Consider the following 129,332-nt stretch of genomic DNA (forward strand, 5'->3'; position numbering starts at 1 on the left):
GTGTGTGTGTGTGTGGGGGGGGGGGGAGTGTTGTACACCTACAGCTGCAACAACTCTAAGCCCAGCAGAGCATTCACAGTGTGCCTGAATCCACTTTCTCCCAGTCATCCCATTTTTCGTGGACAGTCAGTGCATCTGAGAAAACGTTTACGTCAAAGTACCACCTACCAACCTCCACTAGTTCTGCTCCTCTGCCTTAATATACCAGAGAATCAACAGAGGCTTGGTGCTTGATAATGGAGCTAAAGGCACTAAAATAGCCCTCTTGACATGACTTATCTGAAGTGGATGCTGGGTTACTTTTGGAACTGAAATCTATTATCTTTAGAGCCCTTGTGCTCAGGACAAAAAAAGACAAAAAAAGACAAAAAAAAGTCACAAATTATTCAAACGTCTTTATGTGTTGTGTGTGTGTGTGTGTGTGTCTGTGCGTGTGTGTGTGTGTGTGTGTGTGTGTGTGTGTATGTGTGTGTGTCTGTGCGTGTGTGTGTGTGTGTCTGTGAGTGTGTGTGTGTGTGTGTATGTGTGTGTGTCTGTGCATGTGTGTGTGTGTGTGTGTGTGTGTACATGTGTTGTGTTGATAGATGCACAGGGGTTACTGTGACAACCAATCAGCACATCTAACACGCTGCCTGCCCATTAAACAGTCGGGGCAGTCTAAACATCGGTTCTATAGAGTGGCATTGTTGTCTGTTACTTTTCTAACGGGGAGTGGGTACTAGAGTGGGGGAGGCAGGGTGATGGGCCAGGGGTAGGGGGGAGTGGTCTAAATCAGGCTAGGCTTCAATAAAAGCCACTTTCTGGACCTCTGATGAGCCCTAAGTTTCCAGTAGCACTTGAGCCCGACTGCTGCTGCTGCTCCAGACAGAAGGAACTCGGGGACGGAGAGAAGAAAAGAAGAGAAGAAGAACAAAAAAAAAAAGTTTGAATCAATCATTTTTTGAGAAATAGCACCAGCCAACCAATTTTGAATAAATTCTGAATATTTTACGTTCAAGTTATTTTGTGCTATATTTTATAATTAAGGGGCCCCATTGAGTTAAAAAAAAAAAAAAAAAAAAGAGAAAATGCTGAGTCTGCTTTCCACCACCTTACTCACCTTGACCCTGGCATGCGGTGTGTACAGCGATGACCACAACATAACGCAAGGTAAGACAAATATCTGTTGTGTTTCTGTTATGTTGCATGTGCATACGCATGCATGTCGATTCTGCATACACAAGCATGTGTAACAGGATTTCCTTTTAATAGACCCAGACGTTTATTCCTGCTATTTTTAGTTCAGCTATGTGTAACTGTAGATTGTTCATGCACTGGTACCAAAGAGGAACAGAGAAAGGACTGTGTGTGTAGTGTGTGGGTGTGTGTTTGTGTGGGGGGGAGACTAAATACAGCCTTGTGTAACAAGGGGGTTATTGTACTGGTAAAGGAACCCTCTCTAGGGTAACATACACAATGTGACTCACCACTGACTCATTGACTTTCTGCATACAGAGTACCATGAGAGTCCAGCTAACGAATAAATCACCCTGTCACTCACGAAGGCTCACAGCACATAATACTGAATGTGATCCATACTAATGGATGCACTCCCAATATAGGTCTAGCTGAAACTGGGCAACCAAGCTGATTTATTTAGATCCCCTCCCCTTGAATTTTCAATGGTGGGTTCTAAATGAATGCAGAGGGCATGAGTAATTCACACGGTCATTTTCACAACTTTAATCCTTATCAAGATAGAATCTTCCAAATTTGTGGTTTGATTATTATTCCCGCTTCAATCAAAACTTTTCATTACAAATAAACTATGGGTGTGCATTGGCAGATTGCCATCTTACATCCAGAACTTTTAAGTCACATTTAAATGCAGTCTGTGCTACGGGAAACTATTATAATTAGCCCACTGCTCCAGATAGAAAGAGTAGTTTGCTGAACCAAAATTAATTCCTTATTTATATGTACTGAGTGGTAATTCATGCCTTTTCAACGCTGCTCCAATCTGAATGAGCAGATAGGTTTGGATGCCAACTCACATTGTGTTCTCCTTAGAAGGCGAAAAATGTCTCAATAGGGGGACGGCTGTATGGCAATGATGCTTGCCTAAACAATAAGGTCCCTCCCATTGGCAAGAGACGACCAGGAGTCTTTGTGTGTGCCTGTGTGTGTGTGTGCGTTAATGTATGCATCCGTTTCTGACATGCAAATGTGTTGCAAAGTCTGAAATGAATGGAGGAAGGTGTGTGTGTGTGTGTGTGTGTGCGTGTGTGTGTGTGTGTGTGTGCGTGTGCGTGTGCGTGTGCTGGTATATCAGTTTGGTATGTATGTGTTTCAAAAGGTTTAGGGACTGGTTGTGCATGTGTATGTGTGTGTGCATGTGTCTGTGTTTGCCGCTTTATGTCCGTTTTGCTCCGCGCTAGGTGAGGGCTGTGGTATGCAGTATAGATTTATATTGGCCAGATGAAATCTGGGTTCTTAACCCATTTAGTACCTAGCATTCCCAGGGCGGAGCCACTCCCCGCAGATTGAGTCACTCGTCGAAACCCGACACAGCATAGGCAGCTGACAGGAGCTGCGTCAAGATTTATTGCTCACTGTATGCATAGAGGCACCGTTCTGAAAACTGTCCAAATAACGCCGTCTTTCCCCTGTGAGGTAATGGGCTGCTAATGCTATGGCCTGTTAACCGCCTGTTTTGTTTCTTAGTTACCCTGGCTCTGCTTTGTTGCTAAGACCCGTAGACCAAGGGGATTTTTTTCAAAGGGGGTGGGGCAGGCGGCTACAGTGGAGGAGTAGAACCAAGATGAACATGGATTTCTGCTATAACTGATCCTCGCATTCAGCGGTTAATTAAGGAATTACTCATGCACACCACCGCCCACCTCCCACCCATCTGCCCGCCCACCCACACACCCACACACACACATTTCCCGTCTATGTTATGCGTGTGACATGCGCAACGTTTATTGGAATGAGTGTGTAGGAGGCTCCCTGCTGTGTGTACCCCAGCTGTGCTTGTTAATTCCCCCATATTTACACAGGCAGTCCAGGGCATGAGCTAGGGCTGTAAGTTCATATAAAACAAGCTGTTTCATGCTGTTTCAAGATGCTCTGCCTTTACACGCCATGGAAAACACATGAGGCAGGAGCTCCAGATCATGATGGTCACGGGGTTTACTTGTTCATTAGAGAAATTGTACCGCTTTATGACTAAAATACAATAATTACAACAATGCACAGTATTCTTTCAAAGGTTTCAGTGGCATTGAGATTCCGAATATATAGTTCACACAGTTGGCTTGGACAACTTTATTGTAACTATTAATTAATCACCACAGGCTGCAAAGAAGCAGATGGTTTCAATCAGTGGCAAAAACCTTACAAAGAGTTGGAGGTCATAAAATAGCCAGTACCAGTGGTCATAAAGTGACCAAAGGTACTGGCTTCCACATTTTTATTGCCATACACATGTTAAGTTACTTATTTTCTTTTCTAGCTTCTCTGTACATAGTATACACCGAATGACATGGATGAGAATGAATTGATCGATGTGTGTATACAATTGCGCCAAAAGCCTGAACTTTGACCTCAGAGTTAACACAAAAAATAAACAATCAAAATGCAACACTTGGTAGATAAACTAACAATCAAGCATATGTTTGGAATGAAGTTGCTTTGTTAGTATTTTTCCAATTTCCCCTTGAGACCTTGTTTGACAAAATACAAATCTCTTCCAGTGGATAATTTTTCTTTTTCTTTTCAACCAGGATTATTTTTTTCATACCTCGCAGGACAAAGGGTCTTATTGTTGCCTTGTAGCTCTTTGAATAAGCCATGGAAACTCCCAGACATACTTTCTGGTCCTGGACCTGGTTTCATCTGGTAACCTGTCAGTGGTGACATCAGCTGTCGGCGCCCAGGGTTTTGATGAGCAGTTGAGTCATTCTGGATCCAGTCCAACTTTATATGACTGCTACCCAAACACTGAATTTACGAGGCAGCATAAAGTGACGGAGTACTTACTGACCGACTTACTGAGACAAGAGCTGAGAAAGTAGGAGTAAAAAGATGATGATGATTTTTAATGCGTTTGGGAAGAAGTTAGGATTTGCAACACTTAAGAAGTAATGGAAAAAGTAGCAGTGCGATAAAACCTGGAAAAGGTAAAGGTACATAGGTTAGCTTTGTCTGTTTCTTTGGCAGCACTCTAACTATTAACATCTTAATGCAGAAAAGCAGTACAAAATCCAGACCCATGTCTGTCGCGCACTTGGAGCGGAAGTGGGAGGGTAGAGGGGGCATGGGGGATGATTAGGGGCCGCCTGGGTGGGTAATGGGAAGAACAAGGCTGGCAAAGCCTGGGTGAGTTGACAAGGTGGGGGTTGTGTCCATGTGGGAAAGGTTTGTGCTTGTTAAAAAAAAAAAAGGTTCTTTCCAGTTGTGGGTCTGGCGAAGCTTCCTGGAGGAAGTCAGTGTGAGGAGCTTCAAGGAGATGGAAAAAAAAGAAAGAAACATGTTCACGTTTTGGGAAGGATCAACTGCACGAGTGTTCATCCAAAAGAAAATCAGAACATCGGTGTCTGTAGCACAAAGCAAACATATAAAAATGAATAATCTAAGCCCTCAGTTACAAAAATCCCAGATGCTTACTCTAACTTTACACTTTAGTGTCCTGTGCTGCTCACTAAAGGGTTTTAACGAGCATGATAAGTGGTGTGTTTGAGGAGGGGGGCAATAGGGTCAGTTGTCATGTATATCCTTCATTCCTGCAGACCGGGCCCCCACCCCCACTGTCGGTAGGACCCTCTAAGCTAAATAAACCAGGAGGCCAGGAGGTCTGCACAAACACTGTGGGATCCCTTTTTTTCTGTGAGGCTAACCTCTTTTTTTTTTCTTTTTTTTTATCACATACCCAAAGAAAAAAGGGTATATCTGCACAACTATAAAATGTAACCTTGGTAAAAAAAAAAAAACCTTGGTAAATAAGTATAGCACCTGTAAGATTGTTTTGTGAAATAATAAGAAGTTAAATAATCAGTTGGAATACTTTCATCAGTATTCCTGTTCTGGTTGTAAAACAGATTAGATAAGCACTTGTCACATGTTATGGGTGTGCAATATTGTCTTATTGTTAAATATTACAAAACATCAAACAGCTGATACATGCAAAGATTATAGCAGGAAGTTTGGCTGGAGACAGATGCAAGGGTTTGGCTTCAGGCTCTGAAGACATATGGCGTCCAACTGCAGCTTCTAATTACCAAGGCAGAATCTAGGCTGCTTTCAAATGTTGTTCTGCAGCAGAGAAACTGTTTTGTGTTTGAATGTATGCATGCCTTTGCTGTACGTAAAACGTTATAGAAACTCGAATTGAATAAGAAGGTTGAGCCCACCAAGTATCCTCCATTTGTTCTCCAAGTCACCAAATTCCCCTACTGCTGGGATCCCATGACATGAAAATAATGAATTCATCCTTCTTAATGTAACCAATTTCAGAGGATAACTTTCTTTTGTTTTTCGCCAGTGTTTGCCAGCGCCGGGGCCAACGTCACTCTGCCATGCCGGCTCAACGGCGACTCGGAGTTTGCGGAGACGCCGTTCACCAACATCGGTATCCGGGTCAAGTGGAGCCGGGTCCCCGAGGACGAGACTCTGGACGAAGAGGAGGTCCTGGTGTCGCTGGGCATCCACACAAAGAGCTTTGGGGACTTCAATGGCCGCGCCTTCCTGCGCGGCGCCGACGAGGAAGACGCCTCCTTAACCATCATGGACGTCACCGCGAGCGACAGCGGCCGATTCCGATGCGAGGTGTTCAGGGGGATGGAAGAAGTCATCCACGATGTTAACTTGGAGGTGATAGCTGAGCCCACGAACGGTACATGTTTTTTTTTTACCTTCACAGCTCAGAGAAAGACTAAATTTCATAGCGTCTTGTTTCCTCGCTCACATGTTACACAATAGTCTAGTTCAACATTCAATAATATATTTTGATAATTGTATTATGATTTTGCCTTGATGTCTATTTTATCATAGGGAAAATATCCTTACACAGATCCTCCATTAAATCTTGAGCTGACAATATGAGGGCAAATGGTCAATATTTAGTCTACGTATGTGAATGGAGTAAATAACTTTCTATAAACTCTTCATTATGGAAATATAGTTCCAACACAATTTCATTCTATTAAACCCATGCAATAGAATAGCTGTGAGTACCTGGTTCAATGAATACACAGCAGTTGTTAGCAAACAAACTTGAGCGATATGATCTATGTCCTGCAAGGACACATTTAATTAGGCAGTTAGAGTAGCCTGGCCTCTCTGGAGACAATGACTCCTTTCACAGTCAAGATGGCAAAGTTAAAACCCATGAGATCGTATGGCAGCAACACCAGTATCCCTTGAGACACTGCAGTATTAGTCCCAGAAACCACACAGCCTGCATTTCATCATTTGGCAGTAGATGAAAATTGTGAGTCGAACAGAAAACATATGAATTTAAATGACCACAGTCCATTGCTGATGGCCAAATGTGGATGTATCACACGACAGAATTGTGTTATTTAGATGTAGTCCAACATGTGTTATGTCTCTCTGTCCACAATAGGTGTAGTATTCCCATACTCCCCCCGCCTGGGCCGCTACAACCTGAACTTCCACGACGCGGAGCAGGCCTGCTTGGGGCAGGACGCCACGGTGGCCACCTTTGACCAGCTCTTCGAGGCATGGAGGGCCGGCTTTGACTGGTGCAACGCCGGGTGGCTGAGTGACGGCACCGTCCAGTACCCGGTCACCAAGCCCCGCGAGCCGTGTGGCGGGGCCGGCAGCGACGCCGGCCTCCGGTCGTACGGCCAGCGCGACAAGTCCATAAGCCGCTACGACGTGTTCTGCTTCAAACCCGTTCTTGAAGGTAAAAGGTTTTACAGTTGTTGCGTTGATTTTATTTTCAAGTCATTGATTTGGTAACGTGGTCATTTTTTTTTTGTAGAGCTGTAACCCAGTTCTGAATTTTCTGAGTTGACTCGATTCATCAGTTGAATCGATTATTTGCTAATGAAGAGATGCCAAATGTCCATTTGTTCACTCACATTGGCACATGGACGCATTTGATGTTGCATGAACTAAACTAAACAAACCGTAACATTAGTCAAGAACAACAGAAGATATTGGAATTTAGACTAATGTCATGGTCCATAACAAAAAGTTGAAAAGCGAGCGTGAAGGACACACTCCAAATTGTCCAAATCAAGGAAGGAATAGTGTTAAGTGCTGGAGCCTGACTCCTACCTTTCTACCCTGCTTTAACACCATTGTTTCGGCTTTTCACTTTTCAGTTCAAACCTCTAGACACAAAGCAGATCCCACTGAAGATTTCGCTGATATTGGCTTTATTACGGAGCATGAATATCCAATATCTTTCTAACTTTACCTCAGGTTGATGAGATTGACAGATTAATCAACGAGTCTTGACCTATGGTTGTGTTGATTAAAATCCTTGTGCTGCATACAATCTCACAATCATCAGAATATCAGCATACAAAACAAAAATGTGAGTAAGTTAACAAGCACAGCGTGTCAAGATTCATACATATACCCATAATTCATAAGTAATGAAATTCCTCTATCTTAAGCCCTAGGGTACAGCCCTAACTTTGGGTGTGGCAGTTCTTTTTTCAATTTATTTCCAAACGATTTACTGTGTAGCTGTAACCGTTTACCCTCGTGTTCACCCCAAACCCCCCAAGGTACCTTCTATTGGCTGGAGCAGCCCGAGAGGCTGACCTACGACGAGGCCGTGCAGGCGTGCTTGGACGACGACGCGGAGATCGCCAAGGTGGGCCACATGTTTGCCGCGTGGAAACTCCACGGCTACGACCGCTGCGACGCCGGCTGGCTGGCCGACAGCAGCGTCCGCTACCCCATCTCCAGACCCCGCAAGAACTGCAGCGCAACGGAGGCCGCCGTGCGCTTCTTGGGCTTCCCCGACAAGAAGCAGAAGCTCTACGGCGTGTACTGCTTCAAGCCACAGCACTGAAGCCGCCGGGGGGGGCCGTAGAAGCGAAGGAAGTGTTAACCACCAAAGAGGAACTACCACAAACGAATACAAAAATATCAGCGGTAAAGCTGAATGTTAATTGTGGGATTTTAACAAGCATGAACTAGCATGATCTCATTTCCTTTTTCTGAAACTGTGATTTTTTTTATTATCCGAATCTTTCAAAACTAATCAATGCCGTCATTTTTATCCAGCAGTTATCAAATTTACATTTTGTAGTTTTGCAGGTGTATTCATTCCTCAGACCTTTCAGCAATACAGAAGTTTGACAACATACGGTTCAGAAACTCTTCAGAAAGATTTGCCCCTTGTAGAAAGATTGACTATGAACAAAGATATTTAGAGCAGATAAGATACAATGATGATGATGATGTAGATGTTTATTGTAAACATCTACATTGTATCTTATTTGCTCAAATATCTAAATGTGTTGTTCATTGCTAAATTATGTAACAATGTTCAACATGACTTCACAGTTTCAGAGTTATATATAACTTGTCTTACTGTTCCCTGCTCTTTAGCAGTAAGCATTACTTTAACTGTACTCACTCTCTCCCACTAATGTTGTTTCCTCTACTTTTGAAATTGCAAAAGCCCTTTTTTTTTACCTTTGAGAAGTGATGTGATGAGAAGATGAATGTAAATGAGTGGACTGCTCATTTTTGACTGCAGTCTCCGGTAATAACTGTTGATGTGTAAAAGCTATGGAAAGCCTGTTTCGGTGGTTCAAATATACAGAATTGTGTTGTTCATTTGTGTACTGCATGTGGTAGGCTTGTTTTGTGTTCATCACAAATTGGTTTGAATGTGTTTCAGCTGTTAGCTTGTTCAGTTGGGTGTAGACCAAAAATATACAACAAAATGTCCTAATACTTGGGCAAATGTGCTGCTAACACATGCTAAGTGCTCATATTTAGACTACAATTTCTCTAACGCAATTGTTAGTGACATAGCACCAATTTAAGGATGTTCTCTTGTCTTACTTTCCAAAGCTAAGACCCAAAGATTAAATAATTAATGATAATGATAGGCTAAATGATAGGCTAAATGATAACAACATTAACTTCTAGCCTGGCGATGAGATATTTCCTGCTGGTTCATGTTCAACTTAAGGAAACGGTTTTGCTATGTTGTATTCACAATGTAAATGACCTTTCGATTTGCAACGGCTCTTGAAATTAAAAAAATAAAGTTTTCAAATAAGATATTTGTGTTCTTCTTGTTCTTGTCTATGAACTAATACGTGTAGCCTAACCTTTTGGAAAAAAACAAATCAAACATGGTTCTTCCAAATGGTAAGGGTACTCAACTAACACAATTGAAAATATACAGGGAATTTGGGTTATGGTTAGTAATTGGGTTTATGAGGGTTGACCTGAGGAACACACTGTACACACCGGTCTAATAGTGAAGTTATTTTAAATGTTAAGAGGTAGTTTGTTTAAAATGGCTTTGTATATATATATATATATATATATATATATATATATATATATATATATATTTAAATACTGTTCATGTCTCATTGACGGCGAGACTACAACAGAGCACAATGATGTGCACTTAATACATCTGAGAGCAGAATGGTATACAGCATTTTAAAACTAGAGGGCAGTAGTGACTATGCCTGTATGACATCATAGTCCACTAATGAAAGAAAAGCAGTTGAACAACTTTGTTCCTACTCAACATGGGAAAAGATTTCCTGTGTCAATGCAAAAAGTATCATCCACAGCTTTTTCTTTTGCAATTAACTTTTTTAACGACCTTTAAAAGGAAATGACGACCAACTAAAGTGCACCACTATTTAAAGTGAGGGACTCTCAATAACTCTACCAGATAAAACAGGGATCTGAACATTACTATAAATCAATTTTCTTGGCTTGTGAGAACAGCATATATTTATTTTTATTAGATAATTACAAGTTTGAGATATGTACCCTTGGAAATAGATATTAAACTAGTTTGAACTGCATAGTCAACCCAACAGTACAAAATAGTGTCATCTGCGTACAGATAGGCACTGTATTACAAGACAATTTCGTTAATGTAGTCAAAAGGATGAGCCCCATAAGAATTTACTACAGAACCACAGCACTACAAACTACAGCAATTCATCCTGACTAATAGTCCTTATCTATCAATATAATATTAATGTCTACATGATATCTATCAATCTAATTGGTTCATTGATCAATTTGCTGAGGTCAGAAGTAAATCGATGGTCTGTACCAATCCGTTTAGTTGTCTCGCTTCAGAATACCAATGCTACAGCAGCACGGACGTTTGACAAATAGGTTCATGTGATGTTCTCACAAAGTATTAACATTTCATTTAATCACTCAACTAATCACTATATGACCAAACCAGGTTCACTATCACAAGGGTCTGGCATGTCTGCTGTGAAGAGCGCTCTTGGACCGACGTGTCCTGGATGATTTCTTAAAGATACGGTGATATGGCAACAAAGTATGGCAAACAAAATTGCAAAATTATGTGATAACTTGATGTTTTTTATTACTTAGTACTTGGCTGTTTTTACTATGCAAAAAATGACATGTGTATGCTTCTCCGATGGTAGCTTGATCATAGGTTGGGCTCTACAGCAAACCACCAGGATACCGCAATGCAACATGGGATGCCAGCCACTTAGCAACTCGATATCCTGCAGAACTGCGCACGGCGCAAAGAGACGGCATGAGGTTATCCCGTGGATGGAAATACCCAAGGATATTACAGAACCGTATTATATAGCCCAGCCCATGCTACCTCAACCAAAACAGATAGTTCAATTAAGTCAAATCAACTCCCATTTTCCATATAGGCTAGCAATTATGTGACTCGTCACATATTTCAACTTTCATTGCGGGTATCCAGATTATTGCCCAAGGTGAATGAACGCAGATAAAATAAACTCAAGAAAGAGCACAGTGACAGAAAGCCACATAATATACACAATATATGTCTAATTCAGTAGGCTAGATACATATCGCATGTGCACTGCTAATCAACTAAAGTCCTTTTCCTCTCAGTTGCATGATGGAACATTAGTATTTCCACGCGTCGAAAATGATGAGAAGTGCTGTTTTCGCATCCAACTCCTGCCTTAAATCACAAGATAAATGACAACGGCTGGTCAAAGCCACACAACCAAAAAACCTGAAGCAAAACAAATGTTAATCTTCAATCAACAATGCTTTGCAGTTGCAACAGCAGCATAAATAGGCTTGAACTTGAATGTTCTGAATTATTTTCTGCTGAATTCTCTGCAAGGGCCTAAAATGTCAAAAAATAAATGGTCAAATATATACTGTTGTGTTAACATTTCATTGACTGAAAATGCGCTAGAACACGTCCATCTAGAAGACGAGTTCGTTCAGAATCAGCTGCTTATCTATGGCGAGTGAACAGTGCCAAACCTAAGGATAACCAGGAAGAGGCGAAGGAGCAGTCTAACCCTACGCCGCCGTCACAACGTGTGAAATTTTGTATGGGATTGATTGGGACTGCAGACGAGAGACCAGCAGCGACGCCACGGCGACTGCATGGAAGTTCCGTCCACCGGCGGCGGTGTCACGGCGACGTACATACGGAAATTCAGACAAAATGTACGTCTACTCACGTATGGCGAGTGGATAGTGCCAGGATTACCAGGAGAAGGATAACATCGTGTGAAATGCACGTGTGGAGATACGTACGCCGCCGCCGTGGGGAGAGGATACGCACGCCGTCGCCATAATATATATATATATATATATATATATATATATATATATGACAGTCAATTACCTTAACCACAACATTGACTGGATCATGACCAAAAATAAATAAATAAATATATTTATTTATTACCTTAACCACAACATTGTCTGGACCATGACCAAAAATAAATAAATAAATAAATAAATAAATATATATATATTTACTTATTTATTTTTGGTCATGGTCCAGACAATGTTGTGGTTAAGGTAATTGACTGTCACGCGAGAGACTGGGGTTCGATTCCCAGTCTATATTTTTTGTTTTCTTTTTTATTATTATTAATATTTTCTGGTATTAATATGTCCAAATACTTGTTGATGAATAAGTTGATGACTTTTTTTAAAAAACCGTTAGTTTTTGTGTGTCAAAAAGACCAAAACTCTTAAGTTTTAGTTCAGGCGTTCTCACGGCGACGTAGGTTAGCAGGCGTCTTAGTGGCGACGAACTTCTTCAGATGTCCGTGAGCAGACGTACATTTTGTCTGAATTTCCGTATGTACGTCGCCGTGACACCGCCGCCGGTGGACGGAACTTCCATGCAGTCGCCGTGGCGTCGCTGCTGGTCTCTCGTCTGCAGTCCCAATCAGTCCCATACAAAATTTCACACGTTCTGACGGCGGCGTAGGGTTAGACTGCTCCTTCGCCTCTTCCTGGTTATTATGGCGAGTGAACAGTGCCAGGATTACCAGGAGAAGGATAACATCGTGTGAAATGCACGTGTGGAGATACGTACGCCGCCGCCGTGGGGAGAGGATACGCACGCCGTCGCCATAATATATATATATATATATATATATATATATATATATATATATATATGACAGTCAATTACCTTAACCACAACATTGACTGGATCATGACCAAAAATAAATAAATAAATATATTTATTTATTACCTTAACCACAACATTGTCTGGACCATGACCAAAAATAAATAAATAAATAAATAAATATATATATATTTACTTATTTATTTTTGGTCATGGTCCAGACAATGTTGTGGTTAAGGTAATTGACTGTCACGCGAGAGACTGGGGTTCGATTCCCAGTCTATAGTTTTTTGTTTTCTTTTTTATTATTATTAATATTTTCTGGTATTAATATGTCCAAATACTTGTTGATGAATAAGTTGATGACTTTTTTTAAAAAACCGTTAGTTTTTGTGTGTCAAAAAGACCAAAACTCTTAAGTTTTAGTTCAGGCGTTCTCACGGCGACGTAGGTTAGCAGGCGTCTTAGTGGCGACGAACTTCTTCAGATGTCCGTGAGCAGACGTACATTTTGTCTGAATTTCCGTATGTACGTCGCCGTGACACCGCCGCCGGTGGACGGAACTTCCATGCAGTCGCCGTGGCGTCGCTGCTGGTCTCTCGTCTGCAGTCCCAATCAGTCCCATACAAAATTTCACACGTTCTGACGGCGGCGTAGGGTTAGACTGCTCCTTCGCCTCTTCCTGGTTATCCTTAGGTTTGGCACTGTTCACTCGCCATAGGTTATCCTTTATGGCGAGTGAACAGTGCCAGGATTACCAGGAGAAGGATAACATCGTGTGAAATGCACGTGTGGAGATACGTACACCGCCGCCGTGGGGAGAGGATACGCACGCCGTCGCCATAATATATATATATGACAGTCAATTACCTTAACCACAACATTGACTGGACCATGACCAAAAATAAATAAATATATATATTTATTTATTACCTTAACCACAACATTGTCTGGACCATGACCAAAAATAAATAAATAAATATATATATACATATATATATATATATATATATATATATACTTATTTATTTTTGGTCATGGTCCAGACAATGTTGTGGTTAAGGTAATTGACTGTCACGCGAGAGACTGGGGTTCGATTCCCAGTCTATATATATATATTTTCTTTTTTATTATTATTTATTTTTTCTGGTATTAATATGTCCAAATACTTGTTGATGAATAAGTTGATGACATTTTATAAAAAAACGTTAGTTTTTGTGTGTCAAAAAGACCAAAACTCTTAAGTTTTAGTTCAGGCGTTCTCACGGCGACGTAGGTTAGCAGGCGTCTTAGTGGCGACGAACTTCTTCAGATGTCCGTGAGTAGACGTACGTTTTGTCTGAATTTCCGTATGTACGTCGCCGTGACACCGCCGCCGGTGGACGGAACTTCCATGCAGTCGCCGTGGCGTCGTTGCTGGTCTCTCGTCTGCAGTCCCAATCAGTCCCATACAAAATTTCACACGTTCTCACGGCGGCGTAGGGTTAGACTGCTCCTTCGCCTCTTCCTGGTTATCCTTAGGTTTGGCACTGTTCACTCGCCATAATCCTTAGGTTTGGCACTGTTCACTCGCCATAACTCACGGACATCTGAAGAAGTTCGTCGCCACTAAGACGCCTGCTAACCTACGTCGCCGTGAGAACGCCTGAACTAAAACTTAAGAGTTTTGGTCTTTTTGACACACAAAAACTAACGGTTTTTATAAAATGTCATCAACTTATTCATCAACAAGTATTTGGACATATTAATACCAGAAAAAATTAATAATAATAAAAAAGAAAAAAATATATAGACTGGGAATCGAACCCGTCTCTCGCGTGACAGTCAATTACCTTAACCACAACATTGTCTGGACCATGACCAAAAATAAATAAGTAAATATATATATATATATATATGTATATATATATTTATTTATTTATTTATTTTTGGTCATGGTCCAGACAATGTTGTGGTTAAGGTAATTGACTGTCATATATATATATTATGGCGACGGCGTGCGTATCCTCTCCCCACGGCGGTGGCGTACGTATCTCCACACGTGCATTTCACACGATGTTATCCTTCTCCTGGTAATCCTGGCACTGTTCACTCGCCATACTTATCGCAGGTCGACTGACTCGATGTCCTTCTCATTCATTCCTGTAGCGCCACAGTGCATTCGCTTGTTGAGGCTCAGCGTCCATCCACTTCAATTGGGCTGCATAGAACAGCTTTTTTTAGTGCGTCGAAAGTCGACGGTCATTGGATAATGCTGCGATTATGTCCCTCCCACGGACGCTTAGCGTCTCTGGGGGTGAATGGAGGAGTGGGCTAGCCTGGACGCTGGGCTTCTGCGTGATGATTGGAGGGTCTGCGAAAGACTGAGTTGCCGTTTGATTGACAGCGATTTTGAACTATAAAAAGTCGCTGGAGCTCTCTTTAGTCCTCAGTCCCATCGCGGATTTTGCAAGCTAGTCGAAAGATAAACTGCAACCTATTTCTTGATATTTGCTTGGCGAAATTGCTAGACAATTTTCATCGTACATTTAATACACTAATACACACAATTCCTTGCTTCAGTTTGACATAATCCCCACATTTCCTTGTTCAAGTTTAATATCGTTTTGGTAGTTGGCCATCACTTTGATTCAGGGAGCCTGAGGTCTGAACTTCAAGTCCTGTATTCAGATTAGGACTTGCAGGGTGACAGGGGAAAGCTGTGTGATTTCTTGGTGTTCTTTAAAGACATGGAGTTGGACAGTGCAATGCCTCAGCTTTACAAACTGTTTTCATTAGTGGCAACAATTGGAGCTACATCTGCAGGTGTATGGGAGCTTCTCCTGTTTAAAGCGGCTCAAGTCCTACACCCGTAACACAATGGGCCAAGGCCGTTTAAGCAGCCTAGCTCTGCTGGCCATTGAGAGGACACTGGTCAAGTCACTGGAAAAGACAGCTAGTTGGTATGATTTCCTTGAAAAGGAACAGAGAGGATAATTTACATATACATAAATTGACAATTTATATGATGTAGGCCGAAAATGAGCTTCCCCGCTTTGAAAGCTGAGCAGCCGCCACTGGTAGAGAGGGTTGACCTGCAACCAGAAGGTTGCTAGTTTGATCTCCGGCTCCTACTAGCTGAGTGTCCCTGAGCAAGACACTTAATTACTGCTCCCGACGGGGCTGTCGCCTTGCATGGTTGACTTCGCCGTCGGTGTGTGCATGAACCATTGTAAGTTGCTTTGCATGAAAGTATCTGCTAAATGCCAATAATGTTAAGTGGTGGTTCAGTGCAAATTGTTTGTTTACCGTCGTCTTTCCAACACCTTGAAAAGTATGTAGTGGGTTGTCAGATAGAGAATCCTGTTGTTTGAAAACATGGCAGTGGAATTCATATACTGCAGCAGAACAAAAAGCTAAATAAACACTTGAGGAAGCGATTGCGGCGTCAATAGTTGACGTGCAATATTCAATCTGCTTCAGAGACATTCTTCCATTATAGCCTATATATTTTTACGGTGGTAGATAACAGAAATAAATGTCTCTATGCAGCGGAATCGCATGCACCATTGGTCTGATAGCACTAGCTGCTAGTAAGGGAAATGCACCAAATACAACTTGTATGGTCTCTCTTTGTAGTGCACATAAATGATTGAATCCACAAAGCTGTTAAAAAAAAGTAAAACTTTACCCTTATCAGCAATAAATGGCATTATAGCACATCGCAATGAAAGGTATATTAATTTCCTTTTTTATTTCTTTAATAGTGGAAAACAGAAACAAAAGCTTACAATAAAACGAAAAACTATTCAGAAACATCCCAGACATTCACATTTTAAAATATTTTTTTATGGTATAAATATATAATGCTATTATGTGCACTTGAATGCTGAAACAAACACACGCACGCACACACATACACACGCACACACACACACACACACATACTCAAAGACAGACAAAAATCTTAAATCTTTTTGTAACAAAACAACATCACCATTGCGTGATGATTGCGTGAGAATACAAGTACAATGGATGGTGCCTTCCCTTTCATCCATTGTTTTTTTATGAAATTATATATTGTTTTAATGTATTTATAAGTAAAGTATCATCTTCACAGGCATGTCATCTTCCATAAACACAAGCTCTTTTGCTTGCTGGTCAACATTTTTTGTATGCACAAGGAGTATTGCTGGCCCAGGTTACTGAATATTACATTATCTGTAAAGGCAAACAGTCTTGAGCAGCGTGGAAATAAATTATATGCATCTCTGGTTTAACAGGCATCGGGTTCAAGTCTTATTGATTCACAAAATACATTCTCACAACTGTTGAAAGACATTGGCACAAGGCAAGGAAAAGGTAACAGGGATTATGCATAGCTATGCCACTAAAAGTAGAGTCTTTGGTTCATAATTATGTTGTTTTACAGATATTGAAAGTTGTAGAAAAACACAGATATTTTCCATATAAAAATGCATGGTGTTTAACCACAAGCTTGGATAAGATGTAATTAGTACAAATTGTTAAACAGTGAAAGACTGCTGCAATAACTTAGACAGTTTGATGAACAAACTGCATTTGTACCAAGGATTTTCCTGTGTGTTGGTTTTCAGCTTGATTGCTCTGCTGATCTGCTCTTGTAGACCACACACTTGGTTTAAACAAAGAACACAGTGGGATAAGTGTACTTTGATGACCATGCGTACACACACTCATTAAGCGGATTCAGGTCTCTGCTTGTATTACTCCCCACAATAAAATCTTCACATTACATAAGCGCTACAATATCGAGAAAAAAAAAAAGCGGAATTCTGTTTTCTGTGTAAGGAATACTTTGGTGATTTCAGAAAGACACTAAAAAAATAAAATACAAAGTAAGTACATTATTATTATTTGGTCATGAATGCATCAGCTTAAAGTACTTAAAGTGGAAGCATTGAAGAATTAAAAATGAATGTTCTTTTCCAGTAGCCAGCTGAAAGGATCCATCTTGGCATTGTGTCCCTTTTATAAACGAATGACTTCCACCAACAAGTCTTCTTAAGGCACCTAAAGGCTCCACTCGCCATCCACAATGCAAGAAGAGGACGACATCCACTGATCATCTCAGAGGAGATTTCTCTTGTCCTTTTCCTTTAGGAATTATTTCTTATTTACACACAAGTCAACAGCCATGTGTGTCACTGTCTCCTCAACCGCAACCTCTGACCAGTCCTGTCTCTCCTCCCTCTGTGTCTCGGCAGGTGTTGGTAGCTGAGGGCCTCCTCGGGCCTTTTGAAGTTGTGGATGCTGTACAGGCTAGTGTGTTGATGTCTTCTGGTGAAGGCCCTCTGATAATTTGAGGCTAGAGTAAGAAACATATGAGGAAAAGAGAAACATGAGCAAAATAATTTCTCAACCGCCATATAATGCTGATTCTTTTTTTTTTTTTATAAATTCTGTTCACCTTAGATAGCCTCAAGCCACTCACTACATTTATATTGAGAATTAATGTTTGGGGTGTACTCACGGTTCATGCAGGATATTTGGGGCGTATCCCAGCGTCCGTCCCCACGGCAACGGATGATTGGCACGTGTCTCTGAACGAAGCCGGTCCGGCACTGGTACCTCACAAGGGTGTTGATCTCATAGCGTGGCCGCATCTTGCCGAAGGTATGCGCATTCTCCACTAGAGGGGGCTGACTACAGGCCACTGGGTAACCGAACGTAACATAAGAGAGCGAAAGAAGAGAATGAATATTAAATATCACAGTGCACAGAGCAAGAGCCTGAAAGAAAAACATTTTATAACATTTTAGATAATATAATTCACGATTGGCGTTTCCCTTTGTACCTGTGCCCTTCTTGCAGGTGTAGGTGAGGTGGTAGTTACAAGGGACGTCGTTCCACTGGCCGTCCTCATGCCAGATCATCACCACACAGTCCTCCCCGGTGGAGAAGAAGCTGTCAGGTTGATTGGGCCTCCAGTTCTCATATTGCTGAAAGGAGAAGAGTGCAACGTGTGAGTCTTCCTTGCAGGATGATTTGTTGAATTCATAAACATGTTTCAACAGATTTGTTTCTGGCTAGTTGGCCGGTCATTGCAAAAAGCTATTTAAAACCACGTAGTTATTCAATCTTATTTGATCACATAATATGTTATATTCATAATATAATATATTCATATTCCCCCTCAGTCGAAAGTGGTCTAGGGGCATCACTATGACTATATTTTAAATCTTTGTTTCAATCAATATATTTGATTTCATTAATGTTGTTAATAATAGCGTTATAATAATAGCGTTATAATAATAGGGTTAATCTGATCAATGTGTTGAGTGTGTAGCTGGGGGTTATTTTGAAACATAAAAGGACCTTCCTTATCTTCCATGTAAAACTGGAAGAGTGGATAAGCTTGTGATATCGAACTAGCGCCACTGTCAGGACAGAGGTTAACAAGTCAAAGGCTATAAAGTTAGACCTTATCGCTCTCCCTGGAAGTGGTCCTGGAAAACGAGATATTGCACTGCTGCTCATGGAAATAGGGTTTCCAATCTGTCTGTAGTTACTGTGAAAGGCCACAAGATGGAGCCACAGCATTTGCACACTGGAATCTATCGATGACTCCAATAAATCACCATACCTCTCTTTAACGAAGCACCCATACAAGGGTGTCTTATAAAGAACAACATGAATATAAAAAAGGAGTAAATCTAGTCTGCAAATGCAATCAGGTAGAAATACGCAGAGAGGCTGTTTACTTTTTAAGTCTATATGTTATAGTATGTTATAATTGACATCAGTCATGTCAAGCGCTGTGTCATGACGTCACACATCCTACCATCCCGACACACCCACATTCTATAAGCACAATATCCCAAAAATGTTGATTCGCACAATCCTGCAATAACGTCCACACAGCTGCGGCCCAGTGAGGCTAGCTCCCTCAACATGGACAGTACCTGTGGCCTGTCAACGCCCTCTGGGTTCAAACAGTCCCTTCAAAGCTGCGACCCCCACCCCACACCTCCATCCATGCCTTGAGGTGCTGCTACCCTGTTATTATGCTGAGCAAACCTACTGGCTTCCTGCCCCACTCACTCACATTCATCACACCGGTTACCCATCCCTACCCTCCCCCCACCCCAAGCACACGGTAGACCCTTAATGAACAATCACCCAAAGCAATAATCAGTCCTATGGCCATACTTTGCTAAATCGTGATTCCCACACATTAATGTGTAAGTAGTATGCATATGCAAATACGGTATAACAATGCAGAGAGGTATGACACACACACACACACACACACACACACACACACACAAATACCCACACACATATACACACTGCACGTGCAACAGACGGCTGTGTTGATACATTCATCCTCCACAGCTAGTACTGACTCGCTCTATTCCAGATACCAACTTTGTTCCAATTGTGGTGGTCTACTACAGGATTCGTTTTCTATTTAGAAACACAAGGTGGGGCGACCGACCACCCACCTAGCCCCTACCCCCGGCCCTCCGCAGGGATGTTTCTGTAGAGCTTCCTCTCTCTCCCTGTCTCTCCACAGCCGGGCACAGGTGCTGTCCATCTGTGTGTGTGTGTGTGTGTGTGTGTGTGTGTGTGTGTGTGTGTGTGTGTGTGTGTGTGTGTGTGTGTGTGGTGGCTGGGTGGCTGGGCTTGGCTGGCTGCCTGCTGGGTTTCCGGATGGGTGTTTGGGCTTGGACGAGCGATACCTGTCCACGCCTGTCATGCGCTCCCCCCGAGACAGTGTCCCTCACACCCTCCCCCACCACCCACCCACCCTCCTCCTCCACTCAAGCCGGAGGGGGGGGGAGGGGGGCTAATGCAATACCAGCGACCCCCCACCTCTCTCTCTATATCTCTCTCTCTCTTCCCTACCCTTCCTTGGGCCATCTAGATGCCTCCTGCCTTATCTCTGTTGTTGTTGGGGGGGGGTGGGGGGGTGGGGGGGCATCTTTGAAGTGAGGACATCACTCTGTAAGACATTGATGTACGTAGCAATTAACCACTTTCCTGTCCAGTGTGTGTGTGAGGAGGGGGAATGGGGTTCCTCAGCCAGAAGCCAAAACAAACAAACACACTCCCACTTAGGCACACCGCAGAACGGCCCATCTCCTGCCCCCGACTATGGGGCGGGGGGGGTGCCTGGTCACTTCATTCCCTCCTTTATCGCACCCCCGGGGGGGGGGGGGGGACCATAAGGGAAATAACATGACCTGTCGTACTGCAGCCGGGGCTCTACAGAGTCGCAGTGGACCACTCGAAATGTTCCTTTGTTCTGTGTCCCACACCCACACACAGACACAGCCACACAGGGCAGGGGGAGAATACGCCGTGCGGAGGCCACCGCCGTTCCCATCCCGACCACATTCGGTCACTTCCATGCGGAGGAGCAACTCCTACCCCGGATGGTGACGCCATCTTGTCATCAACATCACGTCCAAATATTTACAATGACTCGGTGCCATGTTTGTTGAGATAAAATAGTGTGAGAAAAAGAGCCCGGGTACTTACCAGAGGGTTGCCGTCGGTCCAGCGGAAGTCGCTGTCATACATCTTATCGTTCAGGCCGATCCACTGGTAGTCCTGGCCCAGACCTGCGACACAGGGGCAGAGCGAGAGAGAGCTGGGTTAGCACCAGGTTGACGGCTCCCTCTGAGAATTTGCCCTTATTTGGACTTTTTTGGTGAAAGGGAAACATTTGTTTAAAAAAAGAAAGTGTGTGTGGCATTACGAAAATAGAGACTCAATGTGAGACGAAAATGTGACGCCACAAATGTATTATTCGCTTGTTCTTCCGTTGGTACTAATCTCAGCTCATTTTGATAAGACGTTTTATAATTAAGTTCGAATACATTACGAAATACTTGATGTCGAGAAGCCCGGCTTAGCACTGCAGTCTCTTGCATGTATCTAATCTAGTTTATGACACATACACACACACACACACACACACACAGCTTATCTATTTGTTTTCGTCTGTCCGTCAAAGTGATAGACTTACGGTTGACAAACTGCTGCTCCTCGTGGGAAACTATACTGACGAGGTGAGCGCCCTGCATTCTGCACTCGCGCTCCGCTGTGTCCCAGTTCCTCCTCTGGGGAGAGTACTTGTAGCAGTGGCCCTGGAATTTATGCCAGCCATAGCCACATGTTTCAGTGTCTGATGGAGAGAGAGAGAGAGAGAGAGAGAGAGAGAGAGAGAGAGAGAGAGAGAGAGAGAGAGAGAGAGAGAGAGATAGCATCGATTTAGTAATTTAGCAGAAGTCTTTTTTGTAACTTTGGGTAATAAAACAGATCATCAGTTCCTTTGAACAGGGCTATGCTAATACAATGCATAGATAAACACTTCGGTTTTAGGGTTTATTGATCCAACCTTCATCCATGCAAAACTGTTTTTACTCCTAATCTAATCTTTCCAACACCTGAGTATTTTCAACCTTTAGGGCCTCTGCTATCTCTGAGTGAGACTATGTGCCCTGACAAAATATAGAAGGGGAAGAATGTTTGATGGAAGACTTTCTATGGCTCCTAACTGCAGCCATTCAAGGCCTCGAGGGCAGGAACAGAGGAAAGGCAAAAAATAATAATTATGATCACTCATGTTAAGATTGAATCGGATTGGGACATTGAGTCTGATGGAGCCTCTTAATCATTTGTAAGGTCTCTGTGCATGCTTGTGGGTATAGGTATGGCTACATAAAGATGAGGTGACATTTCTATTTAATGTCTGTTTCACTTGATTTGTTTCAAAAACATATTTTTTATCAAGACTCTCCTCAACCCAGCTGCTGACACATGGACCAAACAGACAACGTGGTTCTGATCAGTTCTCCCCTCACGTTCATAACGCTGTATTTCTCTACTAGCAGGATGTTTTGGGGCAACAGCTGGGACTCAGCATACAATGGGGCTGTGGTGTGAATCACTGCTGAGTGATCCCAATAACATCTTGGGCGGGGACACCGGCCTGTCAGGCCAATACGGATGATGACTTGGGCTGAGCAATTAAAAGGTCAAACTATGCTGCATTTGGGACTACATAAATCAAATGACGAGTCGGGGAATCACTCAGACGTTCCTATGGCGCTACTCACAACAGTTCATATATTAAAATGTAGTTGTATAGCAGTTGTAACAGTTGTATTAGTTGTTTTCATTCTATTAAACATTAACATCCTTGCTTGATGAAATAGCCAATGGGATATCTAACACATCCACAGTCAAATGTTTAACGTGTCTAAACATAACCAACTGAATATTTGTGAAGTGTGTAATGTATTGTGTGCTAGGTCTGTCAGCCTGACTCCATCAGTCAATGCTGCCCCAGGCTACCTGTTCAGTAACCCACATATTAATCAGACCTGGCAGCCTGCGGACAAGACCAGGAGACTACTGTTAAAAGCAGCTGCCATGATGAGATGGAGGCGCAGTTTGTGACTCATTTGTGTCTCATTGGCGAGGGTTTACATTAGAAGACAATGTTCTGCTGTTGTGGGAGTCTGAGAAGCTTCACAACCAGACTAAATCATAACTTGTATATGTAAGAGTTATGTCTAACATTGACTATGTTTATTCCCCAAGGGATTTAGGGGATTTCGTTTTTTTGAGATTGAGATTGAGATTGATGAAGGGGTTGAATAAAATCCATACCTCTCACAAAGTTGTCTATATTAAAATGTAATTTCATACATGTGGTCATTGTATACAATTTGAATGCATTAACAACACAATGCTAACTGAGGAAAATATATAAATATTGTGTCATACAGTACTCAAACTAAACTCACCCTCTTCGCAGTTACGGCCAGAATAGCTGGGAAGGCACACACATGTATGCAAGCCAACCCCATCAACACATGTACCTCCGTTACGGCAAGGGTTGGACTGGCATTCATCAATATCTGGAAATAACAGAAAACACTGAAATTAGTAGGCGTATTTGGTGGTATCTCATGATCTGAAAAAAGAAATGCCTTTAAGCGCCTGTTGTGATGAGAAAGGGGACACAGAGAGAATATTTGATGTACCTATTTCACAGTGGACTCCACTGTAACCAGGAGGACAGCTGCATGAAATGGTACCACCAGTCTTGAAGCAGGAACCGCCATTCAAACAAATGTTTTCCACACATGAGTGAATACCTGCGTGGATATAAAACAAACCATCTAAATAAAAAATACATAAAGACATAAACTCAGATCCCTTGGAATAACAAAATCAGTAAATTATTTTTACATACCTGGAATTTCAACAGTCTCACCGATGATGCTGTGGTCTATGTTCAGTCCAGTTTCAGCAGAGTTGCTGGGTTCTTCTCCACTGATCCTAAGTAATCCATCATTGAAGCGAGGTGTCCCATCCCGGTCCCCTGTGTCATTTTCTTTGGAGAATGGCAAAGGTGTGGTATGCAATGATGTAACTATTTCTTCCTGGCTTTGTGTCTTAGCCAGAGGCACGATTGTGGTCGTAGTGGCAGACACTGTGTCTCTGTCAACATTGGTGGTCTCCTCTCTCATAGCTGGCTCTCCAATCATCGGTAAACTCGTAGTAACATCTGCCTTGAATACAGTCTGGATGTCACCGGGGGCGGCTGAGGACTTTTCTCCAGTAGATTCTTTACTGGCCTCCACAGCAGGCACTTTGGTTATTATCATAGAGGGCGGGCTAGTGATGGCAGCCGATAGCTCAGTTTTGACTTCAACCTTGTCACTCTCCAGATCCACCGCAGTGCTTGTTGTCAGGCCCTCTGCTGTGCTGCTACTGCTTTCTGACACATGTTCAGAGGTCAGTGTGGATGCCAGCGCAGGCACAACAGGGGTACTCCCTGCTATTATGGACGATTGAGAAGTGCTTCCCTCATAGCCACTTTCACTGCCTGCTGAGATAAAAGACTGGCTCTGAGTAGTTTGTGGCAGAGCTGAGGGAGTGCTGATGGACACGCGTGATCCGCTTGGAGGTGCTCCTGGGTAAATCGGAACCGATTCAACCTTGGAGCGGTCTGGTGCTTCATAATCTACTGGGGTGCCATAATCCGGATCTGTGGTATTTGAACTGGCTTCTTCTAGAGGTTCAATTGTCCAAATGTCCTTTGAAGTTGACACATCTACAGGGGTAGCAGTTGAATCTGAGCTCTGGGTTGTCTTCTGAATTGGCAATAAGGGGCTGGTTGTGCTTAGTAATGCATCCTCAGAGGAATGATCGGTGTAAGGCACATGGGTTAAGCTGTCCTCAGATCTGGCCTGTTCAAATGATTCTGCAGGGGTTGTCAGATGTTGTAAAGGAGAAATTGTTGTGACAAACTGAATTTTGACATCAGGCTGTGATGTAGCAACTGTCAAATGTATGCTGGCCAATGGTTCAATATCTTCTTTGGTCCGATTGGGAGCCACGGCCAAGGTTGGGATTGGGGTGACTACTGTTTTCGTCTGAGATGTAAAACTTTCCTCTTCTGAGCTTGTAGAAGTTTCCTCAATGTGTGGCACATGAGGAGTTTGCCCTGTGCTTGTCACCATTTCATGTTCTTCCATCAACATCGGAGGTGATAGTGTGGACATCTCTCTGATGAAGATAACAGGTGTCCCATCACCTGAGGCTTCTGATTCAGAAACTACTGAAATGGGGGCTGCTGTTGGGTTCTCTGTGTGGCCAAGTGTTGATAAGTTATCCTGTGATGTAACCGGAATCAATGTAACTTCCTTGAAACTCAGAGTGGACTCCTCAGAATGTGTCTTGCCGCTTTCAGTTATGGCTTCAAGCACAGCGGGCCATGTGCTGTTGTAATCAACAACTTCATCGACACTAAAGAAAGGGGTTATCGGGTCTTTGGTTGATGCTGCAGTTTCACCAGATGTATTTTCAACACCATCCTGTTTTTCAGGGATGCTTCCTGCGGAAGTTGAAACTTCTAGGTTAGCAGTTGACTGGCTGGATGAATCATCTAACAAAGAGTTATCAGTTGTTGATGCAGTGGCAGCCTTTTCAGTAGCAGGGGAGGTGGTCCTCTCACTGGAGACCATGGCGATTGTTGTAGACGCTACTGTTTCCACTGAGCTGACAGCCACTGAGGAATGATGTATAAACGTAATCTCCGACCTGGCCTGCTGGTAAGTTTGTGCCGAGGACGTTACTTCTGGTACCGGCACAAAAGTGGTGACAAAGTGAACTTTGTCCACAGGTGTTGATGACGTTGCGATGGCAGAGGAAGGTACTGAGACCCATTGTTGAGACGAATCTTTATGAAGTTCCATTGAAGAAACTGATTCTTCAGTTGATTCCTTAGTAGCTTCATCTCTCTCTGCTTCAGTCAGTGTTTTCTCTGTGGTGTTCAGTGAGGACATAGAGGTGGATGAAGTATTTCCATCTATTCTAGTTTTCGGTGGTAATGTGGAGATGTTGTTTATGGCAGTGGTTGTATCCATTGTCTTGTCACTGGAGCCCTCAACATCAATGATATTTGCCGCTGATGGCTGTTTAGTAACTTGGGGTGAAGTTGTAATGTTTGTGGAAGACAGTTCATCAACATTTACTGAATATGTGTACACTGTGGAAGTCTCTGAAAATGATTTTGTGGCTAAGGTATTTGAGGACTCATCAACTGAGCTACTCCTCTCAGTAAGTCTTGGACTTGATGTGATAACTGCTTTTTGGGTGCTATAATGAGACACATGCCCCACACTTTGCTTTTCTGTGTCCTCTTGAGCTGAAATAGTGGGGATTGGCTCTTTTTCCACCATTGCTGTTGCATTGGCCATTGTACTAGGAGGGGTTTGTTCAGCTGAGTCTTCTTTGCTGGTCACATCTGTGCCAGAGGAAATGATGGGTTCCTCAGTGGCATGAAGGGAGGCAGTAGGGACTGTCTCTTCTGTGTTGCTATCTTTTAAGGGTTTGATTGTGCTGTACAAAGAAGGGTCCTCTGTAAACATAGCTGTGCTTGGCTGACCAGAGCTTTCCTCTGTTGTGATATCTGATATTGAGGAAAGGGTTCCTTGTTCTGCTTTCACTGTGGCAGAAGGCTCACCAGTAATATCTGATACAGAAACAGTTGGGGTCTCAGTACTGAACAGTGAAGAAGCGGTAGCCTTTACATTTGCTGTTACTTCTCCTTTAAGCATTGCTGTTGTCACAATTTCAGCTGATTCGTTTACGGCTTGAGAAGAAGGCAAAGTGGATGTGATTTCTGTGGTAGACCCACTGTCCTTATCGTTAATGCTGTCAGTTGTAGAATATGCATCCATCCGTTGAGTGGTTGGGTCGGCACTTGCAGCGGGGAAAGTGCTATATGGCACAGTAAATAATTTGGATTCCCCCGTGCTCTGTGGCACAAATGTCACCGTCTCAGCGCTGGATGACTCACTAGAACTACTAGAGCTGCCTTCTTCTTCATCTGTTGGGACAATTTTGATGTCTGCAGAGCTGCTTGTTGACTCTGAACGATGAGAGGAATTTTCAGACGATTCTGATGTTGAATCAAGGGTGGCTGGAGTGGATTCGGAAATTACCTCACCACTTCCAGAACCTTTTATCTCTTCTGTCCCATCCAGCATGGGTGTCATCGTAACTTCTGGGACACGTCCTTCTTCCTCAGTCTGAATGGTGGGAACCACAGAAAAAGTGTCTGCATCGATGATAGTACCATCTTTGTTAATAAGCCCAGGGTCTGGGCTTCCATGTTTCATGCCATCTGTCACTGTTGAGATAATTGTATCCTCATCTGTGGCTTCCTCTGTGAATATGCGAGTGGTGCTGGCTGATGGTTTGGTCCCATGCAGAACCATTGTAGGGGTCTGTTCACTTAGTTCAGCTTTGGTTTGGCTGCTTGTGGGACTAATAATCATAATCTGTTGGTCTGTCACAGAATGGTAAACGATAGAGGGGAAAGTGGTTGAAATGGATGGGGATTCACTACTGGAGCTTGACTTGGTGGTGTCACTTGAAGTGTGATCACTGACTAACTTCAAAGTTGCATTGGGCATCATAGTTGGATGGGAATAGTCTCTTGTTTGCTCAGCTAAAGTATTACTTTCGTCCATGCGGCTATGACTTGGCGTCTGTGTTGTTTCAGAACTCATGGTGCTTTGTGTGGCTAGGATAATCTCCCTTTCTTTTGAGGTAGCTATCTCATCAGAGACTGGTGTAACTGAAACAAAATACTCTGTTTCCCCTGTGGCTTCTGATGGAATCGAAGTGAATACCCCAGGCGTATGGAAACTGGAACTTTCTTCTTCCATCAAAGTAATGGTTAGGGTGGATTTCGATGTATCGGTCAACAAAGGCCCTAATGAGACAGGATGGGATAATGTCATATTTGAAGGGGCTGTGGTTGGTTCTTTAGTGCTGGAGAGGGAAGAAGCTGCTGTTACATCCGATTTTAAAATGGACCCTGTTGTTGTTTCATGTGACGACATTATTTCTTTTGGTATACCTGTGCTGAACATTGATGAGACATCTGTTAATCGGTCCCCTGAACCATCTGATTCTGTGTCGGTTTTTGCCGTTGTTATAGAAACTGTCTCATCAGTACTTGTAATTGTTTCTGGGAAGGTTGCATCGATATGCTCATTTGTAACCAAGACTCCTGTGGTAGACTCGGTTGTGTAGACAGTTGAATCTGTTACATTGGAGGGCTGAATGAAAAAATCCTGTGTGTGGTCAGCTGTGCTTCCATCCGGTGACAAAGAGATAGTGACAGTTAAAGTCTCTGTGCTTGTAATGTGTTGAGATTGGGTTGATGATTCTGAATCCATGGTTGGCTGTTTGCTCAAATAGGTTGAAGTTGCAAAACTTGGTACTGCTGAAGTGCTCTGCTCATCCATCTCACTCTTATCTGGGGCAGAAGTGAATTCCGGTAGTTCATAACCTGATCCATCAGTGCTCCCCAGATCTTCATCCACATATGAGTCACCAGAACTCTCCATGTCAATGAATGTTGAAGTTCCTCTTGTGGGATAACCACGGGATTGCAGAGTTGTTGATGGAGACAATGTAGAAACTGTGTTTTCCATTGAGGTTTCTTCCTTTGTAGCTTCTGAAGGTGTTTCTATTGGACTTTCTTCTGTTGACTGTATTGTAGATGCAGAGACACTGGTTGCAGTGGACATATATGTTGGCAACAAAGTTGCTATAGTGCTAGATGTGTCATCGACCGATGATATATCTGTACTTCTCTGATCTGTTTGCTCACTTGAGATGGCGGTAGCTTTTTCAGTGGAAAAGGAGGGAGATGCAGAAGTGCTAGATATTGTAACAGTAGCTGCTTGTTTTCCTGGCTCCTTTGTACTCGACACAGAAGTTGATGTGATAGTAACAGTCTCTTGTGTGGACACATTCGATGTTTCAACCCGTGAGCTCTCTTCAAGCGTTGAGGATGAAACTGAACTATCTTCTGGTGCAACAGAGCCCGTCTTTGATTGACTTGTTGGTGTCTCAGTGCTGTACAGAGAGGAGGCTGGATGTGGTGTTGTTCTTGAACTATCACTTGTTTCATGGGATTCTTTTGTGACTGATGGATTCTTTGTGCTGAACATAGATGTTGATTTTGCAGAATCTGTTACAATGTCTTTGGTAGACCCATCAGATACAAGTTCACCAGAGCCTTCCTCTATTGTTGCGAGAATTGATCTAGCCTCTGCCGCTATAGATGTTTGATCTTTAGAAACACTTTCTTTGGTTTCTGTTGTAAATGCTGGTTTCTCTGTACTATAGAGCGAGGAAGGTGCAGACAAGGTTGATCTTAAATCATCAATAGCTTTATCTGATGCTGTTGTCACTGCAGGTTTCTCTGTGCTAAACAAAGAAGAAGCGGTGGTTGATATAATTAACGATTCATCAGTAAACATAGTCGAAGCCACGTCCCCTGAAGCTTCTGCTCTAGTAGAAGTAGATACTGCTGCTGTGTCCAGCTCTGTGCTTGATACAGAAAGGGAAGGGGAATATTCCAGGATAGAGGGTTCTTTGGATGGCTCGGTTGATGCCAAACTTGATGCCAAGCTGATTATGGAAGTTGTCTTTGTGACATCTGAGACAACATATGTTGATGGCATCACTGTCTGATCTGAAATATCCACTACATTTTCAGATGACACTGTGGACGGTCCCTCTGTGCTTGCCAGGGGAGATACAGTTGTAACAGCAGACGTCTGAGAGAAAATGTCAGGAGCTTCATCACCTGAACCACCATCATCTATAGATGGTAGACCAGAACTCATCTCTGTCTTCTCTGTGACAATGGAGACTGATGTCTGGGATGTCTGAACTGTGACTGCACTCTCCTGTTCTTCAGAGGGTAACATGGTTGGTTTCTCAGTACTCAACAAAGAGGAGGATGTGCCAGCTGAGGTCTCACTGCCTTGAGATATATCTGTACTTGTCTGTTCTGGTTGCTCACTTGAGATGACGGTAGCTTTTTCAGTGGAATAGGAGGGAGAAGCAGAAGTGGTAGATATTGTATCAGCAGCTGCTTCTTTTTCTGGCTCCTTTGTACTCAACACAGAGGATGATGTGATAGTAACAGTCTTTTGTGTGGACGCATCAAATGTTTGAACATCTGAGCCCTCTTCAAGGGCTGACGAGGAAACTGAACTATCTTCTGGTGTAGCAGAGTCTGTCTTTGATTGACTTGTGGGTGTCTCAGTGCTGTACAGAGAGGAGGCTGGATATGCTGTTGTCCTTGAACTGTCAATTGTTTCATGGGATTCTGTTGTCACTGATGGTTTCTTTGTGCTGAACGTTGACGTTGATGATTCTGTTTCAGTCTCTTTGGTAGAAACATCAGATATAAGCTCACCAGAGCTCTCCTCTGTTGTCGTAAAAATGGAACTGACCACTGTCTTCTCTGTGACAGGCGAGACTGATGACTTTTCTGTCTTAACTGTGAATACACTCTCCTGTTCTTCAGAGGGTGACATGGTCAGTTTCTCAGTACTTAACAAAGAGGATGATGTGCCAGCTGAGGTCTTACTGCCATGAGATATGTCTGTACTTGACTCTTCTGGTTGTACAGTTGAGATGGCTGTGGCTTTATCAGTGGAAAAGGTGGAAGATGCAGAAGCGGTAGCAATTGTAACAGAATCTGCTTTTTCTGTCTCCATTGTACTCGACACAGAGGATGATGTGATTGTAACAGTCTCTTGTGTGGACACATCAGATCTTTGAACATCTGAGCCCTCTTCAAGGGCTGACGAGGAAACTGAACTTTCATCTGGTGTAACCAAGGTTGTCTTTGATTGACTTGTGGGTGTCTTAGTGCTGTACAAAGAGGAGGCCGGATATGATGTTTTATTTGAACTGTCAGTTGTTTCATGGTATTCTGTTGTCACTGATGGTTTCTTTGTATTGAACGTTGATGTTGATGATTCTGTTTCAGTCTCTTTGGTTGGAACATCAGATATAAGTTCACCGGAGCCCTCCTCTGTTGAAAATTCCAATACAGTTTCTGATGACACTGTGGATGGCCCCTCTGCGCTTGCCAGGGAAGATACAGTTGTAACAGCAGACATCTGAGAGAACATGTCAGGAGCTTCATCACCTGAACCACCTTCATCTATAGATGTTAGACAATTGTCAGTTGTTTCATGGGATTCTGCTGTCACTGATGGTTTCTTTGTGCTGAATATAGATGTTGATGAATCTGTTACAGTCTCTTTAGACCCATCAGATATAAATTCACCGGAGCCTTCCTCTGTTGTTGCAAGAATTGAACTTGCCTCTGCCACAACAGTTGTTTGATCTTTAGAGACTCTTTCTTGCGATTCTGTTGTGACTACTGGTTTCTCTGTACTATAGAGTGAGGAAGGTGCAGACAAGGTTGATTTTAAAGCGTCAATAGCTTTATCTGATGCTGTTGTCACTGCTGGTTTCTCTGTACTGAACGAAGAGGAAAAGGTACTTGATATAATTAACGTTTCATCAGTCAATATCGTAGAAGTCAGGTCCACTGGAAATTCTGTTTCAGAAGTAGTAGATACTGCTGCTGTGTCCGACTCTGTGCTTGATCCAGAAAAGGAAGGGGAAGATTCCAGCATGCCAGGTTCTTTGCTAACACTATAATCCAAGATCTCATCACTAAACTCTGTGGATGGCTTGGTTGATGATAAACCTTGAGAGTTGGTAATGGAACTTGTCTTTGTGACATCTGAGATGACGTATGTTGATGGCATCACTGTCTGATCTGAAATATCCACTACAGTTTCCGGTGACACTGTGGATGGCCCCTCTGTGCTTGCCAGGGAAGATAGAGTTGTAACAGCAGATGTCTGAGAGAACATGTCAGGAGCTTCATCACCTGAACCACCTTCATCTATAGATGTTAGACCAGAACTCATCTCTATCTTCTCTGTGATAAGCGAGACTGATGACTTTTCTGTCTTAACTGTGACTGCACTCTCCTGTTCTTCAGAGGGTAATGTGGTTGGTTTCTCAGTACTTAATAAAGAGGAAGATGTGCTAGCTAAGGTTTCACTGCCTTGAGACATATCTGTACTTGTCTGTTCTGGTTCCTCACTTGAGAAGGCAGAAGCTTTTCCAGTGGAAAAGGAAGGAGATGCAGAAGTGGTTGATATTGTAACAGCAGCGGCTTCTTCTTCTGGTCCCTTTGTACTTAGCACAGATGATGATTTGATAGTAACAGTCACTTGTGTGGACAGATTAGATGTTTGGAACCCTGAGCTCTCTCCAACGGTTGAAGATGAAACTGAACCATCTTCTGGTGCAACAGAGCCTGCCTTTGATTGACTAGTGGGTGTATCAGTGCTGTACAGAGACGAAGCTGGATATGCTGTTGTCCTTGAACTGTCAGTTGTTTCATGGGGTGCTGTTGTCACTGATGGTTTCTTTGTGCTGAACATTGATATCGATGATTCCGTTTCAGTCTCTTTGGTAGAAACATCAGATATAAGTTCACCAGAGCCCTCCTCTGTTGTTGCAAAAAGGGAACTAACCTCTGTCTTCTCTGTGACAGGCGAGACCAAAGACTTTTCTGTCAGAACAGTGAACACACTATCCTGTTCTTCAGAGGGTGACATGGTTGGTTTCTCAGTACTTAAAAAAGAGGATGATGTGCCAGCTGAGGTCTCACTTCCATGGGATTCCTTTGAACGTGTCTGTTCTGGTTGTACAGTTGAGATACCTGTGGCTTTTTCAGTGGAAAAGGAGGGAGATGCAGATGCGGTAGATATTGTAATGAAATCTGCTTTTTCTGGCTCCATTGTACTCAACAAAGAGGATGATGTGATTGTAACAGTCTCTTGTGTGGACACATCAGATGTTTGGACATTTGAGCCCTCTTCAAGGGCTGAAGAGGAAACTGAACTATCTTCCGTTGTTACAGATTCTGTCTTTGATTGACTTGTGGGTGTCTCAGTGCTGTACAGAGAGGACGTTGGATATGCTGTTGTCTTTAAACTGTAGATTGTTTCATCGGATTCTGCTGTCACTAATGGTTTCTTTGTGCTGAATATAGATGTTGATGAATCTGTTACAGTCTCTTTAGTAGAACCATCAGATATAAATTCAGCAGAGCCTTCCTCTGTTGTTGCAAGAATGGAACTACCGACTGCCACAATAGTTGTTTGATCTTTAGAGACACTTTGTTGAGATTCTGTTGTGAATCCTGGTTTCTCAGTACTATAGAGTGAGGAACGTGCAGACATGGTTGATTTTAAACCCTCAACAGCTTTATCTGATGCTGTTGTCACTGCAGGTTTCTCTGTGCTGAACGAAGAGGAAATGGTTGTTGATATAATTAACGATTCATCAGTAAATATCGTAGAAGTCAGGTCCACTGGAAATTCTGTTTCATGAGTAGTAGATACTGCTGCTGTGTCCGGCTCTGTGCTTGATCCAGAAAAGGAAGGGGAAGATTCCAGCATGACAGGTTCTTTGCTAATACCATAATCCAAGATCTCATCACTAAACTTTGTGGATGGCTTGGTTGACGATAAACCTTGAGAGCTGGTTATGGAACTTGTCTTTGTGACACCTGAGAGAACGTATGTTGATGGCATCACTGTCTGATCTGAAATATCCACTGCAGTTTCCGATGACACTGATGACGGTCCCTCTGTGCTGGCCAGGGAAGACACAGTTGTGACAGCAGACATCTGAGGGAACATGACAGGAGCTCCATCACCTGAACCACCTTCATCTATAGATGTAAGACCAGAACTCATCTCTGTCTTCTCTGTGACCGGCGAGACTAAAGACTTTTCTGTCGGAACAGTGAACATACTCTCCTGTTCTTCAGAGGGTAATATGGTCGGTTTCTCAGTAGTTAACAAAGAGGACAATGTGCCAGCTGAGGTCTCATTTCCATTGGATTTCTCTGCAATTGTCTGTTCTGGTTGCACAGTTGAGATGGCTGTGGCATTATCCATGAAAAAGGTGGAAGATGCAGAAGCAGTAGATATTGTAATAGCATCTGCTCGTTCTGGCTCCATTGTACTTGACACAGAGGATGATGTGGTAGTAACAGTCTCTTGTGTGGACACATCAGATGTTTGGACATTTGAGCCCTCTTCAAGGGCTGAAGAGGAAACTGAACTATCTTCCGTTGTTACAGATTCTGTCTTTGATTGACTTGTGGGTGTCTCAGTGCTGTACAGAGAGGACGTTGGATATGCTGTTGTCTTTAAACTGTAGATTGTTTCATCGGATTCTGCTGTCACTAATGGTTTCTTTGTGCTGAATATAGATGTTGATGAATCTGTTACAGTCTCTTTAGTAGAACCATCAGATATAAATTCAGCAGAGCCTTCCTCTGTTGTTGCAAGAATGGAACTACCGACTGCCACAATAGTTGTTTGATCTTTAGAGACACTTTGTTGAGATTCTGTTGTGAATCCTGGTTTCTCAGTACTATAGAGTGAGGAACGTGCAGACATGGTTGATTTTAAACCCTCAACAGCTTTATCTGATGCTGTTGTCACTGCAGGTTTCTCTGTGCTGAACGAAGAGGAAATGGTTGTTGATATAATTAACGATTCATCAGTAAATATCGTAGAAGTCAGGTCCACTGGAAATTCTGTTTCATGAGTAGTAGATACTGCTGCTGTGTCCGGCTCTGTGCTTGATCCAGAAAAGGAAGGGGAAGATTCCAGCATGACAGGTTCTTTGCTAATACCATAATCCAAGATCTCATCACTAAACTTTGTGGATGGCTTGGTTGACGATAAACCTTGAGAGCTGGTTATGGAACTTGTCTTTGTGACACCTGAGAGAACGTATGTTGATGGCATCACTGTCTGATCTGAAATATCCACTGCAGTTTCCGATGACACTGATGACGGTCCCTCTGTGCTGGCCAGGGAAGACACAGTTGTGACAGCAGACATCTGAGGGAACATGACAGGAGCTCCATCACCTGAACCACCTTCATCTATAGATGTAAGACCAGAACTCATCTCTGTCTTCTCTGTGACCGGCGAGACTAAAGACTTTTCTGTCGGAACAGTGAACATACTCTCCTGTTCTTCAGAGGGTAATATGGTCGGTTTCTCAGTAGTTAACAAAGAGGACAATGTGCCAGCTGAGGTCTCATTTCCATTGGATTTCTCTGCAATTGTCTGTTCTGGTTGCACAGTTGAGATGGCTGTGGCATTATCCATGAAAAAGGTGGAAGATGCAGAAGCAGTAGATATTGTAATAGCATCTGCTCGTTCTGGCTCCATTGTACTTGACACAGAGGATGATGTGGTAGTAACAGTCTCTTGTGTCGACACGTCAGATGTTTGAACATCTGAGCCCTCTTCAAGGGTTGACAAGGAAACTGAACTATCATCTGGTGTTACAGAGTCTGTCTTTGATTGACTTGTGGGTGTCTCAGTGCTGTAGAGCGAGGAGGCTGGATATGCTGTTGTCCTTGAACTGTCAATTGTTTCATGGGATTCTGTTGTGACTGATGGTTTCTTTGTGCTGAACATTGATGTTGATGATTCTGTTTCAGTCTCTTTGGTAGAAACGTCAGATATAAGTTCACCAGAGCCCTCCTCTGTTGAAAATTCCACTAAAGCTTCCGATGACACTGTGGACAGTCCCTCTGTGCTTGCAAGGTAAGACACAGTTGTAACAGCAGACATCTGAGAGAACATGTCAGAAGCTCCATAACCTGAACCGCCTTCATCTATAGATGTTAGACCAGAACTCATCTCTGTCTTCTCTGTGATAGACGAGACTGATGACTTTTCTGTCTTAACTGTGACTGCACTCTCCTGTTCTTCAGAGGGTAACATGGTCGGTTTCTCAGTACTTAACAGATAGGAAGATGTACTAGCTAAGGTCTCACTGCCTTGAGATATATCTGTACTTGTTTTTTCTGGTTGCTCACTTGAGATGACAGTAGCTATTTCAGTTGAAGAGGAGGGAGATGCAGAAGTGGTAGATGTTGTAACAGCAGCTGCTTCTTTTTCTGGCTTTGTGCTGAACATAGATGTCGATGTTGATGAATCTGTTATAGTCTCTTTGGTAGTCCCATCAGATGTTAATTCACCAGAGCCCTCCTCTGTTGTAGCAAAAATGGAACTAGCCTCTGCTGCAATAGAGACTAGAACTTTAGAAACACTTTCTTGAGATTCTGTTGCGACTGCTGGTTTCTCAGTACTATAGAGTGAGGAAGGTGCAGACAAGGTTGATCTTACAGCGTCAATAGCTTTATCTGATGCTGTTGTCACTGCAGGTTTCTCTGTACTGAATAAAGATGAAATGGTGGTTGATACAATTAAGGATAACTTTGTGAAAATATTAGAAGTTAGGTCGCCTGAAGCTTCTGTAGATGTAGATACTGCTGCTGTGTCCGGCTCTATGCTTGATCCAGAAGAGAAAGGGGTAGATTCCAGCATGGCAGGTTCTTTGGATGGCTCTGTTAATGCTATACTTTGAGGGCTTGTTATAGAACTTGTCTCTGTGACATCTGAGACAACATCGGTTGATGGCATCACTGTCTGATCTAAAATATCCACGGCAGTTTGAGATGACACTGTGGACGGTCCCTCTGTGCTGGCCAGGGAAGATGCAGTTGTAACAGCAGATGTCTGAGAGAACATGTCTGGAGCTTCATCACCTGAACCACCTTCATCTATAGATGTTAGACCAGAACTCATCTCTGTCTTCTCTGTGATAAGCGAGACTGATGACTTTTCTGTCTGAACTGTGACTGCACTCTCCTGTTCTTCAGAGGGTAACATGGTCAGTTTCTCAGTACTTAACAAAGAGGATGATGTTCCAGCTGAGGTCTCACTGCCTTGCGATTTCTCTGCACTTGTCTGTTCCGGTTGAACAGTTGAGATGACTTTGGCTTTATCCGTGGAAAAGAAGGAAGATGCAGAAGCGGTAGATATTGTAACAGCATCTGCTTTTTCTGGCTCCTTTGTACTCGACACAGAGGATGATGTGATAGTAACAGTCTCTGGTGTGGACACATCAAATGTTTGAACATCCGAGCCCTCCTCAAGGGTTGAAGATGAAACTAGACTATCTTCTGGTGTAACATAGTCTGTCTCTGAGTGGCTCGTGGGCGTGTCAGAGATGTACAGCGAGGAAGCTGGATATGCTGTTGGCCTTGAACTGTCAATTGTTTCTTGGGATTCTATTGTCACTGATGGTTTCTTTGTGCTGAACGTTGGTGTTGATGATTCTGTTTCAGTCTCTTTGGTAGAAATGTCAGATATAAGTTCACCAGAGCCCTCCTCTGTTGAAAATTCCAATACAGTTTCCGATGACACTGTGGAGGGCCCCTCTGAGCTTGCCAGGGAAGATACAGTTGTAACAGCAGACGTCTGAGAGAACATGTCAGGAGCTTCATCACCTGAACCACCTTCATCTATAGATGTTAGGCCAGAACTCATCTCTGTCTTCTCTGTGATAGACGAGACTGATGACTTTTCTGTCTTAACTGTGACTGCACTCTCCTGTTCTTTAGAGGGTAACATGGTCGGTTTCTCAGTACTTAACAGAGAGGAAGATGTACTAGCTAAGGTCTCACTGCCTTGAGATATATCTGTACTTGTCTGTTCTGGTTGCTCACTTGAGATGACGGTAGCTTTTTCAGTTGAAGAGGAGGGAGATGCAGAAGTGGTAGATGTTTTAACAGCAGCTGCTTCTTTTTCTGGCTCCTTTGTACTCAACACAGAGGATGATGTGATAGTAACAGTCTCTTGTGTGGACACATCAAATGTTTGAACATCTGAGCCCTCTTCAAGGGTTGAAGATGAAACTGAGCTATCTTCTGGTGTAACAGAGACTGTCTTTGATTGACTTGTGGGAGTGTCAGTGCTGTAAATTGAGGAGGCTGGATATTCTGTTGGCCTTGAACTGTCAATTGTTTCATGGGATTCTGTTGTCACTGATGGTTTCTTTGTGCTGAACATAGATGTTGATGTTGATGAATCTGTTACAGTCTCTTTGGTAGTCCCATCAGATGTTAATTCACCAGAGCCCTCCTCTGTTGTCGCAAAAATGGAACTAGCCTCTGCTGCAATAGAGACTAGAACTTTAGAAACACTTTCTTGAGATTCTGTTGTGACTGCTGGTTTCTCTGTACTATAGAGTGAGGAAGGTGCAGACAAGGTTGATCTTACAGTGTCAATAGCTTTATCTGATGCTGTTGTCACTGAAGGTTTCTCTGTGCTGAACAAAGATGAAATGGTTGTTGATATAATTAACGATTCATCAGAAAATATAGTAGAAGCCAGGTCCACTGGATATTCTCTTTCAGAAGTAGTAGATATGTTTGCTGTGTCCGGCTCTGTGCTTGATCCAGAAAAGGAAGGGGAAGATTCCAGCATGACAGGTTCTTTGCTAACATCATAATCCAAGATCTCATAACTAGACTCTTTGGATGGCTCAGGTGAGGTTGTTATGGAACTTGTCTTTGTGACATCTGGTGTTACCGAGTCTGTCCTTGATTGACTTGTGGGTGTGTCAGTGCTGTAGAGAGAGGAGGCTGGATATGCTGTTGTCCTTGAACTGTCAATTGTTTCATGGGATTCTGTTGTCACTGATGGTTTCTTTGTGCTGAACGTTGATGTTGATGATTCTGTTTCAGTCTCTTTGGTAGAAATGTCAGATATAAGTTCACCAGAGCCCTCCTCTGTTGAAAATTCCACTAAAGCTTCCGATGACACTGTGGACGGTCCCTCTGTGCTTGCAAGGTAAGACACAGTTGTAACAGCAGACGTCTGAGAGAACATGTCAGGAGCTCCATCACCTGAACCGCCTTCATCTATAGATGTTATACCAGAACTCATCTCTGTCTTCTCTGTGATAGACGAGACTGATGACTTTTCTGTCTTAACTGTGACTGCACTCTCCTGTTCTTTAGAGGGTAACATGGTCGGTTTCTCAGTACTTAACAGAGAGGAAGATGTACTAGCTAAGGTCTCACTGCCTTGAGATATATCTGTACTTGTCTGTTCTGGTTGCTCACTTGAGATGACGGTAGCTTTTTCAGTTGAAGAGGAGGGAGATGCAGAAGTGGTATATGTTTTAACAGCAGCTGCTTCTTTTTCTGGCTCCTTTGTACTCAACACAGAGGATGATGTGATAGTAACAGTCTCTTGTGTGGACACATCAAATGTTTGAACATCTGAGCCCTCTTCAAGGGTTGAAGATGAAACTGAGCTATCTTCTGGTGTAACAGAGACTGTCTTTGATTGACTTGTGGGAGTGTCAGTGCTGTAAATTGAGGAGGCTGGATATTCTGTTGGCCTTGAACTGTCAATTGTTTCATGGGATTCTGTTGTCACTGATGGTTTCTTTGTGCTGAACATAGATGTTGATGTTGATGAATCTGTTACAGTCTCTTTGGTAGTCCCATCAGATGTTAATTCACCAGAGCCCTCCTCTGTTGTCGCAAAAATGGAACTAGCCTCTGCTGCAATAGAGACTAGAACTTTAGAAACACTTTCTTGAGATTCTGTTGTGACTGCTGGTTTCTCTGTACTATAGAGTGAGGAAGGTGCAGACAAGGTTGATCTTACAGTGTCAATAGCTTTATCTGATGCTGTTGTCACTGAAGGTTTCTCTGTGCTGAACAAAGATGAAATGGTTGTTGATATAATTAACGATTCATCAGAAAATATAGTAGAAGCCAGGTCCACTGGATATTCTCTTTCAGAAGTAGTAGATATGTTTGCTGTGTCCGGCTCTGTGCTTGATCCAGAAAAGGAAGGGGAAGATTCCAGCATGACAGGTTCTTTGCTAACATCATAATCCAAGATCTCATAACTAGACTCTTTGGATGGCTCAGGTGAGGTTGTTATGGAACTTGTCTTTGTGACATCTGGTGTTACCGAGTCTGTCCTTGATTGACTTGTGGGTGTGTCAGTGCTGTAGAGAGAGGAGGCTGGATATGCTGTTGTCCTTGAACTGTCAATTGTTTCATGGGATTCTGTTGTCACTGATGGTTTCTTTGTGCTGAACGTTGATGTTGATGATTCTGTTTCAGTCTCTTTGGTAGAAATGTCAGATATAAGTTCCCCAGAGCCCTCCTCTGTTGAAAATTCCACTAAAGCTTCCGATGACACTGTGGACGGTCCCTCTGTGCTTGCAAGGTAAGACACAGTTGTAACAGCAGACGTCTGAGAGAACATGTCAGGAGCTCCATCACCTGAACCGCCTTCATCTATAGATGTTATACCAGAACTCATCTCTGTCTTCTCTGTGATAGACGAGACTGATGACTTTTCTGTCTTAACTGTGACTGCACTCTCCTGTTCTTTAGAGGGTAACATGGTCGGTTTCTCAGTACTTAACAGAGAGGAAGATGTACTAGCTAAGGTCTCACTGCCTTGAGATATATCTGTACTTGTCTGTTCTGGTTGCTCACTTGAGATGACGGTAGCTTTTTCAGTTGAAGAGGAGGGAGATGCAGAAGTGGTAGATGTTTTAACAGCAGCTGCTTCTTTTTCTGGCTCCTTTGTACTCAACACAGAGGATGATGTGATAGTAACAGTCTCTTGTGTGGACACATCAAATGTTTGAACATCTGAGCCCTCTTCAAGGGTTGAAGATGAAACTGAGCTATCTTCTGGTGTAACAGAGACTGTCTTTGATTGACTTGTGGGAGTGTCAGTGCTGTAAATTGAGGAGGCTGGATATTCTGTTGGCCTTGAACTGTCAATTGTTTCATGGGATTCTGTTGTCACTGATGGTTTCTTTGTGCTGAACATAGATGTTGATGTTGATGAATCTGTTACAGTCTCTTTGGTAGTCCCATCAGATGTTAATTCACCAGAGCCCTCCTCTGTTGTCGCAAAAATGGAACTAGCCTCTGCTGCAATAGAGACTAGAACTTTAGAAACACTTTCTTGAGATTCTGTTGTGACTGCTGGTTTCTCTGTACTATAGAGTGAGGAAGGTGCAGACAAGGTTGATCTTACAGTGTCAATAGCTTTATCTGATGCTGTTGTCACTGAAGGTTTCTCTGTGCTGAACAAAGATGAAATGGTTGTTGATATAATTAACGATTCATCAGAAAATATAGTAGAAGCCAGGTCCACTGGATATTCTCTTTCAGAAGTAGTAGATATGTTTGCTGTGTCCGGCTCTGTGCTTGATCCAGAAAAGGAAGGGGAAGATTCCAGCATGACAGGTTCTTTGCTAACATCATAATCCAAGATCTCATAACTAGACTCTTTGGATGGCTCAGGTGAGGTTGTTATGGAACTTGTCTTTGTGACATCTGGTGTTACCGAGTCTGTCCTTGATTGACTTGTGGGTGTGTCAGTGCTGTAGAGAGAGGAGGCTGGATATGCTGTTGTCCTTGAACTGTCAATTGTTTCATGGGATTCTGTTGTCACTGATGGTTTCTTTGTGCTGAACGTTGATGTTGATGATTCTGTTTCAGTCTCTTTGGTAGAAATGTCAGATATAAGTTCCCCAGAGCCCTCCTCTGTTGAAAATTCCACTAAAGCTTCCGATGACACTGTGGACGGTCCCTCTGTGCTTGCAAGGTAAGACACAGTTGTAACAGCAGACGTCTGAGAGAACATGTCAGGAGCTCCGTCACCTGAACCGCCTTCATCTATAGATGTTATACCAGAACTCATCTCTGTCTTCTCTGTGATAGACGAGACTGATGACTTTTCTGTCTTAACTGTGACTGCACTCTCCTGTTCTTTAGAGGGTAACATGGTCGGTTTCTCAGTACTTAACAGAGAGGAAGATGTACTAGCTAAGGTCTCACTGCCTTGAGATATATCTGTACTTGTCTGTTCTGGTTGCTCACTTGAGATGACGGTAGCTTTTTCAGTTGAAGAGGAGGGAGATGCAGAAGTGGTAGATGTTTTAACAGCAGCTGCTTCTTTTTCTGGCTCCTTTGTACTCAACACAGAGGATGATGTGATAGTAACAGTCTCTTGTGTGGACACATCAAATGTTTGAACATCTGAGCCCTCTTCAAGGGTTGAAGATGAAACTGAGCTATCTTCTGGTGTAACAGAGACTGTCTTTGATTGACTTGTGGGAGTGTCAGTGCTGTAAATTGAGGAGGCTGGATATTCTGTTGGCCTTGAACTGTCAATTGTTTCATGGGATTCTGTTGTCACTGATGGTTTCTTTGTGCTGAACATAGATGTTGATGTTGATGAATCTGTTACAGTCTCTTTGGTAGTCCCATCAGATGTTAATTCACCAGAGCCCTCCTCTGTTGTCGCAAAAATGGAACTAGCCTCTGCTGCAATAGAGACTAGAACTTTAGAAACACTTTCTTGAGATTCTGTTGTGACTGCTGGTTTCTCTGTACTATAGAGTGAGGAAGGTGCAGACAAGGTTGATCTTACAGTGTCAATAGCTTTATCTGATGCTGTTGTCACTGAAGGTTTCTCTGTGCTGAACAAAGATGAAATGGTTGTTGATATAATTAACGATTCATCAGAAAATATAGTAGAAGCCAGGTCCACTGGATATTCTCTTTCAGAAGTAGTAGATATGTTTGCTGTGTCCGGCTCTGTGCTTGATCCAGAAAAGGAAGGGGAAGATTCCAGCATGACAGGTTCTTTGCTAACATCATAATCCAAGATCTCATAACTAGACTCTTTGGATGGCTCAGGTGAGGTTGTTATGGAACTTGTCTTTGTGACATCTGGTGTTACCGAGTCTGTCCTTGATTGACTTGTGGGTGTGTCAGTGCTGTAGAGAGAGGAGGCTGGATATGCTGTTGTCCTTGAACTGTCAATTGTTTCATGGGATTCTGTTGTCACTGATGGTTTCTTTGTGCTGAACGTTGATGTTGATGATTCTGTTTCAGTCTCTTTGGTAGAAATGTCAGATATAAGTTCCCCAGAGCCCTCCTCTGTTGAAAATTCCACTAAAGCTTCCGATGACACTGTGGACGGTCCCTCTGTGCTTGCAAGGTAAGACACAGTTGTAACAGCAGACGTCTGAGAGAACATGTCAGGAGCTCCGTCACCTGAACCGCCTTCATCTATAGATGTTATACCAGAACTCATCTCTGTCTTCTCTGTGATAGACGAGACTGATGACTTTTCTGTCTTAACTGTGACTGCACTCTCCTGTTCTTTAGAGGGTAACATGGTCGGTTTCTCAGTACTTAACAGAGAGGAAGATGTACTAGCTAAGGTCTCACTGCCTTGAGATATATCTGTACTTGTCTGTTCTGGTTGCTCACTTGAGATGACGGTAGCTTTTTCAGTTGAAGAGGAGGGAGATGCAGAAGTGGTAGATGTTTTAACAGCAGCTGCTTCTTTTTCTGGCTCCTTTGTACTCAACACAGAGGATGATGTGATAGTAACAGTCTCTTGTGTGGACACATCAAATGTTTGAACATCTGAGCCCTCTTCAAGGGTTGAAGATGAAACTGAGCTATCTTCTGGTGTAACAGAGACTGTCTTTGATTGACTTGTGGGAGTGTCAGTGCTGTAAATTGAGGAGGCTGGATATTCTGTTGGCCTTGAACTGTCAATTGTTTCATGGGATTCTGTTGTCACTGATGGTTTCTTTGTGCTGAACATAGATGTTGATGTTGATGAATCTGTTACAGTCTCTTTGGTAGTCCCATCAGATGTTAATTCACCAGAGCCCTCCTCTGTTGTCGCAAAAATGGAACTAGCCTCTGCTGCAATAGAGACTAGAACTTTAGAAACACTTTCTTGAGATTCTGTTGTGACTGCTGGTTTCTCTGTACTATAGAGTGAGGAAGGTGCAGACAAGGTTGATCTTACAGTGTCAATAGCTTTATCTGATGCTGTTGTCACTGAAGGTTTCTCTGTGCTGAACAAAGATGAAATGGTTGTTGATATAATTAACGATTCATCAGAAAATATAGTAGAAGCCAGGTCCACTGGATATTCTCTTTCAGAAGTAGTAGATATGTTTGCTGTGTCCGGCTCTGTGCTTGATCCAGAAAAGGAAGGGGAAGATTCCAGCATGACAGGTTCTTTGCTAACATCATAATCCAAGATCTCATAACTAGACTCTTTGGATGGCTCAGGTGAGGTTGTTATGGAACTTGTCTTTGTGACATCTGGTGTTACCGAGTCTGTCCTTGATTGACTTGTGGGTGTGTCAGTGCTGTAGAGAGAGGAGGCTGGATATGCTGTTGTCCTTGAACTGTCAATTGTTTCATGGGATTCTGTTGTCACTGATGGTTTCTTTGTGCTGAACGTTGATGTTGATGATTCTGTTTCAGTCTCTTTGGTAGAAATGTCAGATATAAGTTCCCCAGAGCCCTCCTCTGTTGAAAATTCCACTAAAGCTTCCGATGACACTGTGGACGGTCCCTCTGTGCTTGCAAGGTAAGACACAGTTGTAACAGCAGACGTCTGAGAGAACATGTCAGGAGCTCCGTCACCTGAACCGCCTTCATCTATAGATGTTATACCAGAACTCATCTCTGTCTTCTCTGTGATAGACGAGACTGATGACTTTTCTGTCTTAACTGTGACTGCACTCTCCTGTTCTTTAGAGGGTAACATGGTCGGTTTCTCAGTACTTAACAGAGAGGAAGATGTACTAGCTAAGGTCTCACTGCCTTGAGATATATCTGTACTTGTCTGTTCTGGTTGCTCACTTGAGATGACGGTAGCTTTTTCAGTTGAAGAGGAGGGAGATGCAGAAGTGGTAGATGTTTTAACAGCAGCTGCTTCTTTTTCTGGCTCCTTTGTACTCAACACAGAGGATGATGTGATAGTAACAGTCTCTTGTGTGGACACATCAAATGTTTGAACATCTGAGCCCTCTTCAAGGGTTGAAGATGAAACTGAGCTATCTTCTGGTGTAACAGAGACTGTCTTTGATTGACTTGTGGGAGTGTCAGTGCTGTAAATTGAGGAGGCTGGATATTCTGTTGGCCTTGAACTGTCAATTGTTTCATGGGATTCTGTTGTCACTGATGGTTTCTTTGTGCTGAACATAGATGTTGATGTTGATGAATCTGTTACAGTCTCTTTGGTAGTCCCATCAGATGTTAATTCACCAGAGCCCTCCTCTGTTGTCGCAAAAATGGAACTAGCCTCTGCTGCAATAGAGACTAGAACTTTAGAAACACTTTCTTGAGATTCTGTTGTGACTGCTGGTTTCTCTGTACTATAGAGTGAGGAAGGTGCAGACAAGGTTGATCTTACAGTGTCAATAGCTTTATCTGATGCTGTTGTCACTGAAGGTTTCTCTGTGCTGAACAAAGATGAAATGGTTGTTGATATAATTAACGATTCATCAGAAAATATAGTAGAAGCCAGGTCCACTGGATATTCTCTTTCAGAAGTAGTAGATATGTTTGCTGTGTCCGGCTCTGTGCTTGATCCAGAAAAGGAAGGGGAAGATTCCAGCATGACAGGTTCTTTGCTAACATCATAATCCAAGATCTCATAACTAGACTCTTTGGATGGCTCAGGTGAGGTTGTTATGGAACTTGTCTTTGTGACATCTGGTGTTACCGAGTCTGTCCTTGATTGACTTGTGGGTGTGTCAGTGCTGTAGAGAGAGGAGGCTGGATATGCTGTTGTCCTTGAACTGTCAATTGTTTCATGGGATTCTGTTGTCACTGATGGTTTCTTTGTGCTGAACGTTGATGTTGATGATTCTGTTTCAGTCTCTTTGGTAGAAATGTCAGATATAAGTTCCCCAGAGCCCTCCTCTGTTGAAAATTCCACTAAAGCTTCCGATGACACTGTGGACGGTCCCTCTGTGCTTGCAAGGTAAGACACAGTTGTAACAGCAGACGTCTGAGAGAACATGTCAGGAGCTCCGTCACCTGAACCGCCTTCATCTATAGATGTTATACCAGAACTCATCTCTGTCTTCTCTGTGATAGACGAGACTGATGACTTTTCTGTCTTAACTGTGACTGCACTCTCCTGTTCTTTAGAGGGTAACATGGTCGGTTTCTCAGTACTTAACAGAGAGGAAGATGTACTAGCTGAGGTCTCACTGCCTTGAGATATATCTGTACTTGTCTGTTCTGGTTGCTCACTTGAGATGACGGTAGCTTTTTCAGTTGAAGAGGAGGGAGATGCAGAAGTGGTAGATGTTTTAACAGCAGCTGCTTCTTTTTCTGGCTCCTTTGTACTCAACACAGAGGATGATGTGATAGTAACAGTCTCTTGTGTGGACACATCAAATGTTTGAACATCTGAGCCCTCTTCAAGGGTTGAAGATGAAACTGAGCTATCTTCTGGTGTAACAGAGACTGTCTTTGATTGACTTGTGGGAGTGTCAGTGCTGTAAATTGAGGAGGCTGGATATTCTGTTGGCCTTGAACTGTCAATTGTTTCATGGGATTCTGTTGTCACTGATGGTTTCTTTGTGCTGAACATAGATGTTGATGTTGATGAATCTGTTACAGTCTCTTTGGTAGTCCCATCAGATGTTAATTCACCAGAGCCCTCCTCTGTTGTCGCAAAAATGGAACTAGCCTCTGCTGCAATAGAGACTAGAACTTTAGAAACACTTTCTTGAGATTCTGTTGTGACTGCTGGTTTCTCTGTACTATAGAGTGAGGAAGGTGCAGACAAGGTTGATCTTACAGTGTCAATAGCTTTATCTGATGCTGTTGTCACTGAAGGTTTCTCTGTGCTGAACAAAGATGAAATGGTTGTTGATATAATTAACGATTCATCAGAAAATATAGTAGAAGCCAGGTCCACTGGATATTCTCTTTCAGAAGTAGTAGATATGTTTGCTGTGTCCGGCTCTGTGCTTGATCCAGAAAAGGAAGGGGAAGATTCCAGCATGACAGGTTCTTTGCTAACATCATAATCCAAGATCTCATAACTAGACTCTTTGGATGGCTCAGGTGAGGTTGTTATGGAACTTGTCTTTGTGACATCTGGTGTTACCGAGTCTGTCCTTGATTGACTTGTGGGTGTGTCAGTGCTGTAGAGAGAGGAGGCTGGATATGCTGTTGTCCTTGAACTGTCAATTGTTTCATGGGATTCTGTTGTCACTGATGGTTTCTTTGTGCTGAACGTTGATGTTGATGATTCTGTTTCAGTCTCTTTGGTAGAAATGTCAGATATAAGTTCCCCAGAGCCCTCCTCTGTTGAAAATTCCACTAAAGCTTCCGATGACACTGTGGACGGTCCCTCTGTGCTTGCAAGGTAAGACACAGTTGTAACAGCAGACGTCTGAGAGAACATGTCAGGAGCTCCGTCACCTGAACCGCCTTCATCTATAGATGTTATACCAGAACTCATCTCTGTCTTCTCTGTGATAGACGAGACTGATGACTTTTCTGTCTTAACTGTGACTGCACTCTCCTGTTCTTTAGAGGGTAACATGGTCGGTTTCTCAGTACTTAACAGAGAGGAAGATGTACTAGCTGAGGTCTCACTGCCTTGAGATATATCTGTACTTGTCTGTTCTGGTTGCTCACTTGAGATGACGGTAGCTTTTTCAGTTGAAGAGGAGGGAGATGCAGAAGTGGTAGATGTTTTAACAGCAGCTGCTTCTTTTTCTGGCTCCTTTGTACTCAACACAGAGGATGATGTGATAGTAACAGTCTCTTGTGTGGACACATCAAATGTTTGAACATCTGAGCCCTCTTCAAGGGTTGAAGATGAAACTGAGCTATCTTCTGGTGTAACAGAGACTGTCTTTGATTGACTTGTGGGAGTGTCAGTGCTGTAAATTGAGGAGGCTGGATATTCTGTTGGCCTTGAACTGTCAATTGTTTCATGGGATTCTGTTGTCACTGATGGTTTCTTTGTGCTGAACATAGATGTTGATGTTGATGAATCTGTTACAGTCTCTTTGGTAGTCCCATCAGATGTTAATTCACCAGAGCCCTCCTCTGTTGTCGCAAAAATGGAACTAGCCTCTGCTGCAATAGAGACTAGAACTTTAGAAACACTTTCTTGAGATTCTGTTGTGACTGCTGGTTTCTCTGTACTATAGAGTGAGGAAGGTGCAGACAAGGTTGATCTTACAGTGTCAATAGCTTTATCTGATGCTGTTGTCACTGAAGGTTTCTCTGTGCTGAACAAAGATGAAATGGTTGTTGATATAATTAACGATTCATCAGAAAATATAGTAGAAGCCAGGTCCACTGGATATTCTCTTTCAGAAGTAGTAGATATGTTTGCTGTGTCCGGCTCTGTGCTTGATCCAGAAAAGGAAGGGGAAGATTCCAGCATGACAGGTTCTTTGCTAACATCATAATCCAAGATCTCATAACTAGACTCTTTGGATGGCTCAGGTGAGGTTGTTATGGAACTTGTCTTTGTGACATCTGGTGTTACCGAGTCTGTCCTTGATTGACTTGTGGGTGTGTCAGTGCTGTAGAGAGAGGAGGCTGGATATGCTGTTGTCCTTGAACTGTCAATTGTTTCATGGGATTCTGTTGTCACTGATGGTTTCTTTGTGCTGAACGTTGATGTTGATGATTCTGTTTCAGTCTCTTTGGTAGAAACGTCAGATATAAGTTCACCAGAGCCCTCCTCTGTTGAAAATTCCACTAAAGCTTCCGATGACACTGTGGACGGTCCCTCTGTGCTTGCAAGGTAAGACACAGTTGTAACAGCAGACGTCTGAGAGAACATGTCAGGAGCTCCATCACCTGAACCGCCTTCATCTATAGATGTTATACCAGAACTCATCTCTGTCTTCTCTGTGATAGACGAGACTGATGACTTTTCTGTCTTAACTGTGACTGCACTCTCCTGTTCTTTAGAGGGTAACATGGTCGGTTTCTCAGTACTTAACAGAGAGGAAGATGTACTAGCTAAGGTCTCACTGCCTTGAGATATATCTGTACTTGTCTGTTCTGGTTGCTCACTTGAGATGACGGTAGCTTTTTCAGTTGAAGAGGAGGGAGATGCAGAAGTGGTAGATGTTTTAACAGCAGCTGCTTCTTTTTCTGGCTCCTTTGTACTCAACACAGAGGATGATGTGATAGTAACAGTCTCTTGTGTGGACACATCAAATGTTTGAACATCTGAGCCCTCTTCAAGGGTTGAAGATGAAACTGAGCTATCTTCTGGTGTAACAGAGACTGTCTTTGATTGACTTGTGGGAGTGTCAGTGCTGTAAATTGAGGAGGCTGGATATTCTGTTGGCCTTGAACTGTCAATTGTTTCATGGGATTCTGTTGTCACTGATGGTTTCTTTGTGCTGAACATAGATGTTGATGTTGATGAATCTGTTACAGTCTCTTTGGTAGTCCCATCAGATGTTAATTCACCAGAGCCCTCCTCTGTTGTCGCAAAAATGGAACTAGCCTCTGCTGCAATAGAGACTAGAACTTTAGAAACACTTTCTTGAGATTCTGTTGTGACTGCTGGTTTCTCTGTACTATAGAGTGAGGAAGGTGCAGACAAGGTTGATCTTACAGTGTCAATAGCTTTATCTGATGCTGTTGTCACTGAAGGTTTCTCTGTGCTGAACAAAGATGAAATGGTTGTTGATATAATTAACGATTCATCAGAAAATATAGTAGAAGCCAGGTCCACTGGATATTCTCTTTCAGAAGTAGTAGATATGTTTGCTGTGTCCGGCTCTGTGCTTGATCCAGAAAAGGAAGGGGAAGATTCCAGCATGACAGGTTCTTTGCTAACATCATAATCCAAGATCTCATAACTAGACTCTTTGGATGGCTCAGGTGAGGTTGTTATGGAACTTGTCTTTGTGACATCTGGTGTTACCGAGTCTGTCCTTGATTGACTTGTGGGTGTGTCAGTGCTGTAGAGAGAGGAGGCTGGATATGCTGTTGTCCTTGAACTGTCAATTGTTTCATGGGATTCTGTTGTCACTGATGGTTTCTTTGTGCTGAACGTTGATGTTGATGATTCTGTTTCAGTCTCTTTGGTAGAAATGTCAGATATAAGTTCACCAGAGCCCTCCTCTGTTGAAAATTCCACTAAAGCTTCCGATGACACTGTGGACGGTCCCTCTGTGCTTGCAAGGTAAGACACAGTTGTAACAGCAGACGTCTGAGAGAACATGTCAGGAGCTCCATCACCTGAACCGCCTTCATCTATAGATGTTATACCAGAACTCATCTCTGTCTTCTCTGTGATAGACGAGACTGATGACTTTTCTGTCTTAACTGTGACTGCACTCTCCTGTTCTTTAGAGGGTAACATGGTCGGTTTCTCAGTACTTAACAGAGAGGAAGATGTACTAGCTAAGGTCTCACTGCCTTGAGATATATCTGTACTTGTCTGTTCTGGTTGCTCACTTGAGATGACGGTAGCTTTTTCAGTTGAAGAGGAGGGAGATGCAGAAGTGGTAGATGTTTTAACAGCAGCTGCTTCTTTTTCTGGCTCCTTTGTACTCAACACAGAGGATGATGTGATAGTAACAGTCTCTTGTGTGGACACATCAAATGTTTGAACATCTGAGCCCTCTTCAAGGGTTGAAGATGAAACTGAGCTATCTTCTGGTGTAACAGAGACTGTCTTTGATTGACTTGTGGGAGTGTCAGTGCTGTAAATTGAGGAGGCTGGATATTCTGTTGGCCTTGAACTGTCAATTGTTTCATGGGATTCTGTTGTCACTGATGGTTTCTTTGTGCTGAACATAGATGTTGATGTTGATGAATCTGTTACAGTCTCTTTGGTAGTCCCATCAGATGTTAATTCACCAGAGCCCTCCTCTGTTGTCGCAAAAATGGAACTAGCCTCTGCTGCAATAGAGACTAGAACTTTAGAAACACTTTCTTGAGATTCTGTTGTGACTGCTGGTTTCTCTGTACTATAGAGTGAGGAAGGTGCAGACAAGGTTGATCTTACAGTGTCAATAGCTTTATCTGATGCTGTTGTCACTGAAGGTTTCTCTGTGCTGAACAAAGATGAAATGGTTGTTGATATAATTAACGATTCATCAGAAAATATAGTAGAAGCCAGGTCCACTGGATATTCTCTTTCAGAAGTAGTAGATATGTTTGCTGTGTCCGGCTCTGTGCTTGATCCAGAAAAGGAAGGGGAAGATTCCAGCATGACAGGTTCTTTGCTAACATCATAATCCAAGATCTCATAACTAGACTCTTTGGATGGCTCAGGTGAGGTTGTTATGGAACTTGTCTTTGTGACATCTGGTGTTACCGAGTCTGTCCTTGATTGACTTGTGGGTGTGTCAGTGCTGTAGAGAGAGGAGGCTGGATATGCTGTTGTCCTTGAACTGTCAATTGTTTCATGGGATTCTGTTGTCACTGATGGTTTCTTTGTGCTGAACGTTGATGTTGATGATTCTGTTTCAGTCTCTTTGGTAGAAATGTCAGATATAAGTTCACCAGAGCCCTCCTCTGTTGAAAATTCCACTAAAGCTTCCGATGACACTGTGGACGGTCCCTCTGTGCTTGCAAGGTAAGACACAGTTGTAACAGCAGACGTCTGAGAGAACATGTCAGGAGCTCCATCACCTGAACCGCCTTCATCTATAGATGTTATACCAGAACTCATCTCTGTCTTCTCTGTGATAGACGAGACTGATGACTTTTCTGTCTTAACTGTGACTGCACTCTCCTGTTCTTTAGAGGGTAACATGGTCGGTTTCTCAGTACTTAACAGAGAGGAAGATGTACTAGCTAAGGTCTCACTGCCTTGAGATATATCTGTACTTGTCTGTTCTGGTTGCTCACTTGAGATGACGGTAGCTTTTTCAGTTGAAGAGGAGGGAGATGCAGAAGTGGTAGATGTTTTAACAGCAGCTGCTTCTTTTTCTGGCTCCTTTGTACTCAACACAGAGGATGATGTGATAGTAACAGTCTCTTGTGTGGACACATCAAATGTTTGAACATCTGAGCCCTCTTCAAGGGTTGAAGATGAAACTGAGCTATCTTCTGGTGTAACAGAGACTGTCTTTGATTGACTTGTGGGAGTGTCAGTGCTGTAAATTGAGGAGGCTGGATATTCTGTTGGCCTTGAACTGTCAATTGTTTCATGGGATTCTGTTGTCACTGATGGTTTCTTTGTGCTGAACATAGATGTTGATGTTGATGAATCTGTTACAGTCTCTTTGGTAGTCCCATCAGATGTTAATTCACCAGAGCCCTCCTCTGTTGTCGCAAAAATGGAACTAGCCTCTGCTGCAATAGAGACTAGAACTTTAGAAACACTTTCTTGAGATTCTGTTGTGACTGCTGGTTTCTCTGTACTATAGAGTGAGGAAGGTGCAGACAAGGTTGATCTTACAGTGTCAATAGCTTTATCTGATGCTGTTGTCACTGAAGGTTTCTCTGTGCTGAACAAAGATGAAATGGTTGTTGATATAATTAACGATTCATCAGAAAATATAGTAGAAGCCAGGTCCACTGGATATTCTCTTTCAGAAGTAGTAGATATGTTTGCTGTGTCCGGCTCTGTGCTTGATCCAGAAAAGGAAGGGGAAGATTCCAGCATGACAGGTTCTTTGCTAACATCATAATCCAAGATCTCATAACTAGACTCTTTGGATGGCTCAGGTGAGGTTGTTATGGAACTTGTCTTTGTGACATCTGGTGTTACCGAGTCTGTCCTTGATTGACTTGTGGGTGTGTCAGTGCTGTAGAGAGAGGAGGCTGGATATGCTGTTGTCCTTGAACTGTCAATTGTTTCATGGGATTCTGTTGTCACTGATGGTTTCTTTGTGCTGAACGTTGATGTTGATGATTCTGTTTCAGTCTCTTTGGTAGAAATGTCAGATATAAGTTCACCAGAGCCCTCCTCTGTTGAAAATTCCACTAAAGCTTCCGATGACACTGTGGACGGTCCCTCTGTGCTTGCAAGGTAAGACACAGTTGTAACAGCAGACGTCTGAGAGAACATGTCAGGAGCTCCATCACCTGAACCGCCTTCATCTATAGATGTTATACCAGAACTCATCTCTGTCTTCTCTGTGATAGACGAGACTGATGACTTTTCTGTCTTAACTGTGACTGCACTCTCCTGTTCTTTAGAGGGTAACATGGTCGGTTTCTCAGTACTTAACAGAGAGGAAGATGTACTAGCTAAGGTCTCACTGCCTTGAGATATATCTGTACTTGTCTGTTCTGGTTGCTCACTTGAGATGACGGTAGCTTTTTCAGTTGAAGAGGAGGGAGATGCAGAAGTGGTAGATGTTTTAACAGCAGCTGCTTCTTTTTCTGGCTCCTTTGTACTCAACACAGAGGATGATGTGATAGTAACAGTCTCTTGTGTGGACACATCAAATGTTTGAACATCTGAGCCCTCTTCAAGGGTTGAAGATGAAACTGAGCTATCTTCTGGTGTAACAGAGACTGTCTTTGATTGACTTGTGGGAGTGTCAGTGCTGTAAATTGAGGAGGCTGGATATTCTGTTGGCCTTGAACTGTCAATTGTTTCATGGGATTCTGTTGTCACTGATGGTTTCTTTGTGCTGAACATAGATGTTGATGTTGATGAATCTGTTACAGTCTCTTTGGTAGTCCCATCAGATGTTAATTCACCAGAGCCCTCCTCTGTTGTCGCAAAAATGGAACTAGCCTCTGCTGCAATAGAGACTAGAACTTTAGAAACACTTTCTTGAGATTCTGTTGTGACTGCTGGTTTCTCTGTACTATAGAGTGAGGAAGGTGCAGACAAGGTTGATCTTACAGTGTCAATAGCTTTATCTGATGCTGTTGTCACTGAAGGTTTCTCTGTGCTGAACAAAGATGAAATGGTTGTTGATATAATTAACGATTCATCAGAAAATATAGTAGAAGCCAGGTCCACTGGATATTCTCTTTCAGAAGTAGTAGATATGTTTGCTGTGTCCGGCTCTGTGCTTGATCCAGAAAAGGAAGGGGAAGATTCCAGCATGACAGGTTCTTTGCTAACATCATAATCCAAGATCTCATAACTAGACTCTTTGGATGGCTCAGGTGAGGTTGTTATGGAACTTGTCTTTGTGACATCTGGTGTTACCGAGTCTGTCTTTGATTGACTTGTGGGTGTCTCAGTGCTGTAGAGAGAGGAGGCTGGATATGCTGTTGTCCTTGAACTGTCAATTGTTTCATGGGATTCTGTTGTCACTGATGGTTTCTTTGTGCTGAACGTTGATGTTGATAATTCTGTTTCAGTCTCTTTGGTAGAAACGTCAGATATAAGTTCACCAGAGCCCTCCTCTGTTGAAAATTCCACTAAAGCTTCCGATGACACTGTGGACGGTCCCTCTGTGCTTGCGAGGTAAGACACAGTTGTAACAGCAGACGTCTGAGAGAACATGTCAGAAGCTCCTTCACCTGAACCGCCTTCATCTATAGATGTTAGACCAGAGCTCATCTCTGTCTTCTCTGTGATAGACGAGACTGATGGCTTTTCTGTCTTAACTGTGACTGCACTCTCCTGTTCTTCAGAGGGTAACATGGTCGGTTTCTCAGTACGTAACAAAGAGGAGGATGTACTAGCTAAGTTCTCACTGCCTTGAGATATATCTTTACTTGTCTGTTCTGGTTGCTCACTTGAGATGGCGGTAGCTTTTTCAGTTGAAGAGGAGGGAGATGCAGAAGTGGTAGATGTTGTAACAGCAGCTGCTTCTTTTTCTGGCTCCTTTGTACTCAACACAGAGGATGATGTGATAGTAACAGTCTCTTGTGTGGACACATCAAATGTTTGAACATCTGAGCCCTCTTCAAGGGTTGAAGATGAAACTGAGCTATCTTCTGGTGTAACAGAGACTGTCTTTGATTGACTTGTGGGAGTGTCAGTGCTGTACAGAGAGGAGGCTGGATATTCTGTTGGCCTTGAACTGTCAATTGTTTCATGGGATTCTGTTGTCACTGATGGTTTCTTTGTGCTGAACATAGATGTTGATGTTGATGAATCTGTTACAGTCTCTTTGGTAGTCCCATCAGATGTTAAGTCACCAGAGCCCTCCTCTGTTGTCGCAAAAATGGAACTAGCCTCTGCTGCAATAGAGACTAGAACTTTAGAAACACTTTCTTGAGATTCTGTTGTGACTGCTGGTTTCTCTGTACTATAGAGTGAGGAAGGTGCAGACAAGGTTGATCTTACAGCGTCAATAGCTTTATCTGATGCTGTTGTCACTGCAGGTTTCTCTGTGCTGAACAAAGATGAAATGGTTGTTGATATAATTAACGATTCATCAGAAAATATAGTAGAAGCCAGGTCCACTGGATATTCTCTTTCAGAAGTAGTAGATATGTTTGCTGTGTCCGGCTCTGTGCTTGATCCAGAAAAGGAAGGGGAAGATTCCAGCATGACAGGTTCTTTGCTAACACCATAACACAAGATCTCATAATCAGACTCTTTGGATGGCTCAGGTAATGTTGAACTTTGAGAGGTTGTTATGGAACTTGTCTTTGTGACATCTGGTGTTACCGAATCTGTCTTTGATTGACTTATGGGTGTCTCAGTGCTGTAGAGAGAGGAGGCTGGATATGCTGTTGTCCTTGAACTGTCAATTGTTTCATGGGATTCTGTTGTCACTGATGGTTTCTTTGTGCTGAACGTTGATGTTGATGATTCTGTTTCAGTCTCTTTGGTAGAAACGTCAGATATAAGTTCACCAGAGCCCTCCTCTGTTGAAAATTCCACTAAAGCTTCCGATGACACTGTGGACGGTCCCTCTGTGCTTGCGAGGTAAGACACAGTTGTAACAGCAGACGTCTTAGAGAACATGTCAGAAGCTCCTTCACCTGAACCGCCTTCGTCTATAGATGTTAGACCAGAACTCATCTCTGTCTTCTCTGTGATAGACGAGACTGATGACTTTTCTGTCTTAACTGTGACTGCACTCTCCTGTTCTTTAGAGGGTAACATGGTCGGTTTCTCAGTACTTAACAGAGAGGAAGATGTACTAGCTAAGGTCTCACTGCCTTGAGATATATCTGTACTTGTCTGTTCTGGTTGCTCACTTGAGATGACGGTAGCTTTTTCAGTTGAAGAGGAGGGAGATGCAGAAGTGGTAGATGTTGTAACAGCAGCTGCTTCTTTTTCTGGCTCCTTTGTACTCAACACAGAGGATGATGTGATAGTAACAGTCTCTTGTGTGGACACATCAAATGTTTGAACATCTGAGCCCTCTTCAAGGGTTGAAGATGAAACTGAACTATCTTCTGGTGTAACAGAGACTGTCTTTGATTGACTTGTGGGAGTGTCAGTGCTGTAAATTGAGGAGGCTGGATATTCTGTTGGCCTTGAACTGTCAATTGTTTCATGGGATTCTGTTGTCACTGATGGTTTCTTTGTGCTGAACATAGATGTTGATGTTGATGAATCTGTTACAGTCTCTTTGGTAGTCCCATCAGATGTTAATTCACCAGAGCCCTCCTCTGTTGTCGCAAAAATGGAACTAGCCTCTGCTGCAATAGAGACTAGAACTTTAGAAACACTTTCTTGAGATTCTGTTGCGACTGCTGGTTTCTCTGTACTATAGAGTGAGGAAGGTGCAGACAAGGTTGATCTTACAGCGTCAATAGCTTTATCTGATGCTGTTGTCACTGAAGGTTTCTCTGTGCTGAACAAAGATGAAATGGTTGTTGATATAATTAACGATTCATCAGAAAATATAGTAGAAGCCAGGTCCACTGGATATTCTCTTTCAGAAGTAGTAGATATGTTTGCTGTGTCCGGCTCTGTGCTTGATCCAGAAAAGGAAGGGGAAGATTCCAGCATGACAGGTTCTTTGCTAACACCATGATCCAAGATCTCATAACTAGACACTTTGGATGGCTCAGGTATTGTTGAACTTTGAGGGGTTGTTATGGAACTTGTCTTTGTGACATCTGAGACAACATATGTTGATGGCATCACTGTCTGATCAGAAATATCCACAACAGTTTCCAATGACACTGTGGATGGCCCCTCTGTGCTTGCCAGGGAAGATACAGTTGTAACAGCAGACGACTGAGAGAACATGTCAGGAGCTCCATCACCTGAACCGCCTTCATCTATAGATGTTAGACCAGAACTCATCTCTGTCTTCTCTGTGATAGACGAGACTGATGACTTTTCTGTCTTAACTGTGACTGCACTCTCCTGTTCTTTAGAGGGTAACATGGTCGGTTTCTCAGTACTTAACAGAGAGGAAGATGTACTAGCTAAGGTCTCACTGCCTTGAGATATATCTGTACTTGTCTGTTCTGGTTGCTCACTTGAGATGACGGTTGCTTTTTCAGTTGAAGAGGAGGGAGATGCAGAAGTGGTAGATGTTTTAACAGCAGCTGCTTCTTTTTCTGGCTCCTTTGTACTCAACACAGAGGATGATGTGATAGTAACAGTCTCTTGTGTGGACACATCAAATGTTTGAACATCTGAGCCCTCTTCAAGGGTTGAAGATGAAACTGAGCTATCTTCTGGTGTAACAGAGACTGTCTTTGATTGACTTGTGGGAGTGTCAGTGCTGTACAGAGAGGAGGCTGGATATGCTGTTGGCCTTGAACTATCAATTGTTTCATGGGATTCTGTTTTCACTGATGGTTTCTTTGTGGTGAACATAGATGTCGATGTTGATGAATCTCTTACAGTCTCCTTGGAAGTCCCATCAGATGTTAATTCACCAGAGCCCTCCTCTGTTGTCGCAAAAATGGAACTAGCCTCTGCTGCAATAGTTGTTTGATCTTTAGAGACACTTTCTTGAAATCCTGTCGTGAATGCTGGTTTCTCTGTACTATAGAGTGAGGAAGGTGGAGACAAGGTTGATTTTATACCCTCAATAGCTTTATCTGCTGCTGTTGTCACTGAAGGTTTCTCTATACTGAATAAAGATGAAATGGTGGTCGATACAATTAAGGATAACTTTGTAAAAATATTAGAAGTTAGGTCCCCTGAAGCTTCTGTAGATGTAGATTCTGCTGCTGTGTCCGGCTCTATGCTTGATCCAGAAGAGAAAGGGGTAGATTCCAGCATGGCAGGTTCTTTGGATGGCTCTGTTAATGCTATACTTTGAGGGCTTGTTATAGAACTTGTCTTTGTGATATCTGAGACAACATCGGTTGATGGCATCACTGTCTGATCTAAAATATCCACTGCAGTTTGCGATGACACTGTGGACAGTCCCTCTGTGCTTGCCAGGGAAGATGCAGTTGTAACAGCAGACAACTGAGAGAACATGTCAGGAGCTTCATCACCTGAACCACCTTCATCTATAGATGTTTGACCAGAACTCATCTCTGTCTTCTCTATGATAGGCGAGACTGATGACTTTTCCGTCTTAACTGTGACTGCACTCTCCTGTTCTTCAGAGGGTAACATGGTCGGTTTCTTAGTGCTTAACAAAGAGGAGGATGTACTAGCTAAGGTCTCACTGCCTTGAGATATATCTGTACTTGTCTGTTCTGGTTGCTCACTTGAGATGACGGTAGCTTTTTCAGTTGAAGAGGAGGGAGATGCAGAAGTGGTAGATGTTGTAACAGCAGCTGCTTCTTTTTCTGGCTCCTTTGTACTCAACACAGAGGATGATGTGATAGTAACAGTCTCTTGTGTGGACACATCAAATGTTTGAACATCTGAGCCCTCTTCAAGGGTTGAAGATGAAACTGAACTATCTTCTGGTGTAACAGAGACTGTCTTTGATTGACTTGTGGGAGTGTCAGTGCTGTACAGCGAGGAAGCTGGATATGCTGTTGGCCTTGAACTGTCAATTGTTTCTTGGGATTCTGTTGTCACTGATGGTTTCTTTGTGCTGAACGTTGATATTGATGATTCTGTTTCAGTCTCTTTGGTAGAAACGTCAGATATAAGTTCACCAGAGCCCTCCTCTGTTGAAGATTCCAATACAGTTTCCGATGACACTGTGGACGGTCCCTCTGTGCTTGCCAGGGAAGATACTGTTGTAACAGCAGACAACTGAGAGAACATGTCAGGAGCTTCATCACCTGAACCACCTTCATCTATAGATGTTTGACCAGAACTCATCTCTGTCTTCTCTGTGATAGACGAGACTGATGACTTTTCTGTCTTAACTGTGACTGCACTCTCCTGTTCTTTAGAGGGTAACATGGTCGGTTTCTCAGTACTTAACAGAGAGGAAGATGTACTAGCTAAGGTCTCACTGCCTTGAGATATATCTGTACTTGTCTGTTCTGGTTGCTCACTTGAGATGACGGTAGCTTTTTCAGTTGAAGAGGAGGGAGATGCAGAAGTGGTAGATGTTTTAACAGCAGCTGCTTCTTTTTCTGGCTCCTTTGTACTCAACACAGAGGATGATGTGATAGTAACAGTCTCTTGTGTGGACACATCAAATGTTTGAACATCTGAGCCCTCTTCAAGGGTTGAAGATGAAACTGAGCTATCTTCTGGTGTAACAGAGACTGTCTTTGATTGACTTGTGGGAGTGTCAGTGCTGTACAGAGAGGAGGCTGGATATGCTGTTGGCCTTGAACTATCAATTGTTTCATGGGATTCTGTTTTCACTGATGGTTTCTTTGTGGTGAACATAGATGTCGATGTTGATGAATCTCTTACAGTCTCCTTGGAAGTCCCATCAGATGTTAATTCACCAGAGCCCTCCTCTGTTGTCGCAAAAATGGAACTAGCCTCTGCTGCAATAGTTGTTTGATCTTTAGAGACACTTTCTTGAAATCCTGTCGTGAATGCTGGTTTCTCTGTACTATAGAGTGAGGAAGGTGGAGACAAGGTTGATTTTATACCCTCAATAGCTTTATCTGCTGCTGTTGTCACTGAAGGTTTCTCTGTACTGAATAAAGATGAAATGGTGGTCGATACAATTAAGGATAACTTTGTAAAAATATTAGAAGTTAGGTCCCCTGAAGCTTCTGTAGATGTAGATACTGCTGCTGTGTCCGGCTCTATGCTTGATCCAGAAGAGAAAGGGGTAGATTCCAGCATGGCAGGTTCTTTGGATGGCTCTGTTAATGCTATACTTTGAGGGCTTGTTATAGAACTTGTCTTTGTGATATCTGAGACAACATCGGTTGATGGCATCACTGTCTGATCTAAAATATCCACTGCAGTTTGCGATGACACTGTGGACAGTCCCTCTGTGCTTGCCAGGGAAGATGCAGTTGTAACAGCAGACAACTGAGAGAACATGTCAGGAGCTTCATCACCTGAACCACCTTCATCTATAGATGTTTGACCAGAACTCATCTCTGTCTTCTCTGTGATAGGCGAGACTGATGACTTTTCCGTCTTAACTGTGACTGCACTCTCCTGTTCTTCAGAGGGTAACATGGTCGGTTTCTCAGTACTCAACAAAGAGGAGAATGTACTAGCTAAGGTCTCACTGCCTTGAGATATATCTGTACTTGTCTGTTCTGGTTGCTCACTTGAGATAGCGGTAGCTTTTTCAGTTGAAGAGGAGGGAGATGCAGAAGTGGTAGATATTGTAACGGCAGCTGCTTCTTTTTCTGGCACCTTTGTACTCAACACAGAGGATGATGTGAGAGTAACAGTCTCTTGTGTGGACACATCAAATGTTTGAACATCCGAGCCCTCCTCAAGGGTTGAAGATGAAACTGAACTATCTTCTGGTGTAACAGAGACTGTCTTTGATTGACTTGTGGGAGTGTCAGTGCTGTATAGCGAGGAAGCTGGATATGCTGTTGGCCTTGAACAGTCAATTGTTTCTTGGGATTCTGTTGTCACTGATGGTTTCTTTGTGCTGAACGTTGGTGTTGATGATTCTGTTTCAGTCTCTTTGGTAGAAACATCAGATATAAGTTCACCAGAGCCCTCCTCTGTTGAAAATTCCAATGCAGTTTCCGATGACACTGTGGACGGTCCCTCTGTGCTTGCCAGGGAAGATACAGTTGTAATAGCAGATGTCTGAGAGAACATGTCAGGAGCTTCATCACCTGAACCAACTTCATCTATAGATGTTTGACCAGAACTCATCTCTGTCTTCTCTGTGATAGGCGAGACTGATGACTTTTCCGTCTTAACTGTGACTGCACTCTCCTGTTCTTCAGAGGGTAACATGGTCGGTTTCTCAGTACTCAACAAAGAGGAGAATGTACTAGCTAAGGTCTCACTGCCTTGAGATATATCTGTACTTGTCTGTTCTGGTTGCTCACTTGAGATAGCGGTAGCTTTTTCAGTTGAAGAGGAGGGAGATGCAGAAGTGGTAGATATTGTAATAGCAGCTGCTTCTTTTTCTGGCACCTTTGTACTCAACACAGAGGATGATGTGATAGTAATAGTCTCTTGTGTGGACACATCAAATGTTTGAACATCCGAGCCCTCCTCAAGGGTTGAAGATGAAACTGAACTATCTTCTGGTGTAACAGAGACTGTCTTTGATTGACTTGTGGGAGTGTCAGTGCTGTATAGCGAGGAAGCTGGATATGATGTTGGCCTTGAACTGTCAATTGTTTCTTGGGATTCTGTTGTCACTGATGGTTTCTTTGTGCTGAACGTTGGTGTTGATGATTCTGTTTCAGTCTCTTTGGTAGAAACGTCAGATATAAGTTCACCAGAGCCCTCCTCTGTTGAAAATTCCAATGCAGTTTCCGATGACACTGTGGACGGTCCCTCTGTGCTTGCCAGGGAAGATACAGTTGTAACAGCAGATGTCTGAGAGAACATGTCTGGAGCTTCATCACCTGAACCACCTTCATCTATAGATGTTAGACCAGAACTGATCTCTGTCTTCTCTGTGATAGGCGAGACTGATGACTTTTCTGTCTGAACTGTGACTGCACTCTCATGTTCTTCAGAGGGTAACATGGTCGGTTTCTCAGTACTTAACAAAGAGGAGGATTTGCTAGCTGAGGTCTCACTGCCTTGAGATATATCTTTAATTGTCTGTTCCGGTTGCTTACTTGAGATGGCGGTAGCTTTTTCAGTGGAAAAGGAGGGAGATGCAGAAGTGGTAGATATTGTAACAGAAGCTGCCTCTTTGTGTGGATCATCTGTACTTGACACGGAGGATGATGTTACAGTAACACTTTCTTGTGTGGACACATCGGATGTTATGTCACCTGAACTTGCTCCAAGAGTTGAGGACAAAACTGAACTATCTTCTGGTGTAACAGAATATGTTTTAGATTGACTCGTTGTGAAACTGTGTTGAGACTCAGAAGAGATTGATGTTGGTCTCTCAGTGCTGTACAGGGAAGAGGCAGGAGATGGTGTTGTCCTTATACTGTCAGCTGTTTCATCGGATTCAAATGTCACTGATGGTTTCTCTGTGCTGAACAGAGACATTGCAGTATCAGTTACAGTGTCTTTGGTTGAAACATCAGATATTATTTCCCCAGAGTCCTCCTCCCCTGTTGTTGTAATGAAGCTTGTCTCTGGTCCAATAGATGTTTCAATGGGAGTTGACTTTGTGGACGGTTTTTCTGTGCTGCCCAGGGAGGATGTAGGTATGTCAGGAGAGGTAGGTGTAAACATATCAGGAGTTCCTTCACCTGAACCACCTTCTTCTGTAGATGTTAGACCAGCACTCACCTCTGTCTTCTCTGTGACAGGCGAGACTGATGACTTTTCTGTCTGAACTGTGACTCCGCTCTCCTGTTCTTCAGAGGGTAACATGGTTGGTTTCCCAGTACTTAACAAAGAGGAGGATGTACTAGCTGAGGTCTCACTGCCTTGAGATGTATCTGTACTTGTCTGTTCTGATTGTTCACTTGAGATGGCGGTAGCTTTTTCAGTGGAAAATGAGGGAGATGCAGAAGTGGTAGATATTGTAACAGAAGCTGCTTCCTTTTGTGGATCATCTGTACTTGACACAGAGGATGATGTTACAGTAACAGTCTCTTGTGTGGACACATCGGATGTTTTGTCGCTTGAGCTCGCTCCAAGAGTTGAGGACAAAACTGAACTCTCTTCTGGTGTGACCGAAAATGTCTTAGATTGACTCGTTGTGAAGCTGTGTTGAGACTCAGAGGAGATTGATGTTGGTCTCTCAGTGCTGTATAGGGAAAAGGCAGGAGATGGTGTTGTCCTTATACTGTCAGCTGTTTCATCGGATTCAAATGTCACTGATGGTTTCTCTGTGCTGAACAAAGACATTGCAGTATCAGTTACAGTGTCTTTGGTTGAAACATCAGATATTATTTCCCCAGAGTCCTCCTCCCCTGTTGTTGTAATGAAGCTTGTCTCTGGTCCAATAGATGTTTCAATGGGAGTTGACTTTGTGGATGGTTCTTCTGTGCTGCCCAGGGAGGATGTAGGTATGTCAGGAGAAGTAGGTGTAAACATATCAGGACTTTCTTCACCTGAACCACCTTCTTCTGTAGATGTTAGACCAGCACTCACCTCTGTCTTCTCTGTGACAGGCGAGACTGATGACTTTTCAGTCTGAACTGTGACTGCACTCTCCTGTTCTTCAGAGGTTAACATGGTCGGTTTCTCAGTACTTAACAAAGAGGAGGATGTGCTAGCTGAGGTCTCACTGCCTTGAGATATATCTGTACTTGTCTGTTCTGATTGTTCACTTGAGATGGCGGTAGCTTTTTCAGTGGAAAATGAGGGAGATGCAGAAGTGGTAGATATTGTAACAGAAGCTGCTTTCTTTTGTGGATCATCTGTACTTGACACAGAGGATGATGTTACAATAACAGTCTCTTGTGTGGACACATCGGAAGTTTTGTCGCTTGAGCTTGCTCCAAGAGTTGAGGACAAAACTGAACTCTCTTCTTGTGTGACAGAAAATGTCTTAGATTGACTCGTTGTGAAACTGTGTTGAGACTCAGAGGAGATTGATGTTGGTCTCTCAGTGCTGTACAGAGAAGAGTCTGGAGATGGTGTTGTTCTTGTACTATCAGCTGTTTCATGGGATTCAAATGTCACTGATGCTTTTTCTGTGCTGAACAAAGATGTTGCAGTAACTGTTACAGTCTCTTTGGTTGAAACATTGGATATAGAGGTATCCTCCTCCCCTGTTGTAATGAAACTTGTCTCTGGTCCAATAGATGTTTCAACCGTAGGTGATTTTGTGGACAGTTCTTCTGAGCTGCCCATGGAAGATGTAGGTCTGTCAGGGGAGGTAGGTGTAAACATATCAAGTGTTCCTTCACCTGAACCACCTTCTTGTTCTTTCTTCTCTGTTACAGGCGATAGAGAAAACGTTCCTTTCAGAGCTGTGACAGCACTCTCCTGTTCTTCAGAAGGGAACATGGTTGGTTTCTCAGTACTAAACACAGAGGAGGCTGTCCTAGGTACAGTCTCCGATGTAACATTAGCTTTTTCTACTGAGCTGTCTTTTTCTGTAAAGGTTATCTCAGAACTTGTCTCAGTTGGTGTTGATGTTACTTTTTCAGAGAGGAAGGACGAAGATGCTGAAGTGGTAGATATTGTAACGGCAGCTGCTTCTTTGTCTGGGTCATCTGTACTTGACATGGAGGATAATGTTACAGTGACAGTTTCTTGTGTGGACATATCATATGTTTTGTCACTTGAGCTCGCTCCAAGAGTTGAGGACAAAACTGAACTATCTCCTGGTGTAACAGAAAATGTCTTAGAATCACTTGTTGTGAAGCTGTGTTGAGACTCAGAAAAGATTGATGTGGGTGACTCAGTACTGTACAATGAGGAAGCTGGAGATGGTGTCCTTGAACTGTCAGTCATTTCATTGGATTCTGTTGATGTGTACTCCTCTGTTGTTGTAACAGAGCTTGACTCGTGTCCAATATTAATAGTAGGTAACTTTTTGGACAGTCCCTCTGTGCTTGCTAGGGAAGATGTAGGTGTGTCCGTAGAGGTCTGTGTCAAAATATCTAGAGTTCCACCTGAACCCCCTTCTGTTGTGTCTGTTACACCATGACGAATAACTGTCTTGTCGGTTGAAGGCAAGAATGAGGAGCTTTCTGTCTTAACTGTGACAGCACTCTCTTTTTCCTCAACGGCCTCAACAGTGGCGGGAGAAGTAGATTTTCTCCCCTCGGGTGAAACTGTTGTTGTCCCAGTATTGTAAGAAGAAGCTATCCCAGTCTCTGTGGTAAACATGTCAGTGGCTGGGTCTTTAGAGCTGTCCATCTCTCTTGACGCGGCCAGTGTGATGTCTGGTTGCTCAGATATGTCCATGTCTTTGATTGCACTTGCAGTTGGCTCTTCTTCACTCTCTGGTTTTGCGGTCTGCTCCACTTCCCCATCGGCTGTTACTGTACTAACGGGTTTGGTTGTCTCATTGCTAGGGGTCTCCGTTTTTATCTCCATTGATTGTGAAATTGTTGAGGTATCCTGTGTTGTGTATTGGATGAAATAGTCGGTCAACGATGACATTGTTGTCTTCAGTGTTTCAATGACACTGTACAGAGGAGATGCAGTTGTTTCAATGGACTCCCCTGTGGGACCGACAGTCTTAACTGCTTCTGTGGTTTCCTCAGCTAAAGAGACCGATGAGGGTGAGGAAGATCCTGAATCATCAATGACAACTACTCTATCTGACACTGTGGTTTTGTTTGACTGTGCTGTTACTTTATCCGGTGTACCTGTAGTTCTTAAACCTGAATACACTGTGGACTCCAGAGAAATCTGTCCTCTCGTGGACAATGTAGGGCCAGTTGTAAACATGTCAGGTGTTTGATCCCCTGAGTTATCTTTGTCTGGTCTAGGGGGCATTTGGCTGGGTGGTTTTACTGTACTGTCTGAATACTCCCCTGTGGTATGAGCTTGAGGTGTTTCAGGGCTTGCCTGTGTAACTGTGTCCTTCTCAGTACTGATTCTCTCTTCGGCAGAATCTGGTCCATTTGTCATCGAAGGATTCAATGTGGTTGTGAAAGCTCCCATCAAGGTTTGGGTTTCATGGGCCGGGTCTTCTGTGATTGTTGTTTTTGTTGTTGAGTCAGAGGTGGGAGAGGCTACAGTCTGTGAAGAGGATGATGTAGTGGTCTGTACAGCTGAAGCAGCAGATGTGCTCCAGTTTCCCTCTGTGGGCTCGTCTCTATCTGTGGCTGTGTTTAGTCCGGTGGTGGCGGAACTAGAAACCCGGACACTAGACAACTCTGTCTGACTAACTTCTGAGTCACTTTTGACAATGGTGGGTGTAGCTACTGAAAAGCCAAACTCTCTGTGTGATGATGGCGTGCTGACAGTGGTAGATCCTTCATGAGGCAACGTCGAGGGAGCCGACGAATCGCTTTCTCCGGACACTGCAGAGCTCTCTGCCACAGATGGTGTTCGTGTAGCTGTTGAATCGGAAGGGGAAGGTGTGGCCTCACTAAATACCTCTGTGGCCTCTGTGGCGGTTGTGATAGCTGCAGCTCCTTGTGTGGCCTGGGATCGAACCATGTCCTCCATTGTTGATGCTGATACAGTGGTCTTATCTATCGGTACAGGGCCCTGTGTTGTTAACAAGTCAACCACTTCCGGAAGTTGAGGGGGTGTTGGTTCCACATTTGGAACACCAGTGACATCGTAACCGGCCAAATCTGGGATTGGTTTGGATGTGGGGGAGACAGCAGTGTATGAGATGACATCTGAGGCTCCAGCGCTACTAATGGTCTCAGCGTCCCCTGAGAAAGAGCTGCTCTCATCTGGTATCACAGGGCTGACAGGGGCCTGGAGCTCCTCACCTAAAACAAAGAGTATGGATAAGCTGTTACAATTATTTGATGAGCTATATGACTCATCTATTTGCTATATGTTTCCATCATGTAAATGGCTGTAACATAAAAAGTGAAATAATTGTTTCAGAATTGAGCCAATTAAGCCAGAAAGAATCAGCTACATCAGTTATCTATGTTTCATGAACCAATTTGGCCGAACATTTCAAATCCTTAAAAAAGAATCATGTAAAAGATTCACAATGAAAACATTTTCAAGCAATAGCTCTCCCTCCACACCATAATTCAGAGAACCCAAAAATAAAGTGTTATCAAGAGGCCAATCAATCAAATGAGTTATATCAACAATTTCAAGAAGCTTTAAGGCAAGAGTTATCACAGAGATATTTAATTCTACAAAAGACGAGTTGAGACCATAAATGACCGTCAAGCTGCTCATTCAGTGCTTATTATCTCATGTTTTGCCTCAAACCAAAACAACATAACACCCCACCACTGCCACAGATGGAAATATTGCACTTTTTGGTGTCCCTCACAGACTTGAGAATCGAGTACACGCTGGCTTATGAGAGGTTAACGCCTGCCGTGCTTTGAAACGACCCCACGGTCCCCTGTGGAGAGGCCGAGGCACAGCTACGGCCCTGAGCAAAGGCAGACATCCTCTCTCCCCCCCCTCCCCCCTCACGACGCAGCTTGAGGGGACCTGAGACACCGCTCTGTGCGGTCCGAGCTGAGCAGCTCCGCAGAGAGAAGCATCCTCGCCCACGCAAATACTGACTTCTGGAAACTATAAATTCACCTGCTCCCTTAAACCCGTCCTTTTTTGTTTTGTTTGTTTTCACTCGCCACAAAAAATATCAGCTCATTGGAGAGTCAAAGGTTTAGTTGCTGCTCTGACACATCCATGTGTGTGTGTGTGTGTATGTGTGTTGGTGTGTGTGTGTGTGTGTGTGTGTGTCGGTGTGTGTGTGGCAGGCGGCATACGAAATGCCGTGCGGATGTCTACATCACAGCATGTGAGCAAGCAAACTGGTATTGCGAGGCTGCATTTGTTTGTTAATGTTTACATTTCGCAGTTCAAACAACAACAGGAGCGGACAACTGCTTACATACAACGATAAACAAGCAACCTTGCTTCCTAAACAATCTATCTTTCTTTTTCCTTCTCTTTTCCCTTTATGTCTTTTTCTCACGATTTTCTCTATTTGACCAGGTCTCTCTGTCCCTTCCCTCTCTGTGTCTGCCATCTCCTTCTGTTTCCCACAAGTAGTGATTCACCCAGATTACTGGTTGGCCGGGGGAACACCTGCAGTGGCCCACCACTGGAAATGCATACACCTGGTCGAAACCGTGCTGGCCTGGGAACTCAACGTTAGAGAATGTACGACATAAATGACATGCTCACTGCACATTCAGAACATTCAACAACCAACACCAAACCAATGTCGATTCTCTGGGGGTTGATATCTCTTTGTCGGATATATATGCAACGTATGTTTATAATCCAAATACAAAAATAATGCAGCGAGGAAAACATATGTTACAACACACTGATTATCAAATGCACATCGAGTAGATTGAGTTGTATACACTACAAAGGAGAGAACCACACCCACAGGCGCACGCACACACATACATTCACCCACGCATGCACATAGCAACAATAAAATAAGAGATGAATCATATGAGCATGGTGTTGTTTCAGTATAGCATCCCTCAACCTGCTCCTATATCCATGCTCAACAAAGCCTGTGTTGCTAAAGAACACGTCTGCTCACAACAGATCATCATTCTGTGGTTATCAAAGCGCTCTGCCGTATGGGGAGGCTTCCCTTTTCAGGTCATGGAGGCATTGTGCATGGCACTCCGTCTGCTCTATTCCCTCACGAAATCAGGACTAGGTGGGGTGGCTCCGCTAGTTAACAAATGTTCCATTCTCCAAGTATAATATTGTTGACAACTCTGCCCATGGTGCTGCAATAAATTCGGTCAACAAGTCCTTTTTGTGTCAACATTCAGCAGGCCGTTAATGTGTCATAGATTAGCACTGTGTACATAAAACTGCATTGCCACATTTCTCCATTGATCACAAACACCCCGCCCTATTGAGAAAGCCAACTTTCTAAACATTAATTCTTCCCTTGCAAACGATGCGGCACCTAAACACTACGTGTAGGTACCCGACACACTGACCAACGGGTTAAGGAGACGTGTCCCAACGTCTTTGCTGTGCCTACAGCACACTGTGCGGCAGTAAAAAATAAAAAGCTACAATCATGCTTGTTAGCCAGGTGGCCCTGGGCTCTCTTCACAGTGAGGGGAGAGTCTGTGCTAGCCATGACATCAACGATGAGGTGGTGTCCAGTCTGAAACGTGCCCAAGACTGTCATCTGTGCTCACTCAGGTACAATGCCAACACCCCCCTTTTTTTTCCATTGCCGGTTTGTGCTGTCATTAGGCCTCCTATTGGCGTAGATGCACAGTCCATATTTTATACATTAGTCATTTAAGATGCTCAACCCCCCCCCCCCCCCCCCCCACACACACACACAAACACGTCTCACAGACAATATTGGCCACATTTCTCCACGTTAATCAGAAGATTGCCATCAAGCAAAGCGACATATCCCTACACATGGGCATACACATTCCCATATATATGTTGTTGGGATTCCAGATCACCTCACCTAACAGCTATACTAGCAGCAATTACTGCCAAATGCTCTAGAGACATGGCCAAATTACCAGGTCATTCCACGAAACCCTACAATTTCAGTCCACTCCTTTCCTCGAAACACGAGAGATGCTCTTTAGGGACAGGGAGTGAGTCATCGTGTCAGCAATGTCTGATGTTCAGACCAACGGAAAAAATAAATGTTTAAAAACCACACAGCTGCTGTGCTGTGTGTGTTGCCTGAACTCAAATCACAGGATCATTCCTTTGAATTTGAATATTCATAGTTGTTTTTTCTATTATTGAATATCACTATATAAATCAATGAATACACTTATCCATTTCAGTGGAATACAGCATTACTTTACATCAGAAACATTACATTAAAAAAACCTTATCGCTTTCATTATATCGGTGACTAATGCCTAAAACACATCCAGTCAGATACTTGTATAGGAAAAAAACATTTACGTAATCTAACATCAGTTTGCAATATTTATCTTTTTGTGTATGTTGGAATTCTTACTACCTCTTTTCCCTCACAGCGGTGCAGCATTTAAACTCAGCATACAGAGGAGAATTGTAACAAATCACCCAAGTAAAATAATATAGAGATGAATACTTGCATATAAAACAAAATACTTAAGTTTAGCATGACACTGACCTGCATCCAGCTCCTGTTTCTGCTCTTCAGTGGTGAGCTGGGCAGTTTGTCCCTCGGGCACAAGAGCCCCTGCAGCCTGCGTCGGGTGCACCGTGGTGGAGGCTCTGGTAGAAGATGTCAGGTACTCTGCATCGATGGCCGTCGCTGTTTCCTCGTCTCCCGTCAGGTCCTGTGAGCCGGAATCTGGAACCAGAGCCTGGGACTCATCGAACACGTGGACGCTTGACGCAGACGTGACCCGATCGTCACTGGGGGGTTCGCTGTCCACGACGGCAGTGGGGTCGGTCGGAGTGTGTTCGGAGTGAGGTGTCCTTGACGTCACGCCCGGAAGCTGTGGTGTCGTCGTCATGGTAGCCGTGATGGTCACGTCGTCTTCCACTGGCGTTCCAACGTCCTCGCCGGGTGACGGTGTGGTGGGCGGCACTTGGGCGGTGGTGGTGTCCCACTCGGCGTCCCCCTCGGTGCCTGGTATTGTGTTGCACATAAAAGTGTCCTCTGTAGGGGGTACAGTAGGGGCTTCAGTTGAGGCTAAGTGCTCCTCCTGGCCAGCCTGTGACGATTCAAATGGCGGCGGTGCCTCCAGAGGTATCCCAGCCTCGATATCATCAAAGGGGTCTGGACTATAATCCTGGGAGTCCGGCCAATACGTCTCTGGGATTGTTGTGGTTGATTCGGTGAAGCCGACCAGCTCCTCTGAGGTCCCCTCGGCGGTGTCTGTAGTGAGAGTGTCATAGAGCCCGGTCATCTCCGTGGTGACTCCTGGTTCGAGGACCGTCTCCTCCGTCTTCCCGACGGCGAACATGGGTTCCGTGCCGGTGGGGGCTTGCTCTAAGAGGATGTGCGGTTGCACGGTGCCCACCCGAATCACCTCATGATCGTCTGGTTCCTCGGTGGGCCAGGAAAGGCGCTCCGTCTCTGTGTCATGGGTGTAGACGCCGGCGGTGGCGTCTGAACCGAGACTGCTTTCTGATGTTGCCCATGCCGCCGGAGAGACGGTCCCGCGTTCGGAGTCGTCAACGCCGTAAACGAGTGTGGCGGTCTTGGCGGTCTCGGCGATGGTGGCGTCATCGTCCGTGGCGGTGGCGGTGGTGAGTGGCACGGCGGCGGTGGTGACCAGGAGCTCTTCCATGACCTCAGCGCCCGAAGGAGTGGGACGCGGCGGCGCCATGCTGGTGGAGAACATGGAGGACGACTCCCCAGACTTCTCCTCCTCCTCGGCTGATGCTGAGCCAGGCGCCGGGGCGGAGGTGCGGCCCTCCACCGGGGACAGGGTGGTGGTGGTGGTCGAGCTGGGCGGGGCGCCGGTGGTCGATGGCTCCTCGGGCGAGGTTGTGGTCAGTCCGAGTAGAGACATGTCCAAAATGGAGGTCTGGTGGATCCTCTCTTTCCGTCCTGATCACAAGACAAAGAGACACAGAGAGACGGTATTTCACTAGGTGAAAAGGTGTGAATAAGTCATTACATTGGGTAACATTGAAACCTAGAAAAATGTTTTCATTCAGAACCTCTCTGCAAATTTGCGCTTACGTCCACATATTAAGCATCAAATTGTTCAGCATGATGAGCTTATTGCTCATATGGACCATCTAAGAAGTAGTTTACATACCTTTCAAGATTATATTGCACTATAAAAGGTTTCTATACACATACATTGTAATCAACCGTCAAAGGGACACAGGTGTTAACAAAGGGCAAGCAACAACAGAAAAGTTGAGGTCGGATACAGGCTGGTTATTATACATTATATATATATTGGTTCAGACATACTCTAGAAACAGAAACACGCAAACAGACATACACAATCAGATTTACACATACATAAACACACGCGAACAAATGTATACATACATACAAACATACGTTTCCATACGTACACTGATATAGATGCACATACCAAAACATACGCATGCATACGTATCTTACCCTAGCAACACCCTAACAACGCCCTAACAACTGCCCAGAATACCTTAAAAACCACCACAAACACCCTAGCAACAACCTAGAACACTCTAAAAAAAACACCCAGAACAGGCCAACAACTGTCTAGCGACACACCCTAGCAACCAAGCAGAACACCCTAGCAACTACCCAGAGTACCAATTCAACTGCTTACAACACCTGACCACCTGACCTGCTCAAAACAACCTAGCAACCGCCCCAAACACCCGACCAACTGCCCAGAACAGCAAACTTACTGCATAGCAACCCCATAGCAACCAGCAAGAACACCCCAACATACACCCAACGGTTTTGTACAAAATCAACAGCCTGTCACTGCAGTGACCAAAGAACGGGACAAAGGAACTGCACCCGATGAACAAGATGATCATCATCGTCATTTCGAATAAGGTTCCGCTCATGTTACACTGTATTTCACAAATGATTTATTGAACAAGCAAGTTCACTTGACTCCCGGGAAGCTGTTTATGAATCATATCAATTGAATAATCGCCAAAGACAGTAATGGGCATGAACACAAACAGAAACATTAATGTATAAAAACCCTATGATATGCAATTTGTCATTCCCTCGTGGGGTTTATACCACAAGCATTAACATGAAGTCATACCGTGTGACACAAATTCAACGAGAGAGAAATAGTTAGAAACGATACTAACCAATTAATCCCCAGAGCTCAACTGCTCTCTGTTTCCCAGAAATCGTTTCTGCGCCTTTTCAATAATGACAACGTTTGGAAGAATAACTGCTGGCTCTTAAAGTCACTCTGTCAAGCTAGTATAGTTCTTATGTTCACTATTTTGCCTTTTAATCATGCCCAGATTGGCTCAGATTATCACTGCTGGTTGACGGAAGGCAATTATTATACAAGGGACATTTTAGTTTTCTTACTTTTAGACTGAAAGCATTGATTAAACCTTTAATGAATCTACTGTGTTGGTTTTCAATAAAGTTGAGTTCACTAGTGTGCCTTCTGTGGTCCGGCAGCATCTGGACAGCTGTTGAGTTCAGCTTCTCAGCCGGGACTGTCAGCTGCCTTGAACTCAACACACTATCATCCAAATGAGGAGAGTTCATAGGACCGTATCCAATGGCACAGTTACCCATTTCATGGCATAACCTAGATTCCCCTCTTAAGCTTTCGTACTTCTTCCCATAAAGGTCACTCACTCTCTGCATCCTTTCCCCCCCCCCCCCCCCCTCCCTCCCTCTGCCTCTCTCTCTCACTGTTACTTCTGGCCATAATAAACAGTAGTATAGAGGGGTTACGTGAGGACACTCCACTGTGGCGTCAGATTGTGTAAAGCAGACAGCCCAGCTGTGGACCATTACGCACCGGCCCTCCTTCTCTGTGTGACTATCTCTGATGTAAGGTGCGCGCCACTTTTTCCTTCGCAAGAAAAATAGAACCTTGTACTGTTCAAAGTAGTGCATTATCTCACTGACTTTTTTTTTTTGTTATTCCTTCTTTTTTTTTTGTTGGTGCTGTTGCAGTTACTGGGGCCTTTGTTTTCTTTCTGGCAAGTACAGAGGACCAATCAGAAAGTAATTATCCTCATCTGCCCTCTGGACCACGCCCCCCTTCTCCGCTCTTTTTCGCTGTGCGCCGTCTTAAGTGACTTGTGTTTACATCGCCAGCCCCCTTTTTTTTTTTCTCCTCCATAGTGAGGCCAGGAAATGAAGAATTGTGTTGCAGTAAAAGACAAAGAGAGATACAAGGAGAGGAGCACTTAGGCAGGAGTAAATACAACATCAGCATGAGGGCTGGCGGTGGGGGGGGGGCCCTCCACTGTGGGGGGGGGGGGGGGGGGGCTGTTTTTATGCCCTCTGAACCCCGTGGAGACTTATCACCAACAGAGTTAGCCGTAACTGGCCTGACGGGGGGGGGGGGGGCAGGCTTATCTGTCCGACCCCTCATTTGTTAAGATGGAAAGGGCGGGGTCACAGGTCACCGGGGATGACTGAATTTAGACGTCCAGTAGTAGCTTTGTCCATTATCCAACCGTCTGCTCTGATAAGTGCGAGTGAGAGTGACAGAGGAAGGACAAAGTGTGACAGCGGAAATGAGAGGATAAAGGAGTGGAGGTAGGGTAGATAGTGAGGCTATAAATGCTGACAGGTGGGGTATTTGTAACCGCTGCTATTCCGGTCAGTGGCTTGTTTCAGTCGTCGTTGCCCCTGGAGGGCTGTGATTAGGAAGAGACACTGACATTTGGGGAGATTAGTCTGCTTTAACCAACATAGGATCAACCATGAAATGTAACCTGAGGCTTTTTTGAAATGGTTCATTTACTTTTTTTTTCCCTCAGGAAAATGTCTAGTTTAGATGAATATGTGGTACCGCTCTAAAACCATGCCTTGCACTATGATTGCATGCGTACACAAATAACATTGCAAGCAAATTGAACATCTTAAAATGGTAGCCGTCGTCAATTTGTAAATCCTGCAGGCCATTATGGATTTTATGAAACAGCAAGTTTCAGAAGTTTAATGAGAGTTGGTGCAAAGTTACGGAATCGATTTGGGCTAGCCTCAAATAATTAAATACAATAAAATAATATGAACAGCTTGGGAATATTTAGCTTAGTAGTTGCTTCTCCTCAAATGAGCTGGTTCATTTGGCGCAGAGACGCCATAGGGCTTAGCATTATGATATCACCCGCCCCTTGGCCAAATTATGTCGCTATGGCAACAGGCGGGAAAACCAAAGTGAGGTCAGAAGACCAGAAAGACCACTGTGGACTGCTAGACCAGTCCACCACATAAAATACTCTAAACTACTCAAAGAAAAACAACAGTGAGTGTGTGTGCGTGTGTGTGTGTGTGTGTGTGTGTGTAAGTATGTGTGAGTGATTGTATACGGAGATGCAAAGACGCGGAGGATCCAAGGGCGGGGTAGCCAAGTCTTTCCCACATTAGATCATAGTTCAGCGTGGCCAAAGCCCGGTTCCAGGCAAAACTACTGCTCCCTATTCCGGGCCTGTTCCAAGAAACCAGAAAATGTGTCGCATAAGAATATTACAGAAACCCTCTAGCCATTGTACCTCCAAAACAGTACGCGCCCAGCTGCCTAGACGGGTCCGGGAAGCCGGTCTGGTTCCTGTAGCGGTACATGGTCCTGACGCCCAGCAGGCCTCTGCCGCACTGCATTCTGGGTACGGCCACGGGGTGCCGGGCGCTGCCGTCGGAGAGCCAGCCGTAGTCGCATTGGTCCAGGCCCTGCCTCCAGGCGGAGTGGAGCTGGCCCGGGGACGCCAGCACGGCGTCCCTCTTCCTGCACTCTTTCTCTGCCTCCTCCAGGGTCATCTTGCGTGTGCCCGGAGTGTAGTACACTTCACCTGGAATGTATACGTGAAACCCATTTTAGATGATATGCCCACGATGTCCACCGTTCACCTGTAGCAAGACGCCTGATCAATAGTGGCTCCTGAATGACATATCTCTACAAGATCAATAAACAACTGAGTTGCTTTGTGGACAGCCTGCTTAATGAACTTGCCCAATCGGAATTCACTATGTATAAGAACATGACTTGAGAATGGCTGACACCGTTTAGTTTGGATTGGAATACATTTATTTTACAGGACACAGTCGATAAGCACTGAATAAACACACAGACATACATTAGTGTATGGATGTGTGGTAGAATACAAATTATCTATGGAGGGGCTGAGTTGGGGTTCACTTAAGCTGGATGCTTGGTAATTACAATAAACGACATTTAGTATTTGCAGAAACCAAATGATGTGCACAATCTGACCGTTAGACATAGGGTTATTGTACCAGTATATAAGGGTATAATCGGAAAAGCTTGGGCTCGTTTGATATAATATTCATTCGGTGAGGACAAGGAAATAATTGCTCTCATCTGTTAAATGTTATGTGCGTGCGCAAAAAGGTTCCAGACGTTTGTTTTGTCAAGGTTGTTACATTCAATTGAACTGAATAAGTAAAGTAACCAAATGAAGTTGTCACCTGCCATGTTTAAAGGACACACTTGCCAACTAGATTAAACATGACTTTTATTGGACTTGACCGGGCCAGAACCACCCAATCAGAACAGTTAACCAATAAAGCAAACTCCTCTTGAAAACAAAAAGAAGAAAAAAAAAAAAGTCATTATTGGATTTGACCTTTCAGTAGAAGGGCCATTAACAGCTCACAAAAAAAAGAGATGCAGCTGTGAAGGGCCTAGGTCCAAAACATCACCCACCAACCTATTCAACACAATAGCACTTCATTCATCTCTCCATTATAGAGGTGGGATAGCAATGCAGACTATGTCCCTGTCCCGTCACTGAGTCTATCAGTGCTTCGGGTCATGAGGTTTCCACAGCGGGATTCCTCAGCTTCTTTATACCTTCGTACCTTCTCCGGCTTCATTCCAGTGTGTTATATTTATTTTATGAGATGAATCGCCTTTCTTTTTTTTTTGCATTAAAAGGGTCTCTGTGCTCTACTTTTCCACGGTGTGGAGTCGTCAGCTTCTACAGCAGACTTTGCAGCGTATGAAATGATGCAACATCATCCAATTAACACCGTAACATCAACTGGACGTGCACAAAGACGCCCTCTTTTGAAACATGAGGTCTCTATACATACACGTTTTAATGCTGAGAAGGTGGAATTATTGTTTAATTTGGTCAGATGCAAGTGTAATTGTATCTGTTTATTGTGTGTATCTGTGTGTTTGTGTGTTTGTATTTATGTGTGTGTGTGTGTGTGTGTGTGTTTAAATATGTGTATGTGTGTGTATGTGTGTGTGTGTTTAAGGTAGAAAGAGGATTATTGCATGAATATGATTAGTACTTTTTGAGAAACAAAACATCAACATAATGGGACCCTGGGTTTAGCAGTGTCGAGACATAAGTGCATAAAATCTATTTCACCAAAATGTGGTTGAAAATTTGTCAGCCGTCACTGTCAGAGCAGATTAATATTGCTGGCAGGATGTTAAGGACTTCTTGCAAGTAATGCCAGAAGAATTTGAAGGAACCATTTTCACATATTTGTTGGTGACTTGAAAAAAAAACATCATGGTGTGACCTGAATCCAGTTTGTCTCTCTCTTTCACTCGATCTGAATGTTGAAAATAATTGGCTCTGATACACTGCTTCTAGCCAAAGAGAGAGAACTTCAATTCTCACTCACTGAATATCTGTAATACATCGACATTTATCCGCAGCGAATGTTCCCTCACGCTTCCAACACCCCGACGTCGCGGCTTCCGTCTTACCGTGGAGCTTGTCCACAAAGCAGTAGACGTCATAGGTCTCCGTGGCTTTCCTCACTCCGTACGTCCTGATGCCAGGTTTACCCATCAGGTTACCAAAGCAACCGTGCCGAGGCTTGGTGATCGGGTACCTGAGAGGAAGGAACGAGGGAAGAAGGCCGCGTCAGGGTGGTACATGAGTGCCTCCCGCCTCTCCCCCCACACACACAGCGCTCTCTCCGCTCGAAGGGCCTACCAGCGACCAGCGTAACAGCTGGTCGCGGGGTGTCGCTGTGTGAAAATAAACATGACTCAACGTCAGAGGCCGCCTTCCAACTGACCTCACTGTCTGGTCTGCGATCCAGCCTGCGTCGCAGTGGTCAAAGCCGTCCTCGTAGGCCGCTCTCAGTTGGTCAGGTGTGGCAATGGTGGCTCCGACCTCCTGACAAGTCTGCACGGCCTGGGCGTAGTCTAGGGTGTACCTGCTGACGCCAGCCCGGTAGTGGAAGACAACACCTAGGCACAAGAAAACGGGGGGGGGGGGGGGAAAGGAGTGGATTGAAAAGCTTAGAAAACGCTGTCATGATTGGTGACTGCTGATGCAATGCTCTACCGCTACGATAAATCAGCTGAAACCTCTTGCACTTTACAAGGCCATGTGTCCAATTAAAAGGCGACCCGTTTTTTCTTTCAAATGGAGAGTTTTAGCAATATACTGAGAGGATAAATAAGAAAAGGGCTACAGTTCCCCACAATTGGGCTGGATGACTACGGATGATTTAGATGAGTCAGATGATGCCACGGAAATTAAATCTGCGCATTTGTGGTCCTCAAACATGAGCACAAGACATGATTCATTGTCCTAATTAACATTGCAGATTGTTGGGAGAGGGGACTCTGTGGATTGCACACCGCAAAAAAAAACGAAAACTATCCCAGTATCCCCCACCCATACCCTAAGAAATGAATCATATCTCTGTGAATCCATCTAGAAGGAGAGCACTTACTCTCGAATGTGTTGTAATGATCCTTGATACACCCAGGTCAACACCCCAGCTCAGCAAGGAGACAGCTGACACAGATAGTCGATTGCCGTAGCGGTACTGTTATGTCGAAGTTTTGATGAATTTGAGGAATTTGAGGTTTAACCATGGTTAAGAGTGGAATGACAATTGAGGATAAATGTAAAAGTGTGTCTGCGTGTGTGTCAGTGCTCTCTGAGATACAAAGTGAGAGAACAGGGGCCACTAGTTTGGTTGAGGTCCCTGGTAATCTCCTCTAACTACCCCATTAAGCCCATTGGCATGGTGGTAGTCCGGATAAGGATGGAGATGCATGACATCATAGTGCAAGTTAGTGCCGGCCCCAAATGCCACCCACTTTATTCCTTAATCGTGTCTCTACACAAAGAGATGAAGAGGATGAATGGGGAAAGCAAAACATTCTGGTGATGAGTATCTGTTCCTGATAAACATGGACACGGAGGGGTTTTACGACAAACTTCAGACAGACAAAACAGTTTTTCCATGCAACATTTCTATTGCCTTTTGGGGTCACATTACTTTTGAAAGTAAGTTTTGCAAAGATTCTCAGTGATTCGCTGCAATGGTCAATGACACAAAAAATGATGAAAGAAAAAGGATGACCGCCAGGAATAGAATCCTAGACAGTAGAATAAAAGTTTGGCTAACCCCACCGGTTCGACTTGGTCCTCCACCCATTGTTCATCTCAGTCATAATTCGTTTTTTTTTTTAAATATAAACACTGACATCTGATGACAATCAACAATGACCTCGCCCGTTGCGGAACCGGGAGGCGCACGCGCTCACTCACCGTTGACGTCGAGGCTGACAGTGTCCTGGGTGTCCTCGATGCCGTACATGACCTCACAGCGGTAGGTGCCCGCGTCGCTGGCGCGCAGCTTGACCATGGTGAGCGAGGCGTCGCCCACGTCCTCCGGGTGGCTGGGCACGGACACGCGGTTGCGGTAGCTGGAGCCGATCTTGATGAGGCCGCTCTGCGCCACCAGCACCGTGGACTCCACCTCGCCCACCATCTTGGTCCACTTGATGCGCAGGTAGTCCCGGCTGGGGACGGGGCCGCCTTTGGCGCCGATGAGGGGCGGGGAGGTGGGGAGGGTGGAGAAGAAGCAAGGCAGGGTGACCTTCCCCGAGAGGGAGCCGCTCACAGGCTTCAGCATGGTCAGCGTGTTGGAAGCTGGAGAGGGAAGGGAGGGGGTCAATGATGGAACGTCAGCCACATTGTGTGTGGCGTTCCCCCGTCCAAGACATGTGATTCATTCTGTTCGGGAAAATGTCCTCCAGTGGTGTTTGAAGCTTTGTGATGTGGGTCATTCACGTTGTGCTGTAATGCTGCTCTTAGCTATAAAATGCCCAACCCATTTATATTGTGGGGTGAGACAACTACACCCAGACCATTATAATAAATCGGAAGTCAAAAATAGCTGCCAAACGTCACTCTACAGCCGAGGGTTTGATGTAGGAACAAAAAGTGCACTGTCTCGACATATGTTTGTATGTATGAGATCATATGGGATGTGCTTAAACTTTAGAATGTAAAAAAGTAAAAAGAATGATGGTAGAATAAGTTATTGCAGTATTTTCATTCATCTTAAACAAGGATAAGGTTGGTTGCAAATAGGCGAGATAAGGGGATAGATAGGTGAAGGAAAGAATTGCTAATAATATGATCTGCATTTTAACACTACACCAAACTATCCACATACATCAAATGCGTGTAACACAGCTCTATCGTAACGGCAAATCACGTAAAACAGTAAAAGCACCTCTCACAATTTTCCTCTAGAAAACTACTGCTAAGTTGTTGATCCACCAGCCATCCACCAACACTCTCAACCCTGCCCACCGACTTCCCAGCCCTGAGGAACCTGGGATCTATGTCTGCTTCTACCTCGATGCCGGTGTGTTCAGCATGAGGTAGCACCAGCACAGGATCCACATGAAGCCACAAGCCACATTACCCAGACTCCCCCCAGCTTCAGGGAAGGAGCTGGGGGGAGGTAAGAGGGGCGGGGGGGGTATGTGTGTGTGTGTGTCAATGGTGGTAGAGGTGGTGGTTGGGAGGTGGGGACTTGGTAGGTCTAGTGACAGGGGGGGGTGGGGGGTGATGAGGAACAATGCAGGGAATGCTCTGGAAGCAGTGGTGGGACAGCCCCCGAGGCATGTGCGCGCTTTAACGGAGGGTCTTATTAGGATGAGCGGTGAAACCAGCTGTCCGCTCCAGACAGAGGCCACGGCCTAATTGAAAGGTATCCATCCAGTGTGTGTGTGTGTATGTGTGTGCATGTGCATGTGCACGTCTATGCGTTTGTGTGTGTGTGTGTGTGTGTGTGTGTGTGCGTGTGTGCGTGTGTGTGGGACTACCACTTTGCATAATTGTGTGACCTTCACCTGCCAGTGTCTCACGGACCAGCGGTAATGGACTCTGAAGGGTCCATACTTTCAATGGGCTGTACAGCCTCTCTGCTGTGAGGCCTGCTGATAATGTTAACCTGCGTTTGTGTGCTGTAGATAAGATGCTGTATATCGTCCGGCCGCAGGAGTGCCAGACTGTAATTCACTGGTTTGAATGGGGAGACGGTGAGGGGTGGCTGTTCAGTGAGAAGAGATGTAGAGGAAGAGAGAGAAGCACCATTTGACACTCACCTGTTCCCCGCGTAGCTAGGCAGAGGCAATACAACCACAGGATATGTTTTATATTTAATAGCATCTGTGGGAGGGGAAAGGGGGCAGAAGACACAAGGATAGCGTTAGTAGACAATCAATGGAACAAACTCACGAGAATGACGGGAGTCTGATGACGAGGGAGTCCAAGTGACGCAGGGGAGACGGGCTTATACAGACTTAACATAATACTCTGGTCACTTTGGTCTCCACTCTTTGCGTTTCACTTGGCATTTCGCTCGTGGTCCTGAGTGCACTTTGATGGTGTGTAAGTGTAACCTCTTGAAGAGCCTGGGTGGTGAAGCTCTCTATTTCAGCCTCTTGTGGAGTAAGGCTACAAACGCTTTGGAGGCAGGGAGGGGGGACTCAAGGCACCCTTACCCTCATGTGCACCCCGCTATGTAAACACATCAGGTCACTTCTGTTGCAATCGGGGGCCCTCTCTCCACCACCAGATTGGGAAACTTCCCAGGGATAATCATCCATTAGAGCCGATGTAAAGTAAACCAGTGTGATGAACAGGCTAATTGAGTCCCTAACGTAAACTCATAAAGTCATCTCTGGGTGGATAAAGAAGTTTTACTTCTTCTTTAATGCCAGCACACCCAGAGAATGGTCCCAAGTCAACAGACACACCCTGAGAGAGAGTCATGGAAAAAGAAAATCAGCCTGACCTGAAGGGAAAATTAGACCTCAATCTAGATGTTCAATAAACACAAATAAACATGTTGCAGGCCAACAAAGACATGTGTTAGTGTTTATTTGTACATCTTTTATTCCTAAAACATAACGATTGCATGAAAATCTGAGATTAATATGTAAGAAAATCACGTCATTGGAGAACCATTGGATATTTTTTGCAACTCAAAAAAAAAAAAAAAAAACTTTCAAAACAGTAAGCCTATTAGGGGTAAACCCTACATCTTCTGAATAACAAATAATCATTGGATGATAGTCTATAATTGGATGAATAGAGCACAGGAGTGCTTGGGCGTACACACCTGTAAGTGATGGTTAAAGTTGGACCATTCATTTAGATATTCATTTAATTATGAGGGAAACTACTGAATTGTGTTAGTCTGAGCTACTTTTTGTCCATAGCAACTATGTTGTTATAGTCAGTTGAATGAATGAAGGAATACCTTATTAGTCTATAATATTTCTCACTAAGACATGTTTTGTTATACATTCTGAAATTATTTGATTGGTATCCTCCTATTGTCAAAAATAAATATTCTATTTAAAGCATGCAAATGTGCATGGTCAAACTAAGGACAAGTGCACACATGTTAGACATGTTATGAGTAAAGAAAAACGCTTAAATCACATATTACAGAGTTTTGCTATTATTTGGATTATATGTGCATCATTGGAAATGTCTATCCCTGTGTTGTTATAAAGGAATAGACTGAAATATACAATTTGCTAGCCTAATTTGACACTTGTATCACTACTTTACGCAGAATATTCAGTGATTAAATGAAAATGGAAATTAGGGAAAAACTGAATGAGAACTTACTTTGAAGGGATTTCTATTCCATAACATGTAAAAAAAATACTTATTTCCTTCAATTAAGTTAGGTCCCAGTGTGTTAAATGCATGTGCCAAAACTTGTCCAAAGTGTAGGCTTATGTCCTCCACAGAGCGCTGTGATGGCCAGGTATTTCCTCAGTGCGCCTTTCGCGGGTTCCTTGGGCTTTGGTTCTCCCAAGTTGCAGGGTGCCACTTCAGTATGGTGATGCTGGTTCCGATCCGTGCAAGAGAAACACTGAAGTGCTGCTACGCAACAAGTTCAATTTCGCTTTACGCACTCCGCTATTTCGTCAGTGCAGAAGGGAGGGCCAGAGTGCCCATCTGAAAAGTGAATGAGACACCTCGGGGAGGAGGGGGGAAAAAAGAAACACCGATGCCCTGTGAGTCCACCGTCTTTCCACTGGTGAACAATAGAGTGTGTAAATACCTAACCGCTTCACCGGTCACCTTACAGGAAAACAACGTTTTTGTATGATTTATTGTGTTGAAGATGATGCGTAAAGTTGCCGCCGATCTCCGGACAATGCGCTCGAAGAAGCGCGCACTTACCCAACAATGCGTAATGTTGGAGCTTGGAGAAAGTTATTGGTGCCGCATAAAACACCGTCTATTGCTTCATTCGAGCCAATGCGATTTCGATAAGTAGGCTATTTGGTCATGAAATTAAACTAATTATATGTACCAACATTTTCTTTCCGATTTATACAATCACATTCAGGATTTTCCCTAACTCAGTCTATGACAAAACTTAATTGATTGTATTTTACTTTTCAACTTACTTATTGTATTTCACTTTTTTAATGAACTTTGCACAGTAACGAACTTCTGTCTGTAATGACGACTATTGACAGGGTTCATCTCTAAATAATGTGCGCAATAAGTAAGGGCTTTAAATGACTGGTACATTGTCTGAATGTGTATTTTGCTCCGCATATAGACTCCTGAACATACCGCTTTCGCTGGAGGACTATCTGATAGCTGAAGCCACCGTGCTTGTCCTTTCCACACGGGGGAGAGGATGAACCACAGTTAGTCCAAAGCGCCAAATGATAGGTGCCGATAAGAGGGATGGCGAAGTGGGAGCGCAGAGCGCGCATGCGCGTGCTGGAGAGCGTGTTGCTACGGGCTTTATTGGTAGGCCTATCATACATCGACCGTGATGCTCTCTTTGATCATGGATGTCAACGTTTTTTTTTTCTTGTTTTTTTTTTTCATTTTCTTAATAGTTGTTAAAGGTTTACAGTTGATGTCTACTAATTAACTAATTATCGAAAGTCTACTAATTACATAGTTTAGCTCAAAAACCCACAGGAATGATCCACTCAATGTAATGTTTAGGATTATTTCTCAGTGGCAGGCTCTTTTCTCTATGCAACGTTGCCTGAACATCGAAAAAGTTCATGAATTAGGTTAGGGGCTATCATTCTATTATATTGGTTTGCTGGCAATAAAACAAACATATTATTGTCTCGTTGACAATATACATAAAAAGTAAGTGAAAAAAAAAAAAGAAGTAAGTGTGATGCGGTGTTCCAAATCCCTTAGTCTCTTTAACATTAAGTAGATTGCGGTGGAAATGTGTGCATTAGTTTGAATGCCCCCCCCCCCCCCCCCCCCCCCCCCCCCCTACAGAAAATGAAAAAATGCAAGCTTTACACATTTGCTTTGATAAAGAAAATAGCTTTTGGAGATTCAACATTTTTTGTGTGTGTGTGTGCGCGCGCGAGTTGTTGGCTTAAACAGCAGTAGTCTGTGCTTATTTGGCTCTTTAATGACGGGTGCAAAAGGGCAAGCATTGTGGCCATTGCGAGCAGCGTCTCCGTTGAACCAAAGCTGACAGGCATACCCTCTCTGCTAGCTGCAGCAGGGACAGGCTTAGTGGCTGAAGCAGACGGGAGCTCTGGAGCAGAGGTGATAAGCCACAAGCATCTGGCGGGAAACAAGAGCACAGCAGGCCTGGGAGCGCTCCCGCTACATGGTAATCATCTCAGTGGCGGCCACCAGCTATACATCGTCCCTATAAGGCCTGGCCGGCCCAGACAGACACAGTGATTGATGGTGGTGATCAGTGGTGGTGGTGGTGGCGGTGGTGGTGGTGGTGGGTGGTTATGGTAGTGGTGGTGGTGGTGGTGGTGGTGATGGTAGTGGTGGTGGTGGTGGTAGTGGTGGTTATGGTAGTGGTGGTGGTGGTGGTGGTGGTGGTGGTGGTGATGGTAGTGGTGGTTATGGTAGTGGTGGTGGTGCTGGTGGTGGTGGTAGTAGTGGGTGGTTATGGTAGTGGTGGTGGTGCTGGTGGTGCAGATGGTGGTAGTGGTGTATGAGGTGTTTAGTAGTAGGGATTTAACTGAGGGGGTACACCTAGTTATTGCAAGAAGTCCACGAGAAAGACAAAGAGAAAAAAGAAAATAGGAACCATTTCTCCTTTGTATTTACAATGCTGAGCTATTTATGATTCTGTCTGAAGCTCCAATCTAGCCAGGAGTATCTTGAGAGCTGAAACATTATCTTTCAGCGCACATTTTCCAAAAGCATGGCTCTCGAAAACAGATTGAAACCAAAAGACACGGCAGAGCACCGGGTCAAAGGACCTCATTTCCAGGCGGGCTCGGGTCAGCTCACCCTGAGCTCAGACCAGTCATCGACCAGGCATCACCTAATCATTTTAACAGCCTTACCTCCTAAACGGACTCATCAGGCAGTTAAAAGTTGCAAGACTCTCAACCGCTGTGATTAACCTCCCCTCTGTATATGCAACCAAGGAGCTCCTGTTGCCTTTCAGGGCTTGTAAATCAATGAGCCGAGGAGCCAATCAGGGAGTGTTGGATCCTGGGGGGTTTGCTGCGCGGACCCCCTAGGATAACCCACGTATCAGATGACCCATAAAGGTGCTCTACCTCCGGCCCAATGCCACCTCAGACACAGATGTGAAATAGGCGTCACACTCCCTCAGGGTGTCACCCAGCCCTGAGGGATGGGTGACAATATAACGCAAAGATCTGAGAGCACAAAGTGGTTCTCATTATACGGCGTGCTGTCTCTAATCGTGGCCGAGGAGTCCCTGGATTAAGTTAAAGAGGGAAAGCGGTCCGAGAGGTAGTGTGCTGTATCTGTCAGAAGAAGACAAGAGATGATGGAGTCTGTGCCGCAGCATTCTCTCTCGTGGACCTTTGACGTCCTTTAGTCATGAATCAGGGAGCAGTGGTGTTAATCACAGATGCCGGGAAAGCTGTTGATGGGTTGGTAATTGGTCAAGAGCAGAACTTGTGGGAAAGTGAAGTGAAGCCTCTGGACAGACTGTGAACCTGGAGCCTTTGAAGGTCCCGGGGGAGGAGGAGGAGACCGCTCCACGACGCCTGAACCTGTCAGTTCGACCTCAAGAGAGGTGAGTGGCTTCACTGCCACTCGTTTCATTAAAAACAAGACTCAAATCGTTCATTATCCCATTGAATATTCATCATAGTAACCACCGCAAGAGAGGCACTCGAAACATCAACAACCACATCGAAAATATTCGAGAAAAAAAAACACATGCATCCTCATTTTTGTCCCCGCCCAATATCTTAGATCGTTGATTAATCATCTGGGTAACTGTTTACAAGTTCTTATTTTATTTTTTTGATCAATTCGTTTCACTACATTTTTTGTGTGAAATGTTTCCATCTGACATCTGCAGAAAACCCCGTCACACAGCAGCAGCAGTGTCATAAATCTTGTTCCAGTGTCTTCTCCGGGGCGCCACACCCACCCGCTGAACTCACAACTTCTGAGCAACATAAAAGTAATTGCAAGGAAAAAAGAAGGAAAAGAGTATAGAGCGGGGACAGAGCTGTTCACCACCGCCGCACTGATGGCTGGCGAGTGAATACCAGGCACCACGGTCTCCCACTTAATACCAGGTGTCAATCACACTGCCACCAGCTGTCAATCAACCGGACAGGTGTCAATCCTGTAGGGACAGCTGACAGATGCTCAGCTAGACTGTGTGTGTGTGTGTGTGTGTGTGTGTGTGTGTGTGTGTGTGTGTGTGTGTGTGTGTGTGTGTGAGATGGGGGGGGGGGGGGAGAGGGGCTGTTCCGTCAAGGATGCTTATTTGACCAAGTCGTTGACCTTGAGTTTGTATTCTCTCTCTCTCTCTCTCTCTCTCTCTCTCTCTCTCTCTCTCTCTCTCTCTCTCTCTCTCTCTCTCTCTCGCGCTCACTCTCGCGCTCTCGTCCTCTTTAAATCTCAAATTTAAATCTCTTTGACTTCCCACTACTTTGCCCGGGGCCATCAAATATATAGCGATGCTGCTCACGAACAGCAGGTATCCTCGAATTGACATCCATAATTCGATAAGGCCTTAATTTAATCGCCTGCGGCGCTGGGCCTTGCTCCTGCCTGATCTGTTAGCATACACTGGCAGCGTATGATGTCTTAGGACTCAGAGACGACAGAGGCAATAGGCAGGATCACAAAGAGCCTTTGCGTGGTAGGTTTAAAACAGCTGGTTCTGTTTAAATGGGTTTATGTTCACACATGCACAGCAGCAACCTGCCTCTCTCCCTTGGCAGAGTGTGTGTGTGCGCGTGTGTGTGTGTGTGTGTGTGTGTGGTGTGTGTGGTGTGTGTGTGTGTGTGTGTGTGTGTGTGTGTGTGCGTGTGTGCGTGTGTGAGAGTTAGTGGACAGACACCAGCTTCCCCAGAACCTTCCAGACACACAGTATGTCTATTAGCTTCACTAAAGGTCCGTAACACCATTTCATAATATCTGCTTGCATGAGTAAATGACCTCAAATGGATCTTAAATAACAGAAAAACCCACTCCTTTGGATTTCACCCTGGTGTTCTGAGGTGGGTCTGAGTTGGAGACGCGCAATGACGTCTATTTATTAAGTCCACATCGCTACGAGCCGACCAGCTATTTCCCCATTCGGACATTTCACCAGAGTGTGATCCAGCCGCCCCCGGCCCAGGGCCACGTAGCAGCTGAACGCTTGTGTGGACGACCACTGTCTGAAGACCTGCTGTGAAGCGCATGAAACTCTTGAGTTTACTGAATCACAGTTTCATCACTATTCAATAGAACCCCTATCTGATGTTAAGAGAATAATGAGAAGGACAGAACGAAATGGGAGGAGGGGGGGAAAGGAGGGACCAAAAGAAAAAAAAAAAAGAAAAAGATGGTGAATAGGATTGATAACCAGAAACAGACCATGCAGGCCTGCGTCATGTAAACCAGTTACAGTAAACAGGTTGCAACATTTCAGTCGCTCAATCAAACTGTTGTAAAGAAGTAAATCAGCCAATCAATCAAATCTAGACATGTACGATGACATTTGACAGTGGGGGCTGTGTGAGGGGCTCTGATTGGATAAATCAGTTTAGAACCATGTATAGAAATATAGTGTTGGGTCCAAAATTTCAATCGAAAGTCAAAGTTCTCACCTTACTTGAACCGCACAGAACAGAAGAAACGTGGGTGTGACAGGCCCCTCGGCCGTCTAGGCAGGCTGCAGCCGGCCGGCCTGCATGTGAGGAGTGACGAGTGGACGGCGTTTTCCCCGGAGAAGACGGGGGAAAACTTTAAGGGAAAATGGTGGGCTGACGGCGGAGGTTCTGGTAGCGCCATGTCGTGGAGCCTGTGATTCTGGCCCGGGGAACAGGGGAGAAAACAAAGAGAAGAAAGTCCCCCCCTTCTGTCTCTGGCTCTGTGTGCAGCAGCTTGTCATTACCACACACACACACACACACATTACTGGTCAACCGCCATCCGCCTCGGCCCTGCAGATCATTTTTTTTGATTTAGATACTAAATGACTTCACACCAAATCCAAAAGAAAACTCAATGTGGCCGTCAGTGATAAAAGGTTTTGTTCCTTCAGAAAGTACCGGGAACATCTGGCAAGAAAACCAGTTTTCACCAAAAATGCTTATTAATTAGTTATTTAAAACTATTACTTATAAACTATATAAAGAACTAGTGGGAATATTATATATATATATCATATTTCTACAGTGGTATGACTCACAGTCCATTATATCAAATATAATACATCTCCACTGTGATCTGTCGCCCACTAGTCTTTTTTTTCTGTCCCTCTCCCTCCTCTCTGACACACACACACACACACACACACACACACACGCATGCGCACACACACACACACACACGCACGTACAGGCGCGCAAGCAGACGCCAAAGCATCAAAGTGTCAGTACAGGAAGGCCTCCCGCTGGGTTTGTATTGCTCTGAAATACATCCCTTCAGGTTCTAACAGAACTGCACAACTGCTTAACTCCCATAGCTGCACGCTCCCCCCAGCAGGAGCCGGCCTCACTGCCCGGCTGGACGCCAGCGGCTTGGCAGGTAACACAGCCTGACGGCGGGGGGGGCCTAATAAAACCAATTAAATGTATAAGGTAGGGAAACATAAAAAAAGAAGAAGACGAGATCCAGAAGTAGTGCTTCTGCAAAACGGCTTCTCTTCACTCTGGGCCATCTGTCAGGACCCAAAGTGAACTGCCGATTAATCCGAAGGGGTGGTTGAAGGAGATACGAGCAACAGGGGTTGGAGGTTGGAATAGTGAGTGATAGAACATGGCACAAGCAGCGCTACCAGGTGGACGAAGCTCTTCTTTTTGTGTGGATGGATGGGCCTCGATGGATAGGACAGCAAAAAAGAGACAGGGAAAGGGGATTGAAGAAGAGAGGGAAATGACATGCGGGATTCGACCACAGGTGGGAATTGAACCTGGGTCGCCGGAAGGCATCTTGGCCCCTATATGGTTAGCGCACTAGAGGTTGAACCACTGCCTCGCCCAATTTAAGCTTTTAACCAAAACAGGCATGGCTATCAGTATAATAACAGAGTGGAAGTCCTTAATGTGTAGCTCTTCATGATAGTATTTAGCTCACTGCAATTTCTGAAAACACACATTGAACACACTGCTGCAGTGTGCATGCTTTACCTAAAAAATAAAAATACTTTATTGAATTTAGAACGTTGCAAGGTTGACTGCTGTAGCGTTTTCTGGGGACATTTGGGTCTACGGCAGTGAGCCAATGAACAAAGACCCCCTCTGTCTACCGCCTGCGGACCTGTGGTCCGGCAGGAAGACATCTGTCATTTGACTGGATGGAGGGACTTGTACAGGTGCACGGATTAAGTGAATGACGATGATAAGCAAGCAACTGACTGGCCAATTTTTCCCCATCTGACATGGCCGTCAACACTGGCTCAATAATGCCGTTCACTTTTTCAGTGAAAAGGGATAATTTGGTGCGAACAGGGTGGACACTGCAACAAGGCAGTATCGTTCCCACAATGCAATCTGGGATGATTATAGGCTTCTTTGTACATAAAACATAATCATTCGTAATTTAATTCTAATCGAATTTCTTTAAAATATTCTCAATCATCATTCATCTCAATCTCACACAATTAAATTAAATTGTGTGGAATCATAAAGTATGGAGTACATTTAGCGTTGGCTTTGAGATTTAAAGGACTTTCATAAAAATGGTTACATTTATAATCATCTCCCTATCGATCCTTCTCTCTCCAGCCCTGAGATTCCAGAACTATTTTCCAAGGCCTTTCACACTGTGGGTCACACTTTGGGGTGATCAGAGGTGCACTCTTCTGCCATCACAAGTGTGCGTGTCCACCAAGATGTAGGATGGATAGATGAGCAACGTTTGCTACGGTCCACCGGGTAGGCTGGTGGACTGATCTATCCAGCACACATCGAGGTGGACACGCCCACCTGTGATGTCAGAAGAGGCCGATTTTCAAAACGGAGGTGGTATAATATGTCACCTTTAAGACCAACAGGTCAACGGCAGTCAGTGCGTGGAGATGCCTTGTGACGATCCCATGACCTGGGGCTGGCATCAGAGTTGAATGGAAGTGTGATGAAGCCTATCACAGCTCCATCTTCTACATCAATGGGTCTCAACAATGCAAAACTGGAGGACAAGTGCATGGGGGGGGGTGGGGTTCTGATCACAACCATATGTTGAACAAGCTGCTTTGATACATTGTTGCCAAATAGCGATAAAATCCAGCCCAAATCCAAACATGGTTCAAACAGAAAGTATTGATTACCTCTAATGGCATATCAAAACCTGACGTGGTACTCCCAGGGTAGCCCAAGAGAAAGAACAAAGAACCGAAGATCAGTACACAACGATACACAATACACAAGCAACAAAGAGAGGGAGAAAAATATATTTTTTTTAAATGGTAACAGCAGACGATAGTAAACCAAGCCTCTCAAGTGGACAATTGTACACCAAAGGAGACGATGTGACGGTAGACGAATGAGTAAAAGGGGCCTCGGTTGGGACAGTGTCGGTGATGGGTGTAGCCCCCTGTCCCTCCTCAGTTTGTTTGTCCCAGCGTGCTCTCCCTCACAAACAGCCAAGGCCAGGAGAGGCTTGGCAGCTGATCCCGTTAGCTGAGGGCGAAGTCGAACTGTTGTCGAGAAATTGCTTCCATACTCCTGGTCAACATTTCCCCAAGCAAACATCCTCCAAGACGTTAGAGCCAGGGCCATCAGATCCCAGAAAAGCAAGGGAGGTGGTCTCACGAGAAACCATCGTCGCGAGAACCATGAAGACACATGAGGAGGGATTCTTCAGAGGGCAGAAGTGTGTTCAGCCCCAGCTGATTGGGGTGAAAATAATAATTAATAGTAATAATTCATTGCATCTATATAGCGCTTTTCAAGGTACCCAAAATGCTTTTGAAAGGGGGTATGTCTGCGTGTGTCTGGGGGTTGGGACAATAGAGCCAGGCTCCGTGTTTCCTATGGTGATTTTTGCAGCTAGGAAACCAGTTGACAGATCAGTTGGTAGGAAGCAGCATTTGCTGGTCGAATGGGTTTGATGTTGTGAGCTAAAGTCTGGCATCAGAATGTGAGTAATCCTCCAGGAGACGGTTGCTCTGTTGTTGCTGGGTGTATTTGGACCAGGGGTTAACGTTCCCCTGCTGGATACTCCTCAACAGGACCTCCTATTCATGCGGCACTGACTAAGGCTTTAATCATGCACATGATGACACCTGGACCTCCTCCATCGGTGGAGGACATGGGTGGGGTGGGACAACGGGAGATGATACATTTAACGCTGAGAACCAAATCGAAAAATAAAGCGGTGACAGTGAAAAGGTGGTTGAAGAGAGGACTCAGAACTAACCGGAGCAGAACTAACCGCACTGCGTATTCCCTCACCAGGAGCTGGGGAATCAACAGACTACAACAAATGTTACAAGTGCCAGGTCAAGGGTGGAAGTTCAAGCTGTAGGTCTTCTGGCCAACACCTAGTGCAACGATGCAATAGGTGTTTCCATGTAGCACGGATGACCGTCTTGGCTTTGTCAGTGTGGGGAAATTTTACGAGGCTCTTAGGACAAATAATTAGCAAGAGCGATGAGAAGAAATGTCACAATATATATTACAAGAAAAATAACTATTTTATAATTTATGTTCAGAATTTATTTTTCTCTGTTAAAAGGTGGAGTGAATTAGTTTGGATTAATAAAGATAAGTAGATAAGCTGTTATGGATACTAAGTTATGGTTCCAGTCTCTTGCAAGACCTCACAGTCAAAGTCAGCTAATCTGCTTGAAATGGATGACAAGGTAATATATTTCCCTTTCAAGTTGTCTTTAGAAATATATATTGGTGACTGCAGAACAGCCCTTTTAAATCCTACTTTTTTTGCTTCCAATAGATTACAGGTATCAAGTTGACTTCCTCTTGAGAAGGATTAGCTTTGATGATTCACCGCAGGTCATTTAAATAACCAGTCCTAAAAAAGGCAACAGTCTGAGAATCCAGATATAATTGTGTGTTGTGCGTCTGCATGTTTGCAGGCGCAGACATGCAGACGCACGCACGCGCAAACATGCAGAGATGCGCGCACGCGCAAAGATTCCAGATCAACTGCAACTGTTAACAACCTCAATAATGTCACTGTTGAAATCACTTCATAAAATACGATTTTATTGCAATACATCGAAATTGAAAACACATGGGGCAGACAACTCACTCACACGTTCACTGTCAACATTTGAAAACATGTTCCCCATTACATTCACTTTTATGCATTATCAAATGTTATATTGAACAATGAGTGAGAATAATCACATTATATCAAAAACAACATTAAATAAAAACCTAAAGAACAAGTCTGACGCCCCGTACTCTGTGTTGATGTGTTGATGTTGTGATTGTGTGTGTTTGACGTGAGCACCGGTCGCCTCTACTCCTGGTCAGAGGAAGACTCCTGACTCTGGACGCCAAGCAATCTGCGCTTCCTCGTGGGGGCAGAGGCATGGTCTCTGGGGACGCTCTGATCCATGGGTACACCACCACACACCAGATCACGCCCTGCACATCAGACAGGCAGACAGACAGAGAGACGCAGAGAGAGGGAAAGGCAGACAGAGAGTGAATTGCAGAGATGGAGAACAAGGGAGAGAGAAAACCAGACTCAATTCAATACTAATAAATTAACAACTCAACTCAGATGTTAGATGTTAGTCTTGTTTGTCGTTATTTCTGTTGTTTAAAACCTATTGCCAGGATGTACTACACCCAATTGAGTCAACACTTGCAGTATCCTTTTTATTGATTTATTGAAGTACCAGATGTCGTGGCAAGTCGCCATATATCTCGATCAACTTCTGTCAGCAAGCTCATGGAACATCCTATCCTTAATCTGCTCTTTTGAGTGTCTTTCATCAACAGGTCAACTTTGTGCAACACCACCAGAATTCCTCCCCCGCAATAGGTTGTCCCTCAGCAATGTGTGGCAGATTTTATGACAGATTATACATCAGATAACCTCTGGTGACCCCCAACAGACCCATCATCGCCACTGCCCTGTGGGCCTCATCTGTAGATACAGACCACATTCCACACCATCACAGCCAAACACCTCGGTACAGCTACTAGACAGGAAACAAACCAGGTCACAAATATGTCCAGATAGACAGAGAGCCTCACACCGCAGTGGTCCGGCGCCGCTGCCAGCCTTACAGATTCAAGAACGAAGCGGACACAGAGGTGAACGCTAGACGAACGCCCTGAAGGGGCAAGGCTGACGGTTTTTTTGGCTGCAGACATCCCACTTACCTGATTGGGAGAGTCGGAGTGCAACAGCAGGTTGCGGATGTATTCAAGTGATACGATGTAAGCCTTTAAAGGTTAAACAAAAAAAAAAAATTCTACTTTTTAACTACTTCATCCCAAAGCTTTTGATGCGCCCTCCCGTACGTTTCCCATTCCCTCAAGTCACACCACCGCTCGCGTAGTTACAGACGTCATAGATCCATCCGTCCCACTCTCCATCAATCCGGGCTGTCTGAGGGTTGACCCACACTCAGCCTCTTCCCTCGACCACAACCAAAAACACAAGAATCATTTACATACTTGGGTTTTTTTCAGACCACTCGCTCATTGTCTGACGATTTTTGTTCATGCTCTGATCTGTACAAGGGCCTGACTCATGCAATGCACCAGCATCTCAAACACATTCCCTCTGTCCTCCCTGGCACACAGGGATCCACTCTGCCACCAAAGCAACGCAATGTTATTCAAGGGATTCCCCCAGCGAGAGCGAACCAGTTTACAACCTGAGCCGCTGCACAACGGTAGATGAAGCTTTTGTCACGTTATCCCTGTGATGACCAATCAGGTCATCTGAAAGCACTTTACGCCCCAGGGGTGAAAACCCATCGTCTTTTGAATGGATCTGAATATAGTTTAAAATGAAGCGTGATAGTAACTGGTAATGTAGTAGCAGCGGTATAAGCAGTGCCATTTGTAATATGTCGCATCAGGTGGGGTTAATAGACACACTATAATTAATAGTGGTAGAGTCAGCAGTATAGTATCAGTAGCAGTCGTGAGCGGTAAGTAGGAAGCAGGAGGCAACATTATCACGCGTTGTGGTAATAGCAGTAACGTTATCAGTAGTATCAGCAGTATTTAGCAGTAGTATTAGCAGAGTTAATACTCGAGTTCCCCCGTGTGACGGATGCGTTTCCCGCGTCCCACGTCAGACGCTTGGCCCGGAGGGAAAGGTCAAAGGTTGAACGCTTTCTTTTTTTTCTCTCTTTCTTTTGTTCGTCCTTTTGCCCTGTAATTATTATTTATTTCCAGGCCTGTCGATATGAAAACAGCCTGGGGGCGGGAGGGTCAACTCGGGTCAAATATGTCCGTAAAAATTATAAAACCATACGGCCTGATATACGGACTGGTTCCACCCGACGTTCTTTCTAAAAATAAAAAAAAAACAGAAAGACATTGAAACTATAAAGGTGTACTAATAAAAATAGGACCTACCATAAAAAGCTAATTCAATCCTAAACAGATATTAAGGCTGCACAATAAATTGCGGTCTCTTTGAGGATGGAGAAAGCGGTTTCTCGTGAAAGTCCTCGTAGCAAGCTGCAGGAATATATATTAAGAGAGAGCCAGCAGGTCAAAAAATAAAGTAGGCCTACGTGTCTAGACTTGCTCCTTTAGGCATAGCCTCGAGACGACAGAGTGGGCTTTGGGGCCGGGGAGATATGACCAATTACATGAATATCAAGAGCACTATAGCACCGCGGCGTCGTTAACGACGACAGGGCCGACGAAAAAGGCCACCAGTCAGCACTGTAGCAGAGCATCTGGCCAGAAGAGCACAGAGCTCAGGCCAGGGCCCTGAGCTCAACCCCGAACTACCCGTCATCCATCTTCTCCAGAGCCCGGGGAACCAGAGGGGTCAGGGCGTGATTGGGGGGGTGGGGGAGGACAGAGAGATAGGGAGAGAACCGGGAGAGAGAGGCGTGGGGGGGGGGAGGGGGGGAGGGGGGTAGGGGCAAGGGAAAAGCTAGAGCAACTGAAACTGTGTGAGACTCAAAAACAAAAGCCCCAAAGTAAAAGCTGTTACACGTTAATCCAGACCTCCTGATGCAACTCGCTTTCGACGTCAGTGCGTTGCTGCAACATAATGAGTCTTTTGGGGTGCAGCCTTCTGGCGAGCACACAGGCGAAGCCATTGAGAAGGGAGCCAACATGGTTACCCCAGCAGATTGCGGCCGTACTGTAGGGGCTGGCCGGGGGTTCCAGATGGGGGGGGGGGGGGGGCATGAATCAGCAGTCGTGAAATCGCGCCTGCGCACCCCCTTGATGCAGGAAGAGGGGGTGGGGTGGGGTGAGGGGGGGGTGGGACCACCTCAATGCCTCGCCGGGCTGAAACAATCAGGGAGGACCTCACTGGGTGGGTTCATGACTCATGACGGCGTGGTGTGTGTTTCCCAGAAACCCCGGACCCAGGACCCAGGACCCCCCCGCCCCCCCCTCGGGGTACAGCACATTGTGTATGTGTGTGTGTGTGTGTGTGTGTGTGTTTTCTGTGTTTGTTTGTGTGTTGACACCTTCTGTCCCTCTATGATTGTGTGCTTGTTTTTAACGTGAGCAGAGTGTAACGCGGCCGGGGACTAGAGTAGAGTCACGGGTCTTGCGAGGACGTGGTCCGCGTCACTCCACCTCACTCTGAGTCACATCAGGACCCAGATGGAGCGACTCGGACGGGCTGCCTCACACCCCGCTTCCCCCCGCCCTGCTACGTGTGTGTTACGCACATGGCAGGGGGGGGGGGGGGTGATTGCGCACATGGCAGGGGAGGGGGGGGGGGTGATTGCGCACATGGCGAGTGCTCTGTCGTAACAACAGTACGACAGCTCTGCTGACACAGGAACACGGCCCAAGGGGGCCAGAAACCTGCAGCGAACACGCAGCTCACTCGGAGAGTCAGCACCCGATGCTGCCGTTGTCTTTGTGCCGTGCGGCGGGTTCAGACCGGTTCAATGGTCCGGTTTGCAATTGGGTTCTAAGAAGCAATCACTGCTATGAATATAAGCCATATAAATATTTTAAAAAAAAGACACACATACATAGACACACAGAGAGAGAGAGAGACACACACACACACACACACACACACACACACACACCTGTGATGAGTATGGTTGGCTGCTGAGATGGCGCGATCCTTTGACTCGTCTCTTCTTCCCTACTGACGCCTTCGTCGTCTCTGTTGCTGGGTGGAAACGGAAAGATGGTTTGACAAACACACAAAGCCGGCATTAACACACAGAGCAGAACTCATCGGGACATAATTCAGCTTGTGCAACGGGTGAACCGGCGTCAAACATGATCCTCTACTAGAGTTTCCAAGTGTGTCGCAACAAGCAAAAATGTCCATCAGCTAATGGAATCAAAAAACACATTTGTTTAATTTGGAGACTGCGTTATAAGACTATTAACAAATGCAAATAACAAGGAAGCCCAAAACATTTGAGAGAAATGCTATCTTTAAATGGTGGGGCTGAAAATCATCAGTTTTACAAATGACGTTCTTTTTTTATAGCACAGGGTGGATGGTAGATGGACTACAAGCCATCACACCCTCGGCTCCCTGCAGCCAGGACACTTTCACTTCAGCCAAAGCCATTTTGAAGTCGACACCGAGCTCAAAATGGTCGGTATCGATACAGAAAGCAGCTGTACCACAGCTGTACCACAAAGACGATAGTCACGGCTGACATCGGCGGAGGAGGCGCTTCGCGCTGACCTTTGCTCCCCCTTGTCCTCGTCCTCCTCGTCGTCGCTGTGTGCAGCGCGCTGGAGCTGACGGACGGCGTCCCGCAGGCCTCGGATCTTGGCCTTCTTTTCGTTCAGCACCGCGACGAAGCGGGAGTAGAGCTTCCGCTCCGTCGCCTCCTTGTGTTGGACGTGCTGCCCCAATCTGCTCAGAGCGAACGCACGCACGGACACACGCGCATCAGCCTCGCGGCCCTGTCTGCTACCCCACTGCCATACACAGGCACATGTTTACACACACACACACATACAGAAATACACACAAATAAACAGACACACACACACACACTCAAACTCACCCTCAAGCATTCCCAACGTAGAGATAATTGTTGAGTTGTTTCTCAATATAAGAAGACCAAATCCCAAACAGATATGAATTTCGTTATTTCTATTGCTACACTAATGGATTTCACAAGCATACGTTTGCCTGAAGGAAACAGTAGACGAACAATAAAACCCAAGTTCCAGTTTGAAAGTCATGGTCAATGACGACGAAATGAGTGGTTCATAGAATCTAGAGGTAATGTAATGCAGGAGTAAACATCAGTGATGCGGAGGCCAGGGTGGGTCGCCTGATCCTCTCCAGTTGGCCACTAGTCGGGCCGTTATGCCGGGTGATTGATTACTGTTCCTCACAGCTAATTAGGCCAAGGGAAAAAGAAACAGGCCACTGTTTGGGGAAAAACAAACATAAAAACACGACTAGAATTGATGACTGAACAGTCGTGTTCAGCAGATGGTTTCTCTCCTTTAAGAGCAGAAAGGTTTGTGTTTCTTCTAATAATATACTATAGTCAGTAATAAATATATGTTTTCTAAATGTTGAGGATGTTTCTAGACGGTTCTATTTCTTCTAATAATAATATAGCCAGTAATATACTATCATTATGTGTTCTGAATGTGATTTATCTTTGTGATCTTAGGCTGGCTTTACACAACAACGCTCCCGGGTGCCTTTCGTTTAGACGGCGACAGCGTTTTCGGGGGCTTAAAAACGCAAAAAAATGAACCCACCCTCCAGAGTGGAAATCTTAAAAACGCTCCACCGTTGCGTTTCCGTCTAAAGGGTTAACAAGGCAAAAGTGTGCTCTGAGCTGCTCACGCTGGCTCTCGTCCCGTACGCGTTTGTCACGTCCATGTGCAGCACAGGCAAACCACAACAACAAACATGTCGGATTTCACACACATTTGCGTCACCGTGTGCACGCAGATTTCCACCCAAAGACGCTCGTCTAAACGCAGAATGAAAAGTGGGAACGCAACGCCACTTGTGCGGTTTGTGTTCAGATCGTTGTCGTGTAAAGCCAGCCTTACTCTCGGAGGATGCGCTGGTGCTCGCGTTTGAGTTGGCGGTTCTCCTCCCGCAGCTTGGTGTTCAACAGGCCCAGCTCAGTGCCTTGCCGCAGGGTCTGGCCAATCAGCTCCTGGTTCAGTTCCAGAGGGTCCGGGGCGGGCTGCAGCTCAACAGAGCCTAGTGGTATCTTTACAACACACACACACGCACGCACATGCACGCGCACACACACACACACACACACACACACACACACACACACACACACACACACACACACACACACATTTAACAGCTATGCACAATGGTGTACCTAAGGGATTACAATGCACATTATGCAGTTAGCACTATTACACGCTTTCTAAGCAGTTTAACAGTTGAAATACAATACAAAAAAAATAAATGAATTCTGTGATTTGATACTTTCGATATCACAGTAAATTGTTATTATAGTTCAGACGATGAACTACTACAGTTCATTGACAGCGTTGTGCAATATTTGTTTCAACGTTGCTCTTGGAGACCGTTGACAAGGCGCTTTCTTCTGCTGTCAGCTCTCTCCTCCCACCCTCCCACCCACCCCCACCCCCTCCCACACACACACACACACACACTAGACAGACAGACAGACAGACAGATAGTGCCCTGGGAAACCAGAAGGTGGTCAAGTGCTAAACCTTTGCGGGGCTGCTGCGCTTGGGGTCGCCGACCCGCTGCCATAAAAGCAGCCACCTTCAAACACTGTCACAAAATACTTGTCATTTTTGTCCAGGCGGGACGCTGTCCTGGCAGGCCAGACAGCTGTTGCCTCTGCAGCCTGAACACGCTACCATGAGTGGACACTCACCGAGCCCCAGTCTTGCTCCCTCTCCCCTCCCTCCGTCCGTCCCTCCCTCTCTTTCACTCCCTATCCCCTCCATCCCTCCCTCTCCCCTCCCTCTCTTTCACTCCCTATCCCCTCCATCCCCCCTCTCTCTCTCTCTCTCTCTCTCTCTCTCTCTCTCTCTATTTCGCTTCCTATCCCCTCCCTCCCTCCCTCCCTCCCGCTCTCTTTCGACTCCCTCTACCTCTTCCTGATCTCTTCGTAAATCAAGGTCTCTTATATATGGCTCCATCTATTCATCTGTCACATGTAATGGGACACAGCCCATGGTTGTATTACGAGCCATATATTGTTGTTGTTTCAACTACATATTATGCATTAAACATCCTAGACAAAACAATAGAATTAGTGTATTGTTCTAGCCTCTGGCTTCTTAAATAACAACGCTCAAATGCATACTAAGGCAGTTGGCACACAGTGAACGCAGGCGGCCAGATGGTGCTGATAATGCGATCCAATCCGCTGGGCTGCTAACATCGGACAATCTATGTCCCTGTCGCCCGCCGGCAGCGTAGGTGTTTCCAAACATCCGTGGAAATAGCCGGGAAGTGATAAGGGCAATGATGTGGTCTGATGCCATTAATATACAGAAAGAACTAATCCAAATGATATATTTTTATATATATATATTTATATATATATATATATATATATATATATATATATATAAATAACATTTTATTTGAGTTGTTCTAATGGAAAAAAGGACACTGAGGAGACCACCCAGAACCTAGGAAAAAGACGCTTCCCAGGGTCTCATAAACATCCACGGCAGAATGGAGGTTTGTCACAGTGATCCAGTGCAGGTGTCCAGTGGGCACCAGCAGTGACTCAGTGCGCTTCCTAGAATCCAGAGGGGCTGGCTCCCTGAACTCCGGAGACACGATACAGCTGGAGGGACCGCACGGAGGGAGCAGACCAGTGCGGACAGCCCTCATAGCAGAGGCGTCGTGAATCAAGGCCTTTCTTTTAGATGGTTTAAAGCACACAGAGATACGTGACTCAAGTCCACACAGCGTGGTTCTCGTCTAGCTCGGCATGAGTGCAAGAGTGGGACAGTGAGTGACGGCGCCATCACTCAACGCACTTTTGAGTTATGTCCACCCCACCTTGTGCATGCGTGTATCTTATACACTTTGACAGTTACAGTAAGTCAAGCACGTGGCAAGCTTTGATCTCGCCTCATCATCCCCCTCCCCCCATTTTTCTCAACACGCCTACTCTGTTATCTCCTGCTGCACGTCAACGTCATGGAGAATGTCGTTCAGTCATGAATCATCTCATGCAGGGATAATGTAAGGCCTTTGAACAGCGAGCTACCAAACCCCTACCATTTACACACTTTTATTTTAACGTAAATCTGCGGCATTATAATAATAAGACAGTGCCAGCCCCCACTGTGATGAGAGCCCAGAGTCTATGCAGTAACGTTGTGGCAGGGCCAGGGCTGTCCGCACACACACGGGTCTGTTCCTCTACATTCCTGGGCCTCTCTTTGGTCCCCCCCGTCGAGGCTGTTTGCCCAGAAAGGGACTTCTTCCAAGTCGGGGGGCCGGCCTTCAGCAACACACACACGCGATGCGGTCAGGCGTGGACCACCACCTAGTGTGGTCCACACTCGGCGACCGGAGGCATTCCGGGTAGGGGGTAGACACATGACATCCACTGACTGATTATCCAGCGCCTTCTCTGCAAAACGCCGGCAAATCTGGCGGTGAACACATCTACTCACGTAGACGGGGGAATGAGGTCCGTGAGGGATGTTTGAATATTATTATTTTATTATTATCGATCCGTCTTTAAGGAATGGCGCCGTCATCTCTACTGAAACAAGCACCCTTTCCCGCCTGCGTTTTCCGCAGTTTAGACAAAAGGACCGTGTTGATCTGGTGAATAGTGAAGCAGAAGTTTAAGTGATTTAAAATGACAAAGGAAGAAAATCACAGGTTTACGTCTGATTGTCAACATTTGAATCCAATCCGCTAGGAGAAACAGGATGTTGTCTTCTCCATATTGGCCGTTGCCGCTGTTATGGCAGACTCCGGTCTCAGTCACCCCCAGCGAGTCGGGAGTCAGGCCCGATAATATCAGAGTACCATCAAATGTTTTCCCTCTCAACTCTGCGGGGGGAGGCAAAACAGCCTTTCTTGAGACCCTGCCCCCGCACTACATGTCAATCAGAGCCAACTTCCGCCGAGATCACCCCGCCCCCCCCCCCACCCCACCCCCTCTCACCGACTATCGACGATTATCAGGGGGTTCCTTTTTATTTGATCATTTTGATTAAATCCTAAAAAAATGGACAGAAGCCATTGATGGCAATCATCTTGCGTTCCTCTTGCGTTTTTTTTTCACTTGCGAGAGCCAAACGGAGGACGAGCCACAGCCAGATTTCACCCCAACAGACAATCGAGGCAACGTGACAAGACGACATGGCGAGATGCGGCGCTGTGGAAAACAACGGTGGGCCGGGGCAGAGTTTCCAGACGGTGACAATCCCCCGCCTTCCTCCTGTGTGGAAGTGATACAAGCCCAAAGGTCAGAGGGCTGTGTGTGTGTGTGTGTGTGTGTGTGTGAGCCGGCGGCTGCCAGCCTGTGGGAGGTCATGATGGCATGACTGGCCCGAGCGTGCCATGTCCTCATGCAGGACTACTGTGGACCGCTGGCACCCACACGCGCGCCCACCCACAGGTGGAGAGAGACATGGGTGGACATCATACAGCAACTCTAATGAATGATAATAACAGATTTTTTTTTTAAGCAATGAGATGAGAACAGGCCGGCTAAATATAGTATCTGATGGGTATCAGTTGACGGCGCGGTGCCAAAGGTTTGTCTATGTGTCTGTGTGTGTGTGTTTGTTTGTTTGTGTCTAAATGTAGGTGTGGAAGGGAAAGTCAGAAGGACCCTCCATCCCCCAGTAATATTACCATAACCACTGGAAACAAAGCTCTCCGTATCAGCCCCCCCTCCCTCCCTCTGCTGTGTCCTCGGGTGAACTTTCCATCCCATGGGATCACCAGATATTCTTGTAATAACACGGCTACAGCTTTGCCTAATTCTTATTCAAATACGAGCATGTGTCATCATTTTATCGCCTCTATAGACTATATGCTACATAGCTATGTATGTATGATATCAACATCAGTCATTTAACGCGTGATGCCGATTGAGCATGTAGGAAACACACAAAGATAAGCAGCTTGGCGTTGTGTGGGAGGTGGCTATGGCGATAGAGCAAGGATCTCTCTCTCTCTCTCTCTCTCTCTCTCTCTCTCTCTCTCTCTCTCTCTCTCTCTCTCTCTCTCTCTCTCTCTCTCTCTCTCTCTCTCTCTCTCTCTCTCTCTCTCTCTCTCTCTCTCTCTCTCTCTCTCTCTCTCTCTCAAGCACCATCTGCTTCCCAGACCTCTCTGTGCAGAGGCGTGGTCAGATAGCGTGCAGGAAGTGAGGGGCGACGGTGGGCAGACAGAGGGACAGACCGGCCCTGATAATCCACTTGTTTCCGTAGAAGGTGGGCACACTCTTCCACAGCCCACCACAAGAGCGATAGAGGGGGACAATACGGCGACCACAGAGCTTTTGTGTCATATGAAAATCTGTTTTCTCACACACACACACACACACATTGGTTAAGAACTACACACACATAAAAGGACGTTTAAAAAATATCGATGTAGGGTCAAAACACTGCATACCACATCAATAATTTCCAGTGGAGCCACATCAAGTGTCCGAACTCGGATAAACAAGAATATGCCGTAGTCAGACGCAGATTGATGGATCCAGTATACAAACATGAAAGGATCAGAGGCCAAACACGGGCACGGTGAAGATGGACCACCATGGAGACACCACCGGTTGAAGAGGATGCTATTGAGGAAGTGTTTTATCTCTGAACTCTGAACATGGGGGAGGTGTCTAACAAAAAGGCTAGTGAAGGGGCATGCTGCAGGATGAGAGAGGGCTGAGGAGATGAGAGTTTGAAGGGATGGACGGACAATAAGAGCAAGGTCAAACTGTTAAGTTATACAGACTGAAGGAAAAAAACAAAACAACTAGAGCAGAGGAAGTACAGCTGAGTGGAAACAAGCAGAAACGACCAGAAGAGCTACCACACTGCGCTGTTGAGATCGAGCGAGAGCCAGAGCCCAGAGGCCTGCTGAACAGGACTCAGCTAGAAGAGGAGCAACTACAACAAGACGGCCTGGAGAGGTTACAATGAACGGCATCTGTGAACGGACTTAAGAGATGCAGAATATGTCTTCAGATCTGCTGGTGAATGGACGGATGACAAGACATGCAGGGTCAAACCAATAAAAGGCAGGTTTCAAGCAGAGGCAGAAGAAACAAACAATGAAAACTTTAGATTTTTTATTGGCGTAGCTAGTTGTGGCAGGACCCTCTAGCCACGTGCCACCTATCAGCTGACAGCTAACGTGGTCCAATCAAATGCACGTACACTGATAGGCAGTTCAATTTAAGACCTTCCATCTCACACACACACACATCTCTGCAAAGTTTAGTGGGCTGGGTTATCTGATGTACCCCATGGGGCGATTGTATAACGCTCCCTGTTGCTAAATGTCGGTATGCTGTATCTGACATCTGTTTGTCATGCTATAAATCCGACAGCAGGGAGCACCCTGCAACGGTGGACCCATATTGCAGACCTTCAGTGAGTAACCATTACCATACCACTGTTTCTATTTCATCCAATACATCTGTGACATGAGTGATTTCTGACAAAACTGCAAAAGGAAAAGAGAAAACAGAATATGGCTACAGAATATGGAGAAAAGATGAGAGAAGACTGAGAGCTGGTGAGAAGCCTCATACTGAGAAATACAAAAGGACATTTGTAGATATCAGCCAATTCAAAATGACTGCCAGCAGCAATAACAATATCTAGCAGCTTACAAAGGATCAAAAGTTGGTTTTCCCTTAATAATTAATTGAAAAAGTAATTATTAAAGAAGTTTCTTAAAACCTCCAACATGGCTGAAAAGCAGCAAAGAAGGAACAAAATAACAAACAAACAACTGTGAATGTGTGAAGATTCAAACCTTCATCTAGTATGTAATGAATATGCATGATATTAATCGTTGGTAATATATTTATGGAACGCTCACCCAGACAATCACTAGAGCTAGAGCAGAGTACGTTGATCTGAAGCATAACAAAATGAAAGGGTATTCTCTGCCTCTTATCTTCAACGTAAGCATAAAGCAGATCAACGTGCTATATTTGTCAGAGTTACAGCATTGATTTCTGCCCCTCTGATGGAGAAGCAGTGGCGTCACTAGGCTGTTTTATTTGGGGCTAAAGCCCCGGATCAAATTGAAATAGCCCCGAATCTATTTTTGTTTTTAAAAAATAAAGGGACTGCGGGGGGGTCTGCGGCGATCCCGCGGCAGACCCCGTCAACTATCTCATCCTCCCGCAATCGCGCGATACCCCCCACTGAGCCCCGGATGTTTAAGAAACCTAGAATCGCGCCTGTGGAGAAGTACTTAAACAGACATTAAGGAGGAGTTATAGTCTGGCTAGGTCGTCTTAAATACCTGCTTAGGTAGCAGGTTAACTATGAAACCCCTAGTTACACATATCATTACACGTTCTGGGGTCATATTCATAAAATATCAATGTCAGGTTAAGTTCACCACCTGGTTTGTCTCTGCACTCTATTTAGTTTTCCCCTAAAAGGAAGCTTGCCTCATTTTGCTCATTTCTCTACCCTCAAATTATCTGGCTAGGAAGAGCCTGTTTAAGTTTCTATGGGGCATGGAAAGAAAAGAGCCGAGGGAAAACCTGGAGAGAAGGGAAGCAGGTGTGAGACAGCGGTAGAGTAACTAATACATATATATATATATATATATTTTTTTTTTTCCTTGATTGCACTAGCGTCTAAATAGCAGAGGAGGAATGAGTATGGCTTTTGTGACTTGTGCATCCTTTCATCCACGATATGGTAAAAAAAAAAAAAAAAGGTGCATGTCCATATCTCAGTTATATCTTGTTACCGGCTTAACTTTAATGGCCAACATGCATTCACCGTTGGCCAAAGGGGAAAAAGAAACCTGGGTTGTTTGATCAAGGTAGAGCAGGCCATAAATCAGGACTTTTGTGGCATCCCAGTGATCCTAACCCCCTGGCATTGAGAGACTGCCCCCACGCTTTCTAATGCCGTGGTCCCAGGACCCCCAGTGACCTGTAGCCCGGGGCTGATAGCGTGCTTCCACTTTTTTGGTGAAATTCAACATAAATCTGGGTGAAGCACAAGGAGATTGACTCCATTTTAGGAACTCTCAAACAGAGTGAAGAGTTTAATATATTTGTTATGGGTCTGACTAATTGAAGATTTACTCAATTATAGATAGTAGGGTTCTATTTAAAGTGGCATATGCCTGGAAGAAAGGAGAAAATTATAATGTTCAACACTAGTACAATGCAAACAAATTGTCAGATTCCTATCAGTAGCCTGGGGGTACCTTCCTGCAATCCTACCATAATACTGGGGGGACTGTAAACCTTATCTTTTAAACAGCCCCCTGTAAAGCGAAATACTTCCTTTCTGCACTATTGCATGTTGTTAGGAAATGCATGTATCCTTGGGGAATAAGGATGGGATGAGTCAACATAGTCAGAGATTCACTATAATTTGGGCAAGCAAACAATTAACTAAACCTACGTATATGCTACTATATGAAAGTAATTTGCTGTGAAAGGAAAAGCCGAACAAACAGAACCCAAATTGGCCACCTCAGGGGCCGTAGCCAATATAAAAATATATATTATGAACTCGGAGAACCCAATTAAAAGATAGAGGCAGGATCATTTAGTGACGAGGGTGTTTTACTCAAATGCTAAATGTAAATCCCATCATTACGAATCAGATTGCAAAGTACTTCAACACAATCACCTTCTGAAATATTTGATATGGTAGGCTGTGGAATGAACATTAATAAGGTAGAAGGCAATTCGACACCTCCATCTTTATAAAGGACAAGATAGCCACCTTATTAAAATCCACCTAAAATAGCATCACCTGTGTGGTTGCTTACCAAAATTCCTTTGCACGTCTTCTCATATGACAGATGGCAGTTATCTGGTGTGAGGTGAAAAGAGTAGTTGTCCTTTTCGGCTTTGCGACTTCCTCCCCCTCGTCTTCTTTCCTCACCTTGCACCAGGGCTTGATGAAGATCGTCCACATATCGCTGCCTGTCAACGCCCATGTCACTCGCCTCCCTTGTCACTTCGTCCTCGGAAACTGAACGAAAAATACACAGTCGGTCAGCCTTCAGGGAAAAACATGCTTTCGGCTACAGACTCAAACATAAACATGCAACTATACAGTAATGTGTGAACACTTCAAAGACAGTCGGCAACAAAAATGTTAGGATCAAGCAATTCGCTGTTGCACAGCTGCTCCCAAAGGGCTGAAGGTCCCAATTAACTTAAGCTAAACACAGAAACAAAGAGGCCTCTACAGAGGCTCACAAATGACAACTGCTGTGCGAGTGTCCACATATCTGTCAAAGCCAGCACATCTTTGCCTATCAGCTGTGCAGATGGAAGGCAATAGCTGCACCAGTGTGCCCGGTTTTGCTACAGATGCCTTTACAAGGTCAACAGAAACCGCTACACATACAATGATAGGTCTTGTACAAGTTGAATCCATCGTGTACACCTGTAAGCTGGAGCCCAGAAGCGAAACAGAAAAGAATGAAACAAGGTCAATGTGGTCCCTCTACTAACTAATGAGTCAATAGCTGTGTGCTGGGGTTCAGCCAGGTGGTTGCACAGTAAAGACCTGCTGACTGTCAGACATGATGACAGCTCGGTAGAGCCAAAAGTGAATGGTGTTGATCGCGGGCCATGCTGCAATACAACCATAGCCTGTATAAACTGACTTTCTTTATTACCTTCAATTGGTCTCTTGTTAAATTGAAGGACTCTTTTTTTTCTCACACTTTTTTGTATTCATACATCACGTGGACCCATGCAATGCATGTTTGCTGCATGTGTGCTGGGTTTGCAGCTACCTTACCTTCGCCTATCCAGGCTGCACTGCCGTCGCTGAGGGCCAGAGTAAAGCCAGCACCCAGGTCTACAGCCCATTCCGTCCGTAGGAAGTAGGGGGTGTCTGGGTGAGAGGCCACGTTGATCTTGAGCACTGTGCCACTCATTGTCTCTCCATGGCCTTCAGACCTGCAGAAGAAAATAAACACTAGCCTTCAAGACGGTGTGTGTATTACCTATGAGGTCTTCCTCAAACTGCCGATGACCATCAAGATAACATGCTGTTGATGTTGGTCATGATGCGCAATACAATGTGCATGAATTACATTTTAAAAGGTAGGTTATTGAAGCAAATCACAGACAATAGCACAAATTAGAAGCCTTATCGTTACAAGAAAATGATTTATCGTGAAAATAAATGTATCTGATTTTGTTCTCGTTAGTTCCAAAAGGAAACTGCAAGAGATGCCCTGAAAAGATGTGAATCATTGACACGCTCTTCCCTACATGCCTAGTGTCTTCTGTAACGGAAGCCCTTCCTGGAAAGAGGGATTTCCCTTTCCTGTTCCTTGTGAGCTTCTCTTGTCAGTCAAGTGAAGCCCCTTGAGTCGTTACCGGTGTAAGGTCGATACAGATGAGTTTGACCTGACTCAACGCGACGTGTATTAAAGAGTTGGAGATAGACAAGGTGCACACCATTTGGGATAAGGTGCACATGCAATGTGTATTTTATAGAAAAATAATTATAATTCCACTCTCCGAGTCATACCTAGCCCGAAAACACCAGGATTAAATTACGTTTCATCAATCGGCAAGCAAGCCAGGAGGTATTTTTATTTGACTTAAATGAATTCTATTAAATTGAATTTGTACATGGCTTTATATTGACTTTTGACAATCCACTTTTAATCCTTATTTTTCAATCTACTTTTTATATATGTACTTTGTTTCAGTGTCCCCCTCTGAGACAAATGATTCTTTATTTTTCACATATATAGATAACTACAATCGCCCTTCTACGAGAGTCCATAGTAGTTTCAGCAATAACCACCCTATTTCATCACGGTCAGAGGTAGAGAGGGAAGCTGGATAAGCAACAGCTGTTTAGGGGTGTACTGCGCTTAAGCTAATTCGCTAACGTCCCTCTGCAAAAGTGCAGAGAGCCACAATGTGACTTTACTCCGTGAAATCCGATTAACGATTGAACAATCCCAAACAGAAAAACAAACAACATGCATGCGGCCGTCTCTTTCGATCCCGTTCACAATGATGAAGCGAGCAAAACTTTTACTTGATTGCACATGTCCCGGGGAGAACGCGCGATTAGAACACCTCCGCGCCCAAGTGAGAGGCGAGGCGGACACCACCCCCTGGCCTAACTACAGGGCAGCGCGAGGGGAGACGGACGGAAAAGGGACAGCTAAATTGGCAGGTGGCCAAAATGGACATGTCTGAAAACTGAAAATGAGGCCCCTTCGCAGAGCGTGCCATAACTTATTACGTGGCTTGGAGGTTCCTTTATGTACAAAGGCTCTCTGAGAAAAGGGATGACAGAGCAGATGTCAAAGAGGATTCAAACTGAGGGATGTTGCAGAGGCAAGACACATACCTGCATGCAACACACACACGCACACGCACACACACATACATACAGGACCTCCGATTAAAGTTGACCCCTGGTCCTTCAGAAACGGAGGTGGGTGTGGCCTGAGTGAGGAGCATCAGCAACAGGTTTGAGGAGTCAACTTTAACCTCATAAAAGGGATCCCAGCTACTCATTAGTAACTGCAGCATCTGCTCTGCAGGGATGACGACCTGCCTGCAGTAATGGCAGAAGTACACGCCAATTAAATAAACAGATCGCACTGCGAGGAACGGCAGATGGAGGCTTTCTCTCTGCGACGCAGTACCGCTCAATGAACCATTACAACCACTAGATGCGCGCAACACACAGAGGTCCAGGTGTGCGTGACACAAAGGTGAAGACACGCACGCACACACACACACACACACCATAATTAGAGAATACAATCTACTTCCCACACATAAATTGTCCGGGAGTGTCCGGGATTTTTTGGTTATTTCAAACACTAAAGACACTAGATTGCTTTTGACATATGAGTAATACATTTTGTCAAAAGCAAAACATGTGTTACATGCCTGTAGGGTCTGTCCATAATGACCTTTGCTGATCTCTGTACTGACATATTCTGCACACTACCCTAGCTCCAGCAACACGTGAAAGATACCTGGTCACTTTTAAATGTCTTCAGTATCCACTAAGGATGAGTAGTAGGTGAAAATCGTTTTGGAAGAATTTGATCAACTTGGCTATTGCGTCAAGGTGCAACCATTAATATGTGAGATTAATGGTTTGTTAACAATAAAGACACACTGTGGACCTGTGGAGTAAAGCACTGTCTAACTGTCTAAATGTTGTCTAAATGTAAATGTTTAAAATATAAACACGTTTTAAATGTGACGAAGATGCTGGTGCCGCCGCATTGTTGCAAGGAAGGAGACATAATTGTGTAGGACTTCCACAATAATTGCCAACCAAAAGCGGACCATAAAAATCTCACGTCAGACGTCTGGGAAAAGGATATTCTAGCAGTAGCGTTATTTTGGAGGACAGATATCTTCAACATTTAACGTACTGTATCTGGGGGCGGGGGGGGGGGTGGAGGGGGGCATATTTAATTTGTCAAAATCAAACCTTTTTAATTGAGAACAAAGCAGCAGAGGCGACCACTAACACACAGCCCTCAGCCTCATGGTGCTGCCTCCACTGATGCTGAGCAGCCCCATTTCACCGGAGGGGGAACCTCTAACCGGGCGGTATAAAGAGTAGAAATAAATACAACGTGACCACAGAGACGCTCACAAGTCGATTCGTCGGCTAAGATAGTAGTGTGTGTCGTCTCAAACTGTAAAGTAAAAAAACCACTTGAACTTCTTACCCAGCAGCACTGCGTGGAGGGCGTGCGAGAGTCCGGAAGTGGTCCGGAACATTTTGTATCGCGTCGATTGTTTAGTTTTCTCAGCCAATCGCAAACCGACACGTCACTCGCGTGGCTAGTACGTAACCCCACAGAGCCGGAAGAAGAACGGGTGTGTTGATGTGTCTTTGATTATCAACAAGAATGGTAAGATCATCATCGCTGCCGTCCGTGAGATAAGATTCACTTTGGCTTGTTGAATAGTTAGTCGGGTGTAAAAAGACGCATGGGTGGGATGTGCGACACGACGTCGTGGATGGTTTCCTTCTTCACCAAAACGATAGCCGGGAGCTAATGCGCGGAGCTAATGAGAACTGTCAGCTAACGATCTGAAGTTGTGGTTGTGTCTTTGTGACTGCTTGTTGAATGTGTGTGTATATATATATATATATATATACACACACATTCATATATTCATACATTCATATATTCATACATTCACATTCATATATATATATATATATATATATATATATATATATATATATATATATATATAGAAATAAAGTACCTGTAATTAAAATACATTGTGCGATGGTACCGTATCCAGTTAAACGTATGCTTGTACGCATGGGTGCATGGATGCACATGCATCAGTTTAGACGAGCGAGTTACACCGTAGTCCGGTGTGATTGTACCGTGCCACGTAGCTGTGTGTGTGTGTGTGTGTGTGTGTGTGTGTGTGTGTGTGTGTGTGTGTGTGTGTGTGTGTGTGTGTGTGTGTGTGTGTGTGTGTGTGTGTGTGTGTGTGTGTGTGTGTGTGTGTGTGTGTGTGTGTGTGTGTGTGTGTGTGTGTGATGAGGCTCCAAACGTTATGCTTACAGCAGACTTGGTTCATACAGCTCCCCGACAGCAACCAGTGCAATGTTGCAGATCGTTGATATCAGTGTCATTCGTGCATGTCACGATATAACTTGATCATATTGATTGATATAGATAACTATTGATCATTTAAATGACCTAAAAAGCTGGATTTAAACACTTCTGTTTAACACTTAATACGACCTTCCACTGTTCTTCATTGATAAATACTCCAATGTCGACACAACAATGAAAAACAGTCAAATATTGTAAAGAAGTATGGAACCGTGTTTGTGTAACAAACCCAGCTGCTATATTCGGTGGTCCAGTCTCTTATCGATATATATATATATATATAGATATTGAACATGTTTTATATTGATATTGATCAAAAGTCTATCATGATACGATATTTTATTGTTTTATTGCCCAGGCCTATATTAACCATAACCCAATCACTGACGCAATCAAAACAATAAGCACTATTGCCTGATACATTAATACATTGGGTCCTTTTTGTTTTGCAGTCTGCTATTTTCAACTTCCAGTCGCTGTTAACGGTGATTCTTCTGCTGATATGTACGTGTGCCTACATTAGAGCGATGGCTCCATCACTGTTGGAAAAGCATAAGACTGGGTATGATTCCACACATGTTGCAATGTTTCAAAGCACAATTAACAAAATAACTAACCAAGTCTATTCTATTTTTTATATCCAAACTGGCTGGGGTCTATTTGCTTATAATGATTGATAATAAAGAAACCACAAATTAATTGGGGTCCCATAAATGTTTCTAGAAATAATAAAGCAAAAGCTCTCATTTTCAAACACTGATCATACAGTGCAATTTGAAATGCTATCAACATGCTTGATGGACTAATTAAATATACAATTTAATGGTTTTGTACCAAGGGATGCTTTCTCATATTAGGCAAGTAGACTTTTAGGACATAGTAAATAACGAGCATGCATAATAACAGCATGAACAAGTTTTCTAAATGATACTGCAACATCTTGGTCCTAAAAAAACACACATTCTACATGCAGTAATAACATAAGAACATAACTATATAAGAACATAAATGAATGGCAAACATGCCAATTCAACACAATAAAATATATATTTGTTTATAGTAATGTTGCATCAAGATCTTTTCATTCATCAACTCTTATCATAAAAACCAAGGCTGTCGTATCAGTACTATTCATCTCTTCTTTATCTAGACACTTGATTTAATATAACTTGGTCTTTTGTTCTCTATTTTTTTCTTACAGGCTTCTAGGTATCTTCTGGAAATGTGCCAGAATAGGTAAGTGATGTTTTGGCTCTGCCCAGACCTGGTGTCTAGAGAATAAGATGCACTGATGGCATTAAATTTGTGTCCCGAGAGTGATCACTTATGATTGTATTTTGCGGCGTAGATCCAATGCACTTTTGCATTGTTGGGGTTATGCCTCTTATTAAAAAATAAAAATAAGACCTATCACTTCAGCCAGCCTGATCTCCAGGCTGAATTGCATCGGGTATTTGGCCAGAACAATATATTTTGATTCTTCAGTGCATCTAGAAATGCTTAGAATACAGGCGTTCTCATGCCTGTATTCTATGCATGGTCCATTGTGTTCAAGACACCAAGTGGAATTTATTTAGAAATTTGTCACTTGAATACTTGGTCAAAGTCAATGTCTTTTCTGCATCAGGTGAACGGAAGAGTCCCTGGGTGGCTGCGTTTTGCATCGGTATGGCTTTTAGTATACTTTTCATGCAGTAGCCCGACCACAGAGTGCGATAAATGGACTGGATTCATGACGGACAACAATAACATGGACAGAAAAAAAAACTCCCAGGGTTTTAACTTCAATATCATGAATGGAGAAGGGAGGTCCATCTAGACGCCCTCCTCCTTGCCATGGAGAAATAAAAATGTGTGCGAGGAGAAGAGCTGTATGAAGAACAAAATGGGGGCTCTACCTGTGTGTATTCTTATGTGCACAATGTGTATACAGTGTACCAGCTGAGGGGTTGGGGCCAATGTTTCCTCTGTTGTTTCTCTTTAAGAACGTCCCCATTGGTCGTGCCTCCACTGTTATGTTGGGGCACACCTCGTCCAGCGATTTCAAATGTTTGACTTTTCCAAATAGATGGACACTATTGCTCCAGTTCAATTCTAACGGTATAATTGAGGAAAAGTAAAATCTTAATGACAATATTGGAGAAATACTGTTTTTGTTTTTTTATCTACATCACATTGCTCAATATATTATTATCATTATCCAAATGTACCTTGCCCGCCAACGATGTTGCTTTTTAATCAGACAGCTCCATTATTGGGATAAAGTAGAAATATGTTAACAATCTTTTCATAAAATGTGATGCTGGCCAATTGTTGCTTCAAAACCTATCCTTTTTTTTCTTTTTGTTTCATTAAGTTTTGCAATATTTATTAAAGAACCTTTTGAAATCCACTTTGACTTTTCTCTCTATACAATCTTTGTAGGGGTTTTCAGCCTGCTTTGGTCAGCACATTATTAAAGTTGGTGGTGCTATTGTATTTCCTCTTCAGCCCTAAAAGAATGACAGAGCTGGCTTATTTCTGCCACTGTTCTCCTCTCTACAGACTCAATTGTTTGCTGCAGTTAAACCAATATAAAAGCCTTGAAACGACAAAGTTGAAAGCGTAAAAAGTTCAAGAATTGCAGAACTAATGACTAAGTTAATTAACTTACTAACAAATGTTGATAGTTTAATCAATGATGACTGAATCAATTCCGCACAGCCTGCATCCCTCTGTTTGGGCGTGTCCATTTTGGCCTGTACTGGTTCAGATAAAGCATCAAGCAGAGGCTGCCCGTAAGGCTGTTCGTATCAGACCGGTGACGCAGGGACTGGAGACAGAGTAGGAGAACACTTGTAGTCACCGGCTCCTATCGCCCAGAGAAGAGATACGGGATGACTAAAGGGATGTGGCGCGGCTCCACAAAGCTAATGTCTTTGGTGAGGATGAAAGGGAGCAATGGCTGTTGATGGTGAAATCAATGTACGTATAATTCAGCGAGATTGAGCTTTGGATATTATTGTCTTGCTCCCATGCAGATATGTGAAAAGCTTTATTCAGAGAGCAGTTAGATGCTCAGCGAAAGCGGTCAAACTCTATTATTTTCTAATTCAATAGTTTGATTCCACCATTTATCTTCATCCTATTTCAATGTCACATGCGGTTTTTGAACAAGGGTGTGAGAAGACTATCTGCCAGTGGATTTGGTGCTGAATGCCTAGAGAAACACACACAACCATTCACTTTGTTTTTAAAATGACCAACAGCCTCTAGTGGTTCATGGGTAATGTATTTCTATTGGCCGGTCAATATTTACACGCATCTGATGCCAAGTGACCAAGCACAGAGAGAAATAAAGTCTCTCTGTGCAGTGTGACACTGTATCTCTCCATGCACACACCCAGGACTCTGCTGCAGTACTGCCAACACAGGGAGGCCAGAGAATTAAACCGCAATGTTCTTCAGGAGTCAATCACGTAGTATACGATAGTTTCATATCATTTAAATAAGCATACACCCAGCATTACAAAACCTCAATAATGGGAATAGAGATAAAAAAACGGTTTAAATATAATTAAGTAGCAAAAACATGTTAAACAAGGGAACAGTTAGCACAGCAGATGGCACAGCAGGGTGCATGCAGTGATTTGACATACTTTTACTCTAAATAGTAATTGGGTAGCATCTTAACACTCGCCTTAGCAAATAAATCAATATTTCAGACCTATTACTGTTGTTTTAAAGAGACAAAGAAGATTATGTTTCAAATAATTGACTACATAAAATGTGATCTTACAAGCTTAAAGTATGGTAAGCAAGCAGCCTACTTGAACCTTTAACTTGCGTGTGTGTGTGTGTGAGTGTGAGTGGGGGGGGGGAGGGGGGGGGTGGATATTGTATAACCCTCAAAACAGATGCTTGGGTTTAACTACATCACTTGAGATACAAGTCACGTACCAAACAGAAGTAGTCTGAATGTTTTTTAGATCATTTTCAATCAAGTATATGTGTACTACTATTATCAAATGAAATCTGAATTGATAATTTATGCCATAGCTAATTAAAACATAGTTGCTTCATTGGCCTGGACTGAGGCTATAAGTGCATTAAACATTACTGTGCCTGATTGCACAATACTGTGATGCAGGAACAGTTAAGACATCTCAGGCTTCTAGGAAACATGGGGCCTCTGCTTAGAGCTAATGAAATTGATTGTGAAATGTGCTACGAGCCAACAGTGAATGGCACCTTCAAAGGGAACATGCAGGAGTTTGTGGGGACATCTCAGACTCTGGAAGGTTCTACTTTTCAATAATGAACAATGTACTGTTCTGACTGTACATGACTGTACTGTCATGTTTCTGGTCAATGACTATTGCATATGTAATGAATTAAGATGAGCCAAAATACTTGAGCCTTTACTTATGTTGCTCTTAGGGTATAACCCAGTGCATAAATCTTTCGTCCTCTTTTAAACGACGACTTTACAGGGTCTGTAATCTGTAAAACAGTCTGGGCTGCTATTGCATCAGAAGATGTTTCCATGTCAACTTAATCTTTTGGCCCTTTATAAAAAAAGGATCACAAATGTTTCTGTAAACTATTAAGTACTTGGAGATACTCTGTAGTCATTTAGCAGACACATGTTAAGGATCAGGTCGGGGTTCCACATCTCATGCCTACAGGTACAGGTCTGCCGTTATTGGGAATTGAACCCAGTTTCTTTCCACTGGGAGTCGAACACCCTATCCTGTGCTAACAAACATTGTGTGCATCCCAATCGACTTTTTAGAGCCACACACATTGTGGTGAATATGTATATGTGAATGTGTTTAAGATGACAATACTACTCTTGTCACTGTGAATAATATCCATCCCTCCCTAATTAGGACATGTGGAAAAAAGGCCAAAGAAAGTTTGACCATGAAGACGTTCACAGGCTTTCAAAATATCACTATCTACAGGGGTACACCAGAGAGTTAAGGTTGATGGTAGTTTGAGGTTTGAATCAACAGCAAGGAAGACTATAGCCTTTAAAGCCTCAGTGAACCAATAAGCCACAATTGTTTACATCCATTACCCAAAAGGGGGGTAGTTTAGGGTCAAGTAAAGGCTGTGTTTTTTAACGGTGGCTAGTCCACATTGAATATTCATAATGCAACGCATGACGTACCCTGGTGATCTCTTATCTTCTAATTGTAATAATTCCACTAAGGATGCAGTTGCAGCCTTTGTGTGCTACTCATGAATACTTTATTTTTCAGCAACATAATTTAAAGTCTCTTCCATTTCAAATCATATTATGTATGTGCCAGTGCACCACCAGAGACATTGAGCATTAATTTTTAATAGTCTCAAACAGATTTGATAATTCCTTTCAATATTCACTTGGGAAAACAATAGGCCTTCCCATCTTCAACGCCCATGGAGTAAACTCAGATATGTATGGTCAGTCAGGTTATCATGTGCCTAACTACCTTCATCCATTCGGTTTCATTTTCCACCAGGAGAGAATGCTCATTTATAATCCTGAAATTGACCAAATTGACCAAACTTTGGATTAAGGTTAAAGGTAAAGGTAAAGCTTAGGCACAACTACGAATCAAGTCATGTGGATTGAAAGGAACTTTGCTTCAGCAAAATCATTATGGACGAGCAAATAGAAAGATTGAATGAATGTCCTTCGGGAGGTTGAGTTGTCACTTTACAGTATTGATTGTAACGATGCGTTGGTTATCTGAGGTGTGCGTGATGGGCAGGTCTGTGAGCTCCCTCTATCACTTCTTCCAGGAAGCCTGGAGAGGGGTCCCACTTAGGCCCCTTGAGATGAAGAGCCAGGCAGGCAGGGGTCCAACCTCAAGCCCACCAGCAAGATACATCAAGTGGGGTCTTCTTCTTCTTTCCTCTCCCTATTCACAGCCCTTCTTTGTTGCACTGATTTGCACTGGAAAACCAAAAACATATGGATATGACAAACATGCAACATGTCATCACTATTGAAAATGGATGCACTCTTTCACCCAAGTCCATTCCCTTCTAATCACAGAGAATCCACAAAAACACAAATTACTGCAATTTTATGAATGCATTGTACAACTTAAATTATAGCTAAGTTGACATCAGTAAAACAATTAATCTGTAGAAAAGATGTAAACGATTGCTTACTTAGCCCAAGGCACATCCATGTCCCACCAATAAATCACCAGGCATGGCAAATCACCACAGACACCCAGAAACACACAACAGACGTTAAAAGTGAGCAAGTTCACACAAGATCACACCCCTGAAAGTTGAGAAGACAAGAGGAGTTATTCTAAGGCAAATGCCCAGTAGGACTAACCTTCGGCCTTTCAGCCTAGAATGTGCAATGGCATTCTCTGATGATTTAAGACTGCAGGCAGGTGAAAAATAGAAAGGCTGACCAAATTAGCCAGCGCCAGTTTGATACTTTAAATGGGGTCAATAATATGTGAAAATGTAGTGTGCACGCGCACACACACACACACACACACACACACACACACACACACACATACACACACACACACAGTGTGTGTGCAAATGTTGAAGATGTGATCTTTTGTACAAGCTAAGACAGAGGATATCTTTGAAGGAGCAAGATACATTTATTTTGGGGTTCATTAATAATTTATTGTTTGGTTTCTGGCGGGGTATAAGCTTGGTTTAGATTGGCTTTTTCAATTTGCAGTGAATAGCTGAAAATTCTAAAAGAAAACAGACATAGGCTAACATGTGGTAACAGTTGTTTAAACATTTGTGTAAGCACTGCCTGATTCTGAAACTGACCACAATTAAAACCTTATTATTGATGTTTTTTTTCCTATTACATTGTCATTTGGATGGGATTAAACGTGGGTAATACGCAAGCCTTGCTGAAGCGTTAGATAAACGAAGAGACATGCAGGGAGGGACAACAACCCTGGGGGATGCTTGGCTACACGCGTGGCTTTTCTCTCATGGTTTAGAAATACAACTAAAAATCATTAAACCTGAACATAGGGGGCAAAGACATTGTGTTTGAAAAACGTTATCTCAACATCATGTTGCAAGGCATGGCATGCTTTCTTAGTTGCCAAATAAATATGGAAGTCATTTCAGCTTTAAAGGACAATGCCGGGTGTGTCACACAATGTCTTAGCGATCCAACCATCGTAGCTGTTTCCCCTGGCTTCACTAAATCATCCGTTACGAATATTATTCTGCTGAATCACTTTATTGTACTGATTCCACCGAAGAGCATTATGAGGGCGCCCGTTACATGTAACCAATGGCAACAAAGCTCTTTCGTCTTATGGAATCAACGTGCCTCTCTCAGTACGGAGTTTGTGGTGAAAAATAACAGTGAATCGCCATACAGGTACTTTTACAAAAATCACAAAGACCATAGTGCTATATTGCTACTGTTTACTTTTGAGGCAGGCGCGTTCACACGAAATGCTCTGATTCTGACAAATGACATTGGTTACGTGTGTTTTAGTGAAGCCAGGAAAGACGTCTACGAGGGTGTGATCGACTTGATTAGTATCCTTTAAAGAACATTTGACATTTTCTAAAAGAAAGCATTGTGTGAGTTTGTTTTTGGCGTCCACACCAAAAAGCATCGGTCCAATCGACGGTGAATGCTTCTTGGCTCAGATAAGTCAACTGCAGAGCCAATGGTGTAACAAAACAATGTCAACGCAAGAGGGGCATAACATGCCAGATTCACGCTTTATTGACTCAAAGAATTGGTTCTGTGAAATGAAAATGACTGGAAACCACTCTTTTTTGTTGAGCAATTACAGTCTTTTCTTGCTGTTGGTCTTAGTGAGGGTATCTGTAGAGACATTGTGAAATCCTTGAGTTCATTTTGGTTTAATCAAGTCCCCAGAGAATACGTTGCTCAAATCTCCTTTTGACCATAGGTTGGCAATAAATCAAATGTATAAGTAGTAGTAAAAGTATAAGTAGTACCAAATTGACTACATTTCGGAATATTTATATGTGATGTAATCTATAACTTCAAATCTCTCTCACACACACATAGCACACACACACACACACACACACACACACACACACACACACACACACACAAACACAAAAGGTGAGGGTGGCCAAAATGTAGATTTTTGTTACTACTTACGTTACTACTACTACTAGTTAAAATCCATACATTTCAACAAACCAAAGACTTCGCTGCAACACCTCCAGGCTGATCGCTCTTCACACAAACAAGCAGGCAGAGAATTGTTGTTTGCCTGGATTTGTTGGGTGTCAAAGGTCAAATCAATCAAGGGTTGAGTCACACACTGTTGTGTATTATCCTTGAGCAGGTCTAAACATCTAACCACAGTTAGATTCCAAACGCCTTACTATTAGGGTTAGCAACCAAAGTTCGTACACACATGTTTGGCAAAGCCAATGAAATTGGCTTTTTGGCCAATGTGTGTTTTTGGCCAACATGTGTGTACGAACTTTGGTTGCCAAAATGAAATGCCAAATGAAATTGGCTTTGCCAAACATGCTTGAGCTGTGTGTGGTTACTGGTCACAGCTGAGCCATGGTGAGGTCCACTCAGAAATCCAACCCCATAAACACTCAACCTGTCACTCGTCAGACCTGCGTGTACGAGGGATTTTTCATGCAGTGTGCACCTGTTACATGTTCTGATTTCATGTAGAACCTTGGCCCTGATTTTAGCTCCAGATTTTATTTTCCCTCGTTGATTTTTGCATTTAGTATTTTGTTCACTCATTGTAGCACTGTTCTTAACGCAACACAAACATTACTAGTTAAGTTAGTCATGGTCGAGATAGCAATTAACATTGTGTTTGACATGAATCTTTTTCAAAAACAACAAATGTTATACAAAGGCAATATGGCTCATCTATCAAACAAATGAAATCTTGATTGTGCAATCAGCTAATCAAAAAACACAATTTATTAACAGCTTAGACAGGCTAAAGTGACATCTGTTGACCAAGCTGCATTGTATTTTGATGAAAAGGGAAATGTTTCTAATTAAAGTGGCAGTGAGTAATGTTCTAATCAGGGAGTCGTCTTAACTTCTAATGGACAAAACACATGACAAACCAAACGAGAACTTTGCATCACAACACGCATCAGTGCAATGCACTATGTTGTTCTATTTGAACCAATGTCACCTGGCAACATGAAACCTTCCTACACATGAAGTATTTCATTAACGAAACAAAGTTTACATTGAAGAAATCAAGAAGTTGTATGATATACAAGTGTAAAATAAGTTGGTTTTTTCTGTGACTTTACACATGGCAATGGTTACTTTCAGTTGATCTGCTCCAGCAACATTAACCAACCCCTATCCAGTTGTTTACACCACATGTTGTTGTGTTATATTCTTAATGCGCCTCTCCGAGGACTCATTAATTTCCTTCTGTCACTGGGTGGGACTGGAATGTGATGTGATGACGAGGATGCGGTTCACAATAGCCCCGCGTGATGGAAGAAGGATATCCCCCATCCCCAGTGTGTTTACAGGCAGCCCCGCTGCTCTTTGGCTAATCGGCCCGTACACGTGACTACAGTGTACGGCAGCTGCATTCCCCACCCTCTAAGGGCCCTAGAGGTGAAGGTTCAAACTTACCTATAGGTTCAAATACCTTTCATGTGGTGTCTGCTTTTGATGGAGGTCATCATGTCATTAGTGTTTCCAGTATATCTCCCAAGTGTGTGTGTGTGTGTGTATGTGTGTGTGTGTGTGTGTGTGTGTGTGTGTGTGTGTGTGTGTGTGTGTGTGTGTGTGTGTGCGTTTCCACTAGACTGAAACCATTGGACTGCTAATTAAATACTTTGATAGACATAAAGGGAGATCATTTTCACTTTTCAATAAATCACATTTGAGAGTCAACATCAATTATGAACTTAATGTTTGACGACTACTCTTCTTGGAGGGATTTTATATTCCCCGCAATTCGCTGTCACCTCCGCATAACGAATTCATAAAATACACATATAGTCCACTTTACATCATCATTAGTACCTTGTGGAAGTGCTGCTTGACAGTGTGAAATAAACAGGGAAATGTGCAGATGTATCATTAGCTCTCTAAACACCTCACCTCACTTTAAACTATGCAGTCATTGTGATAATCGGGGGAAAGTAATTACTCACGGTTTACAGAGAGTTCGGGAAATGGTTTGTCCTCAAACCGAACACTTTCAAAAGGTTCCTAAACTTCCTCACTTTGAAACAATTTCCAGTGCTTCTAAGTCGTGTGAACGTTTAGGTTAGGATGGATAGGTCAGTCCATTAAGGTGTTTCCATTTGGGGCATACAAGGTTTGGCGAACATGTTTAAGGGAATACTTTATTTGGCATTGACATTTATTGATTTGTCTATATGTGTCTCTATGTGTCTATAGAAATTAGTGTAATGGAAGCCCCCAAACATTGAAGTGTAGAGTATGTTCTCTTTGGGGATTATAGCCATCTTTGAAGTGTGCTTTGATGTGTGCTCTTTCTGTCTTAGTTCAAGCCCATTGTGCAACAATGGGTCTTTGGGACAGTAATAGGGGCCATCTGTGGCTATTTCCTCCTCTGACCTAACGTGGGGTAGGTTGTATTAACAGGATGTCATTGATTTACTAAGAGGGCCACGCTGCTGTTTATTTACTTATGTTGACAGTTGGGTCTGAACCAGCACCCACCACTGAAGCTGGTCATTACGGGCTCCTGTCACAGGGTACGTTGGAAGCTGAAGTTAGGCTGCCCTGCCATGGGCTTCGATAAAGATCATTGGAATAATATCAATAACATAACTCAATAACAATCTAAACAATAATGATAATATGATTGCAGATTAATTTATCATCATTTCAGTACAGTCCTTTATGATAATGTGATATGATTTACGTATGTTGGTTTTGGATGTTCTATGATATGGAGGTCTAAATACTTGTTGAACCTTGGATCTGCAGTCAAGCATGTATGATTTCATTGCATCGGTGGTTTATAAAAAAAAAAAACAGGGTGTAGCTTTCAAAAGCCATAACAAGGGGATTGCAACGTGGTAGAGCGGGTTGATTTATAAGTGGAAGGGTGCTAGTTCAATCCCTGGCTCCTCCTTGCTGAGTGTCTCGGTGTCCCTGAGCATGACACCTCACCCCATCTGCTCCCGATGAGCTGGCTGTCGCCCTGCGTGGTTTACCCGTTGTTGGTGTGTGAGTGTGTGTATGAACCGTTTTTATCGCTTGGATAAAAGCATCTGCTTAATGTCCTAAATGTAAATATTCATCCATTTCCCGACATCGGTGTCAGTCAATGACCATTTAGTCAGTGATCACTTATAATTAGTTCAGCTATACCGCTATAGTAATATCATTTTCCTTAGATGAAGATACTAATAAATAAACACTAAATACAACCATTTGAAGGAAACAATTGACTTTGAGCAACCGTTGTTGTTACAGATAGGTAAACTATATTGATTGATATTGATGTTGATATTGAAGCTTTTACCTCGGGAAATATGCAGACTAGCTCACATTATGTATCACACACAAACAAAACCAAGTGCACTTATCAATATAATGTCAATAACCGCTTCCAAACAATAGCCTCATCAATACATCATACAGGAGCAACTAACCAATGACCAACACGCATCGCTGGGATGTTCTGCTGTCCTAGAGACCATAGAAATGATTTTATTTTTAAACTGAAAGCCATCTAAATGTTCCTATGAAAACACAGCAAGCATGAAATAAATTTCTGGCATTTTTATTTGATTTATTATAATCTGTTAAAAGGACTGGGCGTGATCACATGGACCAACTATATGTAGAAGATAAATAAAACAACAACAATTAAAAATACTTAACAACAACCCAAAATGCTCTGGTGTTCAATGACGCATTGTGGCAACCAGAGTCTGGCACTGGATGATATACAGCGCTGAGAGCCATCAGTCCAGAGACCAGAAAACACTCCCACATTCATGGGCTTATTATAAGAGGGGATCTGCTGACGTCCTTATTGAAGTCTGGTGGAGTTTGGTGGAAATAATCAGTCCCTCAGTCCCATTAGTGTTGTTTTTAAGTCTGCGTTCTGATATGATACAGCGTAAGGTTTAGCATGATAGCTGATTGAAAATGGCTTTACACTTTTGACTACTTATTTGTAGTGAAAGTATAATAGACCCATTTCTATCAATGGTCACCAGTCCCTAGTCAATAGTGCTGCCCTGGAGTTTTCTACTGGGACTGTGGTGTTGTGGCAGGCAAAACGCTGGCAGGAAACCGTAGGGGTCCACAGGAAGTGATCTCTTCAAGGGAGAGGATAGGATTTCCTGGTGTTGGTATTTTTGCCCAAGGTTTAGTCGAGTGAATTTCAACATTAAGAAACAAGAGTAACGGGTAACATTTCACCAGGCTAATCCACAAAAGCAGGCTTTGATTTGTAATGTTCTTTTAAACAAATGTCTTGTTGTTTTTTTTGTATTGTTTCGATTGTCAAGCACTTTATATTGCTATTTTGCTCAAAAAGCCCTAGTTAAATCCACAAATTGTAAAACAGCATAGAGGACAAAAGGTAGGCGTACAAGCCATAATACCAATACATCAATTCTACAATTCACTCACTCTGATTATCATAACCATATCTAATAAACTGCGAACAAATATCGACGACAGAACGATGTGAACACAACAAATGACCAAATGTCAGTAGAATTTAAGTGATATCGTCACTCCATTATTGTGTGTATCTTATGACTCTCTCATGTTTATCTTATTGTGTAAGTCTGCTCTTTGTTCTCTGTTCCTCTCCTTGCACCCCACTGCGTCTCAGCCCTGTGCTTGCTGTTTGCTTCTGCAGGGCTAAAAAAACCATATGTGAAGTCGATTCCAAGTGGGCGCTGCGCCATCTAAGGCCTAGGAGGACATGTTAACGTTGCAAATGGGAATTAAATAGCCCATAATCTACCAATGATTACCGTTTTATGGGACAGTGTTTATGCACGCCAAAAGACAGCATGCATACAAACACTACGAATGAAACACATAAACGCACATGCGTGCATGCACTCGCATGCGCACAAACACACACACACACACACACACAAACACACTTTCATACAAACTCTCACATCAGCCACACGCGCGCACACACACACACACACACCAGGGAGCAATAATTAAACTATCACCAACATTTGTTATACCTTAATGGCAACATCTACACTTTTCTTAACCTTGCATTACATCCCTTTAAGAGAACCTCTTCTTTTAGGGTAAACAATAATGTGGTTTCAACATCTTTAGGAGTAGTCATTAAAAATATAAGCAGAGAACCAAAATTCAACAACAGAGGCAGTGATGAATTATGATTGTTACCAATCTTTCCCTGATTGGCCAGATTTCCCTAATCACAGATTGGACCAGTCCTAATCCAGCGTCCGGAGGTTGTGGGATTATGTCAGGGCCAAACTCCGGCCAGCGTTTTCCTGGCCAGGCCTGTTGACCCTCGTCCAGCAACATGGACGATGTAATGAGAACCACATGTTCAGACAACGGCGGGCCAAACAGTGTAGACCTACATTTGAATCTGGCAGAGGTGAAGAGCGTTCAATTTTACAGTTTAAACTCACTGATCTATTGAGGATATTGTACACGACAGATATCCCATTAGTCTACCTGATCTTACGTTTTAAATCCAACACTTTTACGACCGCCAATAAGGTGATACTCATTTCTTGCTTGTGCCCCTGTATTCTAGCCCCATCTAGTGTTCATTTGGAAGCACTTTGACGGGTAACGTAGCCCTTGTACGATAACGCGACAATAAATCCTGTACTACTTTTTTTCTAAACAAACATTGTGCCGCGTTATTTTGTTGTATATGTTTCCAAAGCATTAATAATAGACGGACGCATTTGTTTAAACGATAAAATAATATTAAAAGGGTAGGGTTTTTTCTTGAGCAGTTCTGTGGCTAATAAACATGCCTTTGCTGCCACCACAAGGGGTTGCTGTGCCACTGTTTTCAATACGAACCGGGAAACAAGGTGAATGATACACAAGGTCATGTGAGTCTACACCTGTATTCGAAAGCAGAAGGCCTATAGGATTCAGGTTGAAGGTAGACATACAGTGAGACTCTAAGACTAATAAGCCAATAAATAGTTTTCTGGATGTACTTGACTTTGGCTCAGCGGTTTAAAACGTGGATTACAAGAAGATATAGTGTACACTGCACTAACAATTCTCCATGGTGGGCTTTGCATTGAGCATACCAGGGCATTCCACCTGGATTCGGCAAAATACTAAAGATGCTTCTGGCCATTAAAGAGGAAGATGCTTGTACTTGTTTATAGACAACCTATGCTAACCAAGAATGTGTGTTCTAACAGTTTAATAAACCAGTAACAGCAGAGATTGCCGTGTACTCTATGAGAGTAACGCAGTGTAGTGAGAGGGACGCGTTGGTCTGTCTTGCCGTGGCCATGGCTGCACCAATCGTTTGCATGTTCACCGTCATACACACACACACAACCACACACACACACACACGCACATGCATATGCACACACACGCACACACTGGCCGATCAGCGCGGAACTCATCCATGAGAGAAGCATCTGAGCTGTGCAGAGGCTTGAGTTAGCCGCACAGGCAGTCACACGCACACGCACACACACACACACACACACACACACACACACACACACACACACAAGCGCCTGCGCCCCCATTGGTCGGCGTCTCTCCACCCCACCACAGAGTCTCTAAGGGGTCTACTGCAGTACTCTGCTCCAGGGGCCTGGAAACGCTAGAGTGAGCCTTTTTTTTTTCCCCCCCTCTTAACTTCTATTTTTGGGCTGGATATCATTAAGCACCACCACTCTCCCTCGTGTGTTTTCCCACAGTTTTCCAACATACTGGTTCCCAGTGTATGAACCAGACGCACCACTACCAGGCTGGCCCACTCCCTTTCCCCCCCATGCACGTGAAGAAGAGAGAGAGAGAGAGACCGAGAGAGACACACACACACACACACACAGCGATAGAGGGAGAGTGAGAGTGAGACCAAGGTTGAGAGAGAGAGAGAGAGAGAGACGGACAGAGACAGAGGGAGAGAGAGAGAGGCAGAAAGACAGAGAGGGAGAGAGAGAGAGAGAGAGAGAGACAGACAGAGGGAGAGAGAGAGAGAGAGAGAGAGAGACAGACAGAGAGAGACAGAGAGAGGCCTCTGGGTAAAATACAGGCAGCATGATGATAGCCTTGCTACCGTGAGGACTCCGACGAGACTAGAACCTCTCCTTGCTTGCAACACTCGGGCCGGGAGAAAAAAGATGCATAAATTGTGCGTCGGCCGCGGGACCCAGGGGGCAGCAGCCGACTGCTCAGCCAACCATGCAGGCCCAGCCCGCAGCCAAAAGAATTTGGAAGGACCCCTTTCGTGGTGCCCATCCCCCCACGCATGGAGACACGGCACAGCCAGCCGCCTCCTCCTCCTCCTCCTCCTCCTCCTCCTACGAACGCAGCGAGAGAAAACCGTAGTGAAGTAGTTTCAGGGTTCGGTTTGTAGAGACCAAAGTGGTAATGGTTTCAGGCCTCGTAGCTATAAGCACGCCGTGTGTGAAACACTGGAACATGTTGGATACTGTTGTTGTATGCTTACAACATGTGTTTATTATCTAGTTTTCAGTCACATTGTGGTTGAAGTCTAGACCTAGAGGAAACATAATCCATGAAACTAAAGGCCTTTCGTCTCGCTGCTTATTACTAATTACGATACAAAGCAATCCACTTTGAATCAGAAGCATTACAAGGCCTATGTGATAAGCTGGTGATCTGGGGTGTTTTGGCTATTTGGTTATTAGCATATTATTCACCCCTTCATCTTCATCTATAACACAAGTCTCTGAATTATTATTATTTTTTAAACATTGATGCAGAGGGTTAAATTATAGTGCATATGGTCATACACACTATTATAATACATAAAAACATAAAACAACCCTACACGAATGAGTATTTTACGTGAGACTTCCGAAACACTAAACAACAACACACACACAGTGGCGCCATGCCCGCCAAAGCCCTCTGCCTGATCTACAGTCAAGACCAATCAGTCTCAGCTCAGCTTCATGGCCAAGCACTGGAGTAAAACATTAGAGGATCTGCCCACATTCATAGAATAGAGGGAGGTCCCTGATTCCACAATAGCCTATGGGGTTTCAGATGCATGTAGGAACCTGTCAGAGCAGAGGGAAGAAGCATGTTTATGAATGAACGGGCTCTCCTACACCGTTGCAAGTTCACTCACTGTAGTATATATGTTTGGCAGGCGAATGAATGGGGGAAGCCTCGTGTGTTGTGGCTACATCCATCAGTGCGATCCACATCCTGTTGGCTTGCATTGGGTCGTCAAATACAACTTTTGTCATCAGCAGCCCATGACAGGGCATGATATGTTTTCCCCCCACAGTTCCACAACATGATTAGATCTGCTGTTGAAACTTTGTTGTTGTTTTTTTTGTTTTGATATATACAAATGGGGATGCCTTAAAACTAAACCCCGATTGGGTGGGAGTATCAAATATTTCGAGTTCAATAATCAGTTTATTAATCAGTAAACGCAATTGTAGATTCGTCTCCATGATGCAACGGCTATCCGGTTATTGATAGTGGCGAATGCCAGCGGGCATAGAACAGCGAGCGGCCATCTGCCAGCCTAGCGAACTAGCAACCCAACCAGCTGCAGTCGCAAAACGCCCTACAAAGCAGGACATGCATGCAGCTTCTGACGTCTGCGGCCACACTGCGCTACAAAGCGTCGAAAAACCCGGAGCGGAAACAATGAGAACCGAGCGTATGGAGACCGCATAGGTTAACAACCAGCAAGTTTAGCTGAAGGGGGGGCAGCTCTAAGTGGCAGGTTAGTTGATTTAAGGAGAAAAAAAATACGCGGTTTCCGATACTATTTTGTACGTAGAAAATAAATAAAAAAGACTCATGCAGGGACACTTTAGTACCCCGACATGGCGACGGCAAGAAAAAGGAGAGAGCTTTTTACTATTTTGGAAACTAGCGCGGACGCAGAAACTACAACGGTGTGTGACAAGAGTCAAGAGTCTCCTCTTAATCTTTCGGCCGATGTGAAGTGGTTTGAAATCCCCTTTCGAAAGCCCGACTCGGACGAGGAGGAAGACGAAGAAGCCGGAGAACGGGAGGAGGATGACGGCGGCGGCGGCGAGGGGGAGAATGGATCCGCGCACACAGCCGCCGCCGCGGCGGAGGCTGCAGACGCCGCTAGTTTCATCGCCGGAGGTGGCTGTAACATTATTTTGGTCACGGGTAATGGAATCAAACACGAGGAGGAGGAGTACACAGAGGACTGTTATTATGCTACCTCCAATAACTGCTCTGATACCACCTCAAACGACTCGGATATCGATTTCTCCGACCTAGAGGAGGAGGAACGCACGAGTTTTTTCAGCTTTGACGATGACTTGGACGAGGACTGCACTTCTCCCGACTTCTGGGGAGAACCTGACCAGGTGATTTCGATCGAACCATTCTCTGCTGTAAGTGGCCCTCAGCATTCGCTGGGGGACGATGCTGACACCCGTGACTATTTCCGGCTACTCTTCCCAGATTCTCTTTTTGAACACATGGTAGAACAAACAAATAATTACGCCCTCTATCGGCAAAGAATGAGCGGAAAATCAGACCCCCACTGGCATCCCACTGATCTCAGAGAGATGAAAGCTTATGTGGGACTAAACATTTTGATGGGTATCAATCAACTTCCAGACTCTGGCATGTACTGGGCCAGTGACATTTTCATTGGCAACGCAGGCTTTAAAAAAACAATGACGGCGAGGCGTTTTGAAAAGCTCACACAGTATCTCCAGCTGTGCGACCGCGAGTCGGAGCCCGTGCGCGGCGAGCGGGGCTACGATGGCCTCTTCAAGATCCGCCCGCTGCTGGACGTCCTGGACAACACCATGTGGGACGCCTACACGCCCAACCGCTGCCTGACCATCGACCGGTCGGCCATCTCCGCCAAGGGCCGCTTCTCCCCCACGCAGCACATGCCCTCCAAGCCCTTCAAGAAGGGCCTGACGGTGTGGATGCTGTGCGACTCCCGCTCGGGCTACTGCCACCGCGCCCGGATCTACGTGGGCAGGCCCAGCCAGGACGTGGCCACGGCCTCCCTGGGCTACAGGGTGGCCACGTCCCTGGTGCGGGGGCTGGAGGGCCAGTACCACCACCTCTTCATGGACGGCTTCTTCACCTCGGTGCCGCTCATGCAGCGGCTGCTCCGCGACGGCCTGTACGCCTGCGGGCCCACGCAGCCGGGCCGCAGGGGCTACCCGGAGGTGCTGTGCCCGCGCAACGTGGGCAAGCTCTCCCCCGGCGAGTTCTACCAGTGCCAGCGCGGGAACCTGGTCGCCACGGTGACGCGGGACGACAAGGTGATCAGCTGCCTGTCGACCAACTCGGCGCCGGGCATCGTGGGGATCGGGCC

General features: G+C 44.1%; 6 protein-coding genes across 7 annotated transcripts; 2 read left to right on the plus strand and 4 right to left on the minus strand.

The window, feature by feature from the left end:
- The first annotated feature begins 836 nt into the window (after window positions 1–836).
- On the plus strand, window positions 837–9,258 carry LOC311342809 (hyaluronan and proteoglycan link protein 1-like). The gene is made up of 4 exons (XM_084467637.1): window positions 837–1,149; window positions 5,522–5,872; window positions 6,605–6,907; window positions 7,743–9,258. The coding sequence occupies exons 1-4, from the start codon at window positions 1,068–1,070 to the stop codon at window positions 8,030–8,032; spliced, it is 1,026 nt and encodes a 341-aa protein (XP_084323763.1). The 5' UTR covers window positions 837–1,067; the 3' UTR covers window positions 8,033–9,258.
- An 8,447-nt stretch (window positions 9,259–17,705) lies between these two features.
- On the minus strand, window positions 17,706–80,634 carry LOC311342791 (brevican core protein-like; the record flags this gene model as incomplete). Its single annotated transcript, XM_084467616.1, has 12 exons — window positions 17,706–17,909; window positions 18,075–18,257; window positions 18,399–18,543; window positions 21,089–21,171; window positions 21,579–21,737; window positions 23,365–23,478; window positions 23,605–23,718; window positions 74,716–75,009; window positions 76,908–77,035; window positions 77,225–77,399; window positions 78,718–79,101; window positions 80,571–80,634. The coding sequence occupies 12 exons, from the start codon at window positions 80,632–80,634 to the stop codon at window positions 17,746–17,748; spliced, it is 2,007 nt and encodes a 668-aa protein (XP_084323742.1). The 3' UTR covers window positions 17,706–17,745.
- On the minus strand, window positions 23,809–37,494 carry LOC311343894 (uncharacterized protein; the record flags this gene model as incomplete). The annotated part of the gene is made up of 4 exons (XM_084468865.1): window positions 23,809–29,814; window positions 30,400–30,890; window positions 31,131–35,504; window positions 36,015–37,494. 4 exons carry the CDS (start codon window positions 37,492–37,494, stop codon window positions 23,809–23,811), a joined length of 12,351 nt encoding a protein of 4,116 aa, XP_084324991.1.
- LOC311343895 (uncharacterized protein) lies at window positions 53,460–72,051 on the minus strand (the record flags this gene model as incomplete). The annotated part of the gene is made up of 8 exons (XM_084468866.1): window positions 53,460–53,515; window positions 54,360–55,286; window positions 55,470–60,827; window positions 63,888–63,971; window positions 64,698–65,195; window positions 65,301–66,383; window positions 69,713–71,104; window positions 71,988–72,051. The coding sequence occupies 8 exons, from the start codon at window positions 72,049–72,051 to the stop codon at window positions 53,460–53,462; spliced, it is 9,462 nt and encodes a 3,153-aa protein (XP_084324992.1).
- An 11,509-nt stretch (window positions 80,635–92,143) lies between the features above and the next one.
- On the minus strand, window positions 92,144–109,946 carry LOC311343649 (DNA repair protein XRCC4-like). Of its 2 annotated transcripts, none has more exons than XM_084468564.1 (7): window positions 109,918–109,946; window positions 106,986–107,146; window positions 106,000–106,205; window positions 98,076–98,242; window positions 96,733–96,906; window positions 96,113–96,192; window positions 92,144–92,495 (listed from the first exon to the last, which is right to left on the minus strand). In XM_084468564.1, the coding sequence occupies exons 2-7, from the start codon at window positions 107,122–107,124 to the stop codon at window positions 92,368–92,370; spliced, it is 894 nt and encodes a 297-aa protein (XP_084324690.1). In that variant the 5' UTR covers window positions 107,125–107,146; window positions 109,918–109,946; the 3' UTR covers window positions 92,144–92,367. The 2 variants fall into 2 exon arrangements, with proteins under 2 accessions (XP_084324690.1, XP_084324689.1); XM_084468563.1 differs by having other exon boundaries at window positions 96,113–96,198.
- Window positions 109,947–110,052: 106 nt separating this feature from the next.
- Window positions 110,053–113,217, plus strand: tmem167a (transmembrane protein 167A). The gene is made up of 4 exons (XM_084468362.1): window positions 110,053–110,103; window positions 111,285–111,394; window positions 112,034–112,068; window positions 112,460–113,217. Exons 1-4 carry the CDS (start codon window positions 110,101–110,103, stop codon window positions 112,528–112,530), a joined length of 219 nt encoding a protein of 72 aa, XP_084324488.1. The 5' UTR covers window positions 110,053–110,100; the 3' UTR covers window positions 112,531–113,217.
- The last annotated feature ends 16,115 nt before the right edge of the window (window positions 113,218–129,332 follow it).

Source organism: Micromesistius poutassou, assembly GCF_964030765.1.
Source record: "Micromesistius poutassou genome assembly, chromosome: 5".
Lineage (NCBI taxonomy): Eukaryota > Metazoa > Chordata > Actinopteri > Gadiformes > Gadidae > Micromesistius > Micromesistius poutassou.

Bases quoted from the DNA above. Each gene is read 5' to 3' on its own strand.
- tmem167a (XM_084468362.1), top strand. The intron at 111,395-112,033 runs GTATGATTCCAC...TTTTTCTTACAG, and splicing joins TTGGAAAAGCATAAGACTGG to GCTTCTAGGTATCTTCTGGA. The intron at 112,069-112,459 runs GTAAGTGATGTT...TTTCTGCATCAG, and splicing joins CTGGAAATGTGCCAGAATAG to GTGAACGGAAGAGTCCCTGG.
- LOC311343649 (XM_084468563.1), bottom strand. From the start codon at position 107,124: ATGAGTGGCACAGTGCTCAAGATCAACGTGGCCTCTCACCCAGACACC. The intron at 98,243-105,999 runs GTAAGCAACCAC...TGTGTTGTAAAG, and splicing joins AGACGTGCAAAGGAATTTTG to ATACCACTAGGCTCTGTTGA. The intron at 96,907-98,075 runs GTAAGGCTGGCT...CGCTCTGAGCAG, and splicing joins CACCAGCGCATCCTCCGAGA to ATTGGGGCAGCACGTCCAAC.
- LOC311342809 (XM_084467637.1), top strand. From the start codon at position 1,068: ATGCTGAGTCTGCTTTCCACCACCTTACTCACCTTGACCCTGGCATGC. The intron at 5,873-6,604 runs GTACATGTTTTT...TGTCCACAATAG, and splicing joins GATAGCTGAGCCCACGAACG to GTGTAGTATTCCCATACTCC. The intron at 6,908-7,742 runs GTAAAAGGTTTT...AAACCCCCCAAG, and splicing joins CTTCAAACCCGTTCTTGAAG to GTACCTTCTATTGGCTGGAG.